Raw genomic sequence first — 144,179 nt, 5'->3', positions numbered from 1 at the left:
GAAAGCATCATTTTTTCACACTTTCTGCTTTTCCCACAAACCAATTACTTGTTTGGAACCTTAGACTATCAGATCTTTCCAGTCTTTGCTTCTCAGTGATGAGAAATTACTCCCATTTATTGGGGGCAGAGAGTTCAGTAACCATTGTTATCTAACTAGGACTCTCAATGGGAAGGTGGGCATGTGCATCACCTCAAAGTTCCTGAAATCCTCACAATGTACACCCTCACCAGAGAAAAAGACAATACATGGACCCTTGGGTTAATGATGCAATTACCTTTATTGAAGCCACAGAACTTCTTGCTATCGTATATCCAATTTCTCCCTCCATTCTTTTCCTGCCCAGCTTCCCCCTAAAATGCTTGGTTTGGGATGCTTTGGCTGTGGGACATTCATTCATTATGATCACCTTATATGAACTTCCTGCCCATTATAGACACTCTGAAAGCAGCTATTGAATGAATGAACTTATCATGCATGCTTAGTCACCATGAAGTACAATAACAACCCTAGAATAAGGAACTGATTCAATCTAAAAGTATAAAAACATTTCCCCAATTGATAAGTAGTGAATATATTTGAATAGGTTGTTTTCTAAGAAAGCAATCTAAGCTATCAGCAGCGATGTGATCAACATGTCCCAAATCATTAATAATTAGAGAAATGCAGATAAATGCAGAGTATAGCACAATATGGTCAGCCAGGTGGTACAGTGGATAGAGCCCTGGATTTGGAATTGGGAAGACTCAACTTTCTGATTCAAATCCAGCTTCAGACACTTACTAGCTATGTGACCTTGGTCAAAAAACTTTGATGCAAAATACTTGTATCAGTTTCCTCATATGTGAAATGAGGTGGAAAAAGAAGTGGTAGACCACTCCGGTCTCTTTGCCAAGAAAACTCTAAATGGGATCATGAAAAGTTAGATATTATGGTTGATGTTCTTGAAAAGAGCTCCATCTCCTAAGATGTGCTCATGGGAAAAGAACTGAGCAATTGGGACAGAGGGAGGGAATGGCTGAGATTTATCCTTCTGTTCTCTTCCTGGGAGATCAGCTCTGACCAACTGTCTCAGTTTTAATGACTATATAGAGAAATAAGGGGTACCTAGTACCCTGGATGCCAGCTTAAAGACATTAATCTAAAATAAACTAGGATATTCTAGCCACTGCTTAGGATCCATCTCTACATTAGGTGCTGTTTCTATTTGAATGGCTGGATAAAAGGAGATTTAAGCTGACTGTAGAGGGGGTGCGGATAAAACTGTGCTTATTTATTCCCTAAGCCAAATACCACTGAGGATACAAGGTACAATACCGAAAGAGAAATATCACTAAAGAAGACAAGTAACTCAAACTCTAATGGCCCTACAGTTATATTGTGCTATATATAGGAGTCTCACTGAGTGGCAGATTAAACATGAGATAATAGAGCGCTAGAATACCTGAATAGTGTTTTTAAAATTATAAGACAAACATTCTTTATTATAATTACATTCTTTAAGAGATAGAGGAAAAGATCAGAGGACTGTTTGTTTTGAACCTCACTTTGACCAATCATTCAAAACCTGTTGTTAAAGAAAAAATTATGGCAAATTTGGGAAGAAGTGACCATTCATCCTTAGTTGTAGAACATAAGTTGGGGAAACTTAAGATCTGATGTGCACCTTATATTTACAAAGAACAGATTTTGAAGTATTCAGGGAAAGGAGAGGAAGGATCACAAGGACTGAAATTCTAAAGGGAAAGTTTGTTTGAAATGAATGTGATTCTTCCAAGAATTAAATACTGACAACAAAAACATTTTTCTAAGAAGGATTAAAATATATATGTCTCTTAAAGACACATATAAAGAGGTGACTCTTAAAGAGGCTGTCATGATTGACTCAAATTTATAAGAATTCAAGCCATTCTCCAATTGATAAATGGTCAAAGAATATGAACAGACAATTTTCAGATGATGAAATTGAAATTTTACCACTCATATGAAAGAGTGTTCCAAATCACTATTGATCAGAGAAATGCAAATTAAGACAACCCTGAAATACCACTATACACCTCTCAAATTGGCTAAGATGACAGGAAAAGATAATGATGAATATTGGAGGGGATGTGTGAAAGCTGGAACACTGATAATGCTGGTGGAACTGTGAACAGATCCAGCCATTCTGGAGAACAATCTGGAACTATGCTCAAAAAGTTATCAAACTGTGCATACCCTTTGATGCTGCAGTGTTTCTACTAGACTTATATCCCAAAGAGATATTAAAGAAAGGAAAGGGACCTATATGTGCAAAAAATGTTTGTGGCTAATTTGTAGTGGCTAGAGACTGGAAACTGAATGGATGCCCATTGGTTGGAGAATGGCTGAATAAATTATGGTATATGAATGTTATGGAATATTATATTTCTGTAAGAAATGACCAGCAGGAAGATTTCAGAAAGGCCTGGAGAGACTTACATGAACTGATGCTAAGTGAAATAAGCAGAATCAGGAGATCATTATACATGGCAACAACAAGACTATATAACGATCAGTTTTGATGGAAGTGGCTTTCTTTAACAATGAGAGGATTCAAAGCTGTTCCACTTGTGCAGTGATGAAAAGAGCCATCTATACCCAGAGAGAGAATTATGGGAACAGAGTGTGGATCACAATGTAGCATTCTCATTCTCTCTGTTGTTATTTGCTTGCATTTTGTTTTCTTTCTCAGTTTTTCTTTTTCTTCCTTCTTGATCTGATTTTTCTTGTGCAGCAAGATAACTGTATAAATAGGTATACATATATTGGATTTAATATGTATTTTAACATATTTAACATGTTTTAGACTACCTGCCAGCTGGGGGAAGGGGTGGGGGGAAGGAGGGGAAAATTTGAAACAAAAAGTTTTGCAAGGGCCAATGTTGAAAAATTACCCATGCATACATTTTGTAAATAAAAAGCTTTTATCAAAAAGGGACTGTCATGGATGCACAAGAAACTCATAGTCCAAGGGAAAAAAATTTTTTTAAATGCATACAGAAGATAAAAGCCAAGACAAATAACTGCAGAGAAACACAAAATAATGGTCCTATGAGAATAATGTCAGGAGAGCTGAATCTCAGAATGAACTGATAATAAATGCCTAGGAGACCAAAGAATTTTTATGAAGCTGAATTGGGAGAAAAAGCAATCTCAAAGCAAAGAGAATTTTTGTTTGGGGGTGTATCGGACAAGAATGATATGGAAAAGGCAAAGCTACCTCACTACTATTTTGCATTTGTTTTCTCTACCAAGGAGAGCAATCATCAGACTACAAAAGAGGAGGGAAATGAATAAGAATAAAAGAAAACTGAAGAGAAATGAGGAAAGGATAAGATAGTACATAAACGTGCCCTATGATTTCAGGTTACCAGGTCCCATGAAATGAAAGAGGTTGTGAATGTGATGACTACTGGTGATCTTGGAAAAATCATGGCGGACTCAGAAGGGCTATGGAAGCGGTGCTGAAAAAAAAAAGTTGAACCAATTTTCAAAAAGGAGGAAACATCTTTAAATTATATACCAGCGATCTTGATTTTAACTTCTGACAAAAATTCTAGGACATATTATTAAAGGGATAATATGAGAGCATGTAGAAAGGCAAGTGATGATTACTAAGAGCCAGCATGAATTCATCAAAAATAGGTCATGCCAGACTAACCTCATTTCCTTTTTTTTCTTTTTTACAAGGTAGACTGGTAGATCAAAGGAATAACAAAGACACAGTGCACTTGGATTTCGGCAAAGCATTTGACAAAACCTCTCATGATATCCCTGTAAACAAGACGGACAAATGTGGGCTTCATAGTATTATGGTTAAGTGGATTCTGAAATAGAGAATTCCAGTCCTATAGCACAAATAGAACAGACAATTGGAGTAGTTTAAACCTTGACTGAGATTTCCTGTGGACAAAGGAATAAATGGTGTGTTTTTCAAATTTCTAGGATTATAAATTTAAGGCTGGAGGAAACCTTCGAGACCATTTAGCTTAACTCCCTCTATCTGATACAGGTAAGCAAGTAGGAGTTAGAGAGATGGAAGAGACTTTTTCAAAGTCATATAGGTAATAAGAGAACAAGCAGCAGGACCAGAATTTGAATCAGGACCTCTGACTTTAAAATCCAGCATATTTACATGTATGGTTTCTTTGCAGGTGACACAAATGTAGAAGGAATACCTAGCATGTTGGACAACAGAGTTAGGCTACAAAACAATCCCAACAGGTTAAAAACAATGGATGAACTCTTAAAAGGTGGAATTCAGTAGAGATAAATATAAAGTTAAATATTTGGGTTCTAAAAGCAATCAGGTACCTAGAGAATAGAAGAAATGTGACTAGAAAACAGTTATGTTCAAAATATTAGGGGCATTTAGTGGATTGGAGGATCAATATAGGTCAACAAGTTTAAAGTCAACAAGCACATGTTAAATGTTTTCTATATGGCAGATATTGTGCTAAGCACTGGGGATATAAAGCAAGGCAGTAACAAATCCTGAGTTATTGTATAGACATATTTCTGGAAAGCATAATGCCAAAGTAAGTAAACATATGGTTTCCAAGGCTATATACATAGAGGAGGACATTGACACACTCATTGTCAGAGTAATCTCATGTTTCGTGTTTTGGGAGGCTCCAAAGGAAAATGTTGAAGAGGAGAGATATTAGACTGATCACCAAACTGAAGGTCTACAGAGCTCTGTAGAAATAAGGAAGCAGTGGAAATAGGAGGAAGATCTGGAGTGGGGAAGGGTATAATTCAATTAGAAGGAGTAGGGAATGAGGAACAGGGGTGGTACATACATAATTAAAGGTTCATAATTACTACTTACCATTGAGGAAGAGCTTAGGAAGAGTATTTTTGGACAAAGGAAAATTTTGAAAGACATTTAATTATGATTGAGGTCTGATCTCATGGCAGGCAGTGATATATCTTGTGAGACCTCAAGAAATGGTAGGATTGAAGATGATTTCAAAAAGGTCTAGAGGAACTTACATGAAGTAATGCTAAGTGAAGGGAGTAGAACCAAGAGAATATTGTACACAGCAACAAGATTATGTGATGATCAACTGGGATGGACTTGATTATTTTCAACAATGAATAGCAATAGACTTGTCATGAAATGTATCCAGAAAGAGGACTATGAATGTAGTCCTGAATGTAGATCACAACATAATATTTTCACCTTTTTATTGTTGTTCACTTGCTTGTGTTTTCTTTCTAATTTTTTACTTTTTGGTCTGATTTTTCTTGTTCAGCATGATAAATGTGGAAATATATTTAGAAGAATAGCACATGTTTAACCTGTATTGGATTACTTATTATGTAGGGGAGGAAAGGAGGGAGAAAGATTTGGAACACAAAGTTTTGAAAGGGTGAATGTTGAAAAGTATATATGTATTTTGAAAATAAAAAGCTATTATAAACTTTTTAAGAAATGGCCCACATTGCAGGAGGCAAAAAGATGAGCTGAGTTAAGAAGCAAGAGTGCTTTATCTTCCCTGGAGAAGGTCTTGGGAATCAGGAAATGGATGAAGTATTATCCTTGGAAGGTTGTCCAGTGATGGATATGGAACTGGAAGAGGTCTCATTGAATCAGGAGACAGACAAAGATCTGGGCCTACCTGGAGATGAACTTGAGGAAAGGACCTTCAAGAAGTCTGATGGGGGAAGGTGCCCCAGCATTTTAGCCTGGCAGTAGAAATACAGGGCCCAGTAGAAATTGGAAGCTGGCAGGTACAGATTGTGAGAGTCTTGGTTAGGCTTAAGTCACATGCCTGGAAATTGTTAGAAAGTTTTCCCTAACATCAAACATAAATTTATCTCTATAGTAGAGAGGCAAGACTAAGGACTTGCACTATGCTCGATGCTTATCATATATTTGTATATACATATATATAAATACATGTATATGTATGTTTATGTAGTTGGTTGTTGTCCTGACTTCATTATGTTGGGGTCAAGGTACAGTGTCTGAAGCTCAGAAGGCTCTGCCACAGATTGGGCACATTTATGGACTATTTAGTTCGTATGAGCATTTAGAGAATAGAGAGCTATAAATGTGCATATTGCATGTTTCTTTTGCATCACTGTAATTCTGCTTTGCTTCTAGTAGCTTTTGTGGTGTGGGTATGCTGTGGGTCCTATTCCAGGGTCTTCAACATCTCACAATTAATTCTAAAGTTATTCAGAGAGACCTTGAGAGTGTGTTATATGTAAATGTAAATGTTTTGGAGATTTTAAAAATGAAACTCAGTTACTTTCCATCAAAAGTCTAAACATGCTAATAAAGTGTTGTTACAACCTTTTTACACCTTCTCCTACTATTCCTCATTCTACCTACAGGGTCAAGCAGAAGAAGTCTGGTCAAAGATCTGAAGGAAATGAGCCAGAAATGAACTTATTCAAGTGACAAGGCACCTGTTATGCATTTTCTATTTGGAAAATACAGTGCTAAGTGCTGCAATTACAAATAGAAAAGCAAGGCAGTTTTCACTCTCTGGGAGCTCATTTTCTGATGGGAGACAGCACATATAAAAGATTTCAGCTGGAAGTCAAATGGAAAATCCCCCTGATCCTTAGAGTATAGCAGAAAAGAAGATGATAATACTTCTTCTTTAATGCCATTTCCACTGATATAATCATATCGGTTTCTGAGCGAGAACCATTTGACAGTGCTAAGGACTTTCATCATGAGAACTTTTATTTCTGGGTCTTTAATAGTTACAGCTACAACATCCAAAGAAGCAGTTGCCAAATGGTATCTCAACAAAGATTGCTTCCCTTAAATTGAAAGTTTTGGTGGAGGTAGAGGGAAAAGCCTAACCCAGAAGCAGTACTATTCCTGATGATCTTGTGTTCAGAGTCCCAGATGATCTCCTTCATGGTCTGAGGGGAGATAGTGGAAGTAGTGGTAGTTTGGCTTGCCTAATACATAGCACCTCCCAGCTCTCCCTCATAGTGCCTTTCTACCTCAGTATCATGATCCCTACACTCTTCTCTAAAGATCATTACTTCCTCAATTCTCATACGGCACTGTCCAGGTGATTGTCTTCCCAATAATCACCAAGTCATTTCCTAAGAGTGACCAGATATGGTTTCACTAGGACAGACTTCAGCAAGTGGATCAACTCTAGTCCTGAACACTGTACTCCTTTTAATACAATATAAGATTCAATTAGCTTTTTTGAGATATCACATTGCAATTTTGACTCTTTGATTTTGTAGCCTACTAATAGCTTTAGAACACTTTCTTTCTTTTTTTTTCCTGTGGCAGTTGGGATTAAGTGTCTTGCTCAGGGTCACACAGCTAGGAAGTGTTAAGTGTCTGAGGTCAGATTTGAACTCAGGTCCTCCTGACTTCAGAGCTGATGCTCTATCCACTGTATCACCTAGATGCTCCTACTTTCTTTTTTTAAAAGCTTTTTTTATTCCCCCCCAGTTACACATAAAAGCAATTTTAAACATTTGTTGCTTAAAAAAACGTTTTGAGTTCTATATTCTGTCTTTTACCTCTCCTGAGATGGTAAGCAATCTGATATAGTTTATATAAAAGCAATCATGTAAGTGATATCCACAGAAATAATGTGAAACATTTCCATAATAGTCATTTTGTGCAAGGAGAGAAAGAAAGAAAAAAAGAAAGAGAGGAAGAAACAAAGAGAGAGAGAGAAAGAGGAATAGAAAGAAAGAGGAAAAAGAAAGAAAGGAGAGAAAGAAAAAAGAAACAAAGAGAGAGAGGGAAGGAGGGAGGGAGGGAGGAAGAAAGGAAGGAAAGAAGGGAGGAAGAAAGGAAAGAAAGAAGGGAGGAAGAAAGGAAGGAAGGAAGGAAGGAAGGAAGGAAGGAAGGAAAGAAGAAAGGAAGGAAGGAAGGAAGAAAGGAAGGAAGGAAGGAAGGGAGGGAGGAAGGAAAGAAAGAGATAAAGGGAGGGAGGAAGGGAGGAAAAAGAGAGAGAGAAAGAGAGATAGAAAGAAAGAGAGAGAAGAATAAAAGAAATATAGTATGCTTTAGTTTGTATTCAGAATTCTTCCCCTGGAGGTAAATAACATTTTTCATTATGAGTCCTTTCGAAATGTCTTACATTATTATATTGCTGAGAATAGCTTAGTCATTCACAATATCTTATATTATTGTTACTATGTAACAATATAACTGTTACTATGTTACAATGTTATCTTGGTTCTGCTTTTTTCTCTTTGTATCAATTCATGTTAAGTCCTTCCAGGTTTTTCTGAAATAATTTTGCTTGTCATTTTTTTATAACACAATAATATTCCATCACAATCATATAGCACAACTTGTTCAGCCATTCTCCAATTTATAGGCATCCCTTTAATTTTCAATTCTTAGCTACCATAAAAAGAGGCACTATAAATACTTTTTATAAATAGATCCTCCCCCTCTTAATCTTTTTGAGATACAGGCCTCCCCATGGTATTGCTAGGTCAAAAACTGTGCATAGTTTTATAGCCCTTTAGGCATATTTTCAAATTGCTTTCCTGGAACACTTTGAGGTGACCTGCTATCTAGTCACTAGTGTCAGGAATTGTGAGGTTAAGTGTCTACTCTGCTACAGCATTGCTATGTGATGTTCAGCTATTTGCTTGACCTCTTTGGACTTTAATTTAATCTTCAAAACAGAGATAATAATCCCTGAATTCTATCATTAGCTAAAATTTCAGTGCTAAAACATTTTGATCATTTGGAAATCCTAAATTGAAATCTTAAAAATCTCAAAGGCTCCTACATAATAAGGAAACTAAAAGATAATTTTTTGGCTGACCCTTTTTAATGACTGCTATTAAACCTTAGTTTTGAAGAACTGAAATTGAGTATGACCCAAAGTACAATAGATAAATAAATATATAACAGATAACACTACCAATGAAGAATTATGTAGGAAAGGGACTTGTAAAAGATTCCATCCTGTGACTAGGAAACTTGTGATTGGAATAAAAATGATGCACCAATTACATAGCAGGAGCAAGAGATAATGGATGGAAAACCTAGATATTTTATTCTTTAGTATTCATGTAATGTCTAGGAAACAAGAGGAAGACATGTAGTATGCTATTTGGCGGATATTCAACTTTGGTTGATAAACTTTTTCAGAATAGGTAAACATGGGATGGGTTTTGATCTGAATCACCGGAATTAATGTCTTTATCATAGAAATCACAGATCCACTAAGGTATAGGTGAATCACTAGAATTTTATTGAAAAAAGTAGAGACATAGAAGTTACTATGGAATTGGTTTTTCTGCCTATTTCTCTAGAAACAAAGTGGACAGCATTTGTATGTGCCCCAGTCCTTAAGAGCCTTCATATGGAAGCCTCACTTCTGGATTTTTTAGGAAGAGGTTGTTTACTTATCACTTCCATTTCCATACTCCTCATGGATGGATATCAATGCAATCATTCAGTAAGTTTGGGGGCTTCCCTGTCCTCTATATAACTGCAATTAAAATCCAAACGTATAAAAGCCAGCATTATTTTTCTTTAACTTTTTGTTGCCTTCCCTCTGGGAAAGTTTTTGAATTTTCATTTTTATCATAGACTTAGAATCAGAAGTAAACTTAGAAATTATATGGTCCAATCTCCTGATTTTAAGAAAAGAGATCTAAGAGTTGGAAAAATAAGGGAATTTGCTCAAAGTTACATAGATGAATGGCAGAATCAAGATAAGTCCTCATGCTCCAAATCCAATTCTCTTTCCATGATACCATGCTTCCTTTCCCTTGACTGGGATTCTCATCTTTGATCAATCTGCAACTTGAATTGGACTAATTTGTCTAAGTTGTTAAAAAAAATATTCCATGATTTTTTTGGTTAGTATAATATAGGATTTACTTGGCTATTTTTAAAATATTCATACAGGAGTTGGAAGGCTAGGGAGCCCTGGTGCTTACATAATCTTGATTAATTTATGTTTTAGAAACTAATGCAAACAAGATTAGAAGGGAAGCAATAAACTGGAAAAACATCTTCACAGTTAAAGGTTCTGATAAAGGCCTCATTTCCAAAATATATAGAGAATTGACTCGAATTTATAAGAAACCAAGCCATTCTCCAATTGATAAATGGTCAAAGGATATGAACAGACAATTTTCAGATGATGAAATTGAAACTATTACCACTCATATGAAAGAGTGTTCCAAATCATTATTAATCAGAGAAATGCAAATTAAGACAACTCTGAGATACCACTACACACCTGTCAGATTGGCTAAGATGACAGGAAAAATAATGACGAATGTTGGAGGGGATGAGGGAAAACTGGGACACTGATGCATTGTTGGTGGAGTTGTGAACAAATTCAACCATTCTGGAGAGCAATCTGGAATTATGCCCAAAAAGTTATCAAACTATGCATACCCTTTGACCCAGCAGTGCTACTACTGGGCTTATACACCAAGGAGATACTAAAGAAGGGAAAGGGACCTGTATGTGCCAAAATGTTTGTGGCAGCTCTATTTGTAGTGGCTAGAAACATGAAAATGAATGGATGCCCTTCAATTGGAGAATGGTTGGGTAAATTGTGGTAAATGAATGTTATGGGAATATTATTGTTCTGTAAGAAATGACCAGCAGGATGACTACAGAGGCTTGGAGAGACTTATATGAACTGATGCTAAGTGAAATGAGCAGAACTAGGAGATCATTATATACTTCAACAACGATTCTGTATGAAGATGTATTCTAATGGAAGTGGATTTCAATTGATCAATGATGGACAGAAGCAGCTACACCTAAAGAAAGAACACTAGGAAAGGAATGTAAACTGTTTGCATTTTTGGTTTTCTTCCCAGGTTATTTTTACCTTCTGAATCCAATTCTTCCTGTGCAACAAGAGAACTGTTTGGTTCTGCACACATATATTGTATCTAGGATATACTGCAACATATTCAGCATATATAGGACTGCTTGCCATCTAGGGGAGGGGGTGGAGGGTGGGAGGGAAAAATCGGAACAGAAGTGAGTGCAAGGGATAATGTTGTAAAAAATTATCCTGGCATGGGTTGTGTCAATAAAAAGTTATAATAAAAAAATTAAATTAAAAAAAAGAATCAAGGGGAAAAAATTGTAACTGGGAAAAATGTGACAAAAATGCAATAAAACATTAATAATGTTGATTTTAAAAAAAGAAATGCTTTAATTGAATAAATGGATAAGAACATTGAATAAACTAAATAAATGAAAAAAATTATGTTTTAGAAGGTAAGTTAAGTGGTGGTCATTCTGTGAATTCTAAATCCTAGAAGGTAGGTAATGGTTTGGGGCCTGGAGTCAGGGAGTTCAGATCCAGCTTCACATTCAGTTTATTAGGTATGACCTTGGACAAGTCACTTACTATATCTGAGTTTCCTCAGCTGAAAAATAGGAATAATAATAGTATACCCCTCACAAGTTGTTTTGAAAACCAAATCAGATAACATTTGTAAAGTGCTTGGCATAGTGCTTAGAACATAGTAGGTGCTTAATAAATACCTGCCCCCTTCTCTCCTCCTAAATACTTTACTCCAGATTTTAGCTAGCATTAACGAAGTGTTAAGTTAATGAACTGATAAAGAAATTTCCAGGTCATTTTCTAAGATCCTTTGACTCACCAGGTTATGGAGATGGTAAATGAGATTTCATATGAAAATTGCTTATGAGAAAAGAGCTATAAAAATCAGAAACCTAATGCAACACTGAGATGAATAAACCTATCTTTATGTATAATTTATATTTCTGGGGAAAAATGATTAGAGGTGTGATTTCTCTTTTAGAGAGTTCTGGATGAGAAAATTCCTCTAGCAATGGTAATTCCTATCATATCTATCATGTCTACAACAGAAAAGGTACTAGAATGAAAATATTCCTGTCTCCAAGACCAATTCTTTATCCACCATATTGGTTTCACTTTTTAGCATACTATATGCAAATAAAATCTGCCTAAAATGTGTAACTTTCTGACTAACACTACATTTTAAAAGCAGTTTTATTTTCTAATTGATTTTCAATAACTATCAACATATAAGAATTACATTTCCATGATATTCTTCCATTAAGGAGTTAAAGAAAATATTTTGCAAAGGCTTTTGTAACATGAATAATTACTTCATGTTAATTAATTAATTTATTAATTTTTTTGTATTTTGGAGTTCCGTGTAACAGGATCTGCTAAGTCAGGGCACACCTGTATTGTGGATGTTCTGAATAGCAGGATGCAAAGAGCATACCAAAATATCCATTTCATTGGAGTGGAAGTTTGGGGGTGATAGTGGGAGTCATTAAGAGGAAAGGGAAAAGAAGGGAGGGTAGAAAGGAGAGGGCAGAGGGCAAAGGAATTCCATTCCATTGGCTTCCACATCTTTTCTGCAAACATATCTGATCATGATACTCTCCTGATCAAAAACATTCCATGGCTCCCCTTTATCCAGAAGAGAAAATATAGATTCCTTAGCCTGGTATCCAAGAACTTTCAGAATCTGGTTTGAATTTGCCTTTCTACGCTTCTTTTACATGTTCCTTATATTGTTTTGCCTACTCCTATTCCAGCACTTTTGACTGTGATCTACATCTTCCTGGAACATATACTCTCCACATTTCCTTCCTACTAGAAACTTTCTCTTCCTTCAAGTCCCACCTTCTCCATGAAACCTTTCCTGATGCTTTCAAGTGGAAGAGTTCTCTTTCTCTGTCTGTTTTTTAGCACTTTTCCTGGATCTTGCCTTTGCCTTTTATCATGTTCTAATGTGTATTATACCTATTTGTTCACTCATCTTCTCTATTAGAACAGAAACTCTTTGAGGGCAATCTTGCTTTTTATCTTTTTATCTCTAGCATCTAGTATTGGAGCACTGCTGTTCTCAGCCTTTTGGATTGAGAAGCAAAAGAGAGGGTATAGAAGAGGATATTATCTGGAAAAGGAAAGAGGAGTTTCTGAGTGTTTCTGTCCCTTTAATAACAGACATGTCCCCTATCAGACAAAGCAGTTGGTTCAACCCAATTGGATCATTCTGGCATCAAAATTTGTGTATGTTAGGAGGGTATTTACAAATCTCACAGCAACAGCTATTACTATGAATTATGTCCTGCCCAGAGTCCTTGCACTTGCAACAAATAAATAAAAGATTCCATTTTCTAGGAGAGAAGTGCTCTCACTTTTCTCAGGACCAAGTGATTGCCACTTCAACATTCCCAGTAAATAGATAGAATTCAGGGTAAGAAAAATACCATTGTTTAGATACAACATGTAAATTGGGGGTGTATAAGAGGGAGGTGCAACTAAGAATACATTTTAATAATTCTTTTTAAAATACACATTTTTAGTGACAGAAAATTCTACTACAGTGGCCTGTGGTATTTATTTTGTGATAAATCAAACTATATACATTATATTAATGGCTGTAAGTTTCAAGTCAATTTAAAGTAATATGCAGAAGGCACAATTTTTCAAATGCAGGAGATCCAATTTTCAGACCCTGTCTAATGAACACAAAATGCCTGTTCACACCACAAAGGGAAGAAAGGATGGATAAAGGTGGTATTTGGTCATGTCCAACTCTTTGTGACCCCATTTGGGGTTTACTTGGCAATGATACTGGAGAGGTTTGCCATTTTCTTCTCCAGCTTATATTACAGATAGGGAAACTGAGGCAAACAGAGTTAAGTGACTTGCCCAGGATCACATAGCTAGGAAGGTCTGAAGCCAGATTATAGCTCAGGAAGATGAATCTTTCTGATTCCAGGATGAGACACAATGCTTAGGTTCTAGATCTGAAGCTCTTATCCATTCCCATAAAAAAAAAAAAAAGAATTAGAAAATCCAGAGTAATAAAGTATGTTTCTTTCTTAAGAGTAGGATATCCCCACCCAAGACAAAATTTTTTTGTAAACCCAGATGTCATTTTTTCCTGATCCCTTATTAGAATCTGAATTTCAGAGCTGGAGTAGACTTCAAAAATGAACTATTTTATTTTAGAAAATAGGGGTTTAGGTCACATAGTTATTAAATAGGAGAGTTGGAATTTGAACTCAGTTTTTCTTACTCCAGAGCCAGTATTCTTTCTACTGTACCACAAAATCCCTGCAAATAAATGTGTCTATTATTATTTTCTTAGGATAAACTCTCAACATTGCTTATGAGCCTCTCTCATCATCATCATCATCATCTTCATGAAATAATTCTCCTCCTCATCATCATATCATTATCATCATCATCATCATGAGGAAATAATTCTCCTCAACTCTACACTCACAACTTAATTATATTCTACAAATATTTAAAAGAGATAGTAAGAGTATTAGAGTATTTAGTACTCATAAAGCAAACTGTTCTCTATTAAAAACATGCCATCAATAACATCTAGAACAATTGTTATAAAATCTGTCATCTTCCAAGGATACAATTTGAACCTGCCATGGTTCTTCCCAGACTTTAATTTATTATCATTATTCTTAAATACAAATGACTATGAATTTCCTTGTAAAGAAGTAGTTGTACCAAACAGATTCTATTAATCACTTGATATATACATGGATGATATCAAATTATATGGCTTTAGTAAAAAGCACATTTACTTTATCTCATGAAAACTTTCTTTAATAATATCTTAATGTCATTTGTATGAGTTTTATTCAAAACAACATTTTGGCAATTTTCCTATCAAGACACATTTAAGAACTTTAAGAATATAACTATGCAACCCTCTTTACAGAAATGAAGACAGCTTTGAATAATTGGAAAAGCATGAATTGTCCATGGTTATATGATGTCAATGTAACAAAAGTGGCAATGTTGCCCTAAAGAACTGACTTATTCAATGCCGTAACAATCAGAATATCATTATATGTTAAATATAATTACCTAGAAAAATAATAATAAAATTCATCTAGAGTAATAAAATGTCAAGAATTTCAAAGGAAATAATGGGAAGAAACAGAAAGGGGGAGTCAGACCGTATCAAATCTCAAACTATATTACAAATCAGTAATCATCAAAATAATTTAATGCTGTTTAAAGAATGAAGAAGCAAATTAGTGAACCTTGAAGAGGTAGACGGTAGAATAGTATTCAATAAATCCAAAAGCCACAACTACTGACTTTGATAAAACTGGGAAAACTGGATAGAAGTCTGGCATGAAGATGGTTTGGGTTACCATCTCATCATATAGCAAGATGTGTTTCAAATGGAGAAATGACTTAAAAATAAAAGATTAATCCTAAACAAATTAGAGAAAAAAGGAAGGAAACACTTATAGCCATGGATAGACAAAGAGTTCATTATCCAACAAGGAATATAGAGGATCATAGAAGACAAAATGAATATTTTGCATAAAATTCGAAAGGTTTTTCACAAATCAAATAGGTTCAATTAAAATTAGAAAAGAAATAGTTAAGTAAAAAATCTTTAGAACAATTTTTCTGATAAAGGTTTGGTACCCAAGATATGTAAGAAATATGTTCAAATATATAAGGACAACATTAATTTCCTAATGAATAAATGGTCAAATGATACACGCAAGCAGTTTTCAAAGGAGGAAATTCAAGTTATCAATACCCACATGAAAACTTTTTTTCCAAATAACCAATAACTAAAAAAAAATGCAAATTTAAATAAATCAAATTGATCAGGTTTCCAAAAAAAATGACAGTTACTGGAAGAGTTGGGAAAACAGACACACCCATGTGTTGTTTATACTGCTATCAATTGGTTTAATAATTCTGTAAAGCAATTAGAAACTATACTCCAAAAGTCTGAATTTTAAAACTAAGGGAAAGCTTAGTAATTAAGAATAAATTAGTGGAATAAATTATAGTATATGAATGTAGGGGAATATGAGCATATCATAAGAAATTATGAAAGTGATAGTTCAGGAAAACCTGGGAAGACTTGTATGAATTCCTATTATATGATGAGCAGTACAATTTCAGAAAAGCCTGGAAAGACTTACATGGACTCATGATGCTAAGTGAAGTGAGTAGAACCAAGAGAATGTTGTACACAGCAACAAGATTATGTAATAATCAACTGTGATGCACTTGGCTCTTTTCAATAATGAGGGAACAAGATATTTCCAATAGACTTTTGATGGAAAAAGTCATCTGCATACAGAAAGAAAATTATGGAGATTGAATGTGAATCAAAGCATAGTATTTCCACCTTTTTTGTTATTGTTTGCTTGTTTTTTCTTTATTGTGTTTTTCCCTCTTTGATTAGATTTTTCTTGCACAGCATGACAAATGTGGAAATATGTTTAGAAAAATTTCACATATTTAACCTATACCGTCCTACTTGCTGTCTGGGGAAAGAGGAAGGAGAGAAGGAGAAAAAATTATAACACAAACTTTTGCAAGGGTGAATGTTGAAATCTATTTTTCCATGTATTTTGAAAAATAAAAAGCTATTATTATTTTTTAAATTGAGTTTAAAAAATGAAAGGGAAGGGACAGCTTACAGGTGCAATGGATAGAGCACCAGCCCTGAAGTCAGGAAGACCAGACTTCAAATTTGACCTCAGACATTTAACACTTCCTGGCTGTGTGACCCTGGGCAAGTCAATTAACCCCAATTGCCTCAGGGGGAAAAAGAGAGTGAAGTGAGAAGAGCTAGGAAAACAAATTATACTGTAACAAAAGCTTAAAGAAATTTTCTTTGAAAGACTAAAGGACTATGATCATACAATGATTCCAAAGTGATGAAACATGCTCCTACCTCTGAAAAGTGATGAACTTGAAGAATAAGACATGAATTTTCAAAAATAGCCAATGTAGAGATTTTGGGGTTTTGACACTCTGCATATTTGATTTGAGGGTTTATTTTTATTTCATTCTTTTTTTGGGTTGGGGTAAATTGGGGAAATCAAAGAGTAGTGGTGGGGTTACCAAAAAAAAAAAAAAGAGGAAAACAGGAGGAGTCATTGAAGCACTTTTAAATGCACAGAAGAGAAGAGAATAAAGATGAATATAAAATACATGCAAAACAGGACAGCTTTGGAAATAAAATATTACATTTGTTGTAAACTTGGAGGCAGAAGACAGATTAATGTAATATAGATTTATGGCTGCATATACAATCCTCTTTTCTATCCAGCTTTGTATATGGAAATGTTTGTCTTATTTAGGAATTATTAAACTCAAAAATTATTTTTAAAGAATATCATTTTGGTTCTGTAAGTGTTTATATGCATCAAGGAAGAATAGAGACTCTCAATTTAATATGAAGGTCAAAATTGAACCAAAATGTAAAAGTGACACTTAAATACCTTGCTCTTGGCAAGACTCATGAAGCATAAGTTAGCAAGTAACAGAGACTTAATATGGAAAAGACTGACATATCTTGAAGCTAATGCCTAACAGGAAGAAAACATCTGGAGCAATTAACAGCTATACAATGCTAATCTTGACATATAATTTTGTCCCAATAAAAGGTACAATGGATTAAAAAGGCAGCCAAAGAAAATTTATGCAACATTAACAACATACAAAATACATCAAGTTAGTTATAGAAAAATTCGCACTTTCTCTCCAAAAGAGAAGAGAATTGAGACATATTTTCACAGCACCCTATAAACAAATTTGAAATTTACAGAAGTCATTTTGGAACAGATATCACTTCACAAAGCAATGTGAAAGGCTGACTATATATTCATGATTGTATTTGCCAAATGCTATTGACAGAGACTTATCTCTGGACAGAGCCTATGAAACTAGTGATTGCATTCCCTCCCCCTTAATAGTATTTTCTTATTTCTAATTACATGTAAAGAGTTCTAAATTTTTCTTCCTTCCTCCCTCCCTATGCCTCTCCAAGAGAGCAAGCAATTTGATAATAGATTATATATGTACAATCATATTAAACATATTCCCATATTAGTCATGTTGTGAAAGAAGAATCATAAAGAGAAAAATCAAAAGAAAGGAAAAACAAAAAACAACCAAAAAAGTAAAAATAGTATGCTTTGATCTGTATTCAGAGTCTATAGTTCTTTTTCTGGTTGTGGATAGCATTTTATATCCTAAGTCTTTTGTAATTGTCTTGGATCATTGCATTACTGAGACCATGTAGTTCTATTACAGTTGATCATTGCACAATGTTGCTTTTACTGTGTAAAATGTTTTCTTGGTTTTGTTCACTTTTTCTATATATCAGTTAACATAAGTCTTTTCAGTTTTTTTTTTCTGAAATCAGCCTGCTCATCATTTCTTATAGCACAATAGTATTCCATCATGTCCATAAGCCACAACTTACTCAGCCATTCCTCAATTGATGAGGAACCCTTCAATTTCCAACTCTTTGCCACCACAAAAAAGAGTTTCTATAAACATTTTTGTACATGTGGCACCTCATGCTCTTTTATAATCTCTATAGGATACAGACCTAGTACTGGTATTGCTGGATCAAAGGGTATGTACAGTTTTATAATCCTTTTGGCGATTTGCTCTCCGGAATAATTGAATCAATGCCACAAACAGCACATCAGTGTTCCAATTTTCCCACATCTTTTCCAACATTTATCATTTTCCTTTTGTTATATTAGCCATTCTGATAGGTGTAAGATGGTACTTTAGAGTTATTTTAATTTTCATTTTTAATCAACAGGGATTTAGAACATTTTTCATATGACTATAGATAGCTCTCATTTCTTCATCTGACAACTGACTGTTCATATCCTTTGACCATTTGTCAACTGGGGAATGACCAGTATTCTTATAAATTTGATTCAATTATCTTTAAATTTGAGAAATGAAGCTTTATTTTAAATGGTGGCTATAAAATTTGTCTCCCATCTTTCTAATTTTCTTCTAATCTTGGTTGCATTGGTTTTGCTTGTGTAAAAAATTTAATTCAGTGTAATCAAAATGATCCATTTTACATTTCTTAATGTTCTCTGTCTCTTGTCTGGAAATAAATTCTTTACTTCTCCTTAGATGTGACAAGTGAACTCTCTCTTAATGTGCTTATGGTATCATGCTTTATGTCATCCTTTATCATCTTATCTTGATACACAGCATGAAATATTGCTCTGTGTCTAGGAATTAATGATTATATTAATGAAGAAGCTATGTATGGTGGCACATGCCTGTAATCTCAACTACTAAAGAAGCTGAAATTATTAAATCTTTTCAGCGTTGGAATTCTGTGCTGTAGTGAACTATCCTAATTGGATATCCACACAAAGTTTTCATTAATAATGAACTTTAAGAAGGGGAAAGGGCACTTGTCTAAGAAGGGGCAAAGTGGGCCAAGTTGGAACTAGATTAGGAGTTTCCATGCTAATCAGTAATGGGATGGGTCATTGGCCCAGTCTTGAAAGGAAAAGAGAAGAGAGGGAAAAAAAAGAAAAGAAGAAAAGGGGTTTGCAATCAAGATTCAGAATCAGGTCATCTCCACTAGAAATTTAGGAAGGTTATCCCTAAGGAACCTGGACTTATGGACTAAGGTAGATTTTACAATGAAGTGATAGAAACTGAAACATCACTTCAGGTTGCAAAAATTTAGCATCTATCAATTACCTAGAAAGACACAATCAGGTGGCTAGGATTATGTACTAGAAGTTTCTTATTGTTTATAAACTGACAAATTCTTGTTCTACAAACTCCAAAACATTCTAGAAAATTTGTCAAATAAATTGTACTAGAACTGTAAAATTATTACAAACAAAACTGTTGCCCATAATCACCCCAATTATAACCACAAAATTTTATTTTATTTTATTATTTTATTTTTATTAAAACTCTTTATTTCCAAAACATATGCATGGATAATTTTTCAGCATTGAATCCTTGCAAAACCTTGTGTTCCAAATTTTCCCCTCTTCCCCCCTACCCTCTCCCCTAGATGGCGCGTAATCCAATATATATTAAACATGTTAAAATATATGTTAAATCCAATGTATGTATACATATTTATACAATTATCTTGCTGCACAAGAAAAATCATATCAAAAAGAAAAATGCAGCAAACAATAACAAAGAGTGAAAATGCTATGCTGTTATCCACACAGTTCCCACAATGCTCTCTCTGGGTGTAGATGGCTTTCTTCATCAAAAGATCATTAGAATTGGTCTGAATCATCTCATTGCCACAAAAATTTTAAAAGAACATTTTAATAATGCTGACTAGTCAAGTACTCATAGTTTCCAAACTGCACAGAATAAAAAGTTTTCAAAATGTAGAGACCTAGTGGGAGAAATTAAAACTTTGTAGCAACACTATGAAGTAAATGTCAAACACATCATCCTATCTACTAATGAAATTTACCTGAAGATACTTAAAATGAGTCAAGACTACATAAACTTGTATCCAAATAGTTTCATTAAAATACTAAATTTTTCCTATCATTCACCTGTGTAATAATAGCCCACAGAATATGGCATATGAAAGAAAAACCATAGGATCATAGATTTAGAGTCAAAAGGGATCTTATTGTAGGATAAGAACATGTCCTTCTACTATCTATATCTAAGCCCCCATCAAAAAAAGATGAGAAGACTAAGATAATAGTAGCAATAGTAGTAGCAGTAGCAGCAGCAGCAGTAGTAAAAGTAATGTTCCTTTCTACCATAAATCGTATGGCACTATCAATATTAATGATTCATATTTACACAGTAGTTTAAGATTTATAAGACATCACCCTCTAAGTCCTATAAATAATATAATTATTATTATGCTCTAACCTAGAGAGAGATAGACCCAAGGCCATTCCCTATCTATTCACTACCACTTATCCCTTCCTTCCAACATTAATGTTCCCCCAAAAAATAGACCCAGAGAAAGAACTCAATTTATTCCAAGAAGTTTGCATTTGTCATCATTCTAGCATTTATGCTTTTCTGTATTGTCTTTATCTCCAGATATACCCCTTCAGTCTGATACAATATTCATAACAGAGTCCAATTCCCAACACAAAATAGGAATTATCTCATCTCTATTCTCTTTCCTTGGTTGAACTAGAACAGAGAAAGAGGGGTAACTGCTTCCAGGGCATGCCATAGAAGTAGGGCTTGAAGACTGGGTAAAGAGGCACTTCAGATCCATTTAATTCAATAAGCATTCATTAGAATCTCTTTTGGGAAAGACAGTGTGCTAGGTACTGTCTGACATTCTCATCCTCCCCAACACTGATTTCATATAATCCAATTTGCAGGTCTTAGAACTTATCGTGGGCACCCAGACTTGTTACTTGTTCATCTATTCCCTTCTCTCCTTAGCGACCCAGTCCCATTTTTTTTATTTGAGTGAGTTACATTCTTCTGCCTCCTCCATTGCCTTTATTTTCCACTCTACCACTCTCATTTCCATTTTTTTCCAATGAGAGATATTAAAAAGCACAAAAGATTTAGGTCAGGCATCAGAAGAACTTCTCTACAAGTAGGTTGTGAAACATTGAATCTTCCAGTAAAATTGACTTTTTCTTTAGGGAGTTTTAAAAATTAATAGAATATTAGAATTGTACAACATCATAGTTCATCTGATCCAGCCCCCTCATTTTATGAGTAAACTGAGGCACAGAGAAAAGAAGTGAATTGCCCATGATCATACAGCAAGTTAGTGGCCCCAAACAGATCTGTTTTCTTGTCCAGCATTCTTTTCTCTAAGCTGTCTCTTTTTGGAAGAGACAATCTTTTCTCTCTCCTTCCCGTACATCTGGTTTAGTTAAGGACGGTTCTTTCTAAAAGCAAAGGAAGGGAACGAATAACCTCCAAAAGACTAACAACCTTAGAAGTTGAGTATTCTCCAGCTTCATCTCTCCTCTTCATGGCTGCAGATGTTTCCCACTATCAATCACTCAGAGCATCTGTTTGCTTTGAAGCTTGTTCAAGATCAAGGCATTTGCTAATTGAAAACTAAAATATCCATCCATCTCACTCACTGGCAATGTGAAACCCACTCAACCATGTTGCATTAAACTAAAATTCACAGCACAGTGCCACTAGGTTTTCAGGGCTGACAGAGGTCATCCAATTTCATCATCTTCCTCCCTTCCAGGAAGACTAGTTCTCCCATTCTCCCTCCCTGCTTGCCCCCCTCCCCGACTTCTTTCCTATTCTTATCTTATCATAACTCCTCTTCCTCATAGAAATGTGGAAGTGCCTTGTTAGTAGAATAATAGTATCATCATCCCTTTCAGGTTCATAAAAGAAAGATCTTCTTAAGTGTGTTAGAATTCTGTAGCTCCAGTATAAGACTGCAGAATGAAGACTGGATGGTAAGGGAGAGAATCTATATAATATTCTTTCTGGAGAACCTCAAATACTTTTATTCAGGGGCTGTAAGGGTGGCACTGATGAGCAGATGGGCAGACTGACCTTTAGAGAGTTCTGCCAACCCCCAAGCCACTAAAAGATCCTAGTCCTTTTTATAGCTATAACAAATCTGCTGGAGGAAAGAGGAATGCTTACAATTGCCCATTCACATAATAAACACTCCAGTGTTCCAAGTTTTTCCTAGATCTGATTTCATTAAATTTCCCTTCAAGCTGTCAGACAGGAGAGGGACAGGGGACAGCATAGGTACCATATTCCCATTTACAATGGCAATCCTTATTAACCTTTCCTCTGTAGCCCTTAGATGTTCTGGGTGACAGGATTGAAGGGAGAGGGAAACATAGATTAAACTTGCCCCAGGTTATGACAACGATGAGCCTGGAACAAACATCTCAAGATTTTCTTTTTTCCATCTTCCCACTCCACTCCCAATACCATTCAGGTCTCTCCTGCAGGAAGAGCTAACTTGCTTGAACTGAGGGTGATACAGAAACACAGTCAGAGGCAAAGCTCAGAAAGGGAACTCCCCATGCCCTCCGCAGAAACTCTATTATTTGAACTCTAGTCCTCTTTCATCTTTTCCCCACTCCCACCATGGGTGAGTTTCCTAGTAGGGACTTTAACTTACACTTCATCACTGGTCCAGGAAAAGAAACCACAGATTTTTGGAGAAAATATACCCGAATCACCAAGGGGACTGGGCAGATGGTACCATAAGGGTGGTTTAGGTGAAGGAGACTGTGGTAAAAGGAACCAAATTCGGACTGGACTTAGGGAACAGACTGGAAAGCTTTTACCCAGCTCTCCACAATCCACAAGCTGTGAAGACTGACTCTGCCTATCCCTCGGGGGATTCTGCATCTTCGCAGGGGAGATCCTAAGAGTTCCAAAGAGGCTCAAGGGGATTGGAAGGTGCTCTGGTCCCCAGGGGCTCACTTAGCTGGCGGAGCTGAGCTTTCATGTGAGTCAGAGGAGAGATCCAGAAGCGGACGGAGAAGGGATAGGGGCGGTGCCTGGGGGCTGGAAACGACTCATGATTGAGACAGCCCCGCCCCCCGGCCCCGGCCCCGCCCTTTCAGAGCCTCGGAGCTGTCCAAGCTCAGTGCTGGAGCCGACGCCTCCCGTGAGCAACTCGCCGCCTCTCCGCGCTTGTCCCGCGCCAACCCGCGCTAATTACTCGTCCACCATCGCTCCGCCCCACCACACTCTGCTTTTCTTCGCCCCACCCAGCCCTACTGCATCCCACCCTTGGTCCCAGTCCATTCCTCCCCCGCTGGGTCGGAGCGCTGGGGGGACCTGGGTCGGCTGTCTAGTCAGCCGCCTGGGACCTCGAGCTGTGCTGCTGGGCAGGTAGCCCCGGGGCAGAAGCCGGGGATCCCAGCAGCCCCGCTTTCTGAGCCTCGCTTTTTCTAGTCCTCGGACACCTAGAACTGTGGGAGCCCAAGAGACGCCCCAGGACAGTATCAGGAACAGCCGCTGGAGCTTCTCCTCGAGACTGCTGAAAGAAATCGTCACGCGTGGATGCGGCGAGAGCCTAGAGACTCGAGTAGCCGGCGCTGCTTCTGCCCTCGGGCGCCTTATGGCTTGAAGGTTAGAAATGGGTTGAAGGTCCAGGTTCGGGAAGGGAGGTGGCCACAGGGACTAGATTCAAACCTTGGGAACTATGAGTCAGGCTTCACAGAGAGAGAGCTGGAGTTTTTCTTCTAGAGGGAATGGCGTACTTGAGAGGCAGAACTTTGGAGAGCGGCGACTCCCGCCAGGGTTCCCAGGTTACCACGGAGCTCCGTGCTTTCTAATGCACCTTTCCTCTTAGGAGCCTAGTCGCAGGCCAGGGCTGGGGCAGAAGCTGAGACGCTTCTCCAGAAGAGCATCCTCCTAAGAACAAAGGAGGCTCTAGGTTGGGGTTCGCTCTCCAGAGCGAAGTATGCTGGACCAGGGACTCATTAACAGTATTCTGGACTGTTTTCTCCTCACCCGGAGCCTTAAGACAGGTTTCCTCGAGGAGCAGTTTTGAATCTAGAGACCACTAGAGCAAGCTTGGTACGGAGATCCCACTTTCTCCGAAGCTCTCTTAAGTCTCAATATGAATTCCAGCAAGGGATTTTCTCCCATTGTCCCTCACCCCAGGGAAGTGGCCAGAATCCGTGATAGGCTGTGAAAGCGCCGAATCAGGTGGGGTAAACAGAGTAGCGAGCAGACAAGTGGCGCTAACCCGTCAGGCTAAGGAGCTAGTGTGGACACTTAACTTGCTTTAAACCTCTTTCCAATGATGATCCCTGCCTGGGACCTGACTTCGGGCTGATCGACTGGCGAAACTGATGATCATTAAAATAGGTTGCTCTTAGCAACTTAGCATTCATTCGTATGTACTGAGGCTTCTTCACCCCCTTTCTCTCGTCTTTCTGACTCTCAGCCAATCTGTCGCTTTATTTCTGTCTCTATGTTGCACTCTTTCTTTCTGGGTCTCATCTGTATCTGTCTCTCTGCTCGACAGATTTCTACCCCACCCCCTCTGTTCTCATCCTGCAGTTTTTTCTTCGTTCTTTTCGTCCAGCTTTTTCAATGATCTTTTTGTTAAAGGCAATGATTTCCACTAAACTTAACCTGGAGTCAGGTTGGAAGTAAAGGGTGGGTTCCCAGTTCCAGAATGGAAAGAGGCCCTAATTAGGGTCTGAATGGAAGAGGTGGGAAGCATTGTGTGAACAAAAAAAGAGGTTGAAATAGATTGAGAACATCTCAGACCTTGCTTGTCTGCTAAGACAGACCTGTGTAAGAAAAAATGAGATCAAATGTGAGAGAGTGCATACATGCGTATATCATGCGACTAATCTTCATGAGACATTTATTCGGTATCCTGAAGTCCCATAGAATAAGTTTCTAGTTGTTGTCTACAGAAAAATACTCTAACCAGTCACTGGTCCCACTAGCTTTATTTTTTTTTTTTCAGAGATAAGGGTCAGGAGTTTTTGAAGAGGGAGTATGTTGAGGGGCTCTCTCCTGGTCCCCACAAATCCTTAGGTAATGAAGCTTCTGAATGTTACCCTAACTCTGAGACCTTCATATTAGTAGATGTCCCATCTGGAGAACAATAGAGGTTTTTAAACTGGATTCAGGGTCTCTACTGAGATTGCACATTTCTGTGGAAGTAATTGTGCTTCTCCTGGATTCATCCTGAAAGATTAAGGAAAGGTGGAAAAAAATCATTGACTCTCATGTACCTGTTGCTGCCATTTGGCAATTGGAGGGAGGTATGTGATAGTTTAGGTTATGGGAAATTAAAAGGACGGCAAATAAACAAGCTTCTACCTCTCTCCCCTATCCTTTTGCTTATCTACAAGATCTCTTTGGATCTTAGTACTTTTCTGACTTAGATTTTTGCGTAGTGAGAGATTCTGGAGTCAATGACCTTGAACTAAGCTAAGCATATGTAGTTCAAGACTGTGATTTTGTTACTTGAAGAAGGTCATGATCTTCTTTCCCCTTCCCCTTTCATTTGAGAAAGGCTATGGAGAAGGGAATGAAAGGCATGAAACTCCTGATTTTTACAAAATGGAACTGATTATCCTAAAATTTCTTGGACTAAAAGAAAAATTAAGATATTAATTAATCAACACTCTACTCCCTACAAACAGACATTTTCAGTTTACCAGATGGGATGGAACTGGAGTAAGCACCAACATCTTAGGGTCTCTTCTGGGAAGAAAAACAATATTCCCCCCATCACTCTACTCCCAAGCATACTTTTGGGTTTCTCTTCTTTTCCAAATACATCCTTGTTCAGTTCCAAGAATTTATCCATATAATTCCAGAATTGCTATCCTGAATGCTTATTTCTCCTTTTGGGTTTCTTCCCTTTGGAATTAGTGCCAATTTTCTTTCCCTCAAGATCTGATAAACTAAACTTTCCTGAAATTCTGAGGAGTGATTAGTTCAGGCTTACAGAGCATCATGTTTCCCAGAGAAGCTGTGCAGCTCATGTCTGGTTGTCAGTAAGTGCTTTCACTGTATTGATTTGATTCTTCCTACTCTATAGTCTGAGGAGATTCTAAGGAGATTGACAAGGCTGGTAACAATGCTTGTGGGCTAGTCTGTCTTCCCTTATCTGCAAGGTTGAGTTCTTCTGTATAGAAAGTGTAAATCTAAACTAATGGATGATGTTGAGAACATAAAACTTTTTCTCTAGCTTTTTGGGATATTAATATTAAGAGTGGAACATAATATCTTACAGAAACATGGCCACATGATCCAACGAATTCAAGCTGAGATGCCCTTTAATCATCTTGCCCTCTGGCAAGGAGGGTTCAGGGGTTTTGAATGATTTTCATGTGATTTGCATTTAAAAGTTAAAACTATGCATAGCAAACCGTTTAGAAATTGGGTAGACCTGGAGGGGTGGGGATGAGAGAAAGAAAAGCTGATCAGAATTTGTGTTCCAATTCTGGCTTTGTCACACACACTTTCCTGCCCCCCCCCTCCAGTTTCCCTTTTCCTAGTTGCTTAATATGTATACAATATGGTAGTTGACTATGTTTTGGCTCTGAGGAAGATAGGAGAATGATATATTTAAGGTTTCCCAATACAGAATCAATTAGGTACTGAAGATCAAGAGACCCCAAGATATAGACACTGTTGTTGCTATGTGACATTTGTACTTGTTGGGAGGGTATGAGCATACCTTTCAGAGAGAGCTTTGGTTTGCCTCAAACACCATGCCTTCCAGTTAAGCCAGATATCCCTGAAACCTCTTGTGGGCAGACCAAGTAGTTTACAGATCTATCAATCAGCAAGCATTTATTAAGTACTTATATGTCAAGCACCATGCTAAGTTCTGGGAGGATGCAAGGAAAGGCAAAAATAGCCCCTCAAGGACTTCCCTTTTTAATGGAGAGACAATATGTAAATAAATAGGTGTCTACAAGATAGGTACAGAATAGGTAGAAGAGAGTCTAGAGGCTCCAGGGTAAGAGGCTAATGCTTAATCAGGTGAATTTCCTTTAGATAATTTAAATTGCATTTTTAATTTGTCATATCCATTCAAAGGTCATTCAGTTCATTCTATTGGCTCTAAGAAGGTTCCTTTCCTATTCCAAAACAAATCCTTTTTTCTACTCTTAAAGTTCTCCTAAGAAGTAAGTGTTATGACCTTCTTGATCCACTGTTCTAGTACCTTGCACTCTTGAATCACCAGATTTCCAAGATTCTTGAATCTGAGTTCAGAGATCAAAAGCCTATAAGCTAAATTATAAACTTAGCTTCATAACTGAAATCTCCTTTAGTCTTGGCTATGTCCAGGAATCACAGGTAGGATGGTCAGTCTTATCTTTCTATTCCAATATACAGCACCCCTGCATGCCTGAGCTACAGTAGTCTTTTGGGGGTCTCTTATGTGATTTTGATTTTCTCATGGGCCTCTCTTAAGCCTTTGAGGAAAACTGGCAGATCTGGTTCCATGATTATGCTTAAGTACTTCTGCTCTATGAGATACCAAATGGACTCAATAAGCATGTGTAAGTAGCTTGCTTCCTTCTCCTAGATAGTGGACTGATATTAATTATCTCTAGCCTTTTTAATTACTTTAATAGTGATGGAATCCAGAGTGAGCACACCCTTTCATCTTTATTTCCCTCATTTTCAATGTAATTGAAATTTTCTTTTTTATTTTTTTACAAGAGACATATTATCTAAATTCATGGGCCTGGAAAATAGCTTGATTGTTGTGTCAGTACGTGTGGGTGGTGGAGTAAAACTGAAAGATTCAACTACTCTTTTTTGCCTCCATTTAGGTCCTAGAAAAGGAGAAACACTTACCCTTCTGGATTCTCAACATTTCTCTCATTATGCCCTAATTCCTTTCTCTGGCAAGCAGGCCCACATCAAAGCCAATGAAATTAAACAATCACCCAATCACCCTTCTCACCTCTCATTCTCTCAAACTCCCCAAAGAAGACTGAGCTTCCTTCTCCCAAGGAGATAGGAGCCCTTGCTCTCTATCAATAAATGAATGTATCCTCTGCCTGTTCCCTTTCCCAACCACTATTGGCTAAACTGTTCAAGGTCAAGCAATAGTGAATTTGGGGATGGGACCATTTTGTTGGCATCTGACCAAGACTATAGGTATTTTCTGCCTAATTTCATATATTGGCTTTGCAGAAATATGCTGACAAACAAAATGACATTACAGGGAGCAGTTCATCCTGTAAGAACAATGTTGAAGCTGAGTCTTTCAGTATCATAAAGAAGTTGGCTTATAATTTTTAAAAATGACTTTACTAAGAAAGCATAGCATGAGTTAGTTTCTAACAGGGGTTAGAGCCAGGAGGTCACTGAAAGACTTTGGGGGAAGAAGAAGTGATTAGGCAGGTGAGAGGGAGAATAAAGGAGTGAGATCTCAGTATATTTTGTTATTAAATATACAGAGTATGCAAATTAATAGGCAAATCGGCTTTAATGTACAACTTCAGCAATTTTTTGTTAACTGGAAGGTACTTATGGGGAACCTGACTTCTCCCAGAAGGAGATAGAGAATTTCCCTGATCTCTAGTATAGAAGAAAGAGAAGGTGAAAAGAAGGGAGGTGAGAGCAATTGGATTTCTATGTATCTTTCCAAATAGCATCAATCAGAACCTGGATAGGGGATGGAAAATGACCTCAGTATATGAGTACTGCTTTCTCCTCCCCTCTACTCCCCACCCCCAACCCAAGGGCCCTATCAACAAACAGGGGCTGTATCTGCTTTTGAGTCCTGTTCAATGCCTGGTGTGTTATTGCTTATTATTAAATAGCAACCATGGCCCCAAATGATGGCTTCCCTGCAGATGTCTGGGAGCTGCCGGCTCAATGAGGCTCGCCTGTCATTGGGCTTCTCCCCATTGTGTGTGCCTTACTCTGTTTCCATTGCTGAGTGTTTGTTATTGTTTGTGCTCTAAGTGGCCCAGCAGGGGAAAAGCATTAGAAATGAAATTATTTTTGTTACACGCTATATAATTGCATCTTCCTCCTTCCTGTAACCCTAGGCAGCAGCCTCACCAACAATTCCCTGGAAATCTTTGGTCTGGAAAGAAAAGATGGGTCATAGCTTTAAAAAGTTTAGATGACCCCTATAATAATAGACCCAACTTATAGGCTTTACATTTCTGAAATACTTTTCTTGAAATTGTCTTGTGAATAAGTCATAAAATCATAATTATTCCTATTTCAAATATAAGGAAAGTGAATTTCAAAGAGATAAAATGACTTGTTCATGATCACACAGGTCTAAATCCAGTATTCCTTCTAAGACATCACATTGCCCAAAGTCTACCTGGCCCATTCATTGTCTCTTCTTTCTCGTGTAGCTGATCCAAGCATGTAGAGAAAGAAGGAGTAGGTGAGACGAGGAGAAATAAAATGACACTTGAGTCTATGTTAAAGAGATTATAGAATTTTTATCCGATGTAAGAGAGGCAGGAGAATGGATTAGAAAGCTTAGAGCCTCTTGGAATCTTGGAATCTCAAGATTTTAGAACTTAATTTCAAAGGACTTGCCTTTTTTCCCCTCTGATAATAGGACTAGTTACATAAAGTACAGAGAGATGCCCCCTAATTCACAGTGAATAAAAAAGAATAGAAAAGATAAATTGAGTAATGTACAATCAACTAACAATGAATCAAGTAGCATTTATTCAGTTCTTATTATTTGCTGATTGACTTTATATGAGATAAAGAATTCTATCTTCTGTATTGTATTTTCTTTCAGCTCTAACTGCTACGGGAAGGTACTATAGAAATTGTTGCTTATTATACTATCATAGGGTCATAAGACTCAGAGACTGAAGGACTATGGGGATTATCCTAACACCCTCATTTTTTATAGATGAAGAAACTGAAGCTAATAAAGTGACTTGTCCAAAGTCACAGAGCTAAGATTGGAACTTGGATCTGCTGACTTGAATTCTTATCTGCATAACTATAAAATCTTGGCTCTCATGACTTATTTCAAGTCTTATTGAATGAAAGGAATATGATGAATTCCAGAAAATGAAAATCAATTGCCTAGACATCTCCCAAACAGAGTATCACTTTTGAACAGTAAAAGAAAGATTGCTCCATCTCCATATCTAAGATTAACCTTTTAGGTGTATGTGTGTATGGGGGGAGGGAATAGGGTTGATTTTGGCACATATGGGAACAGGACTAAATGTTGCAAAGAGAGACAGCATGATGTAATAAGTTTAATTTGGTTTAATAGTTTGAGAGCATGCATTAGAAACAAGATAACATGGCTTCTGTTTCTAGTTCTTGCCACTAACTAGATATGTGATCTTGGACAAGTCTCTCTTCTGGATAAAGGAAGAGAGGGTTAGACACTCTTCACTGTCTCTTTGAGTTATGACATTCTGCCTTTCATAGGATGGTAGCATTAAAACTTTTAAATGTTGCAATGAGTTAGAATGCCTCTTTTCTCATTCTGTTGGAGCTCACAGTGAATGGTAATGAACATTTTTTTTTTAATCATTTACCTTCCCTCCAATTATCCTCAGAGGAAACCACATGCTTGACCCTTCAGAATCCATATTGACTATACTCATTTTTTGTTAATTATATAATACAATTATGTAATTATTTATAGATTAACCATAATAATATTATAATTGTAATTTCTTAAACAGCTGTTATGTCAGAATTGTAAAGTGCCTTAAAAATCATTTAATCCAGCCCTATCATTCTACAGAGGGGAAGCCAATGTGCAGAGAAGAGCTATTGGTCACACATCAGTTTCCCCTCTGTCAAATAAGATTATAAGGATTCTCAGAATGGAAAGCCCAAGGTTGGTGTCTATCTGATTACAAAAGACTTCAAGAGGAAGTTGTTTTCATGAAATCATCCTCATCTTTCAGTTATTTCAAACCCAATTTTTCATTGTTTTTCCTTATACCCAGAACCATACTGATGGGTATTCCTTTATCCATCCATTCATCCTCTTGAAAGCCACTTTGAATTCAGTGGGACTATATTCCACTGAAGTAAAAAGAAACAGTTTTTGCTGATATGATCCTTCCTCAGGGAGATCATTTCCTGTGACACGACTCCACTTATAGTCAATTAAGCCAGCTAATGACAGGAAGGAGGAAATCTCCTTCAGGCTTTCTGATCATCCCTTACCTGACACTAACATGTCTGTTATTCAGTTCTTGAACAGTTAGTTTATCGTGGTGACAGAGAGAGACACCTGACTTTGAAAGTAACTAGAAATTCAGATCCCAAACCAGTGGGGTACAGAATACTTCAACAATTTTGCATTCTTACTTTAGTTTGAATCCTGTAAAAACATCAGTTCTGCAATTCCAAGGGACAAAGGGAACATAAGTCATTCCATTTGAAGTCAGTCCCATTAGATTCCATATACCATTCCTCATGAGTTATGGGAGATTTGGTCAATGGTGTCATTCTTGGGGCTTTAGAGATATCCCCCAAATTTCTCTCTCTTCTTCTTAATGAATTACTATGGGAAAATAATTTACTAGTTATTCCCTATGAATTGATCCACAACTTTCTTGGACTCTTTCTTTTGGTCTTATTATCTTATTAGACTATATTTGCCCCTTTATATAAAGTACAAATTCTTATTGTTTCTTAAACTACCTCATTTAAGCTTCAAAGAGTGCTCTATGATTGTACTCTTCTGAGATTTGTAGTTGACACTTTTAAGATCTTTAATCCTAGTCTATCTCAACTGTCATCATTCTATACTGAAGGTAGACTCATTGTTTCAGGGTTACATAGAAACCACAACTTATGACCATCTCTTTCCCTCTCCCTTGCTATTGTGGCTATTTTACAACAGACAATATTCAATTTGTTGAATAAATGAAGAATACGTTTCCTCACAGCATTAACAATTCCTCTTTCCTTTCCCTGCAGTGGGAAAAGCAGGGTAGCCAATATTATTAGTGTACAATGGACCTATGATTTATGACTAAGTCTATCTCAGAGTTGTGTGTATAGTAGGAAGTGACTTTCATTTCTTAATGCTGAATTTAGATTCATAGTAGAGGATATAGATGGCATGCTGTTCACTGGTTCTCCTGCTGGTCAGCCAGATACTAAGCAGCCCTTAAATTGGTTACTGGAGCTGGCCACCTTCAACTAGGTATGGCTATATTTTATATTATTACTACATTAGTTTGTGGCAGTTTTATTACAGTCAGCATGGTGATTTTAGGTGGCTCAAACATTAGGCAGAGACACATACAGGAAAATATATTTAGGGAAAGATAGGAAATCACATAAAAATGTGTTCATATAAATTGGATCCCAGACCACGAGAGCTACGAGCAAAACATGGGTGGGTGCACTTTGAAGATTTAGATGGTTGAAACCGTTTGGTGCTGTGGTTTGGAGATTAGAGATTGGGATTAGACCTTGGTTTAAAGTACATGGCTGAGAGGGATTCCACCTTTGGTTGCCTTGAGAAATGATAGTTAACAACCCTAACTCATTCTATTTTCCCAAGGACTTGGTGCTATGAATATAGAAATCTTTAAAAGCAAGGAGATACCAGGGGCAGGTGGGTGGTACAGTGGATAGAACACCAGCCCTGAAGTCACAAGGACCTGAGTTCAAGTCTGGCTTCCGCCACCTAGCTGTGTGACCCTGGGCAAGTCATTTAACCCCAATTGCCACAGCAAAAAGAAAAAATAAACAAAAAACCCCAAGGAAATACCATTTAACTAAGTTGCATAAGGTCCAGCCTTGCCAGGAGCTGAGGGAAGAAATGAGATGAATTTAATCCCTCTTTTTTTGGTTGGGAAGGAATAGAAATTATTTCACATGGCAAAAAACAAGGCATAGTCTGCCTTCCTAAGAATATACAAGATATCATTATTCTTCCTATTTTATAGATATGGAAATTGAAAGTGAGAGAGGTTAAGTGGCTTACTATATAGGCTGTCAAATCATTTTAAAAATGTACTCAACAAGAGAGATGTATTTGTTAACTATAGAAGAGGGGACTACAATGAGGAGGACTGGATGGATTGTTTTTCTTATTGGTAGAATCAGATCATATGTGTTCAGATTATAATAATACCTCTTTTATACTCTTCAAGTAATAAATGTTACAATATGTTATCCAGAAGAAGATCTAAGAAAATAGAATTTTGAGATTTGTTTTTTTTTTTAATAACAGTAGACATCAAGAAGAAAAAAAAAAAACCTGAATAGCATATGTTCTTTAGTTTAAGAAATAACTGCAGAGTACAAGTCAGTAAATTTAGGAAACCAAAGAAAGAAATGGGCCAGATTTAGTCCTAATTGAGTCATTCTTCCTCTATTTAATTCTATCTGGTAGCTAGGTAGCACAGTTACTGTAGTGCTACAATGAGGTAAGAAGACTTTTGTTCAAATGTTGCCTCAGACACATTCTTGGCTATATAAGCCTGGCTAAATCATTTGATGCCTCTTAGTCTTAATTTCCTTATCTATAAAATGGATACAATAATAGCATCTCCCCCATGGGACCAATGAGATGATCTAATGAAACAATGTAGCTTAAATACAATTGTTATTTTCTCCCCAAAATCCTTGATTATGATCCCTTTTGCATCTATGTCAGTTCTTCTGTACCAGTGTACTCCAACTTCCTCTGATTGTTCTGACCTTACCCAGAAGAAAGATTACCCTATTCCACTTGCTTTTCTTTTTCTTTAATTATTTTCAACAGAAGATGGATTTGTCTAATGAGCTTTAATAATTGTTAAGATAAATGAAAATACACTATTAAACTCAATTTAAGAAAAGTCAAGTTAAGAAAACTAAAGAATTAAACTTAATTTAAGAATTATTATTTTAAGAATCTATTCGGTGAAAGACCTTTTCCTGGAGTTGGGATACAAAAGCAAACGTGAAATGATCTTTGTTTGTCACAGTGGATAGAGCCCTGGGCCTATGGTCAGGAAATTTTGAATTCAAATTTTGTCTCAGACACTTGCTAGTTGTATGACCCTTAGACAAATCACTTAACCTAAGTCTTTCTCAATTTCCTCAGCTGTAAGAGAGGGATGAGCTTATACTCTTTTGGGGAGAAGATATAGCATATACAAAAGCAAGAAAATACAAAGTAATTTTTAAAAGGAAAGGGTCCTGGGGCCATTAGAAAAGGCTTCACATAAGAGGTAGTTTTTAAGCTCTGCTGTATGTAAGAGGTGTCTTTGAGCAATTTGGAACTATGCCCAAAGGGTTATCAAACTATGCATACCCTTTGATCCAGCAGTGTCTCTACTAAGTCTGTATCTCAAAGAGATCATAAAAAAGGGAAAAGGACCCACATGTGCAAAACTGTTTGTGGCAGCACTTTTTGTAGTGGCAAGGAACTAGAAACTGAGTGGATGCCCATGAGTTGGAGAATGGCTGAATAAGTTATGGTATATGAAAGTTATGGAATATTATTGTTCTATAAGAAATGACCAACAGGATGATTTCAGAAAGGTCTGGAGAGACTTACATGAATTGATGCCAAGTGAAATGAGTAGAACCAAGGCAATAAGATTATGTGATGATCAATTTTTAATGAACTTGACTCTTTTAAAAAAATAAGGTGATTCAATTCCAATATACTTGTAATGGAGAGAGTTATTTCATCCAGAAAAAAAGACTATGGTGACTGAATGTGTATTGCAATGTAGTATTTTTACCTTTTTATTTTTGTTTGTTTGCTTTTTTCTTTCTCATTTACCTCCCTTTTTGATCTGATTTTTCTTGTGCAGCATGATAAATGTGGAAATATGTTTAGAAGAATTGCACATATTTAATCTATATTGGATTACTTTCTGTCTAGAGGAGAGAGAAAATTTTTTTTCAAGAGTGATTGTTGAAAACAATTTTGAATAGATTTTGAAAATAAAAAGCTATTATCAAAATTTTTAAAAAGAAAAAAAATAAGAGATATTCTTTAAACCGTGCTTTGAAAGTAGTAGCTAAGGTGGACCTGAGGGGAGACTGCTTTCTAGACATGGGGGACCAATATAACAAAGGCTTGGAGATGAAACTTGCAATGCTATATATGAGGAATAATTATCAGGATACTTTGGAATAGTGAGAGCATAAAAGCAAAGAATATGTATTTTGTATTTATACCTGAGGCAAAAATGAACCACTGATGATTTTTGAGTAGGGCAGGAAAACAGGTATTAGGAGGATGGATTGGAAATAGAAGAGACTGAAAGCAGGGAAAATCATTTAAGAGATATTGCAAAAGTATAAGTGAGAAGTCAGGAGCATCTAAACTAAGGGGTTGGATGAATTAGAGAAGGAGAGAGAAATAGAAGATATCAGGGGAAGATCAATAGTTCTTCCCTACTGATTGTGTAGGGGGAAAAATTCAAGTTGGAAGGGACTTAGTGGTACATAACAGCTATTGAACCTAATCTAATTCATGTGAAAAAGAATTCCCACTAGAACATACCTAATAAGTTCCTCTCCAGCCCCTCTTTGAAGATCTCTGCAGAAAATAGGTAACACAAATTTGTGACATTACTGTCAATCAATCAGCTAAGCATGTATTAAGTGCCTAGTAGGTATTGGATACTGTGCTAAAGTACTGGGGTGACAAATTCAAAAATAAAAATATCAAGGAGCTTACATTCTACAATGGTCTTCAACATATACTGAGGTCAGTAACAGAACATATCTACCCATAATAAATATAAAATGATGAGTAAGAATCACTAACAATTAAATGAACCAGGAAAGACTTCTTGAAAGAAATTTCACTTGAGGTAATCCTTCAAATCTTGATGGGGGGGAACCTGCTATCTTAAAATGGTCCTCATTCAGCCATCAGGACTAATACAAGTCCTATTCACTAACAAGTGATCTTTTCATGCTTCACGCTACCATTCAGAAATGCTAGAACACTCTATCTATTACACATCAAATATTCTAAATCTAAAGGTATGCTGGGGGGAGTGTTCAGTCACTTTCTCTGATAACTCCAGAGGGGAGTAGTTCTGCCCTATATTTGGGAAAAGTGACTTAGTTATCCCTCTCCATCAAAGCATATTACACAAAAGATAATTACAAATAGTGACTAAACATATTATCAGAACAAGAAAGTAAGATAGTAATTGGTGAAACCATGTAGATTCATTTAGACAATAGAATACATAAGACTTAGAGAGCTCTATGACTTAGGAGTAAGAGGAAATCTTAGCTCAAATGAGGAAAGAATGATCTCACCCAATGCATCCATTCTAAGCAGTCTCTAAGGATACTGACACTGTGAACCAAAAATTCCCCCATATATGCCTATAACTCCAAAAGATCTCCCATTCATCACCCAAAATTTGGGTTTCTTTCATTGCCCCATCTTTCTTTTTTTTCTTTTCTTTCCCAAAAATCTCATGAGAATCATGTGTCATATTTCTTGCACATACCAAAAATATTACAGGGGTATCCTTCAGAGGATAATCAGCTTTACTGGCTGGGGCTATATATTCATAGACACATGCTTTCCATTAAATGTAAGGAAAGACATATTTCTTTACAGGCACTCCTTAGGAGATCAGAGGAGATAAAAACCACTGTTTTCCTTTTCCTAGAAGCCAAGAACATTGTCAACTTAGGTTACTTTGGATTGCTTGCTTTGAGTAATAAATCCTCTTCTATTTCTTGCTTTAAGACAGAGTTTTGCCTGAAGAGAATTAAAGTAGATTCCTGGTATTGGAGCTTAGCAGGAGAGTGGTGATAGTGGGGGGTGGGGGTCTGTCACTTGGAGAACAATGAATGATACTTGAAGGCTGAATATATGGGGAAAGGAGATGATTCTGAACCAAGTATTTATAAACCCAAAGAAGAGCCATGGATACAACCAAAGCTAATGTTGTACTGATGGACATAATTTTTTTTCTTCCCCAGGAAAAGATGTTTTATTTTTTAAAATGGGAATGAGAAACGATTCCTTTCTCACATTTCTTCATGAGACTAAGGCACAGATAAGAAAATGAAAAAGAGAAGAAAAAGAGAAAACTGGAGAAGAGGCAGAAAAGAGGAAAAGACAAAGAGAGGGAAAGGAGAGTTAATAATAATAACTAATATTCAAAAAACACTTTCAATTCAATTAGACTGACATTTGTTTAAGTTCCTGGCATGTAAAGTCTAAAAACTATAACTGTAGGTATTATTAATGTCCTATGTTTGTCCAAGGACCATTGAATTGATATATTATAAGAGGAAAGTAACCATTCATAGGACATTATTCTACAAATGAAAGAAGACATTAAAAAACATTTTATTTAAATGAGAGGATGGTTCACAGGTTCACTTCAGAGAGGCAAATAAAAGGTTTTGGAGGCTTGTTTTTTATCATGTACCCAGAGGCTACAAGAAATAGCATTTCACAGAACTATTGGCCATATTGTCTTGAAGTGCTCATGAGAAGTGTAAACAGTCAGATGACCATGGAAATAATTGCAATTTATGCAATAGCAATTGATACTGAGGATAAAAAAGCAAAGAAATTCTAGGAAAAACTTGACAAGACCCTCCAAACTAAGTCAAACATATTTTCCTACTCATTTCCTTTGATGCAAAGATTGACACAGGGAAAAACGGTGAGGATCAAAAAATGAAAGTGGTCAAAAGGTTGAATATTATTCAGAGTTTCCTAGCCTATGGTTCATAAACACTTTCCGTATGAGTCATTTAAGATGAGCCAATTCTATGCTTTCAATTCATTCATCAACTGGTTAGACCAGAGGTCAAAATCAACATGGTACTGGAGAAAAAAATGAAAATGAAGACACTGCCTATGATTACAGCAGCTCCATATCTGTTTAAACAACTTCTTGATTCTGAAAAACAGTAAATAGTAAAGAGAGGGTATCACCATTTCTCAAAGAAATCTTATTAGTAGTGAACAACTGCTGTGCTGAGGAAACTGAAGGAATCCTAAAAATATCCCACCTGGCAGACACTCGGCAGCTAGGTGATACGGGGATAGAGTATTGGTCCTGGGGTCAGTAAGATTCAAGTTCAAATCCTGGTATAGATATTTATTAGTTGTATGACTTCAGTTAAGTTACTTAAATCTGCCTCTGTTTCCTTAGTGTAAAATTTCACACCTATTTTTCAGGATTTTTATGAGGATAAAATGAAATGATATTTATAATGCACTTAGCACACTATCTGGCACATGATAAGCACTTAATAAGTTTCTTCCTTATTTCTTTCTTTTATTTCTTTCTTCCTTTTCCCTTCCTTTCTATATCTCACTTTTGTCAGTCTCTGTTTCCTTCTCTCTCTCTCTCTCTCTCTCTCTTTCTCTCTCTCTCTCTTCCTCTCTCTGTCTTTGTCTCTATCTCTGTGTGTGTGTGTGTGTGTGTCTTTCTCTCTCTCTCCCTCCCCCTCTCTCTGTTTCTTCCTCTCTGTCTCTATTTCAGTCTCTCTGTCTCTCTCCCTCTCTCTGTCTTTATCTCCCTCTCTGTCTCTCTCCCCACTGTGTATCTTTCTCCCTTGTTATATGTGTGTGTGTGTGTGTGTGTGTGTGTGTGTATGTATGTATGTGTTTCTCTCTTTGTCTCTATCTTTCTGTTTCTCTGTCTCTGTATCTCTCTGGGTGTCTGTCTCTGTTTCTCTCTGTGTCTCTCTGTCTCTCTGTCACTGTCTCTGTCTCTGTGCATCTGTCTTTCTGTGTGTCTCTCTCTGTGTCTGTCTCTCTGTCTCTGTCCCTCTTTCTGTCTCTATTTCTCTGTCTCTATGTCTCTATCCTTCTGTGTCTCTGTCTCTCTGCGTGTCTTTGTCTCTCTGTCTCTATATCTCTATCTTTCTGTGTGTCTGTATCTTTGTCTCTGTCCTCTGTCTCTTTTTGTTTCTCTGTCTCTGTATCTCTCTGGGTGTCTGTCTCTGTTTCTCTCTGTGTCTCTCTGTCTCTCTTTGTCACTGTCTCTGTCTCTATCTTTCTGTGCATCTGTCTTTCCATGTGTCTCTCTGTCTCTGTTCCTCTTTCTGTCTCTATGTCTCTATCTTTCTGTGTCTCTGTCTCTATATCTCTATCTCTCTGTGTGTCTATATCTTTGTCTCTGTCCCTCTCTGTCTCTGTTTCTATCTCTCTGTGTGTCTGTCTCTTTGTCTCTGTCCCTCTCTATCTCTGTTTCTATCTCTCTGTGTCTCTGCCTCTGTCTCTGCCCCTCTCTGTGTCTGTTTCTATCTCTTTGTATCTGTCTTTCTGTGTACCTCTCTCTATGTCTGTTTCTCTGTCTCTGTGTGTGTGTGTGTCTCTCCCTGACTCTGTATCTCTCTCTTTCTTCCTATCTTATTCTTTCTTCCTTCCCTCCTTCTTTCTTTCCTTCCTTCCCTCCCTTCTTTCTTTCCTTCCTTCCCTCCCTTCTTTCTTTCCTTCCTTCCTTCCTTCCCTTTATTTCCTCCTTTCTTCTCTTCTTCCCTCCCTCCTTTCCTTCCTCCTTCTCAAATTGAGAGACATGACAGTCAACGGCATCATGAATTTAGAGTAAAAGCTCATTTGTAAAAAATTACAGAGGAGGATGACAGAAAATTATAACCAGTATGCCTAACAAGCCAGTGAAAAGCAATTGAGGTGAAAAAGATTCTGAAGAGAGCTTGGCATGAGATCCAGTTTTGCCTGCACACCCCAAGAGCATTTGCAATGAGAAGAAATGCAATAAAGAAACATGAAATGGAATAGATTTGCTGGCAGCTATAGGATTGTGGGATTTTGTCTTGTGGGGTGATGGGGAAGTGGGATTAGATGACCAGGTCTAACTCTATGATGATCCTATAACTGAAATCAACCTTAGGTGTACTCCACCACTATATCAGGACCTGATATGAGAAAACAGTAATGACATTTAAGAAGAATCAGAAAGAATGACTGACCTATCCAAATAGGATCCTCGGGTCACTGATCAAGAGCTAGAGGACACCCTAGAGGCCATCTAGTCCAAATTTATGGGTAAGGAAATTGAGACCTAGGGAGTTTGAATAACTTGCCCAATATCACACAAGCTGTATCTTTCAGAGATAAGATTTCAATCCTGGTATTTGGACTGCATTGTATATGCAGAAGGTAACTTTGTTCTAAAGTAGTCAGATGTGAATGTTCAGGATGTATTGAAGAGGAAAAAACTTCCAAAAGAATGGAAAAGATAATAGACATTATGACTATCCCCCAAAAAGGTGACTGAGGTGATACCAGCATTTACTAACCAATATGCCTCCTCTCACATCTCTCTAGCATTATTAGGAAAATAGCCTGTGTGGGCATCAAAAATGTCCTTGATGATTGGAGTATGAGGACAGACTATCCAATACATTGTCAAAAGCAATCACCATAACAGATTTTTTTTGCTTCACTAGTTTTTTTGTCACAAAGAAGAGTTTAATCTGGATAGGGGAGATGTTGAAATGACTGTGATATAAAGACAAAAGACATCAATATTTTTCCTTTTTTTTCTTTTTTAAAGAGAGTATCCTTGATGAAAAGAATAGGATGGCTTTTAGAGCCAATTTTCTACAGCATTTTCAGAGTTACACAGTTGACTGAAAGTAATATGAGGTCCTGCTGTGTTTATTATTTGTTGATTATGAAAAAACCTCAAAAGTCTTTGCCTCAGTAGAGCAAATGCAGCCTTAAAGATTCTTCTCAGACAAGGTGTCTCATGCATGTGTTGAGGTCATAAGAGATTCCATAGCAGATGCAACCACAGAAATAATTTTGTTCAGCAATCTGCTGCATCTCCATATCAAGTGAAGCAGAAAGCAGGGAGGTATATTCTTCACAGATTCTAACATTATTCTGGAAGATGAAATGCACAAAGTCCAAATGGAGAAGATGGTTGCCTACTGATGGTGAAGTTCTCTGGATGTTCTTGTCTCAATATGATTGCAATGGGGAGTGAAGCACTATAGGGTTTTCCTAATGATACTCCCTCCCCCAGTCACTTGAAAGATATTGTTTTAGCTATTTACAGAAGGAAAACAATGCATAAAGAATTTGCTTATGTAATAACCAGCATTTATATATATGTATGTATGTATATTCATATATACTTATAATAATGTTATGAGACTTGCAAAGCATTTTACATATGTTAAGTCATTTGATCCTTATAGTAATGCTATGAAGTAGTACTATTTTAAAAAATTAAATATTACCAAATGAGATAACATTTGTAAAGTGCTTAGCTGAGGCAAAATTTGAACACGTCTTAGCTCCAGCTCTTTTCCCTGTTCCACCTACATGCCACTGCTATATGCTTTATAGTATATAAATTGTTGAAATTCATTTAAAAGGTAATTAATTTAGCCCATCAATAAACATACTTTGAACAGAAAGCATATAAGATAACCAATAAATAAATAACCAAGAATTTATTAAGCATCTACTCTGTGTTAGGCACTAAAGTAGGTGATGGAGATACGATGGCAGAAAAAGGAAAAGATATAATAGTCCCTGTCCTCAAGGAGCTTACATTCCATCAGGACAATGAGCCTGGGTCCAGAATGTAATAGAAAAAGATCGGGGAGATAATATTGTGGAAATTATATAATGATTCAGTATATGTACCCATTGCAGAAAGGTTAATCTTTTCAATGTCAATATTTTCCTCTGTCCCTGCCTCCCCAACTCTTTGGTGTCCTAGCACTGCTGTCTCTGGAGCCAGAAGAAAGGTAATCAATCTTTGATCCTCTGCTTCATTCTGGCCTCCTTTCTAGCCTGAGGGTCACATGTCAATCAAATGTAAACTCTGTAAGAAAAAAAAAGAGCATCAGCTTTTTTCAGAGTCATAATTTGGGTACTTTTAATGACTGGTCAGTCAGGGATGTTACCAGTCTTCCTTATTTCTTACATAAAAACAAACTGTAGAATCACTCATTAAAGTTTCTGAATAAATAATATGTGTTTTTGCCATTTTTGACTACCATGATTTTCTCATTTGGAAGGTATCAGAAGGCATGTTTGCTACATTCTAGCCAAATTAGACTATTTGTTCTTCCCTGATCTTGTTAGGAACAAGCTAGATGTCATGGAGGATAGAGTTTTAGAATCAAGAAAATCTGACAGTTTGGCAGGTATGAAATTCCTGTTCATGTGTGAGTTAACTTCTGAAATCTTTTCCCACTTTGAGGTTATGTGAATCTCTGTTCTCTCACCCTTCCTCTTTAAACTGGAACTTCTCCTTTCCTTCATTAAAAAGCTTATGGAGTCTGCTAACTTCATCCCTATTACAGGTCAACCTTCACCCTGACACTTGATTCACTCCCATTTTTAAACTTATCATCTTCAGCTCAAGAGTAATCTATGAATACATTTACACATTTTCTCATTAATACAAATTCAATGTAACAATAATAATTTACAATATTTTAGTAGTGATAATTGTCATGGAAGCAACAAACATGAGTTTGAATTGATTTTGTGAGATAGTGGAGGATAGAAGGGCCTGATGTTTTATATTCATGGGATCATGAAGAATCAGACAAGACTGAATGATTGAATGAAGAGCAAAAACCTGTTAGAATGATCATGCTTGAGTCACCTCAGATTCTCACTGTAAAAGCAGATAGCTTCAATTCTGAAAACTCAGTACTATACTGTTTAATTTATTTAGCATAATAAAGTTACTTTACAAGAATCTTCTTTATCCTCTTTGCAAGATAATGATTTGGAAAGAAAAGAAGATATCTTCATTTTCTTTCTGTCCTCATATTTTAATCTCATAGATCATCATTAACTAGAGTTAAAATCATATGTTCTTTCCCTGATTACATCGTGAAAAATATCTCATAGAATGACAATACAACTTCAACTCCCTTCATTTCCCTCTTTCTTAAAAAGGATAATAGTTGTTTCATTAGAGATTATTCAGTATTCATCAGAAATATTTAAGATCTTAATATTTCAACTATTTTATGCAATGGAAAAATAAAATATAATTCTTAATATTAAGAAAAAAAGACAGTAAAGGTTTCTATAGTACTTTTGGAACAGATAACAGTACTTTGTCTGAACTTCTCAGTGGAACTCACTGTTCTGGTTTACTTGCCTTTATTAGATTGTAAACTCCTTGAGAGCAGAACTGAGGTTAATGTATCACGGTATCATCATTGCTTAATACAATGTCTTGAGTATTAGATGTTCTTACTATATAATTGTTGTACTGAATTGAATTTCATGCCAAATCTGGTTACTCCTGTTCACTTTATAATATTCTAATTTATGTTGTAGATGTTTGTGCAAGCCTCATTCTTCCTGCTAGAATCTAAGAACCACACAATCAGGTCTTATTTTTTCATCTTTATATCCTCAGCATCCAGCTAAAATTTTAAATGTCATCCCTTGAAGGGTAGATACAGAACTAGGTACAACAAACATTTGAGTAGATGCTCAATAAATGTTTGTTGAATTGAATTAAATATTTGTTGAATCTAGTCTCACCTCTCCCTTTGATAGCTGCCATTTAACATTTTTACTATTAATATTTTTTGACTAGATAAAAAAGACCATTCTCTTACTTATTTCTTACCTAGTCTTAATCAGTTATTGAGCATTGTCTCAGTCAAGCTGGGGCCTTTAGTTTAAAAAGGCCAAGGTCTCCCAGTTCATCCCCTCTTTAGTCTTCCTGATCTATATCCCAATGGCTCTGGAGGAGAAAGAGAAGCTGGTGACTTTACACAACCCTTTCCCACTTAAATCCAAATCACTTACACAATATGACACAATATCATGGTCCTCTTCAAGGATGAAGGATAAACAACAGCTATTAATATTATGATAACTAATTAGTTATTTAGCTTTATTTTCAGTTTATTTATATCTAGGTTTATTCCCTGACAAAAGGACTCACTATTCCCGAGATTGGCCATCCAATGTTTGGTCATCCCTAATTATTAGGAAGTATATTTTTTATGAGTCAAAATTTGCATTCATATGACTACATTCATTCAGTCAACAAATCCTGAACATTTGTCAGGCATTACAGGGGAATGCAAAATGGTGCTAAGAGCTGATAACGTAGTAAGAGCAAGAACAAAGAAGGGAGGAAAGAATGATAAAAGATTGCCACCATGGCTAAGGGAAGATGAGCTTTGCTTCTAGGTTGGAATGACATGGGGTTTGATCAAATGAGGTCATAATTGTAAAAAATGCAAGTACAGCGTCTGGCACATAATAAACATTTAATAAATATTTGTTATTGCCTCCTCTGCATGACCTCCAGGCAAATCAAGCAATGGAGAAAAGATCTTGGTTTGTCATTATCTCTCCTTTCATATTCCTTCTTGTTTGGTTTACAAGGGCCTTTATTGGGAAAGAGCTCAGAACAGGTACATTGAGGGAGAGGCATTTGATATCTAAGTGTAGGCATCTGGGACCAGTGAAAGAAGATGAGAAGAGGAAGAGAGACATTGGGTTGGCCCCAGACTGCAGAATTGGTGATAGAGCAGGAAATGAGGTCTGGGGAACTGTCCAGCTTGAGACACAATATCTCTTTCTCTCCCTCCTTCAGAGTAGCAACATTTCCCTCCTGATTACCTGTTATTGGAACAGTTGCCCTATTCATTTAATTGATGCCTAATCTCCTGAATGAGAAGGAAAATAAGGACAAAGGAGAAAAATGCAATTAGTCCAACTATAACTTTTGGATATAAAAGAAATCACAAGCCTGGCAGTCCGGCAGTTAATGGGATTGATGCTCACCTTCCTTTCCAGCTTTATCTCATTACTCCCTTTCATTCCCTCTATTAGGCTTTAGTCAAAGTGGACAGCTCTCTGCCCCCTCAAACCCACCCTGCTCTTCCCATTCTTCATGTTTTTGACCATGCTGTGCCTCTGTCTGGAATAGCTTCCCTCTACCTTTTTGTGGAGTTCCTACTCATTCCTTGATGCCCCACTCAAATGCTATCCTTTCTGTGAAATCTTGCTTGACTCTTCATGAAGCAACAACCTTCCATTCAGACTTTTAAAATTCTTTTTTACTCAGACTTTCATAACACTTTATTTTATAACTTGCTGATGCATTTGTTATAGTTTTTCTGTGTTTGATGTCTTATCTACCTACTAGACTGCAAATATCATTAAAGCAGAGAATATTTCCCTTTTTTATTTCCACAGCATAGAGCTCTCCCAAAGATTAAGTGCTTAATAAATATTTGTTGAATGAATGAATGAAAAAAAATATGAAGAGAGGGAAGCTCATCTTTGGGATCAAATGCTCCCCTAAAATGCAAGAGAAGTAGCTAGAGAAGAGCCCAGATATTTGGTAATAACTGACAGCAACCAACTTAGGCCTCCTTACGGGAATGCATGAGGATGGTCTTCCTGGCCATAGAGGACCACGAAATGGCTATTGTGCATGTGTATTTAGGGGGAGGAGATAAAAGACAGAGAAGCAGAGGAGAGTCATCAGCTAGACCTCCCAACAACTAAGGCTAATTTAAGCTTTGTGCTTGGGCTATGGGGATGTTGGCTCTATACTCTGTGCTTGGACTTTGTCCCTCACTGGGACTGTGTGACCACTCTCCCCTGAAATTATATTTCCTGGCTCGACCCAATGACTCATGACTCTTCTCCTTCTTCACTAAGGCTCCAGGCTCTCTGATGTAAATAACCTGACCCTGAAGTCACCGAGAGAAGGCTGATAGAGAATCTTTTTTCTCTGCAGCACTCAGAAACAATGTATTGCTGAAATCCTGGGGACTGAAGTAAACCTAGCCAGATTTTCTTGCTTAGCTGGACCAGTTCAGCCAAACAGAGCAGGAGCTCAAGGTGATAAGGGGATTCATTAAAAAGAAAGGAATAAGAGGTGTTAATGGAATATTGGGGATTTAAAATTTAAAATAAATAACATAGGCAAAATAATGTGCAGATTAATCTTGCTTCTTCTTTATTGACTGACTGTTCCAATAGTGAGGCACTTTTAAAAAATAGGGCTGCATTTCTGATCAAAGGAAAAGTCACATGACAATATTTTCCCAGTGTCCTTTGGTAGCATCCTTGTTTGCAGAGGAGAAACAAGACTAAGAAAACCCACTTCTTATTGAGAATGGATGGGTAAATGGGAGGGGGGAGAGAGGAGGGAAAGAAATAGTGAGGGGAAGTGACAAGAGAATAAAAAAGAGGGAGAGGAAAAATGGGGAAGAAGAGGAGGGAAAGAGAGTAGAAGGGGAAGAAAGAGGAAGAGAGAAAGGAAGAGAAAGGGGGAGAAAACAGAAGGGGAGGAGAGACAAAAGGGAAAAGAAAAGAGAGAAAGAGAATTGAGGATCACAAAATGGCTATTGAGCATGTGTGTTTAGGGGAAGGAGATTAAAAGAAGAAAAACAGAGGAGAGTCATCAGCTAGACCTCCCAACAACTAAGGCTAATTTAAGTTATGTGCTTTGAACCAAGAGAGACATTCAAAGCTCATATCCATGACGCAGAGTGGTTCGGTTCTTGGATCAGTCTAAGGTCTGCTTAGGCCCCCTGAATTTCCAGAGTTCTATGCTTTCTCCATCTCCCACTCTTTTCATAGTGGAACAGAATTCTACACCAGAGCATTTCCATCCTCACTGTTTCCATAGTGAATGATGGGACGGGGGAAGGAGATAAAGCAGGAAGGGGGAATATGACTCTAGAAGGGAAAGAAAGAGGCATGAACATAGATGAACAATGCCCAAGAAAGTATTCTTTTTTGCTGGGGGGATTCCTTATTGGTATGTTTTCTTTTTTTTTTCCTCAATAATGTTTTATTTTTCCATACATGTAAAGCGTTTTTTGACATTCATTTTTACAAGACTTTGTGTTTGAAATTTTTCTCCCTCCTTCTCTTACCTTCCTCCTCCCCAAGACATCAAACAATCTGATATAGGTTAAACATGAACATGTGCCATCCTTTTAAACTAGATCCTTATTTGTCATGTTGTGCAAAAAAAAAAAAAAATCAGAGCAAAAGGGAAAAAAACCACAGGAAAAAAAGGAGATAAACAAACAAAAAAAGTGAAAATACTATGCTTCAATCTCCATCCAATGTCCATAGTTCTTTCTCTGGATCTAGATGGCATTTTTCAAGTCTATTGAGATTGCCCAAGCAAGTATTCTTAGCAAAGACACAGAAATCTCAAGAGATAGGAAAGGTGAACTACACAGAATATAGAGAAACATAATCAGGGAGGCCTCCAGGAGGCAGACACTAAACCACAACCTTGGCAGCTCTTTGTCTGGACAAGGAGTGAGGGAGCTGTCTGGGATGGTCTGAGCTCTAACCTTCAGGGACCTGTTGAAACTCAATAAAGGCCTGAGAGGCTGTGAGCATCTTGGCTGGCAACCTTCAGTATTCATTTATGAGAAACTCACGGATACTCTGGAGCTCTCAGGGCTCAGCAGACCCACAGTAGTTTCCACCAGCATACACTTATCTTTGTCTCCTCCCATTTTGTTCTATGGTACCAACACACATATACTTATTCCGATGTTCCTTGCCCAGGTTAGATTTGCATGGTTACTCAGCTTAGCCATTTATAGAACTATTAGCAAATGGTGGCTGGTTGTTTCAATCCAGAAAACGCCCAGGCAGATTACTGATGAATTGTGTTGCTGTGTAGATATGGCCTCTGAGACTCATGAAAACCTAATGGTAAGGACATAAACAAGAAGACTCAAAACAGAATAAAAATATAATATGTTTCTTTAGTTCTGCTGCTTGATTTCTTTTAGAACAGACACTTATCTCTTCAAAGCCCTAAATAGATACATGCTAATGTAACCTTTCTTTCTTTCTATGCAATAATAGGCAATTAGGGAGTACAGTAGATAGAACACAGGCCCTGAAATCAAGAAGACATCTTTCTTAGTTCAAATCCAGCTTCAGACACTTCTTATCCATGTGACCCTGGACAAGTCACTTAACCCTCCTTGCCTCAGTTTCCTCATTTATAAAATGAGTTAGAGAAGGAAATAACATTCTAGTAGCTTTGTCAAGAAAACCCCAAATGGAGTCAGAAATAGGTGGACACTCTAGGCTTCTTCTAAGGAATAAGGAGTAGGCCAGTTTGGCTTTTATATGTTTTCTCATTATGTCTTCACAAGGTGATGTATAATCCCCATTTTACATTTGAGGAAACTGAAAATAGAGGAAACGCTTTAACCAGCGTTACTCAACCTAGTCACATATCCAAAGAAGGATTTTAATTCAAGCATTCTTGCTTCAGAACTATATTCTATCCATTGTGTCAGTGATATAACACTCATACTACTGGGAGTTGCTAATTTGTATATAAAGATGACTTCAGGTACATATGGGTTTAAGAGAAGGGGGTGAGAGAAAGGAAGGAGAGTCTGTAACTGGACATTTCAATGACTAATGCTAATTTGGGCTGTTTGTATTGACTTGGGGAACATGGGTCTATTTCTTATAGGATTCAGGCAATTATTTTCTTCCAGATCTCCTATCTCCTTGTTCCCATTTTAAAAAAATTAACATTATCTATATTTTATTGGGTTTTTAAATTTTTATTTTGTTATGCATTTACCATTTCCAGTTTTATCTGGTTCCAGATAAATCCAATTCAGTTGGATTATAGGCTGGATGTTTGATACCTCTGTCCTTGCCATATAGTTCTTCATCGTTTATAATGTATTTTCCTGATCACAAACCTGTAAGGCTGTCTGTGAAACATTTTTTTGGAAGTAAATGGGGTTATGTTACATGCTCAGAGTCACAGAGCTAATAAATGTCTTAGGCAGGAACTCAGTTCTTTCTGACTCTAGAGATAATGCTCTATCCTCTGTGCTTCCACTGTTCTGTTTATGTAATAGTTTTGGCCCATTTTTATATGATAGAACTGAGGCTCAAAAAGGTTCATAAACTTATTAATTTGAACTGGAATGACCTTAGAGGGCATCTAATCACTTACTTCCTTTTACAGGAGAGGACACTGAAACATGAGGAGATAGTTATTTGACCAAGGACTCATGGAAAGTGATGGAGCTAGGATTTGAATCCAAGATTTCTACCTTTAATTCCAATTCTTTTTCCATTATATAATATTTCATGGGTGATCTGCCCATGATCTCACTACTAGTAAGTAGAAGAGTTAAGATCAAACCCAAGTGTTTTCCCAATTCTACTATATCCCTCTTCCACACCAAATACTCTCATGAATATTTCAAGAATCCAAGATTTCATGTATCTGAGTATTCTTTACTAATATATGTTGCAGACTCTCTCCTCCAATGTATGTTGCAGCTCTTCCACCTTAGTAGAAGTAATCTGGCAAAAAAATTACGATTTGGCAACAAAAATAAATAAAATATTCTTGGTATTCAGGTCTCTTGATGAGTTTCTATACATTGAGTTAGATGAGGCTTCAGAAATACGGTTCTTTTCTGGGTCATGAAACCTTCCCAACTTATTAGAACCAATCAGTGCTTTCACTCTTGGTGGGCACTATCTTTAAGAATCCAATTTCAAGTCAATCCAAGAAGCATAGAGTCATATCAGGGCTAGGATAACTAGTCCTTTGACCAGGGTGCTGAACAGTCACCATTTCCTAATCTCAGTATTCTGTCACCATGTTTTCCCAGAGTTCATCTTTCTCCAAAAGGTATAACCCGAAGGGTTCTTGGGCATTATTCTGGGAGGGAATCCCTCTTACAGGACAATTATTCTTATAATTGGACTGTCTGTTACCCATACTAGCATTACCCCTTTACATTAACAAAATACAGACACACACAGACAAGCACAAGTAAGAGTTCTAGTTTTGTACCAAGTGGAAGGAGTCTTGTTTCTAGCTCTGAATTAGGTTGGGATTTTAGTGGAGGCTATACATGGATATTGCATAACATACACACAGTTATATGTGGTCATACATATCTGGGTTTAATACCCATCCCTGCTATTTGCAGGGTATTACCTCGGCAAGTCATTTAACATTCCTATACACAATGTATGTATGCACACATATGTGGATGTATCTGATTTTGTTCTTCAGTTGTCACTATTTGGGATTTTCTTGGCAAGAATGCTAGAATGATTCACCATTTCTTTTCCCCATTCATTTTATAGATGTGGAACTGAGGCAAAAGGGATTAAGTGATCTTTCCAGCATCACATAGCTAGTAAATATCTGAGACCAGATTTGAACTTAGGAACCTGAGTCTTCCTGAATCCAGGCCTGGTATACTATCCACTGTGCCATCTAGTTGCCCTATATAAAACAGTGGTGATAACAATATTTGTGCTATCTATAATAGAATTGTTCTTAAGAAAACTTTTTATAGGCATTACAATGCTATAGAAATGGGTTACTATTGTTGTTGGGGTAGTTGTGGTAGAGAGAATGATGATGTGAATGATAATATATTTAACTACCAGGATGCAGTGATGGTCGCTCACCTGAACTTGTTCAGCTAAAAAAAGACTTAGGTCCTGGATAAGTGCTGTGTCCCCTTTACATATTCTTAGCTTGTAGGAATGCTAAGTTAACATCATGTTCTCCATGGCTCTGAGTGAGTGTCAATCCAACCTGTAGTTCTGTTTTTCTCTGTTCCATTGTCAAGGACTGGTGATTTTATTCAATCATATATCAATTCTGTTTACCCAGAGTCCGCGGAGATTGTAGTTTTGCCCAACTGGAAATCAATTTTGAGTCCCTTCCATCTCCTGAAACTTGTTATGTATGAAAGAGCTCTAAACATGATGTTGGATTATTGGAGTTAGCTTTCCAAATAAACAAACATGCTTAGCTAATGAATATAGTCATTTTTACTGTCATAGAATCAATAAGTAATACATGACAATAGAATAAATATATAATAAATGTCTCCTAACCAACTGCAAGCATACCACTCTTTTAGTCCCCAGAAGTTCCTCCTAGACTTTACAAAAGATACTTTGGATCCAGGTAGTTCAATTTTGAACAGGCAAAAGTATGTGAACAGCACAGTTCCCATGGAAGGGGTCACTGACTTGTTTAGCAAGCTGGATATAAGATGAAGATCTAGAAACTTGGGTAGCATTTGTATTGTGGTACAAAATGGAAGTGACAATAGTTGGCATTTTCCACAGTCTCTGCTGTCTTTTTTTGGCTACGGCTTGCCCATCACAGAGCATAGTGAATTGACTCAGCTGTTGGTCCAAGTAAAGAAAAGCCTACTCATATTATTTCTGCTTCACACGCCCTCCATGTGGTCATACAGCTTTTGTGTTCCTTCCTCTCACATTCAAAAGTTTTCCTCTATGCATTAGGGGATGTATTTATATAGAATATTATATAGAATAGTAACAGGTTCAATTCAGGAAGCACTACTATCTACCAGACACAAAATCACAATATCTTTTGCCCTCAAGGAACTTATATTCTATTGAAACTGGTCTAAGAACAAAGATATCTAGTCCTGGATCCATCAAGAAGAAAACAGGTATTTATTAAGTGTTACTATGTAAAAGTTCCTCAAAATTCTGGGGGGGAAATGGCAAACTGCTTCAATATCTTTGCCAAGGAAATCCTAAACAGTTTCACAGAGTCAGACAAAACCGAAAACGACTAAACAACAAGCACAAAAGACACCTATATGACACAGTGGATAGATGTCCTGGAGTCAGAAAGACTTGAGTTCAAATTCAGTCTCAAACACTAACCATGGGCAAGTCACTTAACCCTGTGTGCCTCACTTTTTTTTTTTAATCTGTAAAAGGAGCTTGAGAAGGAAATAGCTAAACCACTTCAGTATCTTGTCCAAGAAAACCTCAAAAGGGATCATGAAGAGTTGGACAAAACTTGCCAGGCTCTGTTCTAAGTACTTTATACATATTATCTCATTTCATCCTCACAATAATCCTATAGAAGTAGATGTTAATATTATTCCCATTTTACAGTTGCGCAAACTGAGGCTTGTTCAAGTTAAGTAACTTGTCCAGGGTCACAAAGCTAATAAATGTTTGTGGCAGGATTTGAAACTTGGATTTTCTTGACTCCAGCCCAGGGTTATAGCTATCTGATAGAATCTAAGTGCTTTAAGAGGTTAGTCAATTTCTTTTCTCCTGTTCCCTCATCAACAAAATAAAGAGTTGTAAGAGTTAATATTTAAGGCTCTTTGCAGATCTAAAATCATAATTATATATATATATATATGTGTATGTGTATATATATATATATGTGTGTGTGTATTTATATTTTCACATATATACATATGTATATATGTGTGTACATATATGCATATTTATGTGAAAGGATTTGTCCAAGTTCATGCAGAATGTTAGTGATAATGATGCTCATTAATTATCACATATGTACCCACCTAGTATGTATTCATAAATTGTAAAAGACTACTGTTAAAAGTTATTTAGTCCTGTGACATGCCAAAGCAGTTGTTTTCTCTAATTGCTCATCTTGGGAGGCGGAGGAAGAAGATTAGGAGAGACACAGTAGACAAATCGACTTTCCCTCTTCATCCCAGTTTCAATAAACCTGTTCCCCATTGCTCCAGATGTGGGTAGGAAGTAGGCATTTCACAGCACCCCACCCAGTCCTGCTGTCTGGAGCTGGCTACCTGATACCTGCTATCAATTCCCTATACCCCAGTCCCAACCCTGGGAATAGGCGTCTGTTGTTAGTCTGTAGCTTCCCCTGGAGGTACAGTAATTGGGCCTGGCCTCTAATGAGCTGGGCAGAGGTGGCTTAGCTCATCAGCTTCTTGGAATAGCTACCCTGAGAATGACCCAGAGCAGCACAAAGCAACCAGACCAGCATGGAAAGAGAGAGAGAGAACACTAACACTTGGAAAACCCTTCATTTCCTAATTAGAGGTTTTAGAAACTGGAACTCACCTGTGCAGGGAGGCTACACTGGCTAAATAAAAGCCTTATATGGGAAAGGGGCTTCAGTCATAGAAAATATCACCCTGTATTTCTTTGTTTTCCCACTTCCCACTGGATTTAAAGAAAGCCTTGTTTCTGGGGGGCTCTGCTCCTTGCCTCCTTATGATCAGTTGCTGAGTGGGGAGGTAGGAAGAAAGAACAGTGTTAGAGTTAGGAGAGGAAGTTATAGAATTACACAATCAAATGCTCTGCAGTTGTAAGTAGCCCTAGAGAACTTGTAGTTCAACCTCCTCCATCCCAATTTATAGATAAGGAAATTGAACCTATAGAGGTGAAGGTGACGTTGTATAGATGGTAAGTAGCAGAGCCACGTCTTCTGATTCTACATCCAATGTGCTTTCCTCTTTGCCACAGAGAATCACAAAATTCAAGATTGTTATAATTAGAAGAGATCATGAAGATTATCTAGTTCAATGTCTTCATTTTCAAGATAAGGACTTTAGCCAAGTCTAAGGCATTGGAAAGAATAATGTCATTTTGTCTCTGTCTCTCATCATCTCTGTCCTTCTCTTTCTGTCTCTCTTTCTCTGCCTTTGTCTGCCTTTCTTCTCTGTCTGTGTCCATCTATTTCTGTCTCTCTGTTTCTATGTCAGTCTCTTTGTCTCTTTCTGTCTCCCTGTCTTTCTCTGTCTGTGCATCTCTGTCCCTCCCTCCTCTCCTCCATTCTTCCCTCCCTCCTTTCCTTCCTCCTTCCTTTCCTCCTTCTCTCTTTCCTTCCCTTCCTCCCTCCATCCCACCCTCTGTCTCTATGTGTCTCTCTTTGTTCCTATCTTTCTCTCTTTTTCTCTGACTTTGTATCTTACACATACACACACACACACACACACACACACACACACACCAGAGTATTAGAACCAGACCTTTTGATTGCAAATGCATTTTTTTCCATAACACCATGCTGCCTCTCCAGTTATAGACTCCCAGCTGGAAGAATTATTATTATAACAAATTTAGATTATACCTTTGCTCACTGCACAGAATGTTCAGAACGCCAACTTTAAATGGTGGTGCTAATAATTGTACTAAGATCCCTGAAGCTAGGGCTGACTAGACCTCCTGAAGTCATCCCATAGAATTCCTTGTCTTCAAGTAAGATTGACCTTCACATAGTCCAAATGCATAAGGTACAAGGGATTTCCCCATGTTTTTGAAGATCTCAGGTTGTGCTGCAAAGTAATAGTCACTGTGGGGATGGTTTCTGTGCTAGTGGCATGGGCCTTCCTGGCATAGTGGGGAAAGAAGAAGCATGACTTTGGGGCTGGGAGGAAAGAGATTACACAAGGAAGCTAGTTAGTTTAGGCATTCCCTGCAAAAGCATAAGGAACACGGGAGCCGGAAAGTAACTTTTCTTTGCACGTTACCCTCAGAGAGCAAGGAGTATGGGATTCTTTTAGTTCTGTGCCTGAATTCTGGGGGGTTGAAGGCCTAGAATTGTGACTAAGTAATTGTCATGGCCACTGCTCTTATCTCAAGCCAGAAATCTCTATTACAAATAGTCTCAGAATCATCATTTCATGAACTGATGGATTTCTAATTAGGCTAAGATCTTCAAGACAGGGATTCTGTTATATACTTTCTTTGTTTCTATTCCTCTTACCAGCCTCCAGCCCATAACACAAGATCAATAAATATTTGTTAACTGGATAAAGCTGGGGAAGAAAAAAAAAAAACTTTTACCACTCTTGAGTGCTCAGAAATCTGGTACTGAAAAGACCTTAGAGATTACCTAGATTGTTGAGATCATCTAGTTGTTGGACCATTAATATCAGGAGAGTGATGTCTTGATTTGAAAATGAATTGGATTTATGTGAGACTGTGCTAAGTCACCAGCCTCACTCTCCCCTATAGAGTTATCAGAATCTAGTGGCAAAACATAGGGGTCAGGATTACTGGAGATATCCATGGATGCAGTGGGAGACTTTGGCCTTTTTAAGCTAAGGTATTTCTCATGTCTCATTTTGAGCACCAAAAAACAAATAATGAGTAACTGAGGCTTGGACTGGAATCAACTATAGGTCAATCAGTAAGTGCCAGAGTAATATGGGTTTAAAGGTATAATCAGGTTGATCCATTTGAATCTTAATAGACTTTATCAAAATCTGGTGTTTCAGAATTTTATTTCAGGAAATCATAAATGAAAACTATAGGATACAAAAGAGTTAATTATTCCAGTTTTTCAGGGGAAAAGACCCAGTGATAGAACAAATAAATGGGAAAGAGAAAAATCTAGTCCCCAAATCCCAAGATGCCTAATGAAATATAAGCAACCAAAATTTATATTTCTCTATGGCATGGTTGGACACAGAAAGATCTGAGTTCAAACCTTGCCTCAGACATTTACAAGCTATGTCATCCTGGATGTTATTTCATCTCTATTAGCCACCCTTCCCTCATCTGTAAAGTAAGGATAATAGCACATATCTCATGGAGTTCTTGTGAGGATGCAAAGGTAGCACACAAAAAGCATTTTTCAAACTTTAAAGTGATATATATATATATATATATATATGTGTGTGTGTGTGTGTGTGTGTGTGTGTGTATAAAATACAAAATATTAGCTGTTGGATTTGAGAACACAATAGAGCATGAGGGGCCTCTTGCAAATAATAAAGTTGACTTTTGTAGTACTCTGCAAAGAGCACTGACTTAAAGTCAGAAGAAATATATTGAAGTTATATTTGTAACTCCATGACTGTGTATCTCTCAACTTATGAAATAATTAGACAAAAGACATTATAGAGCAAAGTGCTAACTGGAATAAGCTCATTTATGCATTTTCTTATTATATTTCAGAGAAGGAAAAGTACATGATAAGATGGAGTAGTCAAGGAAGGCTGCATGATGGAAGTGTTTTCAAAGTTTTAACATAGTATCTAAAGACTGTTAATAAGAATTCTGGGCCTTATTTTTCTCCCCTGTAAAATGAAAAGACTTGACTAGATGAACCCTTTAATTTTGTGAATCTGTACAGCGTAGCAGAAATTACACTAGATTTTGTTTTAGCAAATTTAGGTTTGAATATGAGTTCTAAGTCTGTCTGTATGATTTCAAACAATGATATCTCATTTAATCCTCACAAAAACCCTAGGAAGTAGATACTATTATCTTCATGTTATATCTGAGGAAAATGAGGCAAGCCAGAGGTTAAGTGACTTACCCAGTCAGTGTCTAAACACAGACTTTTCTAAGTCTAAGTCTAATACTTGAACTAGCTGCCTTTAGGTAATTCTCCTCATCTCTCTAGGACTCCATTCACTAATTAGCCAGTGTGTTGGATATTCCATTCAAGCTTTGTGTCATATGCAAACTTGCTGAGCTTATATATATGTCTTTTAGCCAAGTTATGGATACACATTTGAAAAGAGCAGGACCAAGGACAGAGAATACTGAAGTACACTTCAATAGCCAGCTCTCTTTCCAAGTTGAAGCCAGGGGATCTTGGTTGTGGGTCATTATAGCTTCTCTTATTTCTCTAGATTGTAAGCTCCATGAGAACAGGGGTCATGTAATATTTAAACTTTGTAAATTTCTTCTCCAAAATCCTTCATAGTCCTTAGCAACACAGAAGATGCTTAATAAATTTTTACTGAAAATGAATGATGATCTAAGTAGTTAGGGGGTGCAGTAGCAGCTCTTTCTTGCTTTTGTGTTTGCTCAAAAAAAAAAATCACTTCCATAGTGGAGTTTATGGTAGAGGGAGGAGGGACAGCAGGAGAAACCTCCAAATTCTTTTTTTGCAATTTCCCTAACTCCTGGACAGGTTAAGGTGCTTTCAATTATCTGGAACTCATCTTCCAAATAAAAAGTGGAGTCTGCTACCTCCTGCTCCCCAACTTGACTCTGTAAAGCACTGAGTCCTAAAGTCATGAATAACTATTATGAGGATGAAATATATAGTTTGTCTTATGTGGCTTAAGTGGTTGAGAGGCAACAGGCAACTGGTAATATGAATTGAGGTCTAGCATAATGGGAGAGGGACTACCATAAAAGGAGTTGCAGACTGACTGCAAGTGAGGCAGAAGCATGTCTTTACTTTACTGATCCCTTGATGAGCAAAGAGCAAATGTGGGACCTCACTGCTCAGGGAAAAAAGCAGTGACTTTCTGGCCTGCAGAAAACTAAGAAAGAGCTACATGTTTGCATTCTTAAACCATGCTGAATTCTTATCTGACTGTTCTTTCTCTTTCTCCTGACTTTGCCCCAATGTCTTCCCTCTGTTCTACCCAAGTAGTCTTCTTTAAAATATGGAAAATTAAACTCCCCCAAGTATGATTGCAATCAGAAACTGTTCTTTCCTCCTTTTGTTCTCTCTTTCTTCCTGATTTACTAGGGTCAGCTTTTAGGGGGAAAAAAATCTGTCTCTCCAGCTGTCAGGTGCCCAGCCTCCAGATAGTGTACTAACTGCTTTGTATTCTCAACTAGGATTTGGGAAATGAGGAATGGAAGAATGGTAAGATGTTTGATAGATACAGGGACCAAAGGTCCTGAAATGTTCTCTAGTCTCCTCATCTCTCAATTTAGCTAATTCATACATTATCAGCACTATTGTAAATGGCATCTTAACTAGCCTCATTCCTTCCAGTCTCCCCACTTTCCAAAGCATCCTCTACGTTGTCACCAAAATAATTTTAGGATTATATTTTTTAATCTGGAAAGTCTCTTAGAAATCATTTGCGCTTGCCCTCTCATTGTATGGGTGAAAAAACTTGAGACCCAGGGAGAACAAGTTACACAGCTAGTAGGAAGTAGAGCAGAGATCTATACCCAAGTTATGACCCCAGATTCCAAATCTAGCACTTCCCACCATACCATGATTCCTCCCAGTCTTTCTTTCTGCTATTAACAATCAGGATAGCCTCTCTGTGATCTCCTTGTAATGGTCTAACCAAATCTTATCCATGTTATCAAGCTCATTTGAAGGCTTTTCTCCCCTGTAATGTCTATTCATATTTCTCCATTCAAGTCAAATCAGGTCAAGAAAGATTTATTAAATGTTTATTTTGCATTTGACACTATACTAAGTTGAGGTGATACAAAAAAAGGCAAAAAATAATAACCTACCCTCCAGGAGCTTACAGTCTAATGAAGGAAACAATACATAACACACACACACATACACTTTGTCCAGTATAAATAATATATACATGTTTAAACCTATATGATTTATTTAGGGCAAATTGGAGATAATCTCAGAGGGAAGGTACAAGCATTGAACGATATTGGGAAAGGTCACTCATAGAAAGTATGATTTGAATGGAGATTTGAATAAAATCAATGAGGCAATGAGTTGGAGATGAGGAGGGAAAGATATTTATGAATTGGAGCATCACCAGAGCAAGATAGCACAACCAGAGCAAAGGAAGGATTAGGGACAGGGACCCATTAGGATCAGTGAGAAAACCTGTAGATATTTACTCTGAAGAGAAGAAGCCTTTGGGAGACATGATAGTTCTCTTTAAATATTTAAAGAATTACATGGCAAAGAGTAATTAGATATTTTCTACTCAGCTCCAAAAGTCAGGGAAGAGGCAGATTCAGACTCTCTATTAAAAAGAAAAAATGGAGTAGGCCACTCCATGAAGAAGTTATTTTCTGTTTGTAGGACTTAAAATGAAGAATAGATAGATGTCCACTAGTCAGGAGAATGTAACTAATTTAGTGGTAATGGCCTAAGAAAGAACTGAGGCATAGAGATCATAGTGAAGTGAAAAACAGGATTAGGAGCTATAAGACAGAGGAAAAGAATGGAACTATAAATATAAATATAAAATCATGTAAAAGAATTGAAGAGTTCAAGATTATGGAAAAGGCACACATGTAGGTGTTAAGATAAATGTTATAATATATACCATCTCTGTGTGTAATTGTGATGGAATGTGTAGGTCTTGGAAAATGATTGTGAATATAACAATTGCTCTTACCTCAAAGGATACAGATAATCATTATCCAAATTAGAGTGTAGTGACTACATTACAATGTTAAAGAGTTAGAATTAACTGGGTCCTTAGATATAATTAATTCAATTAAATTTAAGTATTTCTTAAGGACAAATTATGGTATATGCCAGTCATTCTCAAGGGGCTGGATAAAGACAAAAATCAACCATTCCCTGCCCTCAAGGAATTTATGTTCTATTTGAAGGAATCAACACATACACAGATGACAAATGCAAAATATATAGAAAGTAAATACAAATTAATTGGTTGGGAGAAAGTACTATTAGCACCTGGGGGTAGGGGGTCAGGAATGACCTGTGAAACAGCTGGCACAACCCGGTGTAAAGGGAACTAGGATTTCCAAGGGGCACAGGAGTAATCCCTTATATCTGTGGGATGGAATTAAAGGATGAAAAGGAAAAGCTTCTGAAATGATATACAGGAGCAACTAGTAAGCTAGTTTGACCTGATTTTAGAATGATAGGGACTTAATCTAGAAAGGAGGGAAAGTATTTCAAGAATAAAAAGACAATCTGAGCAAAGGCATAAAGGAGAAGGTCATTTACCTTACCTTTGTTTTTCCAGCATCCAATCAAATCTTATTGTCAAGTCTTATTGATCCTGCTTATATAAATCTCTAACATTTATCCTCATCTTTCTACTCACAAAACAAACCCTTTATTTCAGGCTTTCAGTCATCACCACTTTCCTAAATTAGTCTCATAGCCTCCTATTTAATTTCCTCACTTTCAGTTTTCTCTGCTCTCCAATCCCTTATTCACCCAGATGCCAACTAGACATTCCTAAAAACTAGGTTTGACCATGTCACTCTCTTGCTCAAGAATCTACATTGCTTCAAGGATAAAATGGAAACTCCTTCACTTGGCATTTAAAATCCTTCATAATCTGGCTCTACCCAATCTTTTCTGATTAATTTCATATAATATTTTCTCACCACTTAATGTTCCAGTCATCCTGGGTTACTCATTCTCATATGTGACATTCCATGAAACCTTTGCTAGCTGATTGATCTCTTTACCCTCACCATAAGGTTTTTGATTGGGTCTCAAATTTCTCATAATACTTTCCCTAAGATATACACCAGACCATGCCAAAACCATCTTAATTGAATTTTAATAAAATGTATTCTCTTCTTAAGGCTCTTTATAATTACCACTCAGTCTTATTAGGTCTTCTCTAAGTTTCACATTTTAGTCTTCCAGCTTTGTTTGCACAAGAAATTATCCATGTCAAGAATGCACTCTTTTTTTTAATCTGCTTCACAGAATTCTTATCTTGCTTCAGAAGGAAGTTCCAACTCCTCCTTAAACTCTTCCCTGAGCCCTCTATTGTTGGTTATCTTTCCCTTTTCAAATTACTTTATGGTCACTTTTCTATTTAACATGGCATCTCCCAGGGAAATAAAGAGTTCTTGAATACACTAATTCCTTACTTTTCTTTTTAAACTTTCATATCCCAGGGACATAGCTTTTCACATGGTGGACAGTTAGCAAATGTTTGTTAAATTGAATTAAATGGAATTTTACCATCTATCTGGAAATTTTATGTGTGGCAAGTAATCTTTTTATGTGTACATCCTGTCTCCCAAGTAGACTGCAAACTATTTGAGAATATATGAATTTTTTAGTGATCTTGGGCAAATTGACTTACTTCAAGGTTCAGTTTTTAGAGTAGTATGTCATAAGATTTATAACTTATCATTGGTTTTTTTACAGGTAAGGAAAGAGGCCGAGACAGGGGAATTTACTTGTTCAAGTCCTTGTTATTGAGTCATTTTTCAGTCCTGCTCAATTCTTCATGACCTTTTTGGGGTTTTCTTGGCAAAGCTATAAAGTGAGTTGTTTGTCATTTTCTTCTCCAAGGCCTGCAAAGTTAGTAAATAGCAAAGTTTGAAGTCAAAACTAGTTCCTCTCAACCCAAATTGGATGTTCTTTCCAGTATTCTGTATTACTTCTCACCCTCTGAGGAAGAAGGAACCTTAGAGTTTTTCCAGATCAGCCCTTATATGACAAATGAATTCCTTTGTGCATTAGTGGCCAGTCTCCACAGAAGTAAGTACTGGGTACTTCTATTGTCTGAATGCTCTTCTTTGTATTGAACTAAAATTCACCTCCTGTTCAAAACTTCTTCCTCCCTCACCCTCATTGTAGTTCTTCTTTCTGAAGTGAAAAAAAAAAAAAATCTAATTCTTCCATAAGAGAGGAAAGGAGTACTTTTTATAAATATTATCTCATTTGATACTCATATTAACCCTGAAAGGTAAGTACTATTTTATCTTTATTTTTAGTTGTAGAAAACTTAAATAAACAGAATTTAAGTACAACAGTGTGGGGTCACACAGTTGTAAATGACTGAGGCCACATTTGAACTCGGGTCTTTTTGACTCTAAGCTCAGAGCTCCAGCCACTTCAGTACAATTGCCTCTAAATATTTAAATGTCTTCCCAATATTCTTTTCTGTAGCTTAAACATCAGTTCATTCAACCAGGCTTCATATAGCATCATTTTGAGCCATTGATTAGTTCACTCTTCTATGAATTTCTTTCAGTTCCTAAAATGTGATGCTCAAAAACAAAACAGAAAATAAATACAATATTTCAGGTATGGTCTGACTTAGGTAGAGTAGAGTGAAACTATCCCTCCCCTTGTTCTTGATGTTATGCTATTGTTGTTTCAACATAAAAATCTCATTAACTTTCTTGAAAATTTTATTTTCCAAAGTTTGTTGCCTTGAAGAGACCTTGCAGTTCACTAAAACCCTTTTCATTTAAATTGATAGTTAACTATACTTTTTCATCTTATACTTGTGTTGTTGACTTTTTTATAGCTTAAGTACAAGATTTTACATTTATCTCTTTTCTGTATCAGCCAGATCATCATTATTGGTTTGTCATTCTAGTGTTTAGAATCTAGTCTCTGTCAATTAACATTAGAAACCTTCTTAGTTTTCCATCATTCACAAATTTGGTAATCTTAACACCCATGTTTTCATATATGTCATTGATTTTAAAAAATTGTGACTGGCATAGGGCTAAAAAGAAAAACTTCAGCACTCCATATTCACCTTAGTTAAAGCTGACATGTATTCATTAACACTGTTTGAGTCCTCTATAACTCCAGGGCTGTAAATAATAGGTGCTTGTGCAATCTGAGGGCTAACTCCAGTGTAGAGTTGAATTATTCTGATTTTGAAATGGTAGGAAGAATTCTATTTATATGTTTGTATCTCATTGTTTATCCCTTGGTGGAAAAAGATGAAGTTAGATATAATTGGTTCACTTAGTACTGTGGGTGTAACACAATGAGCCTGCCATGCCATCAGGAGACTTCCTGATGAGCTGAGAAGGAATTTGGTATTTGAAGAATAGACCAGTGAGTTTAATCAACATTATATAAATGTCAGCTATCATCATGGGTCCAGAATACCTAGGTGAGTAACTTCCATATTTAATTTAGAGGATCTGAAGAGAAGATTCTATTCTTTTCTGATGTTTATCCTAGGGGAGGAGAAGTCAGGATAGCAAGGCTGGATTTGGGACACTTTAGATACTACCTCTCCCATTTCTGCATCTTTACACTTGTTTCCTCCCTGCTTGAAATACACTCCCTCCTTACTTCTACCTCTAGAGAACCATTTCAAGCTTCAGCTGAAGTACTCCCTCCTGCATCTCCTTTCCTGAACTTTTGAGATGCTATTGCTCCCCTTACAATATACATATTGGATTAATTTGATATCTATTATGTAAATATTTATATGTATAGATATATTCGAATGTAAAGGAGGAGATAATATATATCTTCTCCCCAAATCCTTTCTTTTCTCAGTTTCTGTGGAAGACACTATCGTCCTTCGAATCTCAGGTTTGTAACCTTGTTATTACCTTCAATTTCTTATTCTCTTTTACCACACAATCAGTTGCTAAATCTTGTCATTTCTACTTCTACAATGTTTCTCACCCCTATCATCTTCTCTGTACTGCCACAGCTACCATCTTTATCCCATCCCAGATTATTACAATGGTATACTTAATTAGTCTTCCTGCCTCAAGTACCTTACCACTTTAGTCCATTCTAGACACTGCTAAGAAAGTAATTTTCCTTAAGCATAAATTGGATCATGTGTGTTCTCTACTTAGTACTTATTGTCTCCAAGATAAAATATAAAAAAACTCTTCCTCTTTTCTTTCTTTTTTTTTTTTTTTAAACCATCATGTGGGGGGAACTTTAGCTGGGAGCAAAACATGAAAAGCAATAAAAGCCCTGAAGATAAAACACAAGGTCATCTAGATAATTTTCAAGAAAAGGGCTAATCATTCAAACAAATTATTTTTAATTAATCTCAAGGATTGTGACTGGCTCCTTACTTTCACTACTTCTTTCTACCTTCTAGCCTATTTGTACAAGTCTAGCACCTTCCTACCTCTGCTCTATTTGCTCACAATTCTTTCCTTCTTGGAATGACCTTTCTCTCTAATTCCCCAACCATCTCTTCATTTTAAAAATTCTACCATCCATGAAGACTCAGCTCCAGGAAAACTTCTGTGATCCCCAGTCTTCTCTTCGCCTGACCTCATTTAGCAGCCAGAAATCACCTCTCTCAATGGTATGGGGAATCATTCCTGGGGGCTTTTATCTCCTGAAAAACTGTGTCCTCATGTAGTATCTCACATAGAGTGATTTGGACATGTCAAGGCTATAAGGAAAAAATTTTGACTGAGAAGGCCTGATATATATCTACTTCTTCTTACTAGTCCCCATTTCCTATCAGGTAGATAGATGTGTGCCCAATTCTTTTAGCTTCCTCAAACATTATATGGAACATCATACCAAGTAAAGTGATTCTTAAGCCCTAGGGAGGATGGACAATGAGGAAGGGGAAATTAAGGATCTAAAATTCTGTATAGCTTTAACTCTGGTGGAAATGGGTAAATTCAGAGAGGATCATGACACTCAGAATGGGGCTAATTCTACTATTTTTAAATATTTAAAGAGGCAGCAAGGGTAGAAAAAAATTGTCCTACCAGATCAGAGGAGGGTTATAGGATCTGACAGAGATCCTAGACAGCATCTAATCTAACCAATTAATTTTACAGAAGGGAAAATGAGCCCAAAGAGGTAAAACTATTTGTCTAAGCCTCCATAATAAGTAATATCTGGGCTGGACATTATCTATCTTAAATCTAAAGTTTTCCATTGTGCCATGTTGAGTGAATAATAGTGAATAATAACAAGGAGTGAATAAAAACTTTTCAGTGAAAAGATTTGAACTGGACTTGGGAAGGATGATTAAGATTTAAATAAGGTTGAACAGAGAGGGGGAGGCTTTCCAGGTAATAGGGATGCCAGAAGCAAATATGTGGAGGAGAAATAGAACAAAACATGTTCCAAGAACAATGAATAGACCTGTTTTGGTAGAGCAGAGATTTCACACATCAGTCATTCAGCAAGCATTTATTAAGTGACTGATTATGAGCCATGTGCTGTGAAGATGCTATTTTAAAAAAATCCTGCCCTCAAGGAGCTTTTCTTTTATTAAGGAGAGAGCATGTACACATAAATGTATATGCAAAATAAACATAAATATGAAGAGTATTGCCACACTCACAGATGCTGCCCAGGAAATGGAGGAAGTGATTGCCTACTAGCCAAACACATTTCCCAGAATTTCTGGGAGTCTAGTTCTCTGAATCCCGTCTTGAGACAGACTATCTGGAGTTCTCCAGGTGCCCTTGAGGTTGTGGCAAAGTTGGTTATGTAAAGTAATATGGAGTAGAGGAAAGTATTAACTGCAAAAGGTATCAGGGGAATCTTTTTGTAGAATGAAGTACTTGAACTGAGTTTTAAAGGACACTAGGGATTCTATAAGACAGACATAAGTGCGTTTCAGGCATGAGAAGCAGTGAAAAGATGAGAGATAAAGTATCATGTGGGGAAAAACAAAAAGACCTGTTTGAATGAACCATAAAGCATGTAAAAAGGATTAGGCTAGGTAAATCAGATAGGTAGATCAGGAACAGACTTCAGAAGGTATTTGATTAGATATATTGGTAATGAGGAGCCATTAATGTATTTTTGAATGAGGAAGTGACCATGACAAGATCAATATTCTAGAAAAATAAATCTGGAAGCAGTGTGATTAAATGTTTAATAGAATGAATGTAAAGAATAGAGAGTATCAAAATTGGAAGGGTGTATGGGGGCAGGGAGAAAAATATATCCCTTTTTTATTTCACTGACATCCTGTTGTTTTTCATAGGTCTTTGAGCTTGTTTTAATCTTGTCTAGATTGAAGTTAGCAAAATGTCCTGGAAACTACCCAGAGACTTAATGAATTCTTTATTACCTGATCCTTCTGGAAAATCTTAATGAAGGAAGATGGTGAGATGAGAAGACAGTTTTCTTGTAAAGAGAAGGAAAGAGGGGTTCACTATGTCTGGTGCCCATAGCCCTGCCTCAGCAATGGGGGTGATTAGGAATGTTAGGCCTGCCAGCCTCTTCTACCTTTCTCTAGTTCTTCTCCTGACTGCTGCTGGGATGAGGTGATTAATGCTGGTGCTGAGGGAGCACTGAATACTCTAAATGTCGCAATTACCAAGACACTGACTCCTCCAAATGGGAAAATATTGTGGCAGTGTCATTGTGGAGACTCATTAGACCCGGGAGCAGGCGGCTGGGCTGCTCAGAGAAGGAGCAAAAAACTCCACCAGCCTCAGAGTTTGTGTGTGTGTGTGTGTGTGTGTGTGTGTGTGTCCTTCCAGGGACAGCCATTGCCCACGGCTACCTGCGTATTCCTGGGGGAAGAGCATTGGGGTCCTTAGGGACAGGAAAAGTATTAGAGGATAGGAGAAGGTACTGTTTTCTAGGAGAGATTGTCCAATTGTAGGGCCCAGGCAAAGGTGGAGAATGGACACCATGGCAACCAGAGGGTAAGAAATGTTCCCAGTCTTGGGGAGTGCTTCACCTATGATGTTCCTTCCATTCTTCTCCTAGTTATCTCACTTTTCCTCCAGAACCACTCTTGCTATCAGGAAAAGAAGTTCCTTAAAGAGAAAAATATCTTTTCTAAGCATGACATAGTGCTTATGTGCTAGTTTTTAGTCAGAAAGACCCTGAATTCAAATCCTGTTTCATTTACTTACTTATCTGTATGAAAGCATTTAACCTCTTTTAGTTCTCAGTAATTCACCTGGGAAAAAAATAAGTCACCTGGACTTGATGACTTCTGAGGTTCCTTCTCATTTTGTTTTCCTATACTATACTAAGTACCCTCAGGAAAGATCTCAACCTGAGAGAAATATAAACCGATAGATTTGGTAAAGACCTGAAAATTAATACAACCCAACCCTCTTATTTTACAGGTAAAGAAACTGAGACCTAGAGAAATATAGTAACTTACTCAAGTTCACACAGATAACTATTGGTAGAGCCAGAATTAGATGCTACGTCTCCATAATCACACCAGTGATCTTTGTATTTCACCATGCTAGCCGTCACTTTTCTTCTTATCTTATTCAGGCATACAGATCCAGGATTCTCCTCACCCTCACAGCACAATAAGCCCCCTTTTCTATCATCTATGAATTATGTTAATAACTTACAGATTTATTCAGTTTGAGTATTTGTTGAGGAGTAACCATGTGCAAAAGAAGGTGAAATCAAAGGTGTGCTGGTATTTAGCAACCAGCTCTCTAGGGAAAAAAAGTACACGACATATTTTAAAATTTAATGAGCATTTTTTAACACTTTCTTCATCACTTCTTTAAGTCTGGGCAATCAAGTAAACAATAAATCAAGACCTGACGTGTAGTATTTGCTAATTCCCAAGGTGTAAAGACTCATATTGAAAATTTAATAGAGTTGGTGAGCTGGTTAAATCTGGCTCTAGTGTAGTGTCTTAATATCACCTCGCTGTGCCAATCAGCAGAGGGTTCTTGTCCTAGATCTCCATCCCTCTGGCTGGACTGTTCCATAGTTCTTGCTATCACATTTATGTATTGGATCCAAAATAGAGCAGGGCCAACTCAGTACAGAGAACAGAGTCAGTCCTTTGTCAGTACTCTTCTATGGAGTTTGAAGAGCTTTAATGTGTGGTCAGATTAAGTCAACAAAGTATTTATTAAGTGTTTCCTTTATACCAAACATAATGCTAAGTGCTGGGGAAACAAATGTAGCCAATCAACCAAACAGTCCCATCCCTTAAGGAGCATACATTCTAATGAGGGAAGATAATGGCACAGAGGATAGATTACAGAGCCTAACGTCTGGGAGATTCATTTTCCTGAGTTAAAAATCAGACTTCAGTCAATTAGTAGTGGTGTAATTGTGTGCAAGTCACTTAACCCTGTTTTCCTCAGTTTCCTCATCTCTAAAATGAGCTGTGGAAGGAAATGGCAAACCACTCCAGTACCTTTGTCAAGAAAACCCTAAATGGAGTCACAAAGAGTTAGTCGTTAGACATGACTGAAATAATTGAATGACAAATATAAAAATGTTGGAACAGAGACTCTTTTTTTTTTTTTTTTTTTTTTAATAGCCTTTAATTTACAGGATATATACATGGGTAACTTTACAGCATTAACAATTGCCAAACCTCTTGTTCCAATTTTTCACCTCTTACCCCCCCCACGCCCTCCCCTAAATGGCAGGATGACCAGTAGATGTTAAATATATTAAAATATAACTTAGATACACAATAAGTATACATGACCAAAACATTATTTTGCTGTACAAAAAGAATCAGACTCTGAATTATTGTACAATTAGCTTGTGAAGGAAATCAAAGATGCAGGTGTGCATAAATATAGGGACTGGGAATTCAATGTAATGGTTTTTAGTCATCTCCCAGAGTTCTTTTTCTGGGTATAGCTAGTTCAGTTCATTACTGCTCCATTAGAAATGATTTGGTTGATCTCATTGCTGAGGATGGCCTGATCCATCAGGACTGGTCATCATCTAGTATTGTTGTTGAAGTATATAATGATCTCCTGGTCCTGCTCATTTCACTCAGCATCAGTTCGTGTAAGTCTCTCCAGGCCTTTCTGAAATCATCCTGTTGGTCATTTCTTACAGAACAGTAATATTCCATAATTTTCATATACCACAATTTATTCAGCCATTCTCCAACTGATGGACATCCATTCAGTTTCCAGTTTCTAGCCACTACAAAAAGGGCTGCCACAAACATTCGTGCACATACAGGTCCCTTTCCCTTCTTTATAATCTCTTTGGGATATAATCCCAGTAGTAACACTGCTGGATCAAAGGGTATGCACAGTTTGATAACTTTTTGAGCATAGTTCCAAACTACTCTCCAAAATGGTTGGATTCGTTCACAACTCCACCAACAATGAATCAATGTCCCAGTTTTCCCACATCCCCTCCAACAATCATCATTATTTTTTCCTGTCATCTTAGCCAATCTGACAGGTGTGTAGTGGTATCTTAGAGTTGTCTTAATTTGCATTTCTCTGATTAATAATGACTTGGAGCATCTTTTCATATGACTAGAAATAGTTTCAATTTCTTCATCTGAGAATTGTCTGTTCATATCCTTTGACCATTTTTCAATTGGAGAATGGCTTGATTTTTTATAAATTAGAGTTAATTCTCTATATATTTTGGAAATGAGGCCTTTATCAGAACCTTTGACTGTAAAAATATTTTCCCAGTTTATTGTCCCTTCTAATCTTGTCTGCATTAGTTTTGTTTGTACAAAAACTTTTCAGTTTGGTATAATCGAAATTTTCTATTTTGTGATCAGTAATGATCTCTAGTTCTGCTTTGGTCATAAAAACCTTCCCCTTCCACAGGTCTGAGAGGTAAACTATCCTATGTTCCTCTAATTTATTAATAATTTCATTCTTTATGCCTAGGTCATGAACCCATTTTGACCTTATCTTGGTGTACGGCGTTAAGTATGGATCAATGCCTAGTTTCTGCCATATTAGTTTCCAATTTTCCCAGCAATTTTTATCAAACAGTAAGTTCTTATCCCAAAAGCTGGGATCTTTGGGTTTGTCAAAGACTAGGTTGCTATATTTGTTGACTGTTTTATCCCTTGAACCTAATCTATTCCACTGATCAACTAATCTATTCCTTAGCCAATACCAAATAGTTTTGGTAACTGCTGCTCTATAGGAACAGAGACTCTTTAGAGTCCTTTTTAGCTTAATATCCATGTGAGTGTAGTTAGGCCTCTCTCTTTTCCTCAGCTTCCTTATTTGGAGTTGAATTACCTGACCTCTGAGGTCCCTTCCAGCTGTAAATTTATGATCATATGATCCAATCATAAGGTTTTATATTCTGGAATTGATGAGTTTGACAAAAGGTTTCCTGGGCTAACTTAGTTTCCCAAAGAATCAGCATTGCTGTTTCTAGACAGGATGAGAATCTGCCTTCATGGCAAGAATGACTTCAAGGGAAGTATGACAGAAAAGAATTTCTTTGATGAACTTGGGTGCTTGATGGTAATTATCTGTCTATGTCTATATCTATGTCAGCAGTAGGCTTGTAGAAACAAATGCACACAGGCTGCCATCATACGTCTCCCTGAAGTTCTCCTGGGAGGAAAAAAGGTATAGAGTTTATATCTTATTGAATCAATAATCCATGAGGACAAGAGGGCCAGCCATTCAGAAGAGTTTGCAATCAAGTGAAAAAAGATAATGATAGGCTGATATATATATTTACCACAGATCAAACTTGGAGAAATTATTCTAATTAAGGCTGTAGAAAATTTAGATTAAACAGCAGGATGGACCACCAGTGCTATATGAGTAAGAGATCAAGGGAAACTTGAGGACTCAGTTTTCTTGGACATACCTATTTTAGAATTAGGTAGATATGTGGCATGATTCATAGTAATCCTATCAGCAATGAAGAGAGGAGGAGATCTCTGACAGACTGTGTAAATCCAGAGTGGAGTGCTCCACTTCTATAGGTGTCTGCATCTCCATCATTGGAGTCAGTCTGATCATTCACTGCTCCTCCTTAGGGAAATTTCTCTATTTAGAAATGGAGCTATTACCATTCAGTTGAAAAAGTCTCATGGGAAAGATTTCATTCTCCCTCTTTTCTCGTGGTTCCCCTAAGAACATGTTTCTAAGATTCTGTCCTGTGAGAAGACAAAAGTTCTTTATGTAAGTAAAGAAGAAAGAAGTAAAAGGTAAATAGCTCAAATTAGTTTCCTTTAGACTCAGGACCGAGTATCATCTATCCCATCTATCCTAATCTGTGGTCTGAGACTGCAGTAAGTCACCATCATCAGGAAATTTTTATTGAGCACCTTCTTTGCTCATAACACTGGTGCTAGGCACTTTGCTTACAGAGAAAAAAGATGGAACCATTATGACACAGTGAATAATGTGTATATCAAGAGAACCAGGTTCAAATTCCAGCTCTGATACTTAGGAGCTATATGACCCAGGGCAAGTCATCTAATAATTCTTTTAGTCTCAATTTCTTCATCTCTTTCATTTTGTTATCTCAGAGTATTTATGTAAGGACCAAATGAGACTCTAGAAAGCACTGTACAAACATTAAAGCAGGTATTATCCATAAAACATCTGTGTCTTCAAAGGGCTTCCAGTTGAGTTGTGGAGATGAGACCTATACATAAAAAGATAACAAACAATCTGAGGCTGTAACCCTGTTACAAATGAATAATACAGATGACATTGCTATGGAAGTTGAAAAGTGGGAGACTCATTGAACAATTTCCTCCAAGGCAGCCAAGAAGACAATAGATAATGAGATAGAATACTGCCCTTTGATATCCAGGATAAAAAAGAGCAGCGTGACAATGAATCAAACCAAGATTTCATTTGTTTTAAAATCACTATACATTTAGAATAGGAAGTCCAAAGAGTTAACTAGCCACGACCTGAAAAACTAAACAAACCGAGGAAAAGTACTAGACAGTAAAGTAAGAGAGGGCAGCAGAAGCCATCTGTTCCTTAGGGTATTTGGTTTCATATTATCTCAGAAAAGGATTATTCAAGCCTAGTGGAGAGAAGTGGAGAGAAGGGGAGTCACAGAACAGACCTCCCTATCAATTTGGTGTACATAGTAAGATCCAGACTTTCATTCTCATCTTGCCAAAAGGATGGAATACTTCTTTTCAGTCCTGGGTGTACACCCCAATTGTAGGAGAGATGACTGCTGTGTTAGCTACAAATATAATTAGATGATCCATCATAGAAAGTCAAAATGAAACTCAGGTAGTAAAAAGAGAAATCTGTTTTCACAGTGATGTCCAGGACCAGACTATCATAGATCAGAAAAAACAGCTCTATACTTTGGAAAGTTTTAAATGATAGGTAATCCAGAGAGGCAAAGAATGAAATTTAAAGGATAGAAAAGAAACACACTAAGATTTCCTAAGAACCCTAGAGTGAAGAAGATAATCTCCTTAGCTTTGGTAGTGTCAAGGAGAGGATGTGAAAGCTTGAACCAATGTCAGAGTTCCAACTCTAAGATAATGCCTTGCTTAAACCTGATCTTGATGTGAAGAAAACTGGTTAATTCTAAGGCCAACAAAATTATCAAGGCATTTTGACAGATATAGACCTCAAATTTACTACTCTGCCATGACATATCTCCATACTTTCTGCTAAAACAAATATAATTTGTTTGCTTATTGGCCTGCTAGTAATTAATGCTGTTTTCATGATTATGGATACATGACTATCTGAAAATACAGTAGAATCTCATATTTCCAACCCATACCTGGAGCATGAATCCTCTCTCTAGCATCCTAGGCAAGTTGCCATACAACCTCTCCTTAAAAGTGTCCAACAATGGGAAATATATTTCTTAATATACTGTGTTGTTGGACAGATCCAATTTTTCAGAAATTCTCCCTTATTTTGAATCCAAATTTATAACTTTCACCCAATACTCCTACTTCCCCCTCTCTGGGGCTGAATAATCAACAGTTGAAAGATCACTGGCTTTGAATGAAAAGAACTTGTGTTCAAATAACTATTCTCACGTTTACTCTCTGTGTGCCTTTGGGGAATCATTTTTTTCCTGGGATTCACTATCTTTATCTCTGTAAAGTAAGGGCATTGGACTGGAAAGCCTCCATGGTTCCCTTTTACTCTATTCAATTAATAGACTCAATTAATCTAACTCAATAAAGAGCATCAATTTTGGAGTCATAGAGTTTCAATTTTTGGCTCCTTCCCTAAGTATCTGAGTGGTGTTGGTCAGGTCACTTAAATATCTTCAGACTTCAGTTTTCTCATTTGTGATAAGAAGGAGTTGGAATGTGTGTACTGAGTCTGGACAGATTCATCTTCCTGAGTTCAAACTTGGCTTCTGACACTTAGGAGCTATGTGACTCTCAGTAAGACATTTAATCCTGTTTCTTGCCTCAGTTTCCTCTTCTATAAAATGAGCTGGAGAAGAAAACAGCAAACCACTCCAATAGCTTTGCCAAGAAAATTTCAAGTGGGGTCACGAAAAAACAATGAAAATATGAGGGAGTTGGAACAGAGGATCCCTGGAGTCCCTTTTAGCTCTAAACCTTTGGCAATTACGAATAAGACAATGATGATAACCTCTCACAACACTTCCACATAACAACCCTTCAGATATTTGAGACAGCTGTCACGTGCCACATCATCCCCCACCCCTGGTTAGTTCTGTTCTTTTTCTTAACTGCACATAAAATTAAGCATCTTAATAGGCTCTTTGGTGCCCGGTCTGTGTATGGGTGTACATGTGATTGGGGGGTAGGGGCGCTGGGAAAAGGTAAGGAGCTCTGGAATCAATAGTAGCAGGTGATATGCAAGAACTTGGCAGCAACAATTGATCCCCGTGAGAAGCTTCAGCCCCCCTCCCTCCCTCCCTCCTGCCTGCCAGCAGGCGTCAAAGCCTTCAGTCATCTTCAGCATCAAGGAACTGTCACAGCGTCATTACTGTTAATTCATTTTCACTTAGTGGATCAAAAGGCTGATTTATCCAACTGGGTGGGTGCACAGGAAGTTTGATTAGTGACATTATGTTGTTTGCCATGACAGACTCAGAAAACTTACCTCATCGGTGTCCCAGGAGTCCTAAGAGAAAAAGATCAAGCTGGTTATGAGCTGTTCAGGCTCTGCTTTGTCAGCTTCAGCCAAGAGATTTCCTCTGTAGAGTTCTTGCAGCTCATCTCATTCCTACTCTGGAGGACCTGTGTCCTTATCTGCTTTTAGTAAAGACTGCTATGATGTGGGTCCCTGGCTATAGCCCATCCTTTGTTGCAAATGAGCAAGTCCCCTGCTTGGAGATTTTCTACAGTTTTTCATCTTATGAAGCGGGGTGGGATTTTGTTTCCTGTGGCTCCTATCATCATTCCCTCTGACTGACCACTCCTTTCTGTAGGCAGAGGAGAGAAAAGCCCAAATAAAAATGTTTTATGAAGTAAAAATCCATAAGGAAGCGTAATAGTCCCCAAGGCCTTTGGGGCCTCCCACCTAACCTTCTTTGCACACATAACCTGGGGCTCTAGTGTCATTTTCTATGTCCAGAGGAAAGCAATGAAAATGATTCATGGCTAAGAAAATTCTCATAAAGGAACTGGGATGATTTCTTCTGGAAATGAACAAGCTGGGATGGGAATTTAATAATGGCCCACATATTCCTGGAGTGTGATTATAGGGCCTGCTGCTCTCCATCTTTGCTAAGGATACTGTTGGTCTAGAGGAAATGAATTCACACTCCAGCAGGTCAGCTTTAGGTTAGACACAAGAGAATCTCGCCTAAGAGGGAAATTATTTCTATGCTTCCTTTCGCGCTCCAGAATTATTTTTCTGCAGCTGACCTAGTTTTATAAGCTGAAAAGTCCACTTCTGTGCTTCCTCCCTCCCATATAAGCACCTGAAAATTCCTATCATTATATCTTTAATGATAAGTATTATTTGAGTGTCAGGTACCATGAAAAGGACTGAGAAAACAGTAAGTGATATGATGAGGTCCATGCTCCCAAAAACCTTCCTACCTATTTGAGTGACAGAAACTTTCTTAAAGAGGTAACTAATAACAAGAATTTATGAAGTGCCTACTCTGTGCAAAGCATCTTGTGAGGTCCTGGACCTACAAAGAGTAGGCTAAATGAATTGTCCAAATGGTTGATCCATCAAAGAAAATTGTGCGAACAGTTCATTCACAGATATCAACTGTAAATTGTGTTGGACAGTCCTATATTCATTTCACATTTGCTGACTTCATGAGTTTCAAATCAGTAGCCATTAGAGTCATAGAAAGGTTAATAACAGCAAAAATTCAATTTTTTATACTGGTATATATTTTATAGAGGGCAACTGAGTGGTCCAGTAGGTAGGGCTTTGGGTTTGGAATCAGTAAGACCTGAGTTGAAATCCAGTCTTAGACATTTAGTAGCTGTGTGATCCTGGGCAAGCCAATAGAGGTTAACTTTTTGCCTCAGTTTCCTCTACTGCAAAATGGGGATAATAACAATACTTACCTCCCAGGGTTGTTGTGAGGATCAACTGAGATAATACTTGCAAAGTGTTCAATACAGTATCTGGCATATATTAAGAATTACATAAATATTAGTTATTATTATCACCATTTTTTCTTTCCTTTGCCTTAGGGGAAGTAAGAGTGTTTTATGAGGTAGATAGTACAAGTATTTTTGTCTCCATTTTGTAGATAAGAAAACTGAGGTTCTGAGAAATTGTGACTCATATATCTAATATATATATAGCCAAGACCGGCACCCAGACTGTGTGTATGTGGTGAGGGGTGGGGGAAGGAGACAGAATTTAAAGCAAATTTCTCTGATAAAAGCCTCATTAGTAAAGAACTAAGTCAAATTTATAAAATACAAGTCATTCCCCAATTGATAATTGATCAACGAATGTGAACAGGTAGTTTCAAAAGAAGAATTCAAAACTAGCTATAGTAATATGAAAAAATCGCCACTCACTAGAAAAATATAAATTTAAACAACTTTGAACTTACTATCTCATACCTATCAGATTGGCTAATATGACAGAAAAGGAAAATGACAAATGTTGGAAGACGTGGGAAAATTGGTACAGTAATGCATTGTTGGTAGAGTTGTGAACTATTCCAACCATTCTGGAGAACAATTTGGTACTATTCCCAAAAGACTATAAAACTGTGCAGTTTTATCCAGCAATACTAACTAATAGGTCTGCAGCCCAAAGAGATCAAAGAAAAATGAAAAGAATTTATATCAGCTCTATTTGTGATAGCAAAGAATTGAAAAATAAAAGTTTGCCCATCAAATTAGGTAATTGCTGACCAAGTTGTGGTATATAATTGTAATGGAAGGTTACTGTGTTAAAGAAATGGCAAGCAGGATGGTTTCAGAAAAACCTGGAAAGACTTAAATGAATTGATATATAATGATGTAAAGTGAACATAATAGTAGCAATATCATGCAATTAACTGTGAATGACATAGTTATTCTGGTCAATCAAATGATTCAAGATAATTCTGAAAAATTTATAATGAAAAATGATATTTGCCTCCAGAGAAAAACTGATGAAGTCTAAATGCACTTGAAGCATACCTCCAATTTATTTACTTGTTTTTGCAATATGGTTAATATGAAAATATGTTTTGCATCTTTTCACATGTATAATAGATATCACGTTTCTTACCTTCTCACTGGGTAGGGAAGGGATGGGAGGGAAGGAGAAAATTCAAACAAAGTTTTAAAAGAATATTAAACATAAAGAATATTTTAAAACAAAATAAAGCAAAACCAAAAAATGACATGCAGCAAATTAGATATCTGCATCTCATGATAAAATATAAGACATGGTGCATACATTAAAGTTGCCTACTATAAATTAAATACATAGATCATATTCAAACACATAGAACTTATGTTGCATCAATAGACCAATCCTGTTCAATACATGACTTAAGGTGCAAATCCAGCCTCAGACACTTCCTAGCTATATGACTCTGGGCAAGTCCCTCTGACAAAATAGATTATTGGGCTCCATTGGAGAAGGAAATGACAGACCACTCTAGTATTCCCAAGAAAACCCCAAATAGGGTCAAGAAGGATCGGTCATGACTGAAATGACTGAATAACCACAACAAAAACCAAAAAGCCAGCCTCAGGACTGTTGATTCTATTTGTGTACTATGGTATCCTTGTTCAGTCCCCAGGATAGAAGGAAGCAATCTTAGTGGCATATTGCCCACTCTTTGGACCCATTACTGCCCCAAATCTGGGAGGTGGAGATAGGATGAGGGAGGAGTGTGTATAGAAGCAGAAAAGCCTCATGTTACCTTTGGAACCCAGACCTGGATTTTGGTGTATGGGCAGGTGTCACAGGGAACATTATTATACCTGGATTTGACAGAATGTTGTCTCTGAGAGAACCCTCATCTCCACCTACATCTGGGGAAAAGCCCTTTCCCTCATTTCTCATTCCCTGTCTCTCCAGGGACAGCAATATCTTCAACTTGAGAGATCTGGAGTGTCTCTGAAATGTAATGGAATGTGTGAATGAATCCCTTGGTTTGCTTCTGGGAAGGGTCATTCTACGCGATCCAAGGGTCAGGAAAAGAACGCTATTTTCTTCATACTTCTACTTCCAAGCAGGAGACCAGACTGTCCTAGAAAATTTAGGAAGCTTTGTGGTGGCTGCTATATGTGTTCCCCCATCTCACTGTTCCAGACCCCCTCTTCACTTTACTATAAATTTCTAAACCTGGTGATTTCAAAGAAGGAAAAAATTCTCTTTATTTTTTTTTAGCTCTGAGGAATATGACAGAAGGGCAAAGGCAGAGCAGGAGAACGTTGTGCTAGAGAGAAGTAAAAGAAGAGAAGGAAATTGTGTAAAATTCTAGAACAATATTAATAGCTTGCATTTATATAGGGCTGACTATGTGCCATGTACTGTGCTAAGTGTTGTAGAAATATTATCTCACTTCATCCTCACAACTACCCTAACACCCATTTTACAAATGAGGAAACAAAAGGTAATTGGCTTGCTCAACACACAACTAGTGAGTGTCTGAGATTGGTTTTGAATTCAGGTTTGACTCCAGAGCTGGTGCCTCTCTCTGAGACACCTCCACGTGACTAGATCTAAGCCTGGATCAGAGTGGGTTTGCATTTTGAAGTCCCAGATAAGGTTAGAGCAGCTTGAGAGATGAGGGTGCAGTAGCTCACTTATCAGTGTTACCTTTCCTTCCATCTTTCCATTTGGACAAATGATAAATAATTATGTGGATGCCTAGGAGCTTCTTGCTCAAGTCTAGTACAGACTCTTGAGCACGGCAGAAATCTGAATTTAGCTTACAGCTTAGATTCAGGGCAGCCTGGAGTCACGAACACACCTGAGTTCAAATCTGGTCTGTGACACTTACTAGCTGTGTAACCCTGGACATGTCACTTAACCCTGTTTCCCTCAATTCCTCATAAAATGAGCTGGAGAAGGAAATGTCAAATCCTTCACTATATTTGCTAAGAAAATCCCAAATGGAGTCGTGAAGAGTTGTCCATGATGGAAATAACACCAAGAGAGCTTAGATTCATGGAAACCAAATAGTTCTCTTTAACTGCAATGACAGTGAGACTGACTCCCAGGAAATCCCAGGCAGTTCTCAGTGCCTAGATGTGTCTATAGGTCTCTCCATGTTTGTGGGGGAGCAGCTGTGCCTAGAAGTGAGTTAATCTCACATATTTTCATGGTTAAATTCTCCCTCAATCCAAACCAAGAAATGATTCAAGACCAATGTCCTGTCCCCAGAGCCTTTCTCCTATTACCCTCCCTCTCTGTTAGTCCAAAACACTTGTTAAGCACCTACTAAAAGCCATTCACTATGCTAAGGGCTAAGGACACAAAGAAAAGCCAAAGAAGAAAAAAGAAAAAACGAAAAAACCCCTCCAAAACAAAACCCTCAGAACCTATTCTTAAGGAACTACACTCTTTTTGTTCCCATTTGTAGAGGATCAAAAATAACCCCTTAGACCAAATATTTTATGCATGTGGAGTACAGAGGAAAGAACCGTGAAAACTATTGGGATTAGTTCTCTTACAAGTGGATACCTATGTGAGGAAATCTGGTTGTGTTGTAGAAATACAAAGAACCCAGGAGGAATTTTTGGATCTGGAAATTTGTTTGGCTTGACTATTCACTATTTATTGTATAGGTTTTGTTTTTCTTTTATCTTTTCAGTAGGAGTGAAGAAGAGAAAATAAATACTTATTAATTTTTAAAAATCAAAATATAATAACAAAAAGTATTAGTGCATTTATTATGATGAGGAAACCATTCTCTAGAGGAAGAAGAATTGTAAAACAATGGGGAAAGATCGTGGGATATTTTAAAATCTGTATGTCAGTTTTGAAGGCACTGAAAATCAACATATGTAGGGTCATAAGGTTAAGTCTTGGGACTCCTAAACCATAATTTCAAAAAAAACTCTTCTCATGTCTGGTTGTTTATTATTTTGTTTCTCAGAAAGGACCGTAACATTAGGGAAGTAATGCTGTGACATGCAAGTGAATTGGACTTAAGTGAGAAAGGGCTGGGCAAGGCTATCAGCCTTACTTTCTCCTCAGAAGCCCTCTGGGTCCAATGGGAAAGTATAGATCAGGACGACTGGAGGAATTAAGTAGGAAACATCACTTAGGGTAATAGAACTAGGGGCAGCTAGGTTGCACAGTGGATAGAGCATCAGCTGAAATCAGGAGGACCCGAGTTAAAATCTGGCCTCAGACACTGAACAGGTCCTGGCTGTGTGACCCTGGGCAGGTCACTTAACCCGTTGCCTCAGGAAAAAAAAGAAAGAAACTATCAGAGTAATAGAATTAGAAGGAACCTGACAGATAAGGAAACCAAGGCCCAGGGAGGCAGTGAGAAAGCCAATATCAAGTAAGAGGCCCTATAACTGCAAATCTAGGATGGATCTCATTACATCATGCTACTTTCTTGTTAAGATTTGCTGTCCAGCCCCCTCCTCTCCTATTTCTCTCCTCTTTCTTTCTGTCTTTGTTTCTTCTCATTTCTTTTTATCTGTCTACATCTTCTCTACATTTTTCTTCCTTTCCATCTCTCTTTTCTCCTCTCTCTTCTCCAACTCTTCTCTTTTTTCCTCCTCTTTGCTTTCATCTTATTTGTTTTCTCTGTTTTCTGGGCTTACTCTCATCTCCCTTTTTGTTTTATCTGCTTTTTTCTCTTGGTTGGTTGGTTGATTAATTTCTATCTCCCTTTTTGTTCCCTTCTTCCTCTCTATGCCTCTCTTCTCTTTGTTCTTTGTTTCTTTCTCCTCCTCCTCCTCTTTCTGTCTCTCTGACTTTGTCTCTTTGTCTCTGTCTCTACCTCTTTCTCTCTCTGTCTCATTCTCTCTTGTTCTTTCTCTATCTCTCTGCCTTGTTGTCTTTCTGCCTCTGTCTCTATCTGTTCCTTTCCTGTCATTCTTTCTCTCTCTACCAGTATTTCTTCTCTCTCTCTCTCTCTCTCTCTCTCTCTCTCTCTCTCTCTCTCTCTCTCTCACCTATTCTGTTTCTCTGTGTGTCTGTCTTATTCTCTGCCTCTCTGTCTTTGTCTCTATCTCTCTCCTTTCTTTCTTTGTCTCTCTTCTTCTCTGTCTTATTCTCTCTCTGTCTCTCTGCTTCTCTGTGTGTTTGTTTTTCTGTCTCTGTCTCTCTTAATGTCTGTCTCATTCTCTGTCTCTTCTTTCTTACACACACACGCACACACACTCACACACACTCACACACACTCACACACACTCACACACACGCACATCATTCTTCCTCTCTTCTTGATTGAAGCTGGGGGAGGAAAAGAGGGAGGGGAGGAAAGGGGTTTCCTGAGGGTTTCCAGCAGAGTGTTTTTCACTTGGTATCATTTGGGTTGGGCCCTCACATACTATTTCTCTGATCAATGCTGCCTTTTTCATAAAGCAGAGCAATTTTCTGCCAAATACCAAGGATTGTTTTTGTCCCTCTAGAGTAATAAGGTTCAGGATTTGTCTCCCTCTTGACTTTCAAGAGCATGTTTTCTCAATTCTTTCCTGAAATTAAAGTAAAGGTCAAGAGGCCGGTCTGAGACAGAGGCTCTGAGCCAGCCTCGGAGCTTCAGCAATCAGACGTACCATCACCTTTCTCAACTCCTACCCGGAGCCTCAAACTCTCCCTCAAGTCCTTCACCCCCACCCTGCCATCTTTAAGCCCTAACCAAAAACCAAGCAAAATTTCAGAAATTTTCAATCTTTTAGAGAAAAATTGAGCTAAGGGGAAATAGGGAGCCGGAGGGTTGCAGAACAGTATCAGCCCGTGGGTTCATTTTTAATTTGGATCAAATTGGCTATTTATAGAGCCTTGGTTCCCCCTCCCCCAAATCCCCTCCCCTCCGCCCTCATACAATTTACTCCACCCACATGAGCACCTCCCCCTGCTCCTTTGCCTTCCTCATCTGGTTGGAACCTCTGAGTTTGTTCATCAGAGGGTAGCCAAAGAACAGAACGTAACACTACCTCTCCATTTAGCATTGCTGTTGCCCTCCCCCCCTCCTTGCATTGAGTCACTTAAGCTAACAGTTAATTAATTTGTGACACTTTGACAGTTTGTGAGAAGATGCTTTTTTAAAAAATGAAGCCATCAAAAACCCGCAGGGTTGGGACTGTCAGGCAGACATCCCTTTTGTATCAGCAGCTAGGGCTGGATTGGTGCCCCCGACTGGGGGTGGCTCCATCACTAACTTACTGTGTAACCTTGGGCAAATGCTTCCACTTATCTGAATGTCAGCGTCCTGCTTTATCTGTAAAACGAGATGATCAGATTCCCTGAGGTCTCTTGCTGCTCTAATATTCTGATTTTACAGATCAGAGCAGCTCTGCCCTCTGGGAGGACCAAGGACAGAGACCAAACGGAATCTCTTGGGTAAGACAGAGCTAGACCTCTGGACCCTGCTCTTTGGAGCTCTACTACTAATAGCTATTGACCTCCGGGGATTTATAGAATCGAACAGTTTCTGAGTTAGAAGGGAGTTTGAAGGTCAGCTAGTCCAACACATATCTAAGTAAGGCTGTTAGTGGTGATCATTCGTTCTCGAAGAGGACCAATTACCCCATGAGGGTGGTGTCTTGTGTGTGAATTGGATTAAAGAGAGACAAAGCTCCCCAATTAAATCCTCAGAAGACTTCTAGGCAGGGGAATCCATCATGCCCCATTTCACTTTAGCATCTCTTTCTTTGTTCCGAAGTTCTTTTGTGTTACATCTACACTAAAAATGCCATTCATGGCTCCTAGATTTGTCCTCTGTGACCAAGTAGAACAATTTTAGTCCCTGATCCTTATGGCAGTCTCAGGTACTTGAAGTTAGCTCCTATGTACATGATTTCCCTTCTGCTTTATCGCCTTTAACCAGTCCTTAAAGCCCTTCACTTTCCTAATCGATCTCCTCACTAAGGTTCACCTCTAGGGTCCTCCAGTTTTTCATCTCCAAAAATAGGGATTGAGGCTAGCTGTGTTAGGGTCCCTTCTAGCTCTCTGTGTTGTAAGGATGGTGCCTCAAATGTGCCTGATGCTCCCCAGATTTTCCTAGCACTCAGGATACCCATAAAGGCTAAATTATATTAGATTTTTGAGAATCGGGGCTTGGAACACTAAGAATTCCATAAATCCTGGGAAAAGTTCCTAAATAGTAAATTAATTGGTGCTCATGTAGATGATAGAAATCTAGCTCCAAAGGCCTGCTCTAGGATTAATACTGGCTTCAGTCCCACAATGATGCTCTAATCTGGCTATTTACAAAATGTCCTACTCCTTTGATTGTCTGGGCAATGGAAAAGGATTTTTTCTCTAAACTCCATCTACAAGGAGGATATCATTGACCCACTCTTAAGAGAACATTCATGTTATTTTCCCATGCAATGTCCTTTGTGTATGAAGGTATGTGTTTGTGAAATGTCTGGATGGTGCTATCTGTGATTAAGATAGGTAAGTGACATGATAGATGGAGCACTGAACTTGGAGTCAGGAAGACCCAAGTTCAGATCTTGCCAGAACCTTGCCAATGATGTAATTCCTGGGCAAATTACATTATCTCTGTCTGCCTGTTTCCTCATCCATAAAATAAGTGTAATAATACCACAGAATACCTCAGAAGTTGTTATGACGCTAAATAAAGTAATAAATATAATGCATTTTGCAATTTAAAGTACTATGTAAATCTTAGAGATTACTATGGGACAGGAGAACTAGCTAGCGTTTACAGGATTCAAATCCATGACTCTGTCTTCAGCTCTCACCCACAGACCAGAAGGCTGGTTAACAATAAGAGCAGAGTACCCTAACCTTCCTGTAGGCTAAAGAGAGCTAAGTCCTGCCCATCTCAGGGCCATGGGATCCCATCCTTACTGCTGTATGACCCCATGTCACCCTGCCACTGTGGGGGAGGCTGCTACTAACAATTCCAGTTGTTGCAGTGGGAACAACTAAAAGTATTTATGGAGTTGATCCAGAAATAATAGATGCTAATCGGCATGATATTTTGCATCTAATTTGCACGTTATTCATTTAGTGTCAAAATGAACAGACACCCACTTAGCCCCCATGCTGGCTTCCCCTCTGTGTCCTCCCAGGGGCCACACATTTTCTCTCAATGTTCCATATTCTGCTTCCCCATTTCCCTCTTCCTTTCTTTTCTCTCAAGTCTTTTGGGTGAGTGAATGCCCAGCCTCATCCATCCTCTTGGTTGGGATATGGTAGGGCTATGAATAGGCTAAATTGGAATTAGTTTGTGGCTGTTCTTCATATTGGGCTAGGTTCTTGACAATTCCCTACCCTCCAAAATGCTTCATACCCTGCATTATCCAAAGCATGGAATTCTCTAACTCTCAGAATCCTAATCTATAAAATAGAGAAAATAATTTTTATTTACCTACCTCACAGGATTGTTCCAAAGAAGGCTTGTTGCAAATTAAGTGTGTGTGTGTGTGTATATATATATATATATATATATATATATATATATATATACACACATGTGAATATATATCTGAAGGCTTATAAACGAGACATATATAGACACATAATCTACATAGTAAACTCTGTATATCTATATGTGAAGTCTTATTTTAAACTAAATACACAGATACATATGTACATAATATACATAGTAAATTCTCTATAAAAATATATAGGAAATCATATTGTAAACTACACATACATATATACACATAGATAAATAAAAGTATATGTGTTAAAGCTAATTGTAAACTATATATATATTGATATATATATTATATGTATATATTTATTTACATAAAACTATATGTAAACAAAAATTATATATTGCAAACAAAAACTACATATTACAACAAGCCTTCCTATAGTGCTATATGAAATGTATTTTCATTTGACCAAGAGTAAAAAGAAAGGGATGGAGAGAAGATACATGACTTTAGTGGTAGGATGGACTTAAGTAATAGTTAAAATGAAGGGACTTCACAGATCATTTAGTATACTTCTTTTATTTTACAGATGAGGAAGCTAGGATTCAGAGAATTTACCTCACTTGCTCAAGACCACACAAATAGGGAGTAGCTCATCCAGGATTTAAACTAAGGATTAAACCCCATCTATTTCTTCTTACATTATCACAATAGAAAAAGATCCAGCAGTTATTTCCTCTTGACTTGAGTAATGGTTAAAGATTTTCTTTTATGTTCTTTGCCTTCTTGAAGAGAAAAGCAAATGTACTAGAAAGAAAATGAACAAATGCTTGGGAAAGAAAATGACAGAGGCAAAGGAACAAGAATGAGACCATCTCCTACTAATAGTAGTGATATTTGGATTATAGAAAGGCTGAAGTCTTTGAAGGGCTATTATACAGAAGGGTTAGATAAGCCTGTTTCCTCCATCTCCATGCAGCATAAAATCAGAAAGGGGAAAAAATAAAATAGACAAGCTGTAACTACAAGGATTAAAGGCAAAGGTGAGTAAGGATGCCCTGATTGAATAGGTAGCCAGCCTCTGGGCCATTTCTGGGAATGTTTCCTTGAGTAACAGGGCAGAGGGTTTTCTTAGCAGAAAATCACTACCTGGTGATGAATCAACAATCTGTGGAAGAAAGTTTGGTCATGGGGTTTCTGCAGCATTGAAACCATAGATGGGAGGCAGAGATAGGAAAAGAGAGAAAAATTGAAAGAGACCAGGTTTTTGTTATTTTATAGTGACTTTAAAAAAACATTCTCTGATCCTACTGTCTAATGTTGGGCTCATTATGCAGAGGGAAAAGCTGAGGTCATGGTATCTTGCTCCCCCACTTTAAGGCCAGAGCAAGGATCATGCAATCTCCAAGTGTGGCAGGGATGGGGGGGCGACAGGGGCATTCTCTTATTCCCACCCACCCCCCAATACGCTCTTCTCCTGGCTGGCAAACTAGGAGGCTGACTTATCTATCAGGAAGCTGTCACATCTGATTATTAGGTCCTAATTCATGCTAGTTACTGCTTCCTCCTGAGGGAAGGAAAGGTGACAGTACCCAGACTTGATAGGTAAGCTGGACTCTGGCTCAGCCTCATCAAGTCAGGAAACACTAATGGTCTAGACTCTGGTCTGAACTCAGGGACTGAAAGAGGTCACATATGGCTGATGACCTTCAGCTTTGCTTAGGGACAGAGATCCTTCATGTACTTGGAAGCACTGAAGAAGGGGCTCACTTGTCTTTTCCAAAAAGGGAGGGGAGAAAACTCTTTGCTTCCTTTGTTCCTTCAGTTCCTCCTTATTATGGCAGGGGGGGGATGCTACTGGGGCCCTTGCCTTCAGCTTCACATGAATATCCTTTTTCACAAGGTCTGGAAGTTTTAAGGAAACAAGAAAACCTAACCTGATCAGACCAGCTTCCTTGCATCTGCTTGGGATGTCCCATTTCCTCACTTCATCCTGTCCCTGCTAGCCCCTTCTCTGCCATCCCCCAAAGCTGAATCCTTTCCATTCAGATAAAGAATTCACTTCTTTTCTCCCTGTAATCACATGACCCTCCACTACCCACTTACTTGCTCCAACAATAACCACTGTAGGCTGAAAACAAATTTGTTTGTGGATGGTGAGGGAGAATGGTAGGCTCTCCAAAGACTGGCAGACAGGTGGTATTGGGAGTATGGGGGAATCTTGTTCTGTCCTTTGTTCCAAGTCATGCTTGCTGCAGACATTACTTTTTGTTTGTGACCAGACCAGCATAGACATTCTGAATTTGCTTTATCCTCTATTTCCTGTATGTTTGAGATCTGGTGTTCCTTTGGCACATGGACTGTTGTAAAATAGCAAGGCATTTCCCCCTATTAAAATGCTCTAAGGCTCTGAAAAGAAAGTAGAGGGGGATGATATGTTTAAGAAGAACTTTACCAGGAGTCTAAACATGTTAAAGACTTGCTATATTTTAATTAGATAACAAGTCTGAACTTTTGGAGCACTGGAACCCAAAGTTTCTTAAATATATGAGAGGAAAGGGGAGTCAGGGAATCTTCTGCCTTTTTCCCCTCCCCTCCTCCCATTTTCACTTAACTGAATCTGCCCTGGGCTCCAGAGTTCCTACTTATAGCCACCTCTAACCTTGGAAAGTGAAATTCTTATAGACTATTTTCTCTGAGCTAAATTAGGAACTTCACCTACAAAGGCTGTGTCATAGGTTTATTTGGGAGAGAAGGCAGGGAAGAATTCTCCTCTTCTCTCTTTCCAGTGGCTCCTGGCTTAGGCAGCTACAACAGCCTGCTTTTAGTTTTGGGCCAGAAGTTGACACTCCAGTCTCCATATTGTGCCTGGAAGAAAATAGCAAGTTTATTTGCTGTCTTAGGTTATAGATCCCTAGGGAGGTGAGGGATGGGAGGGAGACTCTTTCACTCTTCCAGCAAGTAACTACAGGAAGCTGTATTTACAGGCTTGGGAGAGGCTGCCAGCAGCACTATGGGATGGTGTTAGGTATCCAGGCAAACCCACTCTTATGAAGCATCTGTTTCCTTGGCAGCAGGAATACCCATCTGCACTCCATTCTCTCTCTCCTGCAGTGGGGCAGTCCCAGGCATAGCAAAGATACCTAAACTAGTCTTAACAGAACTCGTCTCAACAGAATGACCTCAATTCCAATTTATGCCTGGTCTAACTTCAGCAGCAGGACCAGAGTCTGTAGACACCTTATTCCTAATTGTGTTCAGGAAATGGGTTTCAAGCTTTGCTCCACTCCTAAATAGCTAATGCTTCGGAATCCACTGATAATCTCTGAGTTCCTAAAATGCTGCTACAACCCTCCATAATGCTAATAATAATGGTAGCATTTTTATCATGTTTTAGGTTTTGCAAAGTTATTTACTTATGCTCTCATCTAATCCTCAAGATAATACTCTGAAGTAGGGACTGCTATTATGCCCATTTTACAAACAAGAAACTGAGGTCAAAAGACATTTGATGACTTGACCGGAATCATACAGATAGTAAGTGTCTGAGGCAGAATAATCACTCTAAATTATTGTCCATGATTTCCCAAGCCTAATAACGAAAATTTATATATTACTCAAAGATTTGCAAAGTGTATTACAAATATTTTCTCATTTTATCCTCTCAACCACTCTGGGAGATAAAAGATGTATTTTACATATCAATAAATGGAGGCAGATGACTTGCCCAAAGTCACACAGCTAATTAATGTCTTCCTGTCCATTCTTACTTATTCCAGATCCAGCATTCTATCCACTACACTACTTAACTGCCAAGACATAAAAGAAATAAGAACAATATTTTAATAGATGTTGACATAACAAAATTATTATAATTTCTAGACTTTTTGGAATAAAAATTTTAAAAATTAGAATCTTAGCAGTAAATAATTAAAATTATATGGAAACAAGATAGAGTACATATTATCGTCCCTGGATGATAGTACTGCAGGTTTATAGCAAGAATGCTTTCAATGGTTCTACAAAAGGTGAGTTTACATCCTAATGTTTTATTTAACTAAAAATAAAAATTTTATCCAACTATGTAATAAGTCACAGAATATTAAATATAAGAGAATAATAGCAAGATAGCAATGGTCCCAGAGTTTTTTTAAGCTGAGCTTTATTGAATAGGATGAGAACGATACTTAAAAATAATAATGGGGATTAATAACAACAGGACTGTTTTTAACTGAAGTGCATTGAAGCTGAGAAGAATGAAATGATAATGATGGCTCATATTTATGTAGGACATTAAAATTTGCAAAGTACTTTACATATATTATCTCAGTTGGTTTCACTGATTCCCAAACTGCTCCTTAGTCGGCCGTTACACTTAATTTCTAGGTCTTTTGTCCTACTCTTACCCAGAGATTGAGTTTCGAGGTCTCTTTAACCTAGAATCTACTGACCCAGAGCAATTCTGACCTGCTTGGAATACCTACTCTGCCCTGAGTCACCAAGCCTCCAAGTCCTTTAACAGTAAAGTTCTTTCCCCAGCACTGGCTCCTCCCTTTTCTATCACTCATACTATTAATAGAGTAGGATTATATTTCACACCTTCTGCAGGGTTTTATTTATTTACCTTCATTGTAGAGGCTATATCTATTCTGTATCACCAGAACACTGTAGTCCTTCCTTACTCCCCACCCCAAATGTTCAAAGGCTGGATTTAGAACTGAGATCCATCGCCATTTGCCTCCTCTGTCCTGTTTCATATGAGCACATGAACAAAGAGATACCTTATCAGTCCCCCATAATTAACATGCACCTAAACATAATAATAATAGCTAATATTAATATAGTACTTGCTGTGTGCCTGTGCTAAGCTCTCTATAATTTAGCTACCTATCTAGACATCAGGTTTATCTGCTTCAGGACCTCAGACAGCAGGTCTCTTGTTGTCAAGATTCCATTCACAATAAGACTTCAGGTACCAGCGTGATTCCCATGCAGAGCATCTTCTGACTATATGAGAGGATTCAAAACCAAACCAAAACAACACCTAGTGCTAAATATGAATCTGGGGCTCCTGAAAGCCTAGGTCCACCCAAGTACTTCCTTATCCAGATGCCTTAGCCTTCTCTATTGATATTTGAAAGAGAATAAACCAAAAACTCCATTCATCCTCCAAGTCCTTCATTCAAAGGAAGCACTGCAGTCAAATGCACATCCTCAACCTGTGGCTGACAAACTCAACTTCCTCTTCTCCCAAGCCCACTGATTCTGTGCTCTCTTCCTCTCATACTCCCTGTTTCTTGCAGTCATGGAAACCTGGCCTCCCCCAGAAGACAGTAAATCCCTGATTACCCTCCCCAGCAATGTCTGACACATGAATCCAAGAGGACCAGAGGCATATTCTTTGTTCCTAATTGCCATTTCTTCCTCTGCTGCCATTGCCCAACAACTCCTCCTCCTTTTAAGTTTAACTTCAGATTCCTGTCTCATCTAGTAATGTGACTGTCCCTCCTTGACCACTATTTCAGGAAAAGCTCAGTGATGTTTCAACTTACTTCTTATACAGCCTCTCCAAAAAGCTTGCTCCTGGGTGAATAAAATTTTCTTTCCTCCTCTCATTCCTTTTTCTTTCTAGTTTGAGAATCATGAATCAGAACCAAATTATCTCTATCATTGTTCCTGGATAGGGTATGTCAACTTATTTTTCTCTGATTGCTTTCACCATTCCTTTTGCTTTAGGGATGAAATTACCTGTCCTAAACTCTTACTCCCCTTTGTGTGCTGTTTCACCTTTTAGCATGTAATCTCCTTCAAGGTGGGAACTGTCTTCACTTTAGTATTTGTGTTCCTACCACTGAGCTTAGCACTTGGCACAAGCTAAGCCTTAATGCATGGTTTTTTTCATTCATTCTTACCTTAGATCTTACATATTATCACTCATGGATGTTCTACATCTGTGATGCAGAAATTATTCTCTCTGATCATAATATCTGATTTTCTCTCTTTGTTTTTCTCTCTTTGTTTCACTTCTCCTAACCCATTCATTTTTCATTTTTACCACAATTTCCAATCACTCCATGTCTTCCTACTTTCCCAATTGATTATCATCCCTAATCTGATCTCATTTTCTTCCCTCTGTGGTCTTGATTTTATAATTATCCAATTCAACTACAAACTATTCTCTGCTCCTGAATCCCTTTCCTCCTTTGCTCTGTGATTGTTCATACCTTGCTAAATACTAGCCTTGGTTCACCTCTACCATTCACCTTCTTGTGCATTCCATTTCAGCCAAAATGGCCCACTTATTGGTCCTTGAAGAAACTGTCTGAACTGCATTTTTCTGTTCTTAAAAATGAGAGTGATTTCAACTATATAGAAATGGGTTTGATTCTCTTTAGAGGAAATTTCCCAATTCTATAAATCTTCAAATAAAAGTTGAGGAATGTGAAGGGAATTTCTCTTTTGGTATAGATTCAACTAGATAACATTTAGGGTTATCTTTCAACAGTGGGTCTCTTAGTATATAAGCTTTTGGGTCCCTTCAACTTTAGAGTTTGGGGAAATAGCTACTAGTTATGCAAGGAACTTCCCAAGCCACTAACACTGGGGTGAAAACATCATATTCTATTCCATAGATCTTTCTGTGAAGTCTACAGAAACTTTCAAGGAGACAAGTCCAAACCCAGTTCTATGGGGCAATTTCATAGATAGTGATGCCAAAGTTAGTAAGCTACCTTCAGTTTAATTCTGAAGCAGTTATTAAGCATTGCAGTCACTATGTTATGCAATGGAGATACAAAGCAAAAGTGAGAATAGTTTTTGTCCCCAAGGACTACTTAAAAGAAAGTAGTCTACTGAAAGGAAGAAAAATACAAATACATAGGTAAAGAAATAAAGATAAATACAAAATACAAAGTATTTGAGGAGGGGGCAGTCACTAAGGGCTGGAAAATATAGGAAGAAGTCTCTTGTTAGAACCGGTGCTTGATTTGAGCTTTCAAGGGAGCTAGGGGTTACAGGAAGTGGAAGCTGAAGATGGAGGTATTTCAGGCATTTGCCTATACAAGGATATAAAGGTAGAAAATAGGATTGTCATGTATAGGGAAAAGAAAATGAGCCATTTTGTTAGAAATAGAGATCAAATTAGGGGGAGTTATATGTAATCATCCTATAAAGATAAATTGAAATCAGATCATGAGGGAGTTTGAGTGCCCAACAGAGGCTTTTCCATCTTATCTTAGAAGCAGCAAGAAACACATCAAGTTCATAAATATGGTGTATACATTTATATATCACTTGCCTCCCATATTAGAATGCAAACTCCTTGCAAATAGAGATTATTTCATGCTTCTTATCTGTATCCCTAGCGTCTAACTCCATTCCTGATCTATAGTAGATACATAATAAATTCTATTGATTGATTGATTGGATTGGACTGACAAGGCCAGACTTGACATGAACATTTTTAGGGGGAATTCTAGCTAAGAAAAGGTCATTCCATATTCAATTTGCATTTGTTTCCTTTAGTGATTGCCTTAGAGCTGGGAACTCTTTTAACCTACATCTCTGTCAAACTAGACACCAGCTATATTCAAAGATAATTTTCCCAGTGTAAACATCAAGGGTAGCAGCAAGTCAAAAAAATGACCTTTTTGGGTTAGTCTCCATGATTGGATCTAGTCTCTATGAACTCAAAGTCATGGAGGTTAAAGGAAGAACTGTGACATATTACATTTTCATGTGTAAATATCATCTTCTCAAGTAAAATACAATTGCCTTAAGAGCAGGAATTATATCACATCAATTGTTATGTAGTCCTTCCCTCCAGAGTGCCTAGAGTTCAGTGTTGACCATTTACAGTGATTCTTAAACTTCTGTTTTCAGTATCTTTATCCTATTAAAAATTATTGAGGATCTCTCCAAAGTGTTTTTGTTTATCTGGGTTATATTTATAGACATTGGAAATGTCTATTGGACATTTTGGAATTAAAATTCCATAGTGGAAATATAAACTATTTTTGAATTTACAGACCCTCTAAAAGGGTTTCAGAGATCCCCCGGATTCTCTAGACCATACTTTGAGAACCACTGATTTAATAGGTGTTAATGATGTCTGGTTCACTAGGCAAATGGTACAAAAATTATGTATTTATGGTATTGATGTTCTGCCATGCTTTGGGGAGTCAGAATCATATGCATCTGTGAAACAAACTAGGTTAACCCTCCTCAATCCCCTACTTACACTTGGACAACCCAGACCATCATTTTCCAGGTCAAATAATCAGTGTTTTCCTATGGGAGCACTGGTGATTGGTATAGCATTTTCCCCATTCCTTCTAAAAGTTGGCAGAGAGGATGGGATTGAGGATCCAAGAGCTGGGAGATGGTTCTCTGGGTTCTCTCACTGGCTAGAAAGCAGCTGCTTTCTTCCCTCCCCTCATTATGGACAAGACCCCTGTGCTGTCTGACCCAACACTGCTCCTGCTTCATCATCCTTCCAGCTTATTCCCTGTGTCTCTTTTTAGGAACAGAGCTCAGCTGGCCAGTGGCTCCATTGCTCCCATGGATCCCTTGAACCTGTCCTGGTATGATGATGATCTGGACGGCCGGAATTGGTCCCAGTCTTTGAATGGGTCTGAGGCAAAGGCAGACAAGCCCCACTACAACTACTATGCCATGCTACTCACTCTGCTCATCTTTGTCATCGTCTTTGGTAATGTGCTGGTGTGCATGGCGGTGTCTCGGGAGAAGGCGCTCCAGACCACCACCAACTATTTAATTGTCAGCCTCGCTGTGGCTGACCTCCTCGTGGCCACGCTGGTCATGCCCTGGGTCGTCTACCTGGAGGTAGGTCTATACTTTTCCCCTAACACTAACCCTTTTCTCTTCCCACAGTCTTACCCCCTTCAGAAGAATAATGGGGCTCCCAGTTCTCACCATTAAATCACCAGGTAGCTTCAACATGTGCCTTCCCTCTCAGGCTTCATCTTTTTTCCTCTGTAAAATGGGGGGAGTATACTTCCCTCTTCAACCTCTTCATTTTGTGGAATGCTCATAACATGACTAATCCCATAGTTCTGGGTAAAACAGCCGAGATTTAGAAAAGGTGATACCACAATACGTGATCATCACACTAGAAGAAAAAGCCTTTGATGATTTTCTTTCTAAGTCTCCCATCAGAACCTGAAAGGGATTTGACAGGAACTGGCTTATGTTGTATGAATCAGTTTGGCTTGTTCTATAAATCATTAAATGATTGAATGCTTGGATTCTTCCTGTGTCCTCTATGTTGGAACCTTTTTCTTTCTCTTAAGAAACCTCAACTGTCACCCAAGTTTGAAGTAGAAAAAGAGAGAGGTTAGCTGTGCAGTGACAGTCCCTTATGACAGCATTAGTTCAGGGATGCAGGAAGGGATGATAGTGGAACTTCAAGTTGCCATTTTGGTACCAATTGGGTGGAAGGAATGAATTTAATAATGAATTTGTGTCCCCTGAGAGTTGTGGAATCACTAACTATGGAATGTTCCTATACATATTCTTTCTCCTGCTGTACTTTCTGACTTCTCTATTATCTCCTGAATGTTAACGATAATGGAAAGAGAATTAGATTTCCAGTTAAAGATTATACACACACACACACACACACACACACACACCCCTACATATGTATGTATGTATGTACATGTGTGTATGTATATTGTGTTATATTATATATATTCTATAATAGCATATTATATATTATGAAGTATATTACGTACTATTTTATATTGTTAACCATTACATATAATATGTATGTTACAATGTATATTATATATTTAGCATGTGTTTGCATATATATACACACATACATATATAGATGAAATATAATGTATAAGATATAATATATACCATAATTAAGGCTAGCTATTATCATATGATTAGACAGGTCCAGAACAAAGACTGAAGAGGAAAATGATTCCAGACCAAAAGCTAAAGATATTTTTTCACTTCAGATGAGTACATATGACAACCAACATCCATTTAGAACTTTATAATTTACAAAGTGTTCTCTTTAAATCACCATGTGAGGGAAGTAGTACAAATATTAATATTTCCATTTTGTAGATCAAGCACTGAGATGAAATGACTTGCTCAAGGTTACATGACTGATACATAACAGACCCAGTATTTCAAATTCAATTCATTAAACATATATTAAGTGCCAACTATATGCTCAGCTCTGCAGATATAAAAAGAGGCAAAAGTCTATTTCCTGTACTCAATGAGCTTACCATCTGGTGTGAGGGACAACATGTAAACATATATGTACAAAGCAAACTATATACAGGATAAATAGGAAATAACTAACAGAGGAACTAAGCATAGGAATTAAGGGAGACTGAGGAAGGCTTCCTGTAGAAGATGGGATTTTAGTTAGAGATTAAAGAAAGGCAGAAAGGTCAGTAGTCTGAGTCTTCCACTTTAGACACAGTGCTCTTTCCACTGTACCTCAGTTCCAGCCTCTGAACTTTATTGCTTTTCCCCTGACCTAATCAAGGCCAATTTCATTACAGCTCTGCCAAAAGACAGAGCTCTAGATCCCCAGAGAAAAGACAAAGGCCATAACTATAAGGGAGGATTGCCCTGCAGAGCTGCAGTTGGTGACTGCCGGGCAGGGCCATCCTGGGTGGGGTGCAGGTAGTGGGGCAGATAGGATCTGCAGAAGAGAGGAATTACTCAGAAATGTGGTCCCTTCCCTGCCTCTACCTTCCGCCCATGATGTCTTTTTTCTGGAATTCACAGACTCCAGGTGACGAGGCTGGGTGGTCAGGGGTGGATCTGATGAATTCAACCATGCACACATTAATAGGTTCAGCTGCTGCAGAAGGCTCACAGCAACTCTGGGAGCAAAATGACTGATATGATGGCTGAAGGAGGGTGTTCCTTCTGGTGACTGGCCCAGCCCCTGATGCAAATAAGACCAACAATGAGGGGTCACTATTGTAGGAAGTTTCTGGGGTCCAGAAGCCAGATCATTGAAATGGTGACCTGACCCTCCCCCTTAGGGAGGACCTAATGGGAGGGATCAGAGTTCTCACACTCCAAAGAACAGGCAGCTAAAGTCTCATTCTTCTTCCTTCCATGTTTTTTAAAACAAAAAGACAAATGAGAGGGAATCACCAACCTCAACTCCAGGCCAGAGGAGTGATGTTTTAGATTGTGCTGTCCATATGCTCTTAAGGGAAGATATCGCTATTATTCTGATAGTCCCAACCACAGAGCTGGCAGGGTCAATCTCCAGGATTTGGGGGAATACAAAGGCTACGTTCATGCCAGCAATGCTGGTTCTTACTAGTATTCCTCAGATGGGCTTTATTCAGAACTCTGGATAGTGCTACAGTGGAGAGAGGAATGAATCTTGGAGTCAGTAAAGTTGAGTTCAAATCCTACCTCAGATAGTAGAAAATATCACCATTGCACACTTAAAGTGCTAGATAAGTGTTTAGCTATTGCCATCATTGTTATTATCATTATTATCATTCTTATAATCCCATCATTAGGTGTCACTAGAGTAGCAACCTATATCCCAGACTTTAAGACTGAAGGAGTTTAAATGGTCCCAACATGCTTGTCATTCTGCTTACCATTAAAAGGCTTACAAAGCTTTTTCCTGTCATCACTCTTTAAAATGGGTGGTCAAGAATTACTCTCTCCATTTTGCAGATGAGGAAACTGAGAGGTTGATAGACTTGCTTATAGTCACACAGGGGCCATCTTAGCTAAGATATGAATCCAGGTTTCTTGACTTCAAATCTGAGTGTTTTTCCATGACAGAGTAATTGTCTCTCCTAAGCTACACTGCTTACAAGTCATATCACACCTAATCTATTCCAGAGGGGTGGTAGAACAGCTTCCTACTTTCTTCTTTTCCTTTTTTTTTTTAACCAAAGGTACCTTTATTTAAGAGAAGAGGTCACAGACAAAATGAAGAGGTAAAATAAGCACTAGGAGTGATAAATAGAAATAGAGCAATAGAGTTAGCAAGGTAAGGGGTTTGAAAGAAGTCATTAAAGGAATATACTTTGAGGTATGAGTTTGCCATTGACTGGCAGGTTAACAGATCTAGAGGAAGGAGAAATGCATCATTAAAGGGAAGATGCTATGAGGAGGGAGAGAGTACTTCATAGTAGGTTTAGTCCTGAAAAGGACTTAGCCAAACAGTTTATTCATTTAAAATGACTAAGGAAAAAAGAAATAACAATCTCCCTTAGTCACTCATTTCAGTGTCTTATAATTCTGAATCTTAAAAAGTTCTTGCTTAGAATTGACCTAAATCCAACTACTTCAATGGAAGCCAATGCCCATAACAAAACCCAGTTTGGAAGGAAGAGAAGTCTCCTCTCTGTGTTTAGGAAACAGATGTATTTAATGTCTATTACTTATGCTGAATAGGGGGCAGCAGATGCAGAAAAATCAGAGATTAACAAGCAAACCCAGCCTGCCCTAAGGTTAGATGGCTGCCCAGCAGAGGCTGTTTTATGAATCATGTTGGAAGAGAAAAATCAGAGCAAAAGGGAAAAACCATAGAAAAGATAAGGAGAAAAACGAAGTGAACATGTGTTGATTTACATTCAGTCTCCATAGATCTTTCTCTGGATGCAGATGGTATTTTCTGTCCAAAGTCTATTGGGATTGAATTCACATTCACATTCTTGCTGTTAATATGTGTAATGTATTCTTGGTTCTGCTTGTTTTGCTCAGTTCATGTAAATCTTTCCAGGCCTTTCTAAAATCATCATTTTTTTGTTCATCATTTTTTATAGAACAATATTCCATTTTTTTATATAACACAACTTGTTCAGCCATGTCTGACTGATGGGCACCTACTAATTTTCCAAATGATGGGCATCATTTCTAATTCTTTGCTACCACAAAAAGAGCTGCTACAAACATTTTTGCACATGTGGGTCCTTTTCCCTCCTTTTAGGTATTTTTGGGATAGAGACCCAGCAATGGCACTGCTGGGTCAAAGGGTATGCACATTTTATAGCACTTTGGGCATAGTTCCAAATTGCTCTCCAGAATGGTTTTCCATTTATTTTGGTATTTCCATTTCCATGCTATTATTTTCCAGTTTTCCCAGCAATTTTTATCAAATAATGAGTTCTTATTAAAGAAGCTGGAGTCTTTTATCAAATATTACTAGATGGCTATTGGTCTTGATTATTGTGTCATGTGTATCTAATCTATTCCACTGATTCACCATTCTATTTCTTAACCAGTACCAAATAGTTTTGATGACTGCTGCTTTATAATATAATTTTAGGCTTGGTATTGCTAAGTCATCAATTTCCTTGATATTCTTGATCTTTTGTTTTTCCAGTTGAATTTTGTTTTTATTTTTTCTAGTTCTATCAAATAATTTTTTGGCAATTTAATTGTTATGGCACTGAACAAGCAGAGCAATTTAGGCAGAATTGTTATTTTTATTATATTAGCTTGGCCTACCTATAAGCAATGGATATTTTTCCAGTTGTTTAGATCTGATTTTATTTATGTGAGAAGTGTTTTGTAATTGTGTTCAGGGTCTTGGCAGGTAGACTCTCAAATATTTTATTTTATCTACAGTTACTTTAATGTAATTTCTTGTTCTATCTCTTTAGGATGGGATTTGTCAGTAATATATAGGAAAGCTAATGATTTATGTGAGTTTATTTCATATCCTGAAACTTTGCTAAAGCTGTGAATTGTTTCGAATAGGTTTTTGGATGATTTTCTAGGATTCTCTAAGTATATCATCCTCTACAAAGAATGATAGTTTTATTTCCTCATTGTCTATTTTTTTCTTTTCTTATTGCTAAAGCCAACATTTCTAATACAATGTTGAATAATGGTGATAATGGACATTTTTGTTTCACCCCTGATCTTATTGGGAATGCATCCAGTTTCATTTCATTACAAATAATGCTTGCTGTTGGTTTTAGATAGATAGATACTGCTTTTTATTATGCTTTATTATTATTAAAAGCTCCCTTTTTCCCTATGAAGAGCAGCTGTGTAAAGCAAAAAGGTGAGAACTTTGTACCTAGTGTAAGAAACATCCTATATGCATAAATTATTCCCCACTCCCCACACCATCACCTTACACTCAGTTATAGAGCCCAAATAAATTGAGTCACTGCTTTCAAAACTCTGAGGAAAGAGCAATAAGAATTCACCAGAATATAAAATTTGTTATTGAATCATTTTCTGTGACCCCATTTGGGATTTTCTTGGCCAAGATACTAGATTGGTTTGCCATTTTCTTCTCCAGCTCATTTTACAGAGCAGGAAACTGAGGTAAACAGGGTAAAGTGATTTGCTCAGGGTCACACAGCTACTGAGTATCTGAGGCCATATTTGAACTCCTGAAGATAAGTTTTCCTGACTCCTGGTACAGTGCTCTGTCCACTTTATCCCCTGTCTGAGTTTGATTGGGAATCTGCTCTTGAAAAAGGGACTACCTCTCTGGAACTCAATTTGCTCAACTGACAAAGGTTGGGGGGGGGGGGGGGGGGGGGGGGGGGGGAGAGGAGCTAGTATGCTAGATAAGCCCTTATGATCCTATCCAGCTGTAAATCTGAGATCAGAAACCAAGTATAAAAACCTGGAGTCACAGGTTTTTTATTTTCATTCTTTTACTTGTAGCCTCATTAGTCAAAATATTTTTTGTGGTGGTTATGCTGGGACTATGGTGTCAGGCTAAGAAGAGAGAAGGCTGAGACTTGAGCTGGGGATGGAGGGAGAAATGGGCCACGTAGCAGGTAAAGGGAACATGCAGTTGTATTGGAGTCACCTCTCTGATGGACTATCACCTGTCTTCCAATCCCGCTGTTAATTGATCCAATTAGAGCTCCTTTCCACCACTTTGGAGACACCTGCTCTAGAAGAAAAGGTACACAGTGATATGGGGAAATGCAGGCAGGAAAGGGGACTTTCTGGGATGCCTCTATAACTCATCCAGAAACCTTTACCCAGCCAAACACATCCCCAGAGTTCCCTGGGGCACAGGTGTCTGGTGCGCCCCTGTTACACTGTTTGAGACTCGGGAATCAAATCATCCAAGATACCAGGGGCTCTCTGGAGCTCTCTCAGCGTGGTTCTGCTCCCTGTCAAGCCATGGCCCAGTTTCAGGTTCAGGAAGCAATATTTTCTTGTTCCCACTCAGGGTTTGTAGGAAAGAGCCTTGGTGGATGCTCTGTGGACTGATCTAGGAGAAAGGTACTTAGCACGGCTCCCTTTAAATCCGTAACTACAAATCAGACCTCCGAGTAAAGGATCAGTGTAATAAAGTGCAGTGGATAGGGATTGGACTTGCAGTCAGCAAGATCAGGATTCAAATCCTAGTTCTGATAATTACTTATCATGTAGCCCTTAATGTCCTCCAGCCACAGATCTCTTTATTATCATTATTGTTACTTATTACTATTATTAATGAAGAAGTTTGGATCTAATGCCCTCTGAAGTCCCATGCTCCTAAGAAAGGAAGTGGAGCAGACCTTGTACTTACAAGGGAGTCAAGGTATGGAATTGGCAGGAGCCAGGAGGGGAGGGAGAAAACAGGTACGGCAGACAGTATGACCATGGGTGAGATCCAGGGAGAGATCTCTGACCTTTCTCAGCTCTGCAGGCCCCACTTTCCCAAACCCACCTCTGCGTCCAAATTCCACAGCCTTGTCAGCTCCTTCAGGGTCCCAAGGCATGAGATGGAGAGGATAGTGAGCACAGTGGAGAGGAATAAGACTAATACCTGTGCCCAAGCCAACGTCTTGGCTGATCTACCCTAGCTACAATCTGCTCCTTTTCCCAGGAACACAGAATCCTAGATTTAGAGCTGGGCTGAAGCTCAGACGTCATCTGGACTGCTTAAGTTCTAAGATGTTTAAATTCCTGTCGTGTCTTCAGATCACAAATTCTCACTTATAAGAAATCAGGCTTGAATAAAGCAAGAGCATTAACAATCTACACCAGTGTGGTGTCGTGGAAAGAGCACCAGACTGGGCGCTGGACTGAGGTCTTTCACTAACTGTCCATGGGAACTTGGGCAACTTATTATCTCTGGCCACAGTTTCCTCATTTGTAAAACTTGGAATGATTACTAAGATCCCTTCTAGATATAAAATCCTATGAGTCTACCTTCCCTCCCCAACCTGTACCTCCTAATCAATGAGGTATTCTTTGAATTTAGTGGGAGTTTAGTTTAGTTAAGACTCAGGAAAGGAGGAGAGGGGAGAGGAATAGCCATCATGAAGGAGTGAAAAGTATTTATTAAACATCCTTAAGTTTCAGTACTAAGCAGTTAGATGACATATTGGAAACAGTACTGAACTTGTGGTCAGGAAGAACAGAGTTCAAATCCTGTTTCAGGCATTTACAGTGTGACTCTAGGCACCTCTCAGTCTCATTTTCCTTTTTTTGTAAAATGGGGATAATAATAATAACAGCACCTTCCTCCCGATATAATCTAGATAAAGCTCTTGCAAATCACAAAGTGCTATAGACATGCTACCTATTATTATTTTTATTTTCTCTAACTTTTTTTGGTGATCTCATAAGCCTTGGGTTTAATTGTCTTCTCTAGGCATATGGCTCCAAGATCTATGTATCTAACCCTATTCTTCCCCCCTCATCTCTTCCTCCCTCCTTCTCTTTCTCCCTCTCCCTCTTCTTCTCCCTATCCCTTTCTGTCTCCCCCTCCTCCTCCCCATTCTTCTTCCTCTCTTCCTTCTCCTTCCCCTCCCCCTCTCTTTCTTTGTTCTTTTTCTTTTTTGTTCTCTTTTCTCTCTTTTTCTTCCTCCTGCTGTCTATCCCTTTTTCTTCCCCTCTCTGTCTCTCTGTGTCTCTCTTTCTGTGTCTTTCTCTCTGTTTCTCTCTCTCTCTCTCTCTCTCTTTCTCTGTCTGTCTCTTTTTTTCTGTCTCTGGGTTTTTCTCTGTGTCATTTTCTCTGTCTCTATCTGTTTATTTTTCTGTTTCTCTCTCTCTTTGTCTCTCTCTGTGTGTCTCTCTCTTTCTGTCTCTAGGTTTTTCTCTGTGTCTCTCATTTTCTCTGTATCTGTTTCTCTCTCTCTCTCTCTCTCTCTCTCTCTCTCTCTCTCTCTCTCTCTTTCTCTCTCTCTCTCTCTCTCTCTCCAGTTCTGCATCATCAACTACCTATTGGATATTTCAAACTGGATGTCTAATAAACATTTTAAGCAAATGGAATCCACAACAGAATTCATTATCTTTACCCTAAAACCCTCCTTCCTATCAAACTTCCCAGTTTCTGACAGCACCATTCTTCTAGTCATCTGGGTTCATAGCCTTGACATTATCCTCAATTTCACACTCTCCTTCACCTAACATGTCTAACCAGTTGCCAAATCTTGCCATTTGTATCTCTACCACATCTCTCACATCTCTCCCTTTTGGTCTAGTTACAAAGTAATCATCTTAGTTCATGTTTGGCCTAAACCATTGCAATGACCTCCTAATTGGTCTCTCTTCCTCAAATCTTTCTCCCTGTTAATACATCTTCTACTCAGTTGCCAAGTGATTTCCCTTAAGCATAGATTTAAGCATGTCACTATCCCACTCAACAAACTCCAGTGGCTCTCTATTGCTTCTAAGATAAAATATAAAATCTTTTGTTTGGCTTGGGGCTACTTATCTTGCCAGCCTTCCCATACGCTATGGTTTAGTCTAACAGAACTTTTCTCTGTTCTCCACACATAGAACTTCAGTTCCTGTTTTTATGCCCCCCCCTTTTTTTCTTTAAAAAAAATCACATTCTACCCTCCTTTATACTGCACTAAATCTGTAAGTAGTTCAGCCTGAGGGATTGTGGAAGAGGGAAATCAGACAAGCCTTAAGAGAAATCTCTAAATTGCTTATTTCAAGACAACTTAAAAACCATCTTCTCCAGTAAAGCTTTCCTGATCCATCCAACTGTTAGGACCCTCTCTCCCTTTCTCCTTAACTATCTTAGATTTATTTGGTATTTACTTTCCATTTATTTGTATTTATTTTACATATAGGTACTTCTTACTCTAAGAACATAAGCTCCTTGAGGGCAAAGACTATAATTAGTCATTACATCTCTAATGTCTAGCTCCTATCTGACACTTGGCATATGCTTAATGAATGTTTGTGCATTAATTAATTAATTATGGTCTGAGACTGGGAAGCAGGTGTCATTTACTGAGGATTGGATAAAGTATATGTGTCAGGTACTGTAGTGACCTCTAGAAATATACATACAAAAATGAGACAGTCATTCCCCTCCAGGAGATTCTAATAAATTGGAGGAGATAAAATATATACAAGATCTGAGATATCAAGGGAGGGGGCTGTCTGGAAAGTCACAGGGATGACAGGCAAGTTGATCCATAGAGCAATACACTGACACATCCTTTTCAGATACACTGCTCTAGCTAGGGTGGCAGCAGAATAAATGACAAAATGACTGGCTGGGATATAGAACAGAATCACATTGAGAAAATCTTAATTGTTATCACCCATTTTCTCTCTTTCCTTTAAGCCTATGTAGGATGGGAAGGGGAAGGAAAGGAGAAAAACAGCATTTAATAAGCAAATTTAAATTTTATTAAAGCTTTGCAAATTTTATTTTATTTGATCCTTCAAAACAACCTTGAGAGGCAGCTGCTATTATTATCCCCATTTTTGCAAATGAGGAAACTGAGGAAAGTAGAAATTAAATGATTTGACCAGGATCACACAGCTAATAAGTGTCTGAGACAGAATTTGAGTGCACTTTCCTGATTCCAAGTACAACTTTCTTACCCACTACCCTCTAGCTGCTTCTGATAGCCTGCCACTCTTCATATAGATAAGTATGAAGTGTTCCATCACTGTTGGCACAATGCCCAAATCCCTTTCCCCAGAGAAAGCTTAGACTGAGAAGCAGCTGCCAACTGATGAAGGCTGGTTAAAGTGTCTTTGCAGGTAAAAAAAAAAAAGTTTTCCTATTCTGACGTTTCTTCCCCGCTTCCTTCCTTCTCCCTTCCTTCTTCTCCAGGCGTTTTGATGGCCCATCCAGCTGTCATTAAATATCATTAAAGAGCCTCGCCCCAATTTGTTAGCTTTCAAAAAGCTCCCAGTGAAGATCAGGAAACCCAGGAGAAGAATCTTCAAGTCATCTTTCTATTTCAGAACCCAAACAATAATACTCTGGAGGGGTGGGTAGGAGGTTTCCTGTCTTCCAAATAGAGGCTTCTTTCCTCAGCATCTGGTGATAGTTGCTCCAATGCCCACTATCGGGCTTAAATGCTGAGTTTAGATTCATGCTCCAGAGCCTGAGAAAGCAGTGACTGGAACAGGACAAGTTATAATTAGTTCCCACATTATGACATATGTCAGAGTCAGCACTCCTCAACTACATCTCTCAGGGAGGAAGAGGAAAACATTTCTTTCTTTCCTGTTTTATATATTTTTTTTAATCTTCTATTGCTAAAAGGAAAAAAAATCAGCCTTGATCTATGGGATTCTTGGGAAAGCTGTACCCTAACTTTCCTCCCACTTACCCCCTGTGGACTATACTCATTTTAAGTAGAGAGTGTGCTTTAATTGCAGTTTGGAGAATGTGAGTCAGTGCTAAAAAGTCTTTCATTATTCTTATGCTACTGATTCTATGGACTTTCTCCACTATGTCATGCCATCCTTGCAGTCTCTCTGGTCAGTTCCTCCCAGAATCTTTCTTTATGGAAAATTCTTAAGCTAATCTCATTAACTTCTTCATTACTCTCCAAGTTCCATTCCTAATACCACAGACTTTTTTCACTATGTCCCTGCACTGTATCTTTACCCTCTCTTCTTTCTTCCCCATTAGAATGTGAGCTCCTTGAGGACAGGGCTTTTATTTTTTTCTTGATTTTCCTTTGTGTTTCCAATTTAGCAGAGTGCCTGGCAAATAGTAAGGACTTAATAAATGAATGTTGATTTGAGTATGGAAGGATTTCTAAACACTGAGGATTCAAAGATTTTAGAATATGACCAAAGCAAGGCTATGACAGCCTTTTAGAGGTTTTTTTTTTTTTTTTTTTTTTTTTTTTTTTTTTGGCATTGTACAAAAATGAATGAATTAGATTTGGCTCTGATACTTACTGAACCTCAGTTCTTATGTCAAGTCAATGAATATTTGTTAAGTCTTACAGATATAACCCCCCCAAAAAGTTCTTTCCCTCAAGGAACTTAACTTCTGATGGACGGAAACTGAAAAGGAGGCAAGGGAGGGAGGGAAGACACTGGCATATAGTGTGATCACAAAGCCTGAAAAATAAAATAAAGGGTGGCTAATCTGAACCCTTCCTCAAAATGGAGAAAACCTCCATTTTGAAACTTGCCAATGAAAATAACTTATATACAGGAGAAGAAGGTCAGAGAGATAGAGGAGGAAGGCAGCTGAAATATGGTGACCAAGTCTGGAAAGTGAAGCAAAGTTGGTCTGGGCTTTTCTTCAAAATGGAGGTTTTGGAAGGAATTGACCAATGGGAGAAGGTATAGTGAAAAGGGGGGTACTGATGATAGTTATGTGATACTGGCAATTCACTGGTTTGTAGTATTGTAATTAATTTTAATAAATATTTATTGTCCACCAAATTCTGGGCACTATGTTGGGCACTCGGGAAAAAGTAAAATAAATATCAAGTAATTTGGATGGAGTTACTAACAAGTGAAGAATCAGGAAAAATTAAATTTCCTCATAGAAAGGAAAACTTGGAAGTGAGTCTTAAATGAAGCCAGTGGAAAAAATGCTGAACGAGGAATAGAAGACTGGATTGAAATCCTGGTCCTGCTGTTTACTACCTTAATGCTTCTGAACAAATCACATTATCTCTCTGGGTCTTAGCTTCCTCATCTGTGAAATAGGAATCTGTGTCAAACTAGATGATCTCTAAAGTCCTTTTCAGTTCTAAATCTGTGATCTCTCAGAGCCTGAGTTTCTACATCTGTAAAATGGAGATAACACTACTTGCACCAATCTATTTTGTGGAGGGTGGGGCAAGAAAAGAGTTTATTTAAATGCTATAGAAATCTGAGTTGTTAACATATTGATGATGATGATAATGATGATGGTGATGATGATGGTGACAGTTATGTTAATAATGATAATGATAACAATGAAGATTGTAATAGGTACAGTAAGAGGATGGATATAGAGAAATACTTACCCTTCCTTCTTTACAATTTTGTAAAGTTCAAATAATAATCATAGTTAATATTTATATGGCCCCTTCAGGCTTCCATTTTGTGAGTGCTAGTATTATCGCCTTGTTACAGATTAGGAAACTGAGGCTGAGGGCGATCAATTGACTTGCCCAAGGTCACACAGCTAGTAAGTGTCTAAGGCAGGATTTGAACTTCCTGACTCCAGGTCTTACACTTCATATACTGCATTACTTATATGCTTTATGAGAAAACATTCAAAATTGCCCTGTATGTGGTAGGAATACTCTGGTCTATATGGTCTATGTCTTTGAGGATACTGAATATGCCTTCTTGACCCATTCATCTTACTTTCTTAAAATTGAAAGCATAACTTCCTTCTCCTGGGCTTTCTCTAAACTGCTTTCCAGAGATTGCTTCATAGTTCTCCTGATAGAAGGAAGGGGAAGCCTCTAAGATTCCTTCAAATTCTAAGCCTGTGATTCTAAAATCATTTCATTATCAAATGACTTGCTTGTCATAATTTGCAATGAGTGAGTAGAAGATATAACTGATCCTGAGTTCAGTCTCTGCTGAGACAGACTTGCCAGCTGTCCTCTCTTCCCAGAGATCTTGTGAACCTCTAAGGTCCATAGTGTTCTCCTGCCACACTCTGGAGAGGATGTAGGGGATGAATAGATCAAGCCCCATTACTGGGATGAAGCTGCAGACCCACCAACTTGTTGTGAAAAGCTAAGGTTTAGAAAGATCCTGGAATCTGCTGTTAAGAAAACCATGTATCTACCACCTAAAAAGTCAATTAGTCACCAAATATTTATAGAATTACATGGAGAGTGCCATGTCTATCTGTACTCAGTATAAGTCATTAATTGTCAAACGCAATAACTTGTAAAATGGAGAGATCAGGAAAATGACATAAAACATCACATGTGATTTTGGGAAAAAATTTAACAGTCTTTCATATTGACTATGTGAAAGAGACAATGAGGTAAGGGCTAGATTAGAGTAAAGTTAGATTCAGATTAAATGACTATACTCAATAATTGACATAAAAGGAAGCTTGCATTGAAATATTCCACAGATCTATTTTTGGTACTGTTTAATATTTCTATTAATGACCTTGGACAAAGGAATAATGGCATGTACCCCTTAAGAAGAGGGACTGGTGCCTTTCTTTTATTTATATTTTTTTGTATTTTCAGTGTTGGACACACGTTGTTGTTTAGTCATGTCCAACTCTTCCTGACCCTATTTGGGGTTTTCATGGCAAAGGCATGGGAGCGGTTTACCATTTCCTTTTCTAGCTCATTTAACAGAAGAAGAAACAGAGATGAAGATTGTTAAATGACTTGTCCAAAAAAAAAAAAAATTACTTATCCAGAGTCACATAGTAAGTGCTAAGGCTGGTTTTGAAGTAAGGTGTTTCTGACCCCAGCCTCTCTGCTCCAGCTACTGTGCCTACTACCTGCCCTGGAAATACTTAATAAATGCTTATTTGATTGATATTGAGCCCATCAGATCTTCAGATGACACAAACTTGGAAGGGACCATTAACACTGGATAATAGAATCTAGATCCAAAAAGAATTGAAGTGAACATAGTGGGAAAAGATTTAAAGGTGTGTCAACAGTGTGATACGGCAACCAAAAAATTTAATGTGATCTCAAGCTACTTTAATAGAAGTAAAAGGAACTCTAAAACAAGGATGATAATGGCTCTGATATATTCTGCTCTAGTAAGAATCTAACTCTAATGTTATGCTGAGTTCTGGGAGTTGTATTTTAAGGAGGCCATAGACAGAAGAAATTAAAACTTTGTTCTCTTCCCAGGTGGTGGGAGAGTGGAAATTCAGTCGGATTCACTGTGATATCTTTGTCACCCTGGATGTTATGATGTGCACTGCGAGCATCCTCAATCTCTGTGCCATTAGCATTGACAGGTGAGAGCCCAGCTAAGGGGGCTGGAGGGAAGGGGGCAAATGAGTCATTCCTCTGCATGGTGCTTTCTGTTTTTGTTTTTTTTTTACCTTCCATTCTCTGTCTTCAATACTTCCAAATACCCTCTGTCCTCAATTGCATTGAGAAGGGATATTTGGGGCTCCATTTTCTGGCTTTGCAATTTGGTCCCTGAACAAATGGAGATGGAGACTGATGGAGCTTCTGGGTACTCTTAGAGCAGCAACCCAATCTCCTGATGAGTAGGAGGGAAACATTGATCTAAGACTCTTCATTGGGGCCACATGCAATAGGAAGCTGGGGAACTGAGACCCCAGCTTATTTCAACCAATCTAATTAATAGAGTAGATTAAATGATAAGTATTAATTTTAGTGTCTACCTTAACAACATCTACCTTCATCAACCCCTTTTCCTCTATTCCAACAGCTGATTTCCCAGGTATACGCCTTTCTCATCCCACTCCTGGACTACTGACAATAAATATTCTTTTTGGTCTCCCTTCTTCAAGACTCTTCCCACTCTGTCTATTCTTCACTCAGTTGTCAGACCAATATTCCTAAAATATGGGACTGACTCTGTCACACCCTCCCTGATTCAATACAATCCAGTGACTCCCTATTAAATTCAAGATCAAATATAAAATCCTCTGATTGACATAGAAAGTTCTGCATAATCTGATGGCTTTCTTCCTTTCCAAGATTCTTAGACCTCATTGTTTCCACTGTACTCTAGTTCTCTTTCACAAAATATCATCTTTTAACTGGGAACTTTGTTACTGACTGTCCTCTCTGCTAGGAATGTTCTGTCCCATCACCTTTTTTTTGACAGCCATTATGCTAAGTATTCAAGCTCCACTACAGAGAGCAGGCTTCTGTTGGGCTGGCCACATTGTTCAAATGCCAAATGTACAATTACCAAAAGGACTATTTTATGAAGAACTCACATAAGGCAAGTACACAAAGTGATAAGAAAAAGTGATACAAGGATACTTAAAGGTCTCTCTTAAGAACTTTAGAATTGATTATGATATGGGAGACACTGGCCCCAGACTGCCCAGAATGATGTGCCCTCATCAGAGAAGGTGCTGTGCTCTACGAGCAAAACAGAAGTGAATTAGGTCAGAAGAAGCACAAGATGCTCAAGTGGAAATGTACATTTCCATTTAGAGAGTCCACCCTAAATGTTCATAAGGACTATTTGTGTTCTATCTGTGGCAGAGCATTCTGAGTTCATACTGATCTGATCAGCCACAGTCGGACACACTAACTTGACTCTAACTTAATAATGTCATTTTGTTCTCTGAGAATAAACGACAACAACCAATCAATTAAAGGGTAAGGATGTAGACAAAATAAAACCATTCTTCCCTCAAGGAGCTTATGTTCTTTTGGGGGAAGGGAGAGTCCACCATGGATCATGAGATCATAGACTACAGGCTGGAGTCAACTTGTGGAAAAGGAAAGGCATGGGCTAAGCCCTGAAGGATGCTAAGTGAGTGGTCCAAGAGATCAGGTGATACCGGATCATCTCCCCTTTCTCCCCTTCCTTCCCCTTCCCTCCTTCAGTAACTCTCTCCTCCCCATCCCGACCACTTTAGGTACACAGCAGTAGCAATGCCAATGCTCTACAACACCCGCTACAGCTCCAAGCGTCGTGTTACCGTCATGATCACCGTTGTCTGGGTTCTGTCCTTTGCCATCTCCTGCCCACTGCTCTTTGGGCTCAACAACACAGGTAAAGCCAGCTGCACTACCTGAGGCACTTAGTAGACCAGTTAATGCACCATTGGGATGGAGGTTTCTTCCAGATACTGAGCAGGGTGGGTTCCTGTGCCTTGAGGATATGTGCTGTCCCAGCTATATTGACCATGGGCAATGGGTTCTTGGATTCCTCATGGAATGGAATCACAGGCCCAGACACTCTCCCTGCCCTCAGCCTCAAATGTATATTATATGCCTACCATGGCACAAAGTGAGTTGTTACTTTAGGAGTTTTGTATAGTGGGGCTGTGAACTTGGTCTAGAGAAAATCTGGTGGAGCTAGGAGGCCCTTAGCTAAAAAATAATTGAGACCTATTTATGCCAGAAGCCTATGTTAATTATTGTGGGGAAGACAATGGAAATGTCAGATATCTTTCATGCCATGAAGGGGTTTAATTATGGATATGAGGTTATTTAAGGAGGCTGGCAATAATAGTAAAGGAACCAGAGATGTGGTCTGGAGAAAGCATAGAGAAAGATATGGTATATCTTTGAGTACCTGAAGGTCAAAGATTACATTTATTCTGTCTGCTTATTCTTAGGAAGCAGAATAAAAGAGTGATGGGTGAAAGCTGTAGAGAGGGGAACATTTCCATTTACATAAAAGGAACAATTTCCTAACCTTTATAGTTAAACCACAGAAGAATTGTCTGTTCTGGGAAGTGGTGGGTTCCCTCTCAAGAGACAGCTTCAAGCAGAGGCTTATTGGGATGTCCTACAGAGAATTCATATTCAGGTCTCCGGTTGGGGTTGGACTGACTGGCCTCTGAGGTCCCTCCCAAATCTCTGATTCTCACTCATAGGAGACAGTGAACAAGGCAGGACATGACCAATTATTTAAGTAAGTAGGGAAGTACATAATGATCCAATCAATCCATCAATCAGCAAACATTATTATTATATTAGATGCTGGGCTTTGGGACTATAAGTACAAAGGAGAAGCAATTTCAGCTTGCAGTGAGCTGCCATTCTGTACTATGTGTATTTAAGGAGTTCCAAGAATAGAGAATTAAGTGGGGGCTTGGGATCACCAGGAAAAGTTTCATGGAGGACAGTGAGACTTGAGGATGGGGAAAATTTGGCTGGGAAGAGGGGACAAAGAAATAATTTCAAATGGTGGGATGACCATAGACTGTCGGGGAGCTGTGAGAAATCAATCATGGCTATAGAAGGCTTAATTGGGGAGCAGTGGGAGAGAAAGTTGAGTGGGGATGGCCTATGGAGGGGCCTTGAATGCCAGGCCAAGGCAATTGAGCCCAGCTAACATTCCTGTCTACTTTTATTTCCCCCAGATCAGAACGAGTGCATCATTGCCAATCCTGCCTTTGTTGTCTACTCCTCCATCGTCTCCTTCTACGTGCCCTTTATCGTCACCCTGCTGGTCTATGTTCAGATCTACATCGTCCTTCGAAGGCGCCGGAAACGGGTCAATACCAAGCGCAGCAGCCGGGGGCTGGAGTCTGATGCACAGGCCCCTCTCAAGGTTTTCTCTCCCCTGGCATCTCCTTATTCCACCCCATTGCACTAGCCTTAGTGCCAGCCCACCCATCTGCACTCCTCTTCTTCCTGCCCTACGCTTACTTTCTGTCCAGGGCCACGTTAGATGCCATAGAGAGTCTTGCACTCGGGAGCCCAAAGCAGATTATCCAAGCAAGGATGGCCAAGCCTGACCTGGAGGGTTCTGGGGGAGCTGTCTGGGAGTGAACACAAGGACAGGAATGTCCACATTCAGGAATCGGGTGTTAAATGGAGCATCAGGAATAGTCATAGTCCACATCCAGAAGTTATTAAGAGAAGGGATGGATAGACTTGCAGCTGAGGAATAACGTCTCAGTGTGGTCATGGCTTTGTCCAGAAGTGATTTGCAAACCAATTCACTTCTCTGGGCTTCATTTTCTCCATCTATAAATGAGGGGTTATGAAACACAATCCCTAAAGTCCCTCCTAGCTCTACAAGTGTGAACCTATGATTTTAGAACCAAATTATTGGAGACTTTTAATCCACCTGACTTGGTCTATGAAGAGTTTTTATATTCTTATTTTGTGGCCTTCTTATTTATCATCCTAGATTCTTGTATCTTCTTAAGATTCTACTTCTCCCCTTTATTTCCACTGACCTCTTCACTCTTTACCCCTAATTTGATATTCTGGCCCCTCTAAATCCCTACCACCTTTCTATCATTCAATCTTTTTGCCTTTTACCTATTCCTGTCTCAACTTTAACTTCCTCTGATTTCTACTTTCTCTAAATCTTTCCCTTCTCAACCTAACTTCTATTTCTCTGATCTACCTCCCTGTCCCCAATGTACACACAACTTCTAGGCTGCTCACTATATTTTTTCCCTGCTTACCTCAAAAGGCTGACCTTTCTGGCAACCTTCATCTTTTTCCTTCTAGCATCCTTTCTTTGTATATATGTATGTATGTGTATATATACACATACATGAATGTATATACATGTGTATATATACATAGTATATACATATTTTAAAAATATATTTAATTCAGCAAATATTTATGTATTACTTAATATAGGGCTTCTTCAAACTTTTTCCACTCACAATTCCTTTCCGTCTGAGAAACTTTTACATGACCCCCAGGCATATAGGTATATAAAATAAGTATACTGATAATAAATCATAATTTCATGATCCCAACATAGGGTGGCAAACCATAGTTTAAAAATCTAGGACAATTCATATAGAGCACTATTTTAAATCTTTGCTTCTTACCTCTTTTTGATCTTTCTTTTGTGACCTCTTTTCTGTCTCACTTTTTTTTCCCCTTCCTCATCCTTCTTAACTCCTCTCTCTTCCCTCTCCCCTTCTATTTTCTCTGACCACCCTCTTCCTTGGATTCCCCACCCATCAGGCTCCTCTGAGGGGCATAGTGGACAGAACACTCATCTTGGTGTCAAGAACTCTCACTAGCTGTGTGACAATGGGCAAGTCATTTATCCTCTCTCAGGCAGCAGCCTAATCTATAAAATGGGAATAGCAATAGCTCCTGCCTTATAGGGTTTCTATAAAGTCAAATGAAATGATATACAGAAAGCACTTTGCAAACCTGAAAACATTATGTAAATGCTATTTTTATTTTGACCACAACTACCTGAACCTCCCTCATTCTCACTCACTGAACCTAAGACCTATCCTGGCTTTTCCCCCACAGGACAAGTGTGCTCACCCTGAGGATATGAAGCTCTGCACTATCATCATGAAATCCAATGGGAGTTTCCCAGTCAACAAGAGGAAAGTGGTAGGTGTTATAGGATAGAGTGTCAGGTCTCACCCTCCCCAATCCTCAGGACACTCAGACACCCCAGAGCATCCACTTTACAAGGGCAAAGAGAAATTCTCAAACACAATAAGGTGAGCCTGAATTGGGAGACCTCTGTCCTCTGTCTACTGAATTTCTGCCTCCAGATCCCCTACAAATAATGCTTACAGCATTCAGGGAGATGCTGCAGACAGAATTTTCTGAGATTTTAACTTCTTATACTACTTTTATGGACAAGGTGAAACAAGGTGAATTTGGCTTGTAGTAGACTAGAGTAGTTGAATAGATTCAAAACTAACCTAATGATTACATCCAAAGAATAATGACCTTTACTATTTCCTTGTTAACTTGAAAAAGAAGCCTCCAGGACAATGTTCCAGAGATTTGTGCTTAACCCCATGATGTTTCCCGTTTTTATGAAGATTTAACTAAAAGCAGAGTTGCTACACTTACCAATGTATAGATGACACATGGGACAGTTAACTAATTCAATGGATGATAGAGTCAGGAATCAAAAAGAGTTTGACTCAATAAAGCCCTGGGCTGAATTGAATCAGATGAAATTTAATGGGAATAAAGGTAAATTCTTAAACTTCTATTCAAGAAATCAACTTCACAAACACAAGATTAGGGACCTTGTCAGGCACCACTATATATGGGGACCTCAAGAGGATGCAGTGAGATAATGCACTTAAAGCACCTTGTGAACCTCAGACACCATGCATCTCTAAACTGCATTAACTCTAAGATTCCAAAACTTTTTTTTGTCTTGCATTATCACACTGATGACTCATCTGCAGATTATCTGAAAAAAAAAAGAAAAAAGATCAGGGATTTTTAGTAGATTTCAAATGAGTCAACAATATGGTAATTTAGGCAAAATTAATATAAATATAATATAGAGAATAATATAAATAGAGAATATAATATAATATAATATAATATAAATTTAGACAAACACAGTGTCCATGGATCCTCTTGACAATCCTATGCCACAGAGTTACTGTGACAGGTCATGATAATGTGGATCAGTTCAAGGAACTGGGAATGTTTAGCTTAAAGATGAAAAAGTTCAGAAAAACAGGAGAGCTGTCTGCAGGGATTTGAAGGGCTGTCATGCAATAGAGGGAAAAGATTTGGCCTAAAGGAACAGAACTTGGAATAATTTGTGGGAGCTAAAAAAAAAAAAGAAAAAAAATAGCACATTCATTGAGGTAAAAATCAATTAATCAAGTATTTATTAAGCACTTACTACATTCCTGGCGCTGGAGTAGGTGCTAGGAATACAAGTATAAATCGTGAAACAAAATCTTTTAAAAATTAGATCTATCAAAAAGAACAATCTCTAAAAGCTGTAGTTACCATTTTGCCTATGGTCTTCAGGCAAAGCCTGGATGACCAGAATCACAGAATTCTTGAGTCAAAAGAGACTTCAGCAGCCATCAAGTCCAACTCATATATGAGTCCCTTCTATAATCTTCCTTACCAGTGGTCTTCAAACCTCTGCCTGAAGACCTCCAATGAGGGGGAGTACCACCTTCCCTCACGGCAACTTCTTCCTCTTGGAATCACTCTTGGATGGGTTATAGGGAAATTCTTCATGGATGGAGTTGCCCTAGAAGGCTTCTGAAGTCTGTTTTAACCTGATAATTTAGTGAATCTGTACTAAGAAGCAGCATGGTACTGTGGGAAGATCATAGGACCTAGAATCAGAGATCTTAGTTCAATCCTGGCTCTCCTACTTGCTGCCTGTGCAACCCTGGGCAAATACTCTCTGAACCTCATTTTCCTCCTTTGTAAAATGAAGGGATGGGACTTAATGTCCTCTAAGGATGCTTAATTTTCATCTATGGCCCTGTGATCCAGTGTCCACTGGATCTATTCACAAGGAGATCTTGAGCTTCCAGAAGGTGGTAAGCCATTATTATCTACAGGAGAAAAGAACTGGATCTATTTTTCATGAGGTCAGCCAGAGCCTGCAGGTGTTTGTGGCAGCAGCTGCTGATGGAAAACTGAACACATTTTCTCATTCCAGATGAGCACATTCCATAGCTCGAATTTATACATTGCTTTGCCACACTCTTTGCATACATCACCTCATTTGATCCCCATGATATTTGTTAACCATACGATACTGGACAAGCCACTTAATATATCTGAGCCTTGGTTTCTTAATCTGTAAAATAGGTATATTATTTATTTACAGAAGCAACCTCACAAAGTTGTTGTGAGGAAAGCATTACATATTTCAAAAAGCTATGTCAGCTAATATTATTATTATTAGTTTCCCTTAGGGACACTATACAAACTAGATCAACTTAGTTCAACAATATTTATAAAATGCCTGTGATTTCCACAAATTATATTAGGCCCTGGGACTACAAAGAAAAAAATATATCTTTGCCCTTATGAAGCTTACATTCTACTGTGGGAGGTGGGGATACATTATTTTAGAAGAGAAAGAAAAAGGGAGAAAGGCAGACAGACAGATAATGATACAGAGAAAAAAAGGGGGGAAGAAAAGAGGGGAGAGACAGAGAGAAAGCCAGAGACGGAGAAGGGGGAGAGGGGAAAGAGTCAGATAATTAAACACAGAGACAGATACAGACAGAGACAGGGGGAGGAAGGAAAGAAAGGGTGGGTAGAGAACAGAAGCACATTAGGACATAGTCAGAAAAGGCTCCCCACCTAAGATTGTAGTTGAGATAAGCTTTATTTAGCTCTATCATGGGTTTATTCTTCTCTTTCTTTGCTCTGTCTTGGTGATCTCATCAACTTCAATTTCAGCTGTAATCTCTATACAGATGATTCCCAATTCTACCTTTCCAAGCTTCATCTCTCTCTTGAGAGATGAAACAGAGACAGTTTTGAATCAGGTCTCCATCTGGATATACTATCTCAATCTCAACATATTTAAAACTTAAATTATCATTCTTCCCAAATCTACTTCTATTCCTAAGATCCTTATTTCTATTTAGAGCACAACTGGTTAGTCAATATATAATTATTAAGGGCCTCAGGTGCCAAATACTGTTCTAAGTCATTCATACTTTGCAACCTAAAAATCATTTTTTTAAATTCTTCACTCTCACTTAATTCCTCTCCCATATCTAATCAGTTGCCAAATATTGTTTTAGTGTTCTTAGAGTCACAGAATTTACAGAATTTTGAACTGGAAAGGGTTTCAGCAGCTATTTAGTTCAACATGTACCTGAAAAAAATTCCCAGTCTGATATATCTCTCAATGGTCATCTAGTCATTCAGTGACAGAGAATCCATCTCCCAAGGCAGACCATGTCACCTCTGGATAGCATTAATTGTTAAGAAGTTTTTCCTGATATCAATCTTTAATTCTCCCCTTTGTAACTTCTATCCTGTTGTTCCTAGTTCTGTGCTTTGGGACCAAAAAGCAAGTCCTGTCTCTCTTTCCCATGATAACACTTCAAATACTTGAAGATAAGTATCTTGTTCCAGAGAGTTTGATCTTCTCTAGCCAAGCTAATGTGATTTGGGGGTACACAGAGACAGAAAGACAGACACATACTTTCACAGACACACACAAAGACAGAGAGAAAGAGAGAGAGAAGAAGGGAGGAAGGAAAGAAGCAGAAGAGAGAGAGAGAGAGAGAGAGAGAGAGAGAGAGAGAGAGAGAGAGAGAGCGCCAGCCAGCCCAGGATTACACAATTAATCAGTACCGTGTACTCTGGTCCGACCTTAACTGAAACATGCATTCAGTTCTAGATAGCACAGTTTAAAAAGGACAATGATCTGTTTGAAAGTGTCCAGAGAAGGATATGATATCGGAGGATGAGTTGCTGTCCTCTGAATGTTTTCCAGATAATCATTATTCTTAAAATTTCAGCTGTGTTGTTTCTTTTCCTTTTTTTCTACCCCCCCCCCCCACTCCAACCTGAGAGATGGCTACCCATTAGACACAAATATGTGTGTATGTATATATGTAAAACCATTCTATACAACCTTCTATTTATCAATTCTTTCTCTATGTCTTCCTTCATGGGTTACATGATAATGTCATTATATACATTTAAAAGTGATAGCAAATTGTACACAAAAGATTTGCAGTTTCATGTGCAATCATCTTTTTCTATTCTGTTATGGAAATGCTTATTTTATTTCTTAAATTCAAAATTAAATAAAATTTAAAAATTTCTGGCTGTGATATAAGCAAGATAGGATACAAGGGGAAGATCACCCCTATATTTATGTCGTTCAAAATGAAGCCCCAAGCCCCTTTCATCAAAACTACCTAACATTGCTGCTCCTTATTTAGTCTGCCATATGCCCCAGTTCTTTTTTCATATGTATCCCATCCTGTACCTGGGAGGATGATTTTTGGGATGCCAGTGCAAGACTTGATGTTTATCCCTTTCAAATTTAATTTACTAGATTCAACCTAATGCTCTTGCTTTTCACAATCTTTTTGAATCTTGATTCTGTCATTCAGTATGTTAGTTATCCTGTCCAGCTTTGTATTTTCTTCAACATGTCTTACATCAATTCCCTGGTCTCTACTCACACCAGTCATCCAATTCACGCCCCTGCCACATTTTGCCTAGACGAATATAACATTCTTTTAATTGGTCCCCCTGCTTTCAATCTCTCCTCTCTCCCATTCATCCTCCACACAGATGCCAAAATTGTTTTTCCTAAATCTCAGGTATGAACATGTACATCTCCTGTACAGGAAGTTTCATTTATCTTACTGTCATTAGAATGAAATAGAAACTCCTCTGTCTGGCATTTAGAGCCTTTTATTATCTGCTTCCAGTTTACCTTTCTAGGCTGATTACTCCCCATCACACATATTGTACTTTAATTAAACTGGCCTATTTACTGCTCCCTGAAGATGACATTCCATCTTCTGCCTCTGCACCCACTCTTCCAATGGCTATTCTCCACACTTGGAATGCCCTCTGTCCTCACCTCTGGTTTCTTGGAACCTCTCAATCTTTTCAAGGCCCAGATCAAATGCTATCTCCTTCCTGGTTATTCCAGGAACCCCTCTTCCTATCCCCTGCTGAAATTACTTTGCATATATTTAGCATATAGCCAATATTTACTCATTTGTGAAAATGTATCCTTCTAATGGAAAGCAAATTCCATGAACATAGGAATCTCACTTCTGAATTTATTTCATATTTTAGTTCTTAGCATAGTCCCTGTAACAAAGTAAGCACTTAAATGCTTATTTGACCATTTGAAAGAAGGAACTCAAGGATCCTAAGAGGCAGAGGAAAAGAGGGAGTAACTTCCAGGTATGGGGCAAAGACACTGAGGAAGGAAACAGAATGTTGAATTCAAAGTATATCTAGTTTTGCTAAACTAAGAGTTTAGAAGAAGAGTTTAAAAAGAGTCTGGAATGGGTCCAGAAAGGGAGGTGAGAGCTGGACTGGGAAGGACTTCTTATTTTCCTAGGGATAATCAGGAGTCATTTAAGATCTTTGTGTAGGGGAGCAATTTAGTCAGATGCTTATCATGGGAATACTAATTTGCAGACAGGATAAGGTTGGAATATTTCTGTGGTGTAAGAAATGATGAATTGATGGAATTAAAAAATATAGAAAAAACTTGAACTTACAAAGGAAGATATTATCCACTGTTAAAGGACAAGTCAATTCTCCGAGAGCCTCCACAATTGTGGATCATAGCATCTGGAGTTGCAAGGAAGTCTTTGCTGATATAGGTGTTGAATGAGATAAACTGGAGCAGAGGGACGAAGAGAGAGGTCAGATGATGCAATGGCCTCTCAGTCAGAGAGGTCAGAAAACAGCAAATGCCTCTCAGTCTCCTTGTATCAACCTCTCATAAGAGGAGATCCATTCTGGGTTGGATCTCCAGCAGCCACTGTCAGGTGGCTCCCGTGTATTCCAATGGCTCTCGGATATTCCAAAAATCTACCTTCAGAGAAACAGAGTACAAACAGGCATAGTACAGTCTTATATAGATGCATATGAATGCATCTATACCTCTCCTCTATATATCAAAATCCTATATCATTCTTCCTTTTTCTCCTCCTTTATTTCAAAGGCTAACCCTCCTATTTGTGGTCTTAGTCTTATCCTCTCCCATCTTTTGCAGGAATTTCCCTCCACCTTGATCATTTTCTCTGGTTCATTTTCAGTGTCTCTTTATATAATTGCTTCCTCCCATCCCTTTCAAACATACTTAGGTCTCCTCTACAAAAAAAGACTAAACCAAAAATCTTTATGTAACCCTGCTATTCCTTAGATCTACTTTCCCTTTCATGGCCAACCTCCAAAAGGAAAAAAAAAATCCTATTTACATTCATTGCCTTCACTTTCTTCACCTCTCATTCTATTGCAATCTAGATATATAGAGGAGAGTGGGAAAGGGATTCACAACAGATAGCTTTTATGTTTTCAGCAAAGTAGGAGGTGAGACTCTCTGCCTCTTATTAACCCAGAAGCTCAAGGTCAAGATCAAAGTCCTAAACTCAGAAAAGGAAGCTGAAGCTGTTCTCTCCTCATCTTAACATGAGCTTTTAGAAAGGAAGAAGTGTTGTGTTGTAAAAAGGTTGAGAAGAGAGGGTTTGGAACATCACAGAAATGGTCCATTCACAATATGATGTTCCAAGCACAATTTTTTATTGTAAAAAAAATTTTATTGTAAATTGTAAATTGTGATAAAATCTAGAAAACAGAAAAGCAAAAAGGGACTATGGACCCATTTGAATAATATGGCATAATAGAATGAGTCAGATGAATTAAAGTCAAAAGCCTAGAATTTGAATCACAGTTCTTATAATAATGATCATTTATGTGACACTAAACCTCAGTTAACTCTTCTGCTTCGAAATGGGAGATTAGACTAAATGATCTCTGAGATTTTTTCCAGCTGAAAGGATTGAAGGATTAGATAAAGATAACTTTGGAGGGTACCCATTTAGCAGATTTTTGGCAATGTTGGGTAGCATGAAGAAGTAAAGAAGAAAGATGGTAGAAGTAACCCAGGTTTAGGATCTGGCAAGGAGTGATTGGCAACAAGACACAAGGACAAAGGATTCAAGGGCAGAAGACAGCAAAGAGTTGACCTTCTTTACCATAGGGTTGAGGCTGGTTTGAAATCTCATATCTAGGGGAAGTTAAGAGGCATAGTAGATAGAATACCAGCTCTGGAGTCAGGAGGACCAGAGTTTAGACCCAGCTTCAGACACTTGACACTAAATTGCTGTGTAACCCTAGACAAGTCACTTAACCTTGATTGCCTCACAAAACAAACAAACAAGCAAAAAAGAAATTCTATAACTACCAATTATCACAATATATGTGACCACACAGAAGTCACAGTATTTCTATGACCCCCAAGATTCCTTCCCTCTCTAAGTCTATGATCTTATGATCATGTGAATATGAAGGGAAAAATGTGAGGCCAGAGAAAGAGTGATAGGATGATAGTAAAGGGTGAAGTGGAAAGAATGGAAGACAAAGTGAGTATGAAGACTAAGTCTAATTTTTAAAAAAGCTTTTTATTTTCAAAACATACCCAGATAATTTGACAACACTGACCTTTTCACAGCCTTGTGTTTCGGATTTTCTTCTCCTTACCTCCACCCCCTGCCCTAGATAGCAAGCAACACAATATATGTTAAACATGTTAAAATATAGTTAAATCCAATATATGTAAACATATTTATACATTTCTCTTGCTGCACAAGAGGCATCAGATTAAAAAAAGACAGTCAATGAGTAAGAAAATAAAATGCAAGTGAACAAAACAAAAAGAGTGATAATGTGATGTTGGAATATGGAATATTCAGTTCCTATAGTCCTCTCTTTGGATGTAGATGGCTCTCTTCATCATGAAGACTAAGTCTAATGGTAACATGGCAAAGGGAAGAAGGAAGGATAAGAACTGAGGAGGTCAAAGTTACAGTCCCCAATTGGCCAGAGAGGTTATGACAGGTGTCTAGTGTGAAAAGCATCAATTACACCTTTTGATGTTGCATTTTACATACATATACACACAAACACATATATATAGACACAAATAGATATATGTGTGTTTGTGTATACATATGTGTATTTATGTGCATATGTATGTGTATGTGTGTATACAGATTAATAAATGAAGCCAAGCACTTATCTGATACTTCTATGGATTCGTGACCATATCCACATGGATATTAGAAAATATTCCCTCCACCAGGAGAACTCATAGTCCACCTGCTCTATCTTATCCTGAATGATTCTTGTCCTCCAGAAAAATTCTACATAATGTGGCAGAGGCCCCATTTTAGATTCTTGTTTATTTTTTGGATACCAGTTAACACTTGAGCTGTTCTTGTGATCCTTGCTATGGGATTAACCCAGTGCTTTTTTCTTTCAGATATGCCATTAATGACATGCAAGTGGGATGGTTTTGAGTGGAATAGGGAAAAGAGACATGCATTTAAGGCTGGCAGTAGTTATCACTAGGTCCAGAATCTCCTCAATCCAGGAAATATAGAAAGAATGAAAGGAATTATATTTTTTTTGAACTTTGGAAAAGAACCAAGAACTGGATTAGATTATTCTCTTATCTGGATGAGGTAAAAAACATTTATTGTAATAGATTTTATCCTTTCCATCTTTGAGGGCAGTAGGGAAAGTATCTACCAGGGAAAGTTTGGCCACCATTTAGATGGGCAATGCAAAGTCATGGGTCACATTCTCTGGGGAGTGCAGGGTTTAGTGTTCAGGTATATTAGAGGGAAAGTCAGTACAAGGGTACTTACCTGGTTTTATTTTGGTGGCTTTTGATCCTTGTCCAGGAGGCTGCACGCCGTGCAGAACAGTTGGAGATGGAGATGATGTCCAGCACCAGTCCACCAGAGAAAACCAAATACAGCCCTATTCCTCCAAGCCACCATCAGCTCACCCTCCCTACCCCCTCTACCCAGGGAGTCCATTCTTCCCCTGACAGTCCCATGAAGCCAGAAAAGAATGGGCATGCCAAAGGTCACCCCAGGTCTGCCAAAGCCTTTGAGATCCAGTCTATGCCCAATGGCAAAACCCGGACTTTGCTCAAGTCCATTAGCCGGAGGAAACTTTCCCAGCAGAAGGAGAAAAAAGCCACCCAGATGCTGGCCATCGTCCTTGGTGAGTGAGTTCTCCTCCTACCGTGATCCCCCTGTTCAGCCTTTTTGGGGTGGAAGCCATTGGCTTAGCTTCAGAAATACCTCTGCCCCTACCTGCCTACTGTTCCCTTGATCAAGTCCTAACCCCATTCCCAATTATAGACAATGGACCTTGAATATTAGTGAGTGAAAGTATAATTAGATAGAAGAAAGTCTTTGGTACTCTATCATAAAATGCTTGCTTAAATTATGTCATTTCATCCAAAATCAGTGATTTTGGAAAAGAGTGATTGAAGTAAGATGGAAATGTGAACAGACCAAGGAAGGTGGAGAAAGTGGTATTCACCCAGGCCTTGAAAGAGAAGCAAAAGTTTGATCATGAGAAAGCAAAAGAAGTGTGTGTGTGTGTGTGTGTGTGTGTGTGTGTGTGTGTATGATGGGGGTGACTTGGGTTGCAAGAGTACAAGCAAAAACACAAGGAAGGAACAAGTTTGGTGCCTGTTGATTGCAGGAAAACAAACCAATAAACCAACAAACCCCCAAAATCCCTGTCCTCAAGGAGCTAACATTCTCTTTGTTAGTAAGAGATAATGACAACTTGAATTTCTAGAGCACTTTTCAGAGTGATTTTACATAACCCTAGATAGGATTATTTTGGTCTTCAAAATTGTTCCCATCAATTGAGGGGTTAGAAGGGAAAAGATGGAGGTGGAATCTGGGACAAGTGAATCCGTGAGTATGAGGAACTCCCAATGTGGAATATTTTTCCATCAGAAAAGATCTGCAGCTCATCTTTAATGTCTAATCTTAAAGAGCTGTTGGAGGCACTAAAAGAAGACTGACAGCTATTGATATGTCTGATTCAGGACCTTCTCAAGACAGTTCCTTCTGTTTCCAAGGTCATTCCTCTTTTCACTAGGGAACACTGATTGGTTCATATCTACTGCGGTTTTGCTGCTTGTGTGATCATGGGCATATCCCTTCTCTGTAAAATGAGGAAGCTTAGAGGCAGCCAATGAATCTATTTGTTTTCTATGAGTATACATTTATCATAAGAGCAGGAAATAGCTTAGTGGACAGTGATAAATGTGGGGAGAGGGTAAGTATTGATAAAACTGTTTTGAAAAGCAAAAATAAATTTTAAAAACTAAAATGAGGGGAGTTGGATTAGATGGGGTCTGAGGACCCTTCTAGATCTCAATGTTCTTTCCTCAAGTTGCCTCTCTTGTAAATGAAGAAACTAAAACCTGTAGGAGTTCAGTGATTTGTCTCAATTCAGATAGTGAGTGGTAGAATCTGGACCACAATCTCTAAGATTAATTAATTATTAATCTCATAATGTCTCCTCTACCATTAATACTCCTGAGAGACATTGTTCTTAACATGGAGTTCCTAGTCCCTTCCAGGGTCCATGGATTTTTCAAGGGGTATGAAATTTTAGAGTTTTTTTTTTAATACTTTGATAATAATATTTTGATACAGTTGTTTTACCTTTTACTACCATGTATTAGACTGTGCATTTAAAAACATTCTAATAAAGTACTTGAAGGTTTCACCAATCTGCCCAAGGAATCCATGACACACAGAAAAGGTTAAGAACCCCTGTATAGTAGGGGGAAACTGGATTTTGGAGCTAAATGATTTCAGGTTCCCTTGTTTCTTTGCTGTGTGAATTTGAGGAAGTCACTTAACTGAGTCCAAATTTCCTCTTTTATAAAATGAATATAACATACATATAATTTATTTATAAAAATATATATTTATATACATATAAATATATATAATATAAAATTTATAAAATATAAAATTATAAATGAATTTTATTAAATTTATAAAATGAATATAACAACCAGTATTTGTAGAATGTCCCTCAGAGTTGTGAGGGAAACCTTTGTGACCTTAAGGTGCTATAAAATTATGAATTTTTAATATGATTTCTTCCTTGTCCTGCATCCAGAAACAGGGATGGTATCCACAAAAAAGCAAATAGTCTCAGAATCTACCTGACCTATTCTAGAGTTTGGGTTCTTGGTGATTGAGACAGAATACTAGGCAGCCTTGTTCATGCCCACCTGGCTCCTCTAGTAATTCCCAGCCTAGCTCACTGGCTCCTTTCTTTTCCAGGAGTGTTTATCATCTGCTGGCTGCCGTTCTTTATCACCCACATCTTGAATATGCACTGTGACTGCAACATTCCACCGGCCATGTACAGTGCATTCACGTGGTTGGGCTATGTCAACAGTGCTGTGAATCCCATCATTTATACTACCTTCAACATCGAGTTCCGCAAAGCCTTCATGAAGATTCTCCATTGCTGACCCCACCAGCTGCCTGTCCACCTGCCTGTCCATCAACCACTTGCCCACCTGTGTCACCAAGTAAAGAGCCTATGGTGATGAGGGGAGGGAGAACTGGTCCTCCTTTCTGAGTCCAGTGGGTCCTGAACAGCTTCCCTCCACCATTCTGGTAGGTAGGGTGGGGGCTCTAGGAGCAGATCTATGGAATTTTGTCACAGAATCACTTTGCCCACAGCTATAGTGTCTAAACTTCTGAAGCAGCAAGATTCTTATTGATGCTGATCCTAGAGCTGGACCCCTCGAGGACTCTGGGAACAGTTAATATGGAGAGCAGGCTCAGCTCAAAGGGACACCCCCCTCATCTTCCTGGATGCCTCCTCTGCACCAAAGACAAAGCCACATTTTCTGTCCCCATCTCCTCTCTGACTCTGAGCATGGATGCATCAGCTGGGAGACCTAACTGAGGTCTCTCAACCCTGCTCACTTTTCACCTGCCTGGCCCTGGGTGGGATCTGAGAAGTCAGTGGGAGAGATTTGGTCAAGATCGGGGACAGAGGGAGCAACAGCTAAGGTTCCGTCTGGCATCCACCTTCAGGACCATGAAACCTATGTAAATACTAGACCACAGGATGAAATCCAGAGAAGCCCAAGCCAAAAAGAGAAAAGAAAAAAAAAAAAAAAAACTAAATCCTTCTCCAAGATACTGCTTTGCATGGCAGTGAGTAGTGGTCTAGAAGCTCCTCCCTATGCACCTTCCAGCTTCTTACCTAGTAGCTGCCATATGAAGTTCTGACTAGAACTAATGCTGTCTTTGTGCATTGAGCTGGGCAACCCATGGGCTCCATAAACAAAAGGGGGAGAGAGAGATGAGCTATGACACTTTGGTTACTTTCTGAGAGACCTTATGATTTAGCATCTCAATAAATAATTATAGATTCTGCCTCAAAACTTTAGGACCTGAATATTGGTCTGTGGCTGGAGTGAGGGCATCTAGGTTAGGGGCTGGCAACCTGTGGCAAGGCTATCATAGTGTTACTTGGGGTGATGATGTTGGTAGTCATGTGCCATGGCTCCTTTTCTCTTCTTCTCTTCTTCCTCTTTCCCTCTTCTCTTCTTCTGCTTGTCCCTTTCCCTTTCCTATTCCTTGCCTGCCATCAGCTAAATAGGCTGTTGACCCTGGCCCAACCTGGCCTGACATGGTCCTGAGTGGGGAGCTAGGGGAAAGTGTGGCTGCTGGGGAGGTTACTTGGCTCCTGTGTCTATAAGACCACTGGCTGTCCCCAAACCCCAGTCTTTCTGTACCATCACTGTACATATGACAATCCAATAAAATCTAATGGAAACAGGTGGATTGGGCTGAGTGTTTGAATAAGCCCAGAAAGATGTAGTCAGAACTCCATTTCTTCTTTCCACCACAAGAATAGATCAAACCCCTTAGGGGCACAGTCACATTCTTTTTGTCTAAGGGAGAGACCCTAGGGCACCTAATCTTTATTATTGGAGCTTCTGGTGTCTAAAGATGATTGTCTATGTATGGAGGAGGGAGTAATGTTATACCAGACTATGTAAAGAAAATTTACCCCAGAGTAGGCTGGAGAAGCAGTTAATATGTTATATGATAGAGCCAGCATTCAAAGAGGTCTCAATAGACTAGAACACTGGGGTCAAACTAAATATCATAAAAGTAAATAGGGATAAAGGTTAAATCTTATACTTAGATTTTGGGCTGCTACATGGTACAGTGGATAGAATGCCCAGACTGAAGTCAGGAAGATTTATCTTCCTGAGTCCAAATCTGGTCTGAGACACTTAATAGATGTATGATCCTGAACAAGTCACTTGATCCCATTTGCCTCAGTTTCCTCATCTGCAAAATGAGCTGGAGAGGGAAATAGGAAACCACTCTAGTATCTTTGTCAAGAAAACCCCAAATGGGATCACAAAGAGTTAAGCACAACTGAAACAAATGAACAACAGTTAGATTTTAAAAATCAACTTTGTGAATACACTAGAGAAGAAATATGGCTGGGCCAATTAATTAATCATCAATAAATATTTATAATGGACCTATTATATGCTAGATGCTATGCGAGGCAATGGAGATACAAAGATAAAAGTAAAACTATCTTCTCTTAAAGTGAATGAAGAGATATTATATAAAGAATGCTAGAATCATAGAATTTCTCAATTAGAAATGATCTAAAAATGACCTGAGAGCAGGAGAGTGCAGAAAGCCTTAGACTCCATATGAGTCCAACAGTGATCTATCAAAGAAAAAAAAAAAAAAACAGACGTAAGTCTGGTTTAGACTAAACCAATGCCAGGACTAGAGAAGTGATAATTCTCCCATATTTTGCCCTGTTTATACTATATGTGCAGTACTGTTTTCAATTTTGGGCATCCCATTTTGGGAAGGAGAAGCTGGAGAGTGTCAACTAGAGAGCAATCAGCATGGGGAAGGGTTCCAAGACCATTTCACTTGGGGATCAGTTGAAGGAACTGGTGCTGTTTAACCTGGAGGAAAAAAGACTAAAAGATGCTTGATAGTTGTCTCCAATTATTTAGAGAGCTATTTAGCATGTAATTCAAAGTGTAATTCAATTTTTCTTGTCTGGCCTTAAAGGACAGAACTAGGAGCAATGAAAAGCCATTGGGAAAAAAAATACTACCTTAACATAAGGAAAAACTTCCTAATGGTCAGGGCTATTCAAAATAGTATTCAGGAATACTATCCCTCAGGAAGCAATGAATCTCCCTCACCAGAAGATTTAAACAAAGACTCGACAGCTATTTGTTGGGTATATGGTAGCAGGTATTCTTATTCAGTTATGACTTGAACTTGAAGGTCTCTGGAGTCCTTGTAATTCAGATTCTGTAACTCCTGGTGGAGTGTGGTTAGTCCCACCTGCAATAGAAATGGATTCATTCATTCAGCATTCTTTTTTACTTTTAGAGACCTCAATCAGGGGTCCATGCTTCTCCCCAAAAAGTTTACAAGTCTATTGTCTTTATTCACACTTGTTGTGGGTCTCTATTGGTTCAGTTTACCCCCTCCTTCCAAATGGCAATTCTCCACATAGCCAGTGACTCTGAAAGAGGCTGCTTTCTCACTGTCTGTCACTTTTTTCTATTTCTCCTTCTCTTGATCCACATCCTCTGAAGTATCAGAAATCTTTCTCTGGAGCTAAGATAAAAGGTGGAAGGTAGGTTACCTAACCTGTCTCAAGTAGTCAATTCAATTTTAATCGCTCTTCATTCTTGATCTTTCCATCCTTGCTCTCCTCAATCTAACCCAACTTATCCCCTTGATAAGAGACTTTTTCTGGAGTAAGGGTTGCTCTTTCTACTGCAGTCAGAAAGTTGGCTTTAAAAATGAACAATAAATCGACCTCATGAAGAGGAATATTATCACCACCCTGAGAATAACAGGGCTGATGACAAACAAGGTGGAGGCGCCCACGGGCTCCCACTTCAAGGAAAATACAGGGGAGCTGTCAGGGAACATGGCACCAGGGATAATTTGCATGCTAAATGCAATATTTTTAGCACCAAAGTTTAGAGCACTCTACTTGCCCCGAACACTTAATTATGGACTTGGATATCTACCTGAACCAGAAGTTCGAGCTCAACCCTATGGATGACTCTAGCTCTCACCAGTATTCCCCGAAGGTCAGGAGGTTGGGCAAAAGATACAGAAGCAGGAACTGAGGTCAAGAGACACAATACTAATTCCAAATAATTATATTCATAGGGAATGGCACCATGACAATGAGCTAATGAAGCTGATCAAGCCTGAGTGGTGGGTCAGCTGTTATTAGAAGATAAGGGGCAGTATGGATATAGCCCTAAATTTGGAGTTAGAAAGTAAGGGTTCAATTCCCACACCTCACTATATAACTTTGGATAAGTCATTAATTTTGCTGATCCTGTTTCCTCAACTGTGAGACTGGGGAGATTGGACTAAATGTCATCCAAGCATTCTTTTTGTCTAAGGGAGAGACCCTAGGGCACCTAATCTTTATTATTGGAGTTGCTGGTGTCTAAAGATGATTGTCTATGTGTGGAGGGGGGTGGTAATGTTATACCAGACTATGTAAAGAAAATTTACCCCCAGAGTAGGCTGGAGAAGCAGTTAATATGTTATATGATGGAGCCAGCATCCAAAGAGGTCTCAATAAACTAGAACACTGGGGTCAAACTAAATATCATAAAAGTAAATAGGGACAAAGGTTAAGTCTTATACTTAGATTTTGGGCTGCTACATGGTACAGTGGATAGAATGTCCAGACTGAAGTATTCTTTCTCAATCTTTATGTCTCTGTTTCTATTTCTGCCTCTCTTTCTCTCTATTTCTCGCTCTGCTTCTGTCTCTCTCCCCTCCCTCCTTTCTCTCTCTCCAAGGTCTCTTCTAGTTCTAATTATATCATCCTATGATAATGTGCTAAAAAGAAACATTCAAGGATCATGTAGGTCAAGTCTTATTCCTTTCAATCAATGTCATACTACGTCCTTCTACCTCCAGCCCAACACCATTCCCTTTTTTATAGTCTCAGACTAAAGAGTTTTGGATTAGGAATGAAAGATATGACATTTGTTAAGCAACTACCGTATCTGCACTAAGAACTTTATTTCATCTCACTTAATTCATTACAGTTTTACAGTCAAGAAAACTGAGGCAAATGGTGATTTGATCAAGATCACACAACTGGTAAGTTTCTGAGACTGAATTTGAATTCAGGTCTCCTTGACTCCAGGTCCAGGGCTCTATCTACTGTACTACCTAGCTGCCTCTGTCATTTGAAATCTCTACAGGAGAGAAATTAAGTTCAGATAATCAGGTTCGTCATATTCAAACTTGAAAGGGATCATCTAGTCCAGCTCCATCAATTCACAAATGGGAAATATGAAGTCAGTGACCCTAGGCTCCCATCCTGCTTCTGACACTTCTTGCCTCTGGGATGCAAGGCAAGTGGGTTCACATCCCTAGTCTCAATTTTCTCACCTGTCATGAAGGAGCAGAATGGCCTCACAAAGCCAATCCTGCTCTGCTGCCTGAAGACATAAGTCTAGAGCTAGGCTCCGGTAAAATGAATTGCCTAGAGCCATAAGAGTAATAAGGAGCAGGTCTAGAATTTGAATACGGGACCTTTCACTCCAAACCCAGCAATTTTACCTGTATCAGGTTGGCAGGGATGGAGGAAAGAGGGTAGAAATTTTTGAAATAAAAAAAATTACAAAGAAAGTGGCACAAAGTTTATTCTGAGAGAAAAGTGCCAGAAGAAGGAAGGAAAGGGAGGGCAAAAAGAGAGGGGTGATGGGGGGAAAGTGCTGCAGCTGTCATCAAACTGCTCTTTGTTCCTACCAGAATCAGATTGACAGCTGGAGTGGGCAGGGGGCGGGCTTGGCTCATCCCCAGCTCCAGCTTTCAGTGGGGAACACGAGGAGGTAGGGCAATGCTAGGAGATCCCTACCCTTCATCTGGGTGGGCTCTGCTGTTTCCAGAGTGGGGGCAGATGAAGGGGCAGAAGAGAGGTCACAGGCAGGACCAGGGCAGGTTAAATGTTATCCCTGGTTTTTCCAGAGAGTGTGTGTGTTTGTCTGTCTTTCTCTCTCTCCCTCCTTGTCTCTGTCTCTGTTCCTGTTTCTTTCCTCTCTTTCTTTTTTCTGTCTCTGTTTCTATTTCTGCCTCTCTTTCTCTCTATTTCTCGCTCTGCTTCTGTCTCTCTCCCCTCCCTCCTTTCTCTCTCTCCTTTCTTCCTCCATCTTTTTATCTGATACTCTTTCTCTCTCTCTCTCCTCCATCTTTCCCTCCCTCTTCCCTTGCTCAACTTCCCTCCTCCCTATTTTTTCTCCCTCTCTCCTTTCCTCTTTTCCTCCCTCCCTCCCTCCTTTCTCTCCCTGTCTCTCTGTTTCTCTTTCCTCTTTCTTCTTCTCTTCTTTCTGTCTCTCTCCTCCCTGTCTCTCTCTGTGTTTCTCCTCTCTGTTTTCTCTTTCTACTTGATTCCCCTTTAAAAGCAAATGAGGATTGTAGCCTTTGCTCCCTTTACCCCAGGGAAGGTACCCCAGTTAGCAAAGCTCATGGGTCCTTTTTTCCTGTCCCTAAAGGGTTTCTTGCATTCCTGGAGCTGTTCTGGTCACAAGTTATGATGGGCATCCTGGGAACGCTAAGAAAAGCAGAACAATTTCAAGGTTAACTATCTCATGAGCTTCTCTGTACCTCTCTTGTGGATAATAACCCCAGCCTGAGTGTATATGACACTTTATGATTGCAAAATACTTCATATTCCCTAGCTAATTTATCCTCACAACAATCCTTCAAGGCAGATAATGTAAGTAACAATAGTTCCCTTTCTGGTATTTAGTACCTTAGAACTTATATAGCACTTTTCTCACAATAGTCCCATTGAAGTAATCAGTAAAAGTCTTAGTCCTCATTTTTCCCAATGAGAAAACTAACACTTAGTTAAGTATTTGTTCACAAATACCTTAAAGCCAGATATTTCAATTGCAACACTAGTATTTCTCTCTCTCTCTCTCTCTCTCTCTCTCTCTCTCTCTCTCTCTCTGTGTGTGTGTGTGTGTGTGTGTGTGAGGGATGGTTTATTTTAGAAATTGTATGTTTTTTTATTTTTCCTGGGGGAGAAGATCTAGTAGGAGAAGTTGGTCTAAAAGATTGAGGTTCTTGTGTTGACAATGTAACCCTTTCAGGGAGTCCTTAGTAGCTGATTGCCTCATCCCATTTAGGAAGAGAAAAAGGGAGCAGAAGCAAAAATACTTATTGACTAAAAGTTGTAAGTGATCTTGGAGGGGAATCTGCAAGAGATTTTAAAAATCTTTTTTATGAGATTTTTCAGAAAAAAAATGTTGAGCACTTAAGATTGTCCCAAACATTTGTTAATACATTTTTACCACATTTCAGCTTTCCTGCTTTGAACCTTGTCTCCTTTCCCTATTCCCCGCCCCTACAGAAAGTCCCTGGATATTTTCCTTTATCAGTTGGGCCCCATCCTATGTCTTCCTACCATCTCCAAAAGAGATCATAATAAATCCTGGTTCTGGCTGGTACCTCTGGCAACCAGTTCAAGTTCACCCATCCTTTTTTACTCTTTTAAACTAACAGAATAAAAATTCCCCAAGATCCATATGGGGCTTCAGATTATCAAGGATGCATCTTCCCTGGGAACTGCCTGATAACCAGTAAGGACTCAGATCTCTGTGTGAGGGATGTGGAAGGGGATGAGATTGATGAGCTCTAGGGAATACTAACCACCAGGAGCCTGGAGACACTATGAGGAAAGAGAGAGACAGATAGACAGAGACAATAATTGACACATGGAGAGAGGTAAACAGACACAGAGAGTTGACAGTTCTTATGAATAGAGAAATTATCCCAGATCTGCTGGGGGACAGAAGAGCCAAACTGATAACAAGATTGGCTTTGGCAGAAGTTCTAGCAACCAAGTGAATTATGATCTAGATGGACAAAGGATACATTTGCCAGGACAGAAAATGAGGAACCCATTAGTCTGGAGACATCCAGGACTTGCCATCTCAGAACTTAAGGTATAGGTAAACAGCAATAAGGTAAGGGACTCCTCTTTCCCCATCTCTCTCTATGAAGGAACTGGAATCTGTAACAAAGAGTGATCCCAAATCCCAGAGTGGGCAGCTTTGCAACAGTGTCTCCTCCCAGTTATCTCCCCCACTCCATCTCCCACACAGAAACAGGTGAGACTTCTCTCTTGAAAGAGATCTTCCTTGGGCACAATCCATTTTGGAAAGATGTGAGAAAGTTGCATCATTGAGATATGAAACTTGGTGGAAATAGAGAGATGTGAGAAGAGGGGTGGCTATCATAGTGGGGAGGGCAGGGATCAGGGAGTCATAGATCTGGATTTAGAAGAAATCTCAAAGGTAAATATTTGAGGCAGGAATGGAACTCGGATTTTCCTAACTCCAGGACCAATATTCTATCCATGGTGCCATGTTGTTGCTTTTCCTTTGTTCTCGAAGATGAACATGATATCAAGGGGGTAATGCCATGACATACAAGTGAATTGGATTTCAATGGGGGAGGGCTGGGCAAGGTCAACTACCTCATTTTCCCCTCTAGAGCCATCTGGGATGGCAGTGGCAAGATATAGATCAAGATGGCAGGAGATGGCCTGTCTTTTTCTAGGAAGTGAGAGAATTAAGGAAGGAGATGGTTATGAATCTGGACACTTCATGTGGCAGCTAAATGGATAGAACACTGAAGTCAGCAAGATCTGAATTTAAATCCTTCCTCAGACACTGACTAGCAGTGTGATCCTGGACAAATTACTAAACTTTTGTCTACCTCAGCTTCCCCATTTATAAAATGGGAATTATAATAGCACCTATGCTGTTCCAAGTACCATGGCAAATACTTCATAAATATTATGGAGCAAGGTGTACAATAAGTAGTAAATGCCTGCAGTTGCATTTGAACTTAGGTCTTCCTGTCTTGGAGCCCAGCATTCTCTCCACTGTATCACGTAGTTGCTTCATTAGAGACAAATTATCTAATTTCCAAATGTAGATACAATTATTTTCCTAATGTAGATACAAAGTAAGGATCAGACAAGTTGAGTAACATGTCCCAGACCACACAGGTACTGAATAGCATATTTGGAATTCGGACCCAGCCCCCCTGGCTCATTCTCTGCCCTTTATTCATGCTCTTTCTACCAAATATGTTGCTTCTTAATTGCAAGGTGTGGTTGAAACAATACTGATTTGAGGGTCAGAAATCCTTGGCTCTAGTCTTGGCTCTACCATTATTAGTCATGTGGCTAGGACATCCTTAACTCATCTGTAAAATAAAAGTGCTGAACTAGATTTTTAAAAATTGACCAGAATTTTTAAAAAAGCATATCGATCTCTTTTGTTTTTATACACTCTTTCCTACCCAGAGAGTGTATCCCTCATAACAAAGAATTAAAAACATTTAAAAATCAGTCTAGAGAAACAAGCCAGCACATCAATCAAACACACAACCCCACCCTCCCTGCAAAAAAGGGAGGGAGGTGGGAATAAATGTTTTCTTTCTAAGGTTCCTTTTAGTTCTAACTTCTATGGAGGGAGGCGAGGGATGTGAGCAGCAGGACCTAAAGGTCAGCATGGGCCTTCACAAGGACAGCTGGGATTGGGCCTCAGGCTGCTGTCTGAGCCAAAGGGGGGGAGGAAGCACAAGAGCTGTTCTTATCCAGCCCAAACACATACATAATGAAAATTCAAACAAATCCTGTCCATACTTTATTGACACAGTTTTTCTCAAATTCAGACTGAGTAATGCAAACTTCTTTGGTGAATCCCTTCAGCTCATTCAGAATTGGTTCTTTTCCAATTCATGAAGAATTCCCTAAAATCCTAACTTCTCAAGAGGCTTTTTGTTGTAAATACTCTGGTAAAAATATTCAACCATTCTGCATTTTTCACACTAACAATATTCAACGAATGCATGAAATGAATAAATAAATGAAAAAGTTTTTAAGTGTCTATGTGCCAAGCACTGTACAAGTGGAAACTTATGAGAAACTGCCAAAATTGGGCAAACCAGAGACAATTTAAGTTATCCATTAATCATGCTAGTATACAAATGCACTGGACAAGATGACACATTTTTAATAACTCCCATCCTGGGCCAGAATATCCTCCTCCCTTCTCCTCTCCATACCAGCCAGTATGGAAGGTATGATAGATCTGAGGTAAGAAGACCCGAGTTCTAATCTCACATGGACAACTTTTTCTTTGCGAGCTTATTATCATTTTCACCTCTCCCTGGGTCTCGGTTTTTTCATCTGTAAAACGGGTCAGAGTAGAAAGAAGATCTAGGACTGGGAGAAATCTTCCAGGTAAGTCATCTAGTTCAGCCTCTTGTTTTATAGATGAGGAAATTGAGACTCAAGAGATGTTAAGTAATTTATGCAAGATCACACAAGTGAGTCAGTAGTCATTAAGGATTCCAAGAGAGATCTTAGGAAGATATATATGGAGGGTTAGAAAGGAGCTCAACTAATTCAATCACATCATTTTGAAATCAAAGGAACTGAAGTCCAGGGAAGGTAATATTTAGAGATCAACCAATTCAACCCTTTTATTTTACAAATCAGGGAACTGAAGCTCAGAGAGATAAGAAGGGCAGAACTAGAGTTTGATGTCAGATTCAGGAGTTCTAAGTCCACCCTCTTTCTACTGAACCACTCTGGATCCCTTTTATGATTAAATCAATGATCTTGGCCTCTCATGACCCTCCATGGCCATTAGAACTACTCAGCCACCATTCAACCAACCCCTTCTCTAAACAGAATTTTGTCTGCCTACTTGAAATGTTCTGGGGAGCTTTGGCAACTCCTTCTCCTTGCAGCCAGCCCAGTCTCTCTTTCTCCCTTTGCTACTACTGATAGCCTGGTCTTGATCATTTATCTTCTTTCCAGGTCCTTTTCAAGGCCCCCCTTCTGCTCCCACCATTCCTCCCCACCCCCATCCTATGTCATCCTATGCTGCAAGATTGCTGAAACTCCCGAATGTGTTATTTTGATTCTCTCATCATTTCTCTGCTCAGAAACAGCTTGCCTTCCCATTAGATCCTGCAGCCTGATTTTCAGTGCCTATGATCTGAATGGCCCTCCCTTCATCAAGCCTCCCCACTGGGTGAAACCACAGCATTTGATCTTTATGTTGTGCTAGACTCAGTCCTTGCCAAGTAAAGGAATTTGCTATGTACCTTGTTAGAACTGGCTCACTTCTATCTATAAGGCTTTCCCCTCACATATCCACCTATAATGACCTTTCCCTCTTTTGCTAAATAGAGGATTTTTTCATCTTCAGACTCAACTCTTCCAGGAAGCCTGTCCCTCTTAACCTTGCCTGGTTCTCTCCTCTTTCACTCATTCCTGCTGATGTGGGGATGAGACTTTTGGGGGCGTCTTTGGAGTGAGATTTTCTTAGGACACAAAACTTTAGACAGGAAGATAATGGAGAGGAGAAAAAAGCCTCTGATACTGCTGAGGCTGCTTCTAGGAAGAGTGTTGATAGGGGAGAGAGCAGGGCAGGGTCAGGCAAGAAAGCAAAGAAAGTCATGTCATAGATGTGGGGCCAGCAAAAGACATGAGAATCATAGGTGAGAAGGCCAAGTAGCTCCATCATCTTATTCTGTTTCCAGCTCTGAAAGGTTATTTGATGAAAACAGAGCACCCAGGAGGTCAAGCCTAAGTTTATTACTAATAAAAATCATCACAGTAGTATATGTGCCTCAGGCCCTAGCTACCTTGCAGGGTTGCGAGGATCACTCTTGCTATGACTGTGTATATGTGTAATATATAATGCATCTATCTATTTTCCAGTTGCAGTATGTACATATTAACTAGCCAGGTGATGTAAAAATGAAGCTTCTGTCAAAAGAAGAAATGTCAAAAGGTAACACAGACAAGCAGGACAGCTTTGAAGGCTATAGGTTAAACTTAAAGCCTTTTTGTTTATTTTTTAAATCAGTCTGCACAGATCAGAGAACCACAGCTCCCTTGTATTTAAATTTAGAATTCTAAAAAGGTGTTTTTTTTTTTTTTTAATGAACCATTCTTGATCTTAAGAAGGCCTAGGCAAAAAAAAAAAAAAAAAAAAAAAAGGGGATGGATTGTTGCATGGCACAGAACAGGCATTTAATAAATGCTTGTTGATTAGTCGATAGGTTCAAAAGCAACCCCAATTCCAGGAGAGGGGAAAAGTAAAGGTATGATCCAGGGATATGGGGACAAAGCTGCAATGCAGTCAGTGTATTAATATGTATTTTCCTTGTATGTGCCTTATCTTTCTTGTGCAGGGCCCTGGACCAGGTTGTGAGTAGTAGTTAAGACATAATCAGGGGTTATTCTCCCTCACTCATACCTAGTTTCCCCACTCCTGATTATCTGATTCCAAAACCCCTGCAGGTTTCATCCTGTAAGGTCTAGCAGTATCCATTCCAACTCTTCCTCCTCCTTACCCTCACCCCTCTGCTGGCTCAGGCATATTCTGGAAGAGAGATTTCCCAGGAGCATTTTTAACAAGGAATTATTTGTTTCTAAATTCAATTATGCCTTTCAGTAGAGAACAGTTTTACTCAGGGCTTAGCCTTGGAGAAAACAAGGGGAGGTTGAGATGCTAGTAGGGGATACAGGGTTTTCTCATAAGCTCAGGCCTGTGGCCTCTTGCCCCCTGTCTGCACTCATTCATCTGAACCAGAGAGGAAAACAAATCAGCTCAGAGATACCTGTGCTAAAAAAGGGACCATAGGAGGGTCCCTTGAAATTGAAGCCTTTGGAAATTATCCTGTCCAAGCTTTTAATTTTATAGAAGAGGAAACTGAGATACCAGAAGTTAAGTGACTTGCCAAATATACAAATAGATTTGAACACAGCTGTTCTGTCTCCAAATCTGGTACTCTTTAACTTGAGGTCCACAAATGATCCATGGATAGATTTTAAGGGTTGGTAAATTCATAGCTGTTTCAATATAATTTATTTCCTTCATTTTCCTACATATCTTATTTTTTAATTTTAAAAACAATCTTTTGAGAAGGGGTCCATGACACAAAAAATGTTCAAAATCCTGCACTAAAACACGGTGTCTCCCTAAGGGAATACAAGTATGTCCAGAGTAAGCCAGGCTTCAGAAGAGGTGTCTGTTCATCATCTCCCCATTTCCCTCTATTTGGTGTCACTTTCCACCCATACTCTGCCTATTACTCTTAAAGCTAATAACAAGAGATAGAAAATCTGGATGATCACAGAGTCTCATTCTCCTGCAGGAACCAGGGAGCCAGAGCTTCCTTCAGGTCAAAGCTAAAATCCCATCTTCTACAATCCTCCTTCATTCTGGTGCCTTCTCTCCATCATTTTCAGTTTAGCCTGTATATAGTTTGTTTGTATATATTTGTTTGTGGTCACCCCATTAGACCATAAACTTTTCAAGAGCAAGGTACTGTCTTTTATTTTTCTTTATATCCCCGGTACTTACGTAGTATAGGACCTGACACATAATTGATATTTAATGAATGTTTATTGATTGACCTACTAGAGCTGGGCAGGAACTAAGGAAGGCAATTAAGGAAGAAAAAGAGGTAACCTAACAAGATGGGAATAAAAAAGCCCAGTGACTTATACATGAATGACTTTTTAGCTTTTCTCCCTCCTTCACTGCTGGGGTTGATTGCCTAGTGACAGTGTATCCCCTCCACTCCTATCCTCCATACCCATTATTTTTTTCTATTGATTTCTTAGGTTCCTAGATTTAGAACTGAAGGGCCATCTGGTCTAAATTCCTTAAACTACAAACAAAAAAAAAGCCAAAAAAAGTCAAAGAACTAGTAAGTGGAAGAGAGCTGGGATTTGAACTTGGGTCTACTGGTTTCAAACACAAATGCTTTTTTTTTTTCCTTCTGGAGGCAGCTAGATGGCACAGTGGATAGCGCATTAACCCTGAAGTGAGGAGGACCTGAGTTCAAATCTGATCTCAGACATTTACTATTTCTTAGTTGTGTGACCCTGGATGAGTCACTTAACCCCAATTGCCTCAACAACACCAAAAAGCTTTTTTTCCTCATCTGTACCATTTGTGTTGACTTTTCACCAGTTAAGATTGCTTTTAATGTTCCTTTTAAACATATTTTAACAGGACACAAATTATTCTTCACACCCTCCCAAAGTGATGTGTTCCTTGTTTCATATCTGTTCAGGATCCCATTTGGATGCTCTGACCATAGGAAGACCTATGCCTAATAACGACAGGTGCTGTTTTTGTCCTCCATTCTCAAAGAGGACCAATGAAATCAGGAAGGTAATGTCTTGAGTTGCAAGTGAATTGGATTTTATAGAGGCAGAGCTATGCAAAGTCACCAGCCTCTCTCTTCTGAAGAGCCCAGTGACAAGACATAGGTTAGGATGACTGGAGATGGCTTTGGAAGTAGTGGGAGACCTTGGTCTTTTTAAGCTAAGATCCTTCCTAGAGTTCATTTTATCTGAGGCAATACCCATTGAGTAATTCAAAATCAAAGTCTTTATAGGAAGAGGCAGAAGATAGCCTGATTTCACAAAAAGTTACTCCAGGAGAGGAAGACCTCAGTTTCTCGCCAGAACAGAATCATTGCTATTTACATGCAACAGTAGACCCAGTTGCTGTCCTAGGACTGGGATCGGGATTGGCATAGGGATTTCCAACCTTGGTCCTACTCAGGAGAGCGAGGTTGGCTAAATATTTTAAGGCTGAAAAGATAGGCTCCTTTAGCTACACATTGGCATAAGTTCCATTTCTGATTCTTTCCCACCCACCTATCCCAGCTGTTTCAGAAAGGACTCCCAAGACCTCCCATGGTTTGTGGGCTGACCTCTCTGACCCTCTGATCCTGAGTTTTAAAGGCAGTGACAGATGCCCGCTATCAAATTCTTTATACTTTATATTCTTTATAAGAACCAGGAGTTCTTAACTGGGGGTCCCTGAACTTGAGTTTTAATATTTTGATAACTCTACTACAATATAATTGATTTCCTTTTGCAATTTTATGATTTTATTGCATGCATTTAAAAAAATCATTCTGAGAAGAGATCCATGGACTTCACCTGATCACCAAAGAGGTCCAAAGCACTAAAAAAAGATTAAGGATCCCTATTTTCTAACCAAGAGGGTTCCTTGTAGTCCTGTTTTTCCATCTTTGCCACCACCAAACCCTTTGTTAAGAGGTTGAACCCAAAGTCCTATAAAGGGCTGGGCAGGTATTAACAAGTCTACACTCATTTAAGTGAAGAGAGGAAAGAGGGGAAAAAAATAGTGAAGCAACTGAGCTACGTGAGAGGCAGCCCTACTCTGTCCAATCCTTCTCTTTACTTCTAGTTTCTTGGCTTCCTTTCTTCCAAGACCTGTTAGACAGGCTGGGTTGGGTGGCAGTGAAAAATGCATGAGAGGCAGCTGAGATTGGGAGTGGGATGGGGAAATCCCCCAAAATACAAACAATACACTGAGCATGGGTGTGTCAATCCTCCACTATTCCAGGAACCACCCATCATCCTAACTTTCAGGTCCCCATAACCACTTTGCCCAAAGTACTCCACCTCCAAAGTGATGAACAGCTACCAGATGTGTTATATAAATGCAAGCTATCATTATTAATATAACAGAAACATTGTTTTATTAAAATGAGGATGAACATCTGGATCCAAAGTGCATACCAGAATCAAATACACAGTGAGGTCAGGAAAAGGACAGAAAAGGCAGGCAATAAGATGAGCAATCCAAGTAAAGGCACATTCCAGATCAGAGCCAGTTTGTGGAAAGGTGATCCAAGAGACCTGGGCAGCAGTGGCACCTGGGCATGAGGAAGGAATGCCCGCAGCCATAGGGTGAGGGGAGAGTTCAAAAGTTGGAAGGAAATAAAAGTCCATCTAGTCCAACTTTTTCATCTTACAGAGGAGGAAACTGAGACCCAGGGAGATTTGCCCAAAGTCATACAAGTAGAAAGGAATAGATAGGATTTGAATTCAAGTCTTCTGGCTACACTTTTTTCCCTTATACCATAATTCTGAGTGATATGTGTATGTGGATATATATAAAATGTATGTGTATATTATATATTATGTATAATATGTAACATTATATATATATATATATTATGTACATATATCTTATACACACATACAAAGTGAGATTGCCTCAGAATCCTCCATTATTCAATTGAAGGCATGAAGTTCCTAGAGGCACTTGGATCTAGAGAGAAAGCTGCCCTAAATATTAGAAGGGAACTACGGGAAAATGGCTGGGCTGAAAGCAAGGAGTCTTTGCTGATTTATTGTTATTTAAAGTTAACAACAACTCCCAACAGTCTTACACAAAAGGTAAGATGTGTAAACCATATGTTACTATCTCCATTCATTGTATTTTGGGAAATTGAAGTTTAGGCTTGCCCAGGAATACCCAACTAAATATGCAAAGGTGGTGGGATCACACAATTGGCCTCCAGTCTTGGAGGTAACAGATTGCTCTAACCAACCAACCAATCAACAACTATTTGTCAAATGCCTGGTATAATCCAGTCTCTGAGATTCAAAGACAAAAATTACGCAGTGGATAGAGCACCAGCCCTGAAGTCTGGAAGTCCTGAACTCAAATCTGATCTCAGACACTTCATACTTCCTGGCTGTGTGACCCTGGGCAAGTCACTTAACCCCAATTGCTTCAGCAAAAAACGAAAAAGAAAAAGAAAAAAAACCAAATTTGTAGCCTTCAGAAGCTTATCTTTTAGCCAAAAAGACTGCAGACACAAATACAGGCATATACAAATCCCATGCAGAGAAGACACAAAGCAACCTGAGGGCTAAAAGAAGTCATGGGGAAGGGGGAAGAAGACCAGGAAAGGGATTTCAGTAGAAGCAGATGCCTGACGGGAGACTTAAAGGAAATCAGTGATTCCAGGAAGCAGAGGTAAGTAAAGGAGGGGTATGGAGCAGGTATGGGGCAAAGCCAAAAGAAACTGAAGCATACAGGAAGCATACAGCACAGAGATGAATAATAGAGAGTTGTGAAGTGTTATGTGTGAGAACCAGAAAGAGGGCAGATTTAGGAAGCAATATGTAGTAAGGCTGGAAAGGTGAGATGCAGGCAGATTATGAAAAGTTTTATGTTTCAAAGAGACTTGATATTAGATATAATAAGGAGTCCTGGGGTTTGATTAAAGAAGAGAGGTGGAAGGATCTAGGCTTTAGGAAAATCATGTGGGAGGGAGGAATTAGAGAAAGGAGGAATTTGAGGCAGGGAGAACAATTAGAAATGTAACTGCAATCCCAATGTCAATGACATTAGAATCACTCTTCGTTGGTGGAGATTAATGCCCAGAACCTATAAGAAATTTAAGGTGGTGTTTGGTGAAAACAGGAGAGAGGAGAAATTGACTCCTCTTCAAATCTGCTTCAAGATTCTTCCACCTTAGGTTGTTTTTCGCTTCCAGCTTCACTTTCTCTGGGAAACTGCTCCTGGGAATGGATGGGGACCAGTTCTATATATTGCCCTTCCCAGGCTTCCAAATGGGTCTAAAGGGATCTCCATTCATTCAGGGAACAGGAGGTCAAGCCTCCTGCATGGTCTCTGATTCAGCACTAGCCAGACATGGAGTGAGAGGGTCCTTGTCCTCCAGGAAGGAGATTACATTCTGTTTCTGGTTTCGGATTGCCAATTGTAGCACTGTGCAGCCAGTAGCATCCTGAATGTCCAGTCTGGCACCAGCTTTGATCAGCACCTTGAGGATAGCAGTGTTGCCCTTAAGGGCTGCTAAGTGCACAGGTGTCCAGCCTACCTTGTTGGAAGCATTTACATCTGCCTGGTGCTCCAGGAGATTGATGACACTCAAAAATGCACCTCGCTGAACAGCCAAGTGTAATGGTGTCCATCCAGACTGCTCAGCCATGCTGGGATTAGCTCCACCTTGCAGGAGAAAGGAAACCACTGCGTCCTCCCCTTGACGTACTGCCAGGTGAAGTGGAGTCCAGTCCTTGCCCCCCTGAGCATCCAGCTGGGCATTATTCTCATGCAACAGACGGAGAATCTCCAGGTGGCCCTGGAAGGCTGCCAAATGTAGAGGGGTCCAGCCCTGTTGAGTCTTCAACTCAGTGTTGGCTCCATACTTGAGCAGCATACTGCAGATAAGATACTTGTCTTTGGCAACAGCTGTATGCAGTGGGGTATAGCCATTCTGGTCAATCATGTCAGTGGCAGCCCCACTCTTCAGCAGGTGCTGGATTGCACGGACCTTACCCTGTTCCACAGCCAAGTGCAGTGGGGTCCTGAGGTTCCTCTGTTGGGCATTTAGTTGGGCACCCTGACCAATAAGCAACTTCACTAAGCTAACATGACCAAAGTAGGCAGCCAGGTGCAGTGGAGCCTTCCCCTCCCCTTCTTGAAGGTTGGGGTTAGCATGACGGGAGACAAGGAGCCGGGCCACATTCTCAAAGTTGTTCTGGGAAGCTAGGTGAAGAGCTGTCCAGCCCTCGTGCTCCTGGGCATCAACCTGGGCACCGTGGTCCAGGAGGAGGCGAGCAATACGGTCATCCCCATTCTGGGCAGCAAAGTGGAGTGGGGCCCAGCCATCCTCATCAACCAGGTTGGGATTGGCTCCTTGGCTGAGCAGCAGCATGCAGAGGTCAGAGAACTGATCTTGCACAGCAATGATGAGGGGTGTGTAGCCTTCAACTGTTTGGCAGTCCACATCTACCTCCTGCCTCAACAGCAGCCTCACCTTCTCCACGTTCCCCTCAGTCACCAGGAAGTGAAGGAGAGTCACATTGTTCTCATAGATGCCCAGCTCTTCCATGCTTGAGACTAAGCTCTCACTGTCAGATAACTGGAGTAGCCGCTTCAGAGATTCACTTGAGTCTGGAGAAAAGAAGATATCTGAGTTCCCCAGGACAGCCATTCTGCCCATTTTGCTACAGGATCATAGAACTTAGCACTGGAAAGGGACTTGAGAGATCAATAGTCTATTCCCTTCATTTTAATGATGGGGAAACTGAGATCCAGAGAGTCCTCATTTCCCTACAGGGCTATTCTTTATTCTGGAAAGACTAGAAGGAATGGACAGAGCTCTAAAAATGATAAATTTACAACACACATCCCATGCTAGCATGTTATAGCTCTGAGTTTGATAGTTTTTCCTGTTGTTTAATCTGATCTCTTTTGCAATAATTAGAGTTCCATTTCCTCTAGTTCTACTATCAAAGGAGATAGAGAATAGTGAGTCAATAGAATGGACAAATTTCTATCCACTCTGCCTCATTCAAACCCTAAGAGAATGGGACCAATATGGCAAAAGGCTATTGTGCCTCCATCCCCCCAAAGGGGAAAGATGTAGGAGTGGGAGGGGAAGAGTGCAACTAGATGGCCAAATGGATAGAGTACTGTCCCTGAAGTCAGGAGGATCCAAGTTCAAATCTGGCCTCAGACTCTCAGACAGATGAGTTATGTGACTCAAGGCAAGTCACTTAACTCAATTGCCTCACCAAACTGCACCCTTCCCCCCTCAAATAAACAACAAAAAAAGGCTATTTTGCTATTCAGCCAAGTGTTTAAAGCCCCATCATATTCCTGTTTTACATACAGCAAACAATCCTTGAAGTAACTAAATGGAAAAGGTATGAAAGATGGAGCCCAGTGAAAGGATTCCATTTCTCACCCTTTTCTGAATAATTTAATTGGGTCTGAAGGGCCCTGTACTTACCACTCTCTGTCAGTTCCTGGCTGACTTCTCTACTGATCTAGGCAGCAGAAGCAATATAAGAAAAAATGAGAGACCAGTTTGCCAATCAATGTTTTATCAGCCTACCAGCACTTCCTGCCTCCTATAAAGACCTTTATTTCTACTTTTTATTAGTAATTTCTAAACTTGTAAATTAGAAATTGAACTGTTCCTTCCATTGGTTATCCCAAAAGAACAAAGGACAGAGCATACCTTTCTGTTGTTAGTAAACTAGCTGGGAAAGAGGAACCTAAGCTCTTTCACATGAGTAGTTTATTAAATTATATTTCTTGGCTCAGCAGGAAGCAGACATGTTAAACATCCCCCAGTGCCCAGAGCTGAGCTTTCCAACAAGGAACATGAGTAACGTTGATTAGAATGCAGGAGAGGAATAGTTTCCCAAGGGTCATGGAATCATGGGAACTTAGGGTTGAAAGGGGCCCCTGGGCCCTGCATCAAGTGTGCTCTTATAGCAGAACCAGGTATGGCATCCCATCCAATATATACATATATAGGGAGAGCTCTAGGTGATCCCATCTCTTTGGGGACCCCTCATTTGCTTCCTTGAACCTGCAAAAAGAAACTTCTCTTCTCAAGAATCCTGGGCACCAAAACAAGATGTTCTGCTAACATAGGAAGGCAGTATAGGATGGTCCCATGCTCTGAAACCCCTTCTTACCTCCTGGGCCTTGCACAGAGAAGGTTTACAAGATGTCTTTCTGATCAAGGACTCTTTTTCCAGGTCTACTATAGGGTTCTGGAGCAAGGATAGCAACATGTCTGTCTCAGTAGTGATATCTGTTTAATGGAAGAGAAAGGGAAATCAACTGAATACTGCTTATGTGTCCCCCATCTACCCCATATTTCTTCTTGAATCCCCTAACACCCATGCTTTACATATACACACATATCCCAATTACCTGTACATGTATGTAAGCATATATTTTACAAAAATGTACGGGTGATTGGGATTCTAGTCCCAGCTCTGCCACTAACAGGCTATGTGGTTTCCCCATTTGGGAATTAATTTCCAGAGAAGGAAATGTTCTGTTTTTGCCTTTATGTTTCCAATGCCTAGAGTAATGACTGTTATTCTATGATAGATACTTAGTTGTTTGTGTTAAATTGAATCTGTTAAGTGGAGGGGGACAGAGTATGTGAATTGGAAAGTCTCCAAGGTCTCTTCTAACACTAAAATTCTATGATAAACATCCATTCAACAAATTAACAAATATTTATTAAGCATCTACTATATTCCAGGCACTTTACTTTGGGCTGGATATATAAAGACAAAATTTTTTCAAATGAAAGAGACATTCTGTAGGAGGAAATAATGTGTACACACATATATGTATGTGTATATAGAATACATAACAATCCTTCAGCTCATTTTACAGATCAGGAAACTGGGAAACTCAGGAAGATGAATCTTCCTGACTTCAGATCTGGCACTCTATCCAGTGCACCACCTAGCTGTCTCTTTGCTTACCAATTCCCTTGCCTCCAGGATATTGCTTCTCTAGTCAAACCTACACACTGCTGACCCAATGATCTCTGTAATGCATTGTTCTGATTATATTGCCACTCTGTCCATCATCATAATCATTTTAATTAAAATAATTACTTATATTTACATGACACACTGAGGTTTATAAAATGCTTTCCTAATGAGGGAGGCACCTGGTATAGAAAGTTTTCTCAAGGAGTTTAGATAGAAAGCTAAATGGATGATAGCTAGAAGAGAGCAGAAATTTTTCTTCTTTTAAGGATGGAAGAGATATGGGAATGGGCAGCAGGAAAGAAACCAGTAGATAGGAAAAGATCAAAGATAAATTAAAGTATAATGATGAGGAGATTATGCTGGAAAAGAAAGGATGGGATGATATTAAGAGTACATGTAGTAGAATTGGGCTTGTCAAGAAGAAAAGTTAAATCTTCATTCAAGACAGGAGTAAAGAAGGGGAAGCTGTATGAATTATGTGACATGAATGGGAGAAGAGAAGAGTCAGATTTCTGAGTTGGAAGAGGATGTCTGAGGCCATCCAGTTCGGTGTTGCCAAACTCTGAGGCTTAGAGAATGATCTCTTTCTCTCTCCCTTTTCCTCCCTTTTCTTCCTCTCCCTCTGTCCCTCTTTCCCCCTTCCCTCCTTTTCTCTCTTCTTCTCTCCCTCTCTCTTTCCCTGCCTCCCTCCTTCTCTCCCTCTCCCTCTCTTTCTGCCCCCCCTCCTGGTAATATAAGAGATAAGTTTTTCATCTAAGAAGGTAAAATTTGAGAGGTGCCATGGAAGGTTTGAGGAGAGATGAAAAGGTTTAGAATGACCATTGTTGTGAGCATAATAACTAATTTGAGT

At 38.6% G+C, this 144,179-nt stretch overlaps 2 protein-coding genes across 2 annotated transcripts in view; one reads left to right on the top strand and one right to left on the bottom strand.

Annotated features, from left to right (window-relative positions):
* The first annotated feature begins 23,393 nt into the window (after positions 1-23,393).
* Positions 23,394-124,347, top strand: DRD2 (dopamine receptor D2). The gene is made up of 8 exons (XM_003764217.4): positions 23,394-23,867; positions 91,511-91,832; positions 105,995-106,104; positions 107,719-107,855; positions 109,174-109,364; positions 111,053-111,139; positions 119,953-120,280; positions 122,383-124,347. The coding sequence occupies exons 2-8, from the start codon at positions 91,548-91,550 to the stop codon at positions 122,574-122,576; spliced, it is 1,332 nt and encodes a 443-aa protein (XP_003764265.2). The 5' UTR covers positions 23,394-23,867; positions 91,511-91,547; the 3' UTR covers positions 122,577-124,347.
* A 14,900-nt stretch (positions 124,348-139,247) lies between these two features.
* The window catches only part of ANKK1 (ankyrin repeat and kinase domain containing 1), a 13,507-nt gene continuing 8,575 nt past the window's right edge, over positions 139,248-144,179 (bottom strand). The window contains exons 6-8 of the mRNA XM_003764218.4: positions 142,508-142,626; positions 141,811-141,847; positions 139,248-140,969 (exon numbers count right to left, since the gene is read on the bottom strand). Coding sequence (XP_003764266.1) covers positions 139,666-140,969; positions 141,811-141,847; positions 142,508-142,626 — 1,460 coding nt within the window. The 3' untranslated portion in view covers positions 139,248-139,665. The remainder of the gene's footprint in view (positions 140,970-141,810; positions 141,848-142,507; positions 142,627-144,179) is intronic.

Source organism: Sarcophilus harrisii, chromosome 3 (genome assembly GCF_902635505.1).
Source record: "Sarcophilus harrisii chromosome 3, mSarHar1.11, whole genome shotgun sequence".
NCBI lineage: Eukaryota > Metazoa > Chordata > Mammalia > Dasyuromorphia > Dasyuridae > Sarcophilus > Sarcophilus harrisii.
Note: the sequence above shows the minus strand (reverse complement) of the source record. Positions and strands in the feature narration are given on the sequence as shown.

Excerpts from the sequence above, each read along its gene's own strand:
- DRD2 (XM_003764217.4), top strand. The coding sequence starts at position 91,548 with ATGGATCCCTTGAACCTGTCCTGGTATGATGATGATCTGGACGGCCGG. Across the intron at positions 111,140-119,952 it reads CAGTCAACAAGAGGAAAGTG|GAGGCTGCACGCCGTGCAGA; the intron begins GTAGGTGTTATA and ends ATCCTTGTCCAG. Across the intron at positions 120,281-122,382 it reads GATGCTGGCCATCGTCCTTG|GAGTGTTTATCATCTGCTGG; the intron begins GTGAGTGAGTTC and ends TTTCTTTTCCAG.